The sequence below is a fragment of the Cetorhinus maximus genome, chromosome 11, assembly GCF_964194155.1.
Source record: "Cetorhinus maximus chromosome 11, sCetMax3.hap1.1, whole genome shotgun sequence".
NCBI classification, from domain to species: Eukaryota; Metazoa; Chordata; class Chondrichthyes; order Lamniformes; family Cetorhinidae; genus Cetorhinus; species Cetorhinus maximus.
In genome coordinates, this window is record NC_135889.1 from 60,360,363 (window position 1) to 60,504,541 (window position 144,179).

Sequence of the window (144,179 nt, forward strand, 5' to 3'; positions counted from 1 at the left end):
CCTGCACCCATTCACCACTTCTCACAGATTCCCCAGCCGCTTTTCGTGCTGGGCGGGCCTTAATTGGCCCCCCAACATGAAATCGTGGTGCACTGCTGATTGCGGGCAGCGGTCAGCTTCCCGGCCGCCTGCGTCTGCCCCTGCCGAGCCTGCATGCCAAGGGCAAAATTCTGCCCCATGTTTAACTAACTTGCTGGAGTTTTTTTGAAGAGGTAACAGAGGGGTTGATGAGGGTAATGTTGATGTGATATACATGGACTTCCAAAAGGCATTCATTTGAGTGCCACACAACAGACTTGTGAGAAAACTTATAGCTCATGGAATAAAAGGGACAGTAGCAACATGGATACAAAATTGGCTGAGTAATAGAAAAGAGGGTAATGCTCAATGGATATTTTTTGGGCTGGGGAAAGTTTTGTAGTCCAGTTCCCCAGGGGTTGGTATTGGGACCCTTTTCCTGATATATTAATGATCTAGATCTTGGTGTGCAAGGGACAATTTCGAAGCTTGCGGATGCTATGAAACTTGGAAGCATTGTAAACAATGAGGAGGACAGTGTAGAACTTCAAAAGGACATAGACAAGTTGGAGGAGTGGGCAGATAGGTGGCAGATGAATTCAATGCGAATAAGTGTGAGGTGATGCATTTTGGTAGGAAGAACATGGAGAGAGAATATGAAATAGGGGTTACAATTTTTAAGGGGGTGCAGGAGCAGAGAGACCTGGGTGTATACGTGCATAGATCATTGAAGGTGGCAGGGCAGGTGGAGAGATCAGTTAATAAAGCATACAGTATCCTATTAATAGGGGCATAAAGTACAAGAGCAGGGAGGTTATGCTGAGCTTATTTAAGGCACTAGTTAGACCTCAGCTGAGCCGAATAGTCTGTTTCTTTGCTGTATATCCTACATAATCCTATGCAAACATCTGTGTCCTCCAGCAAAAATAAAAGTGTAAAAAACTCCAGTGAAATGTGCGCTGGTAGTTTAACTATTGGAAGCTTAAAAATAAATTCTTCTTCAAGGTGTATTGTCATTTAATATTTTGTGAGACCACCAGATTTGGAAATTGAAGAGTGCACAATATGTCTGGGAATATGGACACAAGATAAATTCATTTGTTGCTACAATTTTCTGAATTTTAATATATTTATTGATATTTTTCTAGCAGAAGAATAAAGAATTTTAAGCAGTTCAGTTTCAACACAAGATATTTCATTATCTGAAGATAGCATAACTGTATCCACATACACAGATCTCACTCTGGGATCTGACTTTGAGAAAAATCTTTAAACATCAGCATATGGTACGTCAATTTATGCTTAATATTGCTGTAGTTGTTACAATGTTTAGGCTTCAAGCAGAATACAATATTTTGTGGCTGAGAGCAGCAAAACAACCCAACACCCAGGCTTCTATCCATACTAATCTGGAAGCAACCAGTAACAGATATGTGAAAGCGGTCTGGTCTAAACACGTCTACTAATTTTTCTTCTTTCTGTTTAGTGAAAGATCAAGGATATAGCTAGCACTTCCCATTAAAAACAGATCCACAACTGGAAAATCAATTTACAGGAACTGCACGTTTAATGGTGCAGATCAATAGGACACGCTGCAACACTTCACACATTTTGAAGTTAATATTATACTTAACTTTATTTTAAGCTTTGCGGGAATTAATATTTGATCCAATACTGTGGCTTTAATATAAATATTTCAAATTTACAAATTTTGTTTTTTTTTTATCCATTGAGTCCCTATCTTTTGCAATTTTAAACTTTACATATTAGGTGTTTACACATAATCATTTGTTTTCTAGGCAAGAAAGCGCATTAAAACCAGATATTACTAAAAAAAATGGAAAACTACTGGCTAATTACATTTATTGTAAATTGCTATTTCCTCAGCTGCACAATCAGAAAAGAGGTGAACAACTTTGGTAGTATCCGGTATCCCATTTTTCAGTATGTCCTTTGCTGTTTCTATTTGTTTCTTCTCCAGTGCTTTTATATCTTGGAGCATCTTCGAACCTTTCTTCTGGTGAAATAAATTACAAGCAATGACTCTTAATGCTGCACTAGATAGGTAACACATTTTCTTCCTTAATGTTTCTTTATTCAAATCCTCACTTTTTGGAATGTAATAAATAAGCAACAATGGAATTAAGAAGCTAGTTTTATGAAAATCACTGCCACTCTATAACATTAGCACACATCAAAATATTTCACTTTAAAACATTACTTAAATGAGCTTACAATATCAAATGAATGATGTTTAATTCAGCTCAAACCATTTTAAATCTAATGTACAAAACAGGGACATCAGGAACTACTGAGACTTGCACAGACAGACAAGCTAAAGGGCTTAATTCCACGTATCTATAGATTTTTATTACATATTTACAGACATAGCATAATTTTATTAACTGCATATTGGCAAGTACCTGATTTATCTCCATGAATGCAGCTGCTACTTCATGCTTTTTGTAGAGTGCATGCTTTCTGTCGGGTTTAGTCTGGAACCGTGGCTTCTTCTTTACTGGATCATCAGGACCAAATGAAGGTGAACTTGTTTGTAGAAACTGCCTCATGTTTTGTACAAAGATAAAAGGCTTGAAAACAGACCTGGGAAAAGACAAACCAAAATGTTCTGTAAACCCTAATTATGCAGGTATACCTTTATTAGCAATTCGCCATTGTGAAAAGGGCATTGCCTAATGGAACTAAAGGATGACTATTATTATAAACAAAACTGAAAAAAATATTCTTTTAGGATTTGCTTAATCAAATTTGAGTTTTCACCACAAATCTAGGGGCATTCAGAAATATGATGCCACAGCAGTGACATCTGGTGGTTATGAAGAAAATATTATCTCTGGTCGTGAGCAAACATTCCCATCACAATCATTCATAGAAATGAAGAAACAAGCAGAGCTCACCATCATGTATGTAATTAATCTAAAATCTTTGGATCTTGAGTGGAGATTACAATAATTGAGCAACTACAAAATGTAATACATAATCAGTCATTTTTTCCACACTATGAATTTCACTGAGAGTTGTTTGATTGAAATGGAATTATAGAATGGTCACAACACAGGAGGCCATTCAGCCTGTTGTCTCCTTTTTGGCTCCCTACCAGAGTGACTGCCCTTGATATCAAGGCAGCATTTGACCGAATGTGGCACCAAGAAGCCCTAGCAAAACTGGAGTCAATGGGAATCGGGGGGAAAATTCTCCACTGGTTGGAGTCATACCTAGCACAAAGGAAGATGGAGAGGTTGTTGGAGACCAATCATCTCAGTTCCAGGACATCACTGCAGGAGTTCCTCAGGGTGGTGTCCTAGGCCCAACCATCTTCAGCTGCTTCATCAATGACCTTCTTTCCACCATAAGGTCAGAAGTTGGCTGTTCGCTGCTAACTGCACAATGTTCAGTACCATTCGCGACTCCTCAGGTAGTGAAGGAGTCCATGTCCAAATGCAGCAAGACCTAGACAATATCCAGGCTTGGGCTGACAAGTAGTGAGTAACATTCACGCCACACAAGTGCCAGGCAATTACCACAATTACCATCTCCAACAAGAGAGAATCTAACCATTGCCTCTTGACATTCAATGGCATTACCATCGCTGAATCCCCCACTATCAACATCTGAGGGGTTACCATTGACCAGAAACTGAACTGGACTAGCCATATAAATACAATGGCTGCAACAGCAGGTCAGCGGCTACGAATCCTGCCGCAAGTAATTAATCTCCTGACTCCCCAAAGCCGATCCACCATCTACAAGGCACAACTCAGAAATGTGATGGGATACTCTCTGCTTGCCTAGATGAGTGCAGCACCAACAACACTCAAGAAGCTTGACACTATCCAGGACAAAGCCGCCTGCATGATTGGCACCCCTTCCACAAACATTTATTCCCTCCACCACTGAACAACAGTGGCAGCAGTGTGTACCATCTACAAGATGCATTGCAGAAACTCACCAAGGCTCCTTAGACAGTACCTTCCAAACCGACGACCATGACCATCTAGAAGGACAAGGGCAGTAGATAGATGGGAACACCATTTCCTGGAAGTTCCCCTCCAAACCACTCACCATCCTGACTTGGAAACGTATTGTCGTTCCTTCACTGTCGCTGGGTCAAAATCCTGGAACTCCCTCCCTAACAGCACGGTGGGTGTACCTACACCCCAAGGACTGCATTGTTTCAGGGAGGCAGTTCACCACCACCTTCTCAAGGGAAATCAGGGATGGGCAATAAATGCTGGCCTAGCCAGCAATGCCCACATCCCATAAATGAATAAAAAAAACCCAGTCCCATGCCTCAGCCTTTTCTCCATAGCCCTGCAATTTTTTTCTCTTTGGTTAATTATCCAATTCTCTTTTGAAAGCCATGATTGAACCTGCCTCCACTACAGACTCAGGCAGTGCATTCCAGATCCTAACCATTTGCTGTGTAAAAGTCTTTCCTCATATCACCATTGCTTTTTTTTGCCAATCACCTTAAATCGGTGCCCTCTAGTTCTCGAACTTTCAACCAACGGGAACAGTTTCTTTCTATCTACTCTGTACAGACCCCTCATGATTTTGAGAACTTCTGTCAAATCACCTCCCAACCTACTCTTCTCCAAGGGGAACAGCATGAGCTTCTCCAATCTATCCACGTAACTGGAGTTCCTCATCCCTGGAACAACTCACATGAATCTTTTCTGCACCCTCTCTAATGCCTTCAAATTCTTTCTGAAGTGTGGTGCCCAGAACTAGACAATGCTCCAGTTGAGGCCAAACTAGTGTTTTATACAGGTTTATCATAACTTACTTGCTTTTGTACTCTATGGCCCTATTTATAAAGCCCAGGAGTATGTTTTATGTATTGCTTTCTCAACCTGTCCTGCCACCTTCAATAATTTGTACACACACCCATCCTGCACCCCCTTTAAAATTGTACCCTTTATTTTACATTGCCTCTCGGTTTTTCTACCAAAATGAATCACTTCACACTACTCTGCACTCAATTTCTCTGCCATTTGTCTGCTCATTCCACCTGTCTATATCCTCCTGAAGTTTATCACTATCCTCCTCATGGTTCACAAAATCTCAAAATTTTGTGTCATCTACAAATTTTGAAATTGTGCACTGTACACCCATGTCTAGATCATTAATGGGCCTGAACTTCCATGGAGTGGCAATCAGAGTCGGATTGCCACTCCACTCCTACTTTCTTACCTGTAAACATCCTCAATCCTGTATCGCCCAACCTTCCGACTCAGGTCGGGTGAGAAACGTGCAATGCAGCGCGCTCCTGAGCCCTTTAGTCGAGCGCTGCACAATCGGGTGAAAAGAAGCCATGTTCCCCTCTTTTATGACACTGGCTGCTGTAAATCAGGTAAGCTTAAAAGTCAAGCCACGGAGAAGGTAGGTCTGTCGAGTAAGTGGTTAGAATACTGGGGGTTGGACAGTTGAGGGGGTTGTTAGACAGGTGGTGGGGGTGGGGTGGGGGGGGGGGAGGAGGGGAGAGAGTCCCCTGGGGTTTGGGGAGTCCCGTTGGGTGGAGGGGGGGGAAATGTAGTCCCATGGATGGGGGTCAGTGTGGATCTGCACAATAGTTACCCAGAAGCTAGTAGTGGTTTTAATTCTTCTAATGTTTTCTGGGTAATTTTGATGTAACACAGGTGGAACCGTCTGAAGTTTGCGATTTAAATATTTAAATTGCCTTTTCGGACGGTTCCAGTGCAGGGCACTTGCTCAGTGGAAGCACTTCCTGGGCAATTGCCATGCAATCATTACCTGGGAACTCCAGAGGTGGGTTCTCCAGCGCATCTTTGGGGTACCCCCCAGTTATACTGCCCTGGAGCTCGAAAGTTATGGCGAGGCTCTAACTTTGTTGGCAAGCTTGTCACGTAGCACTTCAAAGCCTACTTACATCACATCAACCGCATTACCTTCATCAGACCTGTTACCTCATCAAAAACTCAAGCAAGTTAGTTAAACACAATTTGCCCTTAACAAATCCGAGCTAGTTTTCCAAATTAATCTACATTTTGCACTGACCATTAATTTTGTCCTCTATTATGGTTTCTAAAAGCTTTCCTACCACTGATCTGCCTGATCTATAGTTACCAGATTTATCCTTACACCCTTTCTTGAACAAGGGTGTAACATGTTTGCAATTCTCCAGGCCCTCTGGCACTCCTGTATCTAAGGAAGATTGGCAGATTATGGCCAGACCTTTGCAATTTTTACCCTTACTTCCCTCAGTATCCTTAGATGCATCTCATTCGGTCCCAGTGAATTATGAATTAATTTAGCCAGCCTATCTAATACTTCTTCTTTATCAATTTTTAGCCTATCCAGTATCTCAACTACTTCCTCCCTCACTATAACTTGGGCAGAATCTTCTTTTATAAAGACAAGTGCTCATTTAGTACCTCACCCTGTTCAATGATTTTTGAGCATTTTACTTTAATCTCGTTTATTTACATTATTTTACTCTCTCATTTCTTCCCCACCCCTTTCCATGGTAGAAAGTATAAATAATTGTCTGCCTCCTGGCCCTCCCTCTATGCTAGTCTGCAATTTCAACAGCATAGGAATTGAAGTAGGCCACTTAACCCCTTGAACATGTTCTGCCATTCAATGAGATTATGTATGATCTGTGACCTAACTCCTTTCCCCATATCCCTTAATCCTTATGATTAACAGAAATTTATTAATCTCAGATTTTAAATTAACAATAGACCTCGAATCAATTGCCATTTGTATAGCTGTAGCATGACTACTAATTCTTTGAATTCTAGTCCTCTAGGTATAAAGGCTAGCATTTAATTAGATTTTTAAAAAATTATTTTTGGTACCTTGTCCATAATATTTTAATGATTTATTTACGTGAACTCCTAAGTCTCTTTGGGCTTTCACTGTCCTTAGCTTTTCACCATTTAGAAAGTACGTTGATTTATTCTTTTTTGGTACAAAGTGGATGGCCTCACACTTGCCTATATTGAAATCGGTTTTCCATAGTTTTTTTTCCCCCATTCACTTAATCTATTAATATCTCTTTGTAATTTTATGATTCCATCTATACTGCTTCCAATTTCACCTATTCATGACTCATCGGCAAACCTGGATATGCGGCTCTCTATCCTGTTATCTAAGTCGTTAATAAATACAGTGAATAGTGGCAACCCCAACACAGATCCCTGTGGGACACAACTAATCACATCCTACTATTCACCGTACCTGCCAGTTATCCCTACTCTCAATCACCTATTGCTTAGCCAATTTCCTAACCAGGTCAATAATTTGCACTCAATTCCATAAGCTTCAACTTTAGCAAACAGTCTCTTATCAAGAACTTTATCAAATGCCTTCTGGAATACTCCATACATAACATTTACAGACATTCCCCTGCCCTCTTCTTTGGTCATCTCTTCAAAAATTCCAATCAGGTTCATCAAGTATGACCTATCCTTTACAAATCCATGTTGGCTCACTGATCAATTGAAATTTTTCAGGATGTTTAGTCACTCTATCCTTAATTATAAACTCTTAATAAGATCCTGACACCATATATTTGATATATATAAATATCTATAGTTCCCTGGTTCCCCTCTCCAATTTTCCAATCTAAAGGAATCTGAATTAAGAGAGCTTTGGGAGATCAAATTCAGGCATCTGCAATATTTTCACCTACTTCCCTTAAAACCCTGAGTTGAAAACCATCTGATCCTGGGGATTGATCAACCTTTGATGCTATTACTTTCTTCATTACTGTTAATTTGCTTATGTTAATTTTGTGGGCCCTGTTCCTGATTCAAATCCTTGGGTGTCTGACATGTTCTCTGCTATAAATACTCACACAATGTACTTATTTAACATGTTTGCAACTCCTTATTTTCATTTATAACATCACCGTTATCAGGGTTTAAGGGCCCACCTTTCTTTTTACCATCATCTTTTTCATAATATTGTAAAAGGTTTTTTAATTTATTTGGATACCCATTGCAAATTTCTTTTCATATTCCTTTTTTTTAGCTCTATCTGTTTAGGCCCCATTTAGTGTTTACTGTATCCCTCATTCTCCAGGAACTTTTTGCATACTTGTATGCTTTTTCTTTTAGTTTCATGATGTTCCTTACTGCTTTTGTCATCCATAGCTGCTTTATTTATCTAGAACTCTTGCCACTTAACAGTAGAAATTGGGTCTGTATACCGTTAAATTCTTTTTGAACACCTCTCATTGATCTTCTGTTCTTTTACTCAATTCTCTCTTCAGGTACCATGCCCTAAGAGGGCGCTGGCGACCATGGACTTCCCATGTTGGTCCATGGTTATGCTTGGCAAGGTACAGCAGTGGTTTGCTGTTGCCTTCTGCAGGTTCTAGCTGACCTGGAGACTCTCCCGTTCTTACCACCTGCCATAGTATATTGGAAGGATTTGCAGGTTGATAATCAGCCTGTTTGGCCATGTTATGAAAGTGCCTTCCATAGCCATCAAGTCCCAGAATGGGACTTGAACGCAGATGCAACTAATGCGCCACAAGACCTCTTCCGTTTTACCCATTAACATATTTATATAGCACCTTTAACAAACTATAATGTCCCAAGGTGCTTTCCTCCCTCTAGAGAAACAGCAGAGGAGGAAAGCAAGGTCTCTTTAGTGTTATGTTGGTTCTGAGATGGTAGACCTTGTGATAGAAGATTTGAGCGATGTCATTCTTTTGTGGTAGACCCAAACCTGGCAGATTCACAGTACTCTGGGATGGGAGAAAGTGAAAGCGAGAGCGAGTCGGGTGGTAATGTCACTGCACTAGTAATCCAGAGCTCCAGGTTAATTCGCTGGGAGAACATGGGCAGAATTTTCTGCCTACCAAGCGGGCAGGCCCAACCCAATATCCGGCGGGCGGGGAGCTGATCCCCACCGGAGAAGTGGGCCCCGCTGCCATTTTACGTGGGCGGGCCTTAATAGCGTGACATCTGCCAGGAAACGCTATGCACTTCCTGTGCGGCGGGGGGATTCCCCAAAAGCAAGAGTGCGCTCTTTCACACATGCGCACGAAAGAGTGCACATCTTCCTGAGGCTAAGTGCTGCCTCAAGGAGATCACTGACAGTTTTAAAAACTTTAAAAAGAGAAAAAATCCTTAACATGTCCCCCTCATGTGACAATGTCACATGAGATGGGACATGTTCATAAATTACACTAAAACTTTATTAAACTTTTTAAATCCCTACATGAAACCTCATCCCGCCGGTGGACGAGATTTCATGTTTTCTCTATTTGCCGCCGGGGCTCCTGGCCTGCCCGCCAACCTTTAGGCTGGACGGACAGGTCCTTTAATTGGTTCAATGATCCTGTCAGTGGCCTAAATCGGCCATTGACAGGTCGACGGGCTCGCAGTTGATTTTGCTGCAGGCCCGCCTTCCTGAAAATTTAAATGGGGTTCCCCCCGACGTCATCCTGCGTCATTTTACGCATCGGCGAGTGGGCCCCGCCCCCTGCTTGCAGACGGCAAAATTCAGCCCCATGAGTTCAAATTCCACCATGGCAGCTGCTGAAATTTAAATTTAATTAATACAATCTGGAATTGAAAGCTACTCTCAGCAGCTATCTCATGAGATTATCGATTGTTTTAAAAACGCATTTGGTTCTCTAACGTCATTTAGGGAAGAAAAGACAATCCTTACCTGGTCTGGAGTACATGTGATTCCAGACCCACAGGAATGTGCTTGACTCTTAATTGCCCTCAAATGGCCTTGCAAGCTACTCAGTTCAAGGGCAATTAGGGATGGGCAACAAATGCTGACCTTGCCAGTGACACCCAACCCATGAAAGAATTTTTAAAAATGATGATTGGCCAGTTGGCCTGGCTTGTTGTCTGCAGGTCTAGAACCATGTGCTTTTAAACTAAATAGCTTTTAACCAGTAAAAGGCCAGGAGTATCCCCATTCACACTTATCTGTGGGAAAACTCTTTCGAAGTAATACAACGCCCCTGATTATTTCTGTTGTTCCAGATTATTTTTGTGGAATTAGGGACCAAAAGAGGCAGAAGGCATGACTCAGGTACTTTACATCTATCTTCACTGGAGAAGGGAATGTTGGTAATTTAACAGTAAAGGAAAAGACAGGAACAAAATTCAATAGGATAAAAATAGATAGAGGGTTACTTAAAGAGGGTTGGCAGTCCTCAAAAATAGAAAAGTCACCCAGTCCGGTTGGGAGGCATCCCAAGTTACTGAGGGAAGTAAGGGTGGAAATTGCAGCACTCTGGCTACAGTCTTCCAATCCTCCTTGGATATGGGGGTAATACCAGAGGAATGGGGAATTGCCAATGTTACACCCCTGTTTAAAATAAAATGATAAACCTGGCCATTACAGGCAGTCAGTATAATGCTGTAAATGAGGAAACCTTTAGATAAAATAACCTGGGACAAAATTGAATTGGTGTTTGGAAAGTAGGGGCTAATACATTAAAGTCAGCATGGATTTGTTAAAGGCAAATTGTATTTGACTAACTTGATTGAATTCTTTGATGCGGGTATTGCAGTTGATATGCAGGTGGACATCAAAAGGCATTTGACAAAGTACCACATAATGGACTTGTTTTGCAAAATTAAAAGCCATGAGTTTAAAGGGATCAGGATTCCTGCAATGTGACTTCCTCATCCTGTCTGATGGTCAATCAATTTCTCAAGTTCTGCAACTTGTCACAGCAGCAAAACCACCTCCTGAAAACAATGGTCTGAAACTGCCAGACCCTTGGATGCACTACAGTGCTGCAAGCCAATCCACAAGCTCCGAAATCGGGAGCTACAGCTCGATCAACTGGCAGTACTTCTTACACAGATGGTTATCCAAGACAGATGAAGCATCCGGACACCGTTGGCCTGCCATTATAGTTAATCCACTGACCTCTAACTCACTGAAACTGACCACTTAACTAGTGTCTAAGACACTAACCTATAAAATTCTAAGAAACTGACCACGTAAATGCAGATAATAAAACAGTAAAAAAAGTTAAATAAAAACACTGTAATTGAATCCAATCTAAAGTACAATGTGAACTATCAAGTGAATTATCAACAGTTAAAAAACAATTTAATGAATCAAACTAACACTTACCAATCCATTCTTCATAGCAGTGCTATCATGCTTCAATTTCTTTCTCAGTGTTTCACATTCAGCTCATACTCTGACTTACCCGAAGGCTCACTTTATCCTCTCTCAGTGACTCCGTTCCACTAATTTTCCCACTACTTCCTTTCTGACTCACTTTAATTCTTAAAAACTAATTTTTTTTTACTTTGAAACTGTACAGATTTGATTTTTCCAACTCTGCTTTTTTTTTTAAAAAGAGGTTTCAATTTAAAATGATTTTAATTTTGCTTAATCACTATTAGATAACGTGTTAACACTAAAGATCAAATAAAATGATGCACAATGGAGATGTCAGGTGTTCTTTACCTCTCAGGATAAGGAGTTCCTGTAAAGAAATGAATGCAGTGCAGGTTGCTGTCCATGGGTAGAATAGAGGCCATGCTTCCTGTTGTCATAAAACCACCCTCCATATTAATACCGCTCTCTTTGTCCCGTAGAATATCCATCATTGTTTCAATTGCAATATTTCCTATTATAAAACATGAACATAATATACTTGTTTGTAAGTAAAGGTGTAATCATAAAACAACAATGTACTTACATTGTGCCTTTAACATAATAAAACATCCCAAGGCACTTCACAGGTACATTCTAAAGCAAAATTAGACACTGAGTAACAAGGATATTTAGGCAGGAGGCAAAAAGCTTGGTCAAAAAGGTAGGTTTTAAGGAGCATATTAAAGGAAGAAAGAGATGCAGTGAAGTGAAGAGGTGTAGGGAGAAAATTCCAGAACTTAGGGCCTAGGCACCTAAAGGCATGGCCACCAATGGTGAAGCAATGGAGCAATTAGAATCAGGGATCCACAAAAAGCCAGGATCAGATGAACACAGATATCTCAGGGAGTTGTTGGGCTGGAGGAGATTAAAGTGATAGGGAGAGGTAAGGCCTTGGAGGGATTTGAAAACAAGGACGAGTATTTCAAAATCGTGAGTCAATGCGGATCAGCAAGCACAAGAGTAACGGGTGAATGGCACTTGGTGCGAGGAACAACAAGGGCAGCAGAGTTTTGGATGACGTCAAGATTATGAAGGATTGAATGTGGGAGGCCAGCAAGGCGAGCATTGGAATAGTTAAGTCTAGACATAGCAAAGGCATGAGGGTTTCAATAGCAGATGAGCTAAGGCAGGAGCGAATTCGGGAAATCTACAGAACTGGAAATAAGTGACCTTACATGATGATGCGGATGAGGTTAGAAGCTCAACTCACGGTCAAATATGACACCAAGGTTGCAAACAGTCTGGTTCATTCTCAGACTGTTGACAGGGAGAAGAATGGAGTCAGCAGCTAGTGAACAGAGTTTGGAGTAGAGACCAAAAACAATGGCTTCAGTTTTCCATATGAATTAGGAGCAGGAGTAGGCCACTCGGCCCCTCGAGCCTGCTCCACCATTCAATAAGATCATGGCTGATCTGAATGTAACCTCAACCCCACATTCCTGCCTACCCCGATAACCTTTCACCCCCTTGTCAATCAAGACTCTATCTCGCTCTGCTTTAAAAATATTCAAAGACTCTGCTTCTACCGCCTTTTGAGGAAGAGAGTTTCAAAGACTCACAACCCTCTGAGAAAAAATTTCCCAACATTTCATTGGAGGAAATTTCTGCTCATCCAGTATTGGGTGTCAGATAAGGAGTCTTATAATTTAGAAACAATGGAGGAGTCAAGAGAGTTGTTAATGGATGTCACAGGCATACATGTGAAAACTAATGCTGCATTTTTGGATGATGTTGCCGAGGAGGAACACGTAAACGAGAGGTAGAAGGGGGGCCATGGATAGATCCTTAATAAAAGCTAAGGACAGAAGCCAGAGAATTTAACTATTTGGCAAACACTTCTTTATAAGATCATGGAAAAGTGAACAGCCATTTTCTATTTATCACCTTTCAGGAAAGCATCAATTCCTCCATTCCTTGTTCCATTTTGTAAAAATAACTTAATAGCATTAGAATAAGTTAACAAGTTGGTCACTAATTGTTGCATTAAATCATGCAATGTGGAACAGCTTTAAAAAAAGAACAAACTTGCATTTATATAGTGCCTTTTACAGCCCCAGAGTGTTCCGAAATGCTTTACAGCCAATTAAGTACTTTTGCAGTGTAGTCATTTGGTAATGTAAGGAAACACAGACACCAAATTGCGCATAGAAAATTGAACAAGGTCTCACAAACAGCAATGACAGAATTACCAAATAATTTGTCTTAATAATGTTGGTTGAGGGATAAATATTTGCCATGACACCAGGGAGAACTATTCTACTCTTATTAAAAATAATGTCATGGGATCTTTTGCATCCACCTGTGAAGACAGACAGGGCCTTGGTTTAACATCTCATCTGAAAGGCAGCACCTCTGGCAGTGCAGCACCCCACTGAAGCGCCAACCTACATGTTGTCAAGTCTCTGGAATGAGACTTAAACCCACAACTTTAGGACTGAAAGGCAAGAGAGCTACCATTAAGCATGGCTGACATCTTAAAAAATATATTTTTTGGTCATATAAAACTTAGAAAATTGTTCTGTTACACCAACTACCTTAGTTGAAGTTGATTATTGCTCAACAATCATGACATATTTTATACTTAGTGTTATATTCTCATGTAATACAGCGACCTCAGAATCAGAACAGATGAAAAAAAGGACAGGGAAAGACCAGCAGGTCCATCAAGCCTGTCTTGTTTCTGCAAGGTGTGACTCATACACACCATCAATACACAAAACAGTGAGAGTCGCTTAATACATTTGGTGCAACCCCTTTCCATGTACTATTCCAAGAATGAGAAATACGCAAATGCTAGCCCACTCCAGAGGGGATCTAATTCAACTTAAAAGCACAATCCCTTTGTACCCCATCCAATCACCTAGTTGGGGAGTTCACGCCCTTCACACCTTTCTGCTGCTTACCTAACTCTGTGTCCGTGACCAATTTTTCAAAGCCTCTCCTGCAGCCCCATGGAGATCAAAAAGGATTTCCAAATTGAAAGAGTGAAGTGTCCTTCTGAATAACCAGACATTGTCCATTGTTTGGATCAGAATTTCCACTCTCAAGCTGCCATTAGTATTCCTCCGATTATTACCAATCAGCACGGGGATGTTTTGCCAAATTAATCCCTCTTAAGCAAATTTCTGTTTAAAAAGAGTCTTAATATAGCTTGTGGCCAGGTCCTTCCTGTGAACAAAATGGCCAGACTGTGACACTTAGTTATATGAAATTTATACAATACACCTGCTGAAAAGGTATACCCAATATGTAAAAGCAATATTAAAATAAACTCTTCTCTAAAATACAAAAAATAAGTTGTGTCTTTGTCAAATCTTTATTTGTTATTAAGTAAAAAGAAAGTTTAATAATGAAGTTACCTAGAAACATTTTTGCCTGACAACTCAGAAGCTATGCTTTCTTTTATAAGATGAGAGGTGTTTGCTGAGAGAATATATCAATCAACTAATCTGTGAGTGACCTATTTCAAAGTTAATTCTCTTTTTTGTTGATTACCTTTATGCTTATCAAGAAGCTGCAGGCCAGTACAGTATCGGTTACCAGTTTCATTCATTTTAGCACTGTCTTGATAGGAATACACAGCAGTGAAATCAAACTCTACTTTTCCATCCCACCAGCCTCGACTCTTTGCATAACTCCTCATTTCTGGGTGCTCTTTATTAATCTTTGTTGTTATGGAAAGTTGGTTGGAAATATTTCGTACCCCTTCTAAGTATATGAACAAAAATAAAAGTCACAAATCATGCATATTATCCATTTTTTTTACTGTTAATAATTAATGTTATCATTTTATAATGTACAAACAGCCCACAATGAAGGAATATCATCGTTAACATTACTTTCCAATGAATATTTTATAATTATGACTGCAGACTTTGTAATCAATAAATTACTATTACGACATCATAATAAAACCACCAACATCAGCAAATTTAGAGGTTTTTTTTGTAGTTTGGGATTTCCTGCTTTCCTTCCATTGATTTATGGGCAGCGGCAGAAAGCTGGAGAGGGATGTTCACCGCCACGTCCCCAGTCAATTGGATTTCCCATTGACATCCTTCTATACACTCACCACTATATGATCTGAACTATTTTAATAACATTAAAGGTGCAAATTACACCAGATTAACATAGACACCTGCTAATTATTACTAACAACAGATGGTTGGGGGAGAGACTTAATGTTTAATAATCCAGAAACTCTGAAATTGATTGCAGGCCAATTGATTACACGGGCATTTGGGGAAGGAGCTTTTAACTGAGTGTGATTTTGGGCAGGAGGGAAACAGGACGAGTATCAAACCCACTTGATGCCATCAGTTTGTTGACAAGGAGGAGGAGATACTACTACTGAAACTCCTATTCTAGCTGCTAGATCTTTATTGACAAGACCTTCTCCCAAGTACCCATCCATCCATCCGTCACTGGAACAGTACTCTGCACATCATCACACTGTGACCAAATACACTTCAATTGCATCTTGCTCCCACAACCAAATTGCCAAAAATTTCATTCTTATGTTCTGCTGATCTAACACCATAGCAAGAACTCAGCTGAACTTCCAACCTTAAAAGTGATGCCGGTATGCACCTAGTATTTTTACTCCTCCGCCCCCACCCCAATTTAGGCAAGAGGCTATACAGTAGCAACAAGCCACAGGGTGAAAATACAGCTGACAGCAAGATAGCAAGAATCCACAGGATGCTGTTTTGACTGATGTTGATGGTACTATAGATAGGTAGTGAGAAACCATGGAATGAGAACAGGATAACTGCAAAGAAATAGTGAGCTAAATGCAATCAGAAGGCAGCCCAGGGCCAATGGCATAAAATCATGGGTACAAGGTTCCTAAAAAAGCAGCCAATATATTGAACTTCACATACTGATTCAAAACACCTATGAAGGCAGCTGGAAGCACCAAGAGTAAATTCTGTTCTGCTGCTAATTACATTTTCAGTTTGTTGGAAATTTATTTTTTCAAATATCGTAGACCCTATCACAGACCTTTCTTTTTGTTCTTCCTTCCCCCTCCCCCTTCCACTGGCTCAAACTTATTACATTTCTACCTTTCTTTCATTCTGATGAAAAGTTATTGACCTGAAGTTTCCCGCTCATCAGATGCTGCAAGACCTGCTGAGTATTTGCAGCATTTCTGCTTTTATTTCAGACTTCAACATCCACAGTATTTTGCTTTTGTATTTTTTTTTAAACTGAGAGATGAATATTACCTATTTAATGGTTCTTAGCTAAATATTTCTTCTGTTTTCCCTTAAAATAACATTTAAAAGACTATTTTATTCTGAAAGTTCTGATGGACATCATTAAAGTCATCTTTAAAGCAAGTGACCATAAAGACTATGAAGTTGTATCAGAACCTCCTAATTCAGGAACTGTAGTTGCAGTTTCATTTTAAAAAGTAAATGCTTACTGCTATTATCAGATTGATAATATATCTATAGTTACCTTCAACTTTTTCTGCAGCCCAGTATTTACCAACAGTCTCTAAAATCCAGGCTTCCTTCTTGTCAGCAACCAGAAAGCTGTTGTGATATGTAAATACAACTTCATCTTCCATACAATTTCCACCCTGTCCATATTTCTCTAGCAGACCTGCAAGGACATCAACTGCCTCCTCAGCTGTTTCAGATCTTTCAAGGCCAAGTCTAGAAAGATGTACATAATTCAAATATAAATAAGTTCCACAAAATAAATTATGCTTGTAAAAATATATCCTAATAATCCTAACAGCCAAGACTCAAATCCATCTATAACACAATAATATGTATAGATATTCTGAAAAAGGCCTTGACATTTTAAACGGGTTAACATAGTGAACAAAGAATTTATGCTAAATTGACAATATTCTGTATTTTATATCATCCTCCTCCTTCAGGGAGCATGCCCTAAGAGGGCAATGGCATCCATAGACTTCCACTGGATTGGTCCATGATTATACTTGGCAAAGTACTGCAGTTGTCTGCCATTGCCTTCTGCAATATGGCTGACCAGGAAACTCTCCTGATCTTACCACTTGCCATCAGGTGTATTGGAAGAATTTACAGGCTGATAATCAACCTGTTTGGCCATGTTATGAGTGCACCTTCAGTGGCCATCAAGTCCTGAAATGGGGCTTGAATCCAGAGCTTCTGGCTTAGAGGTAGGGACATTAGCACTGTGTCATAAGACCTCTGGCATTTTATGTCAAACAATTTTTGAATAATTGGAGAGTTAAAATAGAAGTAACCTTTCCCTACTAAGCTTAAAAATGGAGATAGGAGCCCATATGGCTAACAGATCAGGTTGTTTGTTCGTAAATTAGTTAAGATACAAACTTTTCTAGGTGCTAATCAAATTATATGTGGCCAAATTATATGTGGACAAAGTGTTTCACATTAGCAGAGAATGCAAATATGTCCTTCCACTGTGCCTTTGAAACTAATGAAATAACAATTCTTTATTCAGGGACCTTTGGCTCTGGAATACACGCTGGAAACTTTCTCAGTATCTTTGGTTCAGTTTAGTATATATTTGAAGTTGAACTCCTGGAGATTGACATAGCAATATTGTCACTCACAAATGGCAATGAAACCATAATGAAACAATAACTTGCATTTATATATATGATTTTAATGTAATAAAACATCCCAGCTACCCAAGGTACTTGGAGTGTAATCAACACCCAGCCATATAAAAAATATTAAGACAGGGGAAGTAGATTCTAAGGAGCACCTTAAAGGAGAGCGAGCTAGAAAGACAGAGAGACTTAGCGAGGAAATTCAAGAGCTTAGGACCTAGACATCTGATGGCACTCCATCAATGTTGGGCAATTAAAATCAGGGATGTGCAAGAAGCCAACACTGGAGGAGCTGAGAGGGTTAAGGGGCTGGATGGGACTACAGAGATAGGAAGGAGTGACAGCATGGTGGAAGTTGAAGACAACGATTAGAATTCAAAAATAGAGGTGTTGAGGGACTGGAAGGCAATGCAGATCAGCCAGCACAAAGGTGATGAGCGAGTGGCACTCGGTGCAGGTTAGGTTATGGGCAGCAGAGTTTTGAATGAGCTGAAGTTTATGGAGGGTGCAAGGTGGGAGGCCAGCCAAAAAAGCATTTGAATAATCACGTCTAAAGACAACAAAGGCATAGATGAGGGTTTTAACAACCAATAAGCCGAGGCAGAGCCAGAGATAGACATTATTACAGAAGTCAAAGTAGGCGATCTTGGTGTTGGCGAGGATATGGAATTGGAAGCTCAGTTCAGGGTCAAATAGGATGCCAAAGTTGCGAATAATCTGGTTCTGCTCTGGCCATGGCCAGCAATGGAGTCAGTGCCTAGGGAACAGTTTGTGGGGGCACCAAAGACAATGACATTAGATGCATCTCAGAAAATTAGTCCATCCAAAGTCTTACAGATTACTGGAAAATGTAAAAAAAAAATTCTAAAAAGGACACAGTCCATGGATGAATGAAATTATTATACCAGACTCACGCTGAAATTTACTGATTCTGTGTATGATTTGCAAATATATCCATTTTAATAGTTGGAACCAGCAAAACAGAATGATCTGAAAGTATGGTATTTCCTGCTTTTCACAAATGATACGAGAACATGTTACCTGAAATACTCATCTCTGGTGCATTATACTATACTTATTAGTCCCAAGGCATAATAACCTACTAATGGCACATATGATGCAGGTTTCGGTTTATTGGGAGAGTTGGACAACTTATGGAAGCTACCTCTTTGCCTTGAGCATAATGAGTGAGAGAGGTAGGAATACTGAACTCATGTTGTCCGAAGTAGAAATATATTCACAAGTTACCATGGCCAAATCTCTAAACTCTAAATCTCAAATCAATGGGCTGAATGGCCTACTTCTGCTCCTACACCTTATGGTCTAAACACACAAGTTTCTGACATAAGAATATAAAGCCAATGACTTTGCATGGATCACAGATGAAACTGATGATATTTGCTCTATCCAGCATGACCTATTCTGCCCTCGATGGTAAAAGTGCATCTAAATCAGCTCGATTTTCGATACTTGATTCTATTTAAAATATTTCAGGTTTCCTTAATGTACGTTGCTCTGAACAATTTTTCTCATCCCTCTAACTAGTCAGTCCCTCCCCCCATCACAAGAAGACCCTGAGCTACCATCAAAAGAGCTTATAGGTTGGAAACATGGATTTTCACACTCTCAGGGTTACAGTTACTTAGGATCATGAGCAGGGAGGAGGAAGGAAACATTGGGCTTGTGGCTCAACATCAGGGACTCTAAGGTGGGTGGTGCTGTGGAGAATAGTGCCAAAAAGCCACCCAGCTTGGGGATACAAGGTCTGCAGTAAGCAACATCACTTTCACACTGGGCACACAAACCTTGGAAATCTCAGAGGAAGCATAATCAATGAATAACTTAAACCATGTTGGAAGATAGAAGAAAAGCATAATAGGCAGCAACAACAGAGGATTAATTTCCTGCAATAATTTCGTCACCCTTTCTTAAAAAAAAGTCAACTTGTAGTAAAGTAAAATAAGCCAAACCTGACTAAATCCATGCCCAGAAGGGCTTCTTTATCATTGGGCTTTTCTTTTCCCCAAACTGCTTCATTGCCAATACACACTCCATGTTCATTAGCTCCCATTTCAGCACCCCATAACCAAGATGGACGGCTAAGAACAACAGCATGTGTCTTTTCAACTTGATCAATCTTTATATACGTGCACTGGAATGTAAATGACAAAATAATCTTAATCCATCATAGTCCTCACAGCATGACTGAATGATTTAGACCGCATGACTGATTGATGATTTTTTTTATTTGAATGGCTTTGTTTTAATATTTATTAAAATGCTTCTATAAATCGAGTAAGAAGAGTTTAATTCTTGTGAGAGCTTTATACTAGGGAGAGTCCTATCTACTGTTTAAAGTTAGGCACCAAAAATGACAGCGTAGATGAACCTTTATGACGTTTGTGTAATGCGATATCAGGCCATCATGGATGGATCCCAAGTGGATCCAAACACATGTGCACCAAATATTGAACAACTAGTCTCCACACATTAGAGAAAATAAAAAGGTTTCGAGTTACTCTCCAGAATCTGGTCACTCAAGAGGAAACGTCAGTCTGTTCAAGACATTGGGATAACGTGGAAAGGGAGAAATGGGTGATTATCCATAAGCAAAGAGATACAGGACTCTCAATTTTAGGGAGCTGATGACTGAGAGTAGACAGATGGACAGTATTTGGTTGGATTGGACTTTTCCTGGGTTTTTTTTGTGGACAGGACATACCTGGAAAATTTTCCACATTGTTGCATGGACATCAGTGTTGTAGCTGTACTGGAGCAGCTTGGCTAAGGGCAAGGCTAGTTTTGGGAGCACAAGTCTTCGGTACTACTGCCAGGATGTTGTAAGGCCCATGGCCTTTGCAGTTGCCAGTGCCTTCAACCATTTCTTGATATCATGTGGAGTGAATCAAATTGTCTGAAGACTGGCATCCATGATGGTGGGGACCTCAGAAGGAGACTGAGATGGGTCATCCACTGAGCACTTCTGGCTGAAGATGGTTACAAATACTTCAGCCTTTGTCTTTGGTACCGATGTGCTGGGCTCTACCATAATTGAGGATGGGAGCCTCCACCTCCAGTTAGTAACTGTCCACTACCATTTGTGACTGGACGTGGCAGGACTTCAGAGCTTTGATCTGATATGTTTATCATGGGACAGCTTAGCTCGTGTTCAGCATGCATACAGTCCTGTGATGTAGCTTCCCCAGGTGAGCACTGCATTTTTATGAAACCCTGGTGCTGCTTTCTTACACTCCTCATTAAACATGGTTGGTCCCCTGGCTTGATGGTAATGGCAGAGCGAGGGATATACCAGGCCATGGAGGTTATAGATTGTAGTTGATTACAATTCTGTTGGTGCTGATGCCCTAAAGCGTCTCATGGGTGTCCAGCTTTGAGCTGCTAGATCTTATATGGTACCACATCTGAACAAGTAGTCAAATTCAGCTCTATGATCCTCATAATTACATGCTCTGAACTGGGGGCATTGGCTTGAACTTAGGGGACAGCTTAAAAGGAAATTTGCACAGAAGGTTTAAATTGAACTAAGTTGAAGGTTTACACAGACAGTGATGAACATGTGGAATAGACTGCCAAGGAAGGCAACAGAGGCAGAGTTTGGAAAAACTGAACAGATATTTTAGGAAATAGGTAACTGAAAAGGAAAAAAAAGGTTATGCCAGATATAGTATGTAGTATTTTCTGGTCCTGTATAATCATAGACTTAATGTGAAAATATGTAGCTAAATATAATTTTTTTTATTCATTCATGGGATGTGGGCGTCACTAGCTAGGCCAGCATTTATTGCCCATCCCTAACTGCCCTTGAGAAGGTGGTGGTGAGCTGTCTTCTTCAACCGCTGCAATCCATGTGATGTAGGTATAACAATGCTGTTAGGGAGGGTGTTCCAGGATTTTGTCCCAGCAACAGTGATATATTTCCAAGTCAGGATGGTGGGCGGCTTGGAGAGGAATTCCAGGTGGTGGTGTTCCCATGTACCTGTTGGCCTTGTCCTTCCAGACAGAAGCGGTCATGGGTTTGGAAGGAGGCTTGGTGAGTTCCTGCAGTGCATCTTGTAAATGGTACATATTGCTGCCACTGTGCGTGGGTGGTGGAGGGAGTGAATGTTTGTGGGTGGGGTGCCAATCAAGCAGGCTACTTTGTCCTGGATGGTGTCAAGTTTCTTGAGTGTTGTTGGAGCTGCACTCATCCAGGCCAGTAGAGAGTATTCCATTACACTCCTAACTTGTGCCCTATAGATGGTGGGCAGGCTTTGGGGAGTCCAGAGGTGAGTTACTCACCACAGGGTTCCTAACCTCTGAACTGCTTTTGTAGCCACAGTATTTATATGGTTCGTCCAGTTCCATTTCTGGTCAATGATAACCCCTAGGATATTGATAGTGGGGGATTCAGCAATGATAATACCATTGAATATCAAGGGGCAATGGTTAGATTCTCTCTTGTTGGAGATTGTCATTGCCTGGCATTTGTGTGGCATCAAAGTTATTTGCCATTTGTCAGCCCAAGCCTGGATATTGTCTTGCTGTATTTGGACATGGACTGCTTCACTACCTGAGGAGTCGCGAATGGTGCTAAACATTGTGCAATCATCAGTGAACATCCCCACTTCTGACCTTATGATGGAAGGAAGGTCATTGATGAAGCAACTCAAGATGGTTGGGCCTAGGACAGTACTCTGAGGAACTCCTGCAGTAATGTCCTGGAACTGAGATGATTGACCCCCAATAATCACAACCATCTTCCTTTTGTGCTAGGTATGACTCCAACCAGCGGAGAGTTTGCCCCCTGATTCTCACTGACTCCAGTTTTGCCCCTTGATGCCACAATCGATCAAATGCTGCCTTGATGTCAAGGGCAGTCTCTCTCACCTCACCTCGGGAGTTCAGCTCTTTTGTCCATGTATGAACAAAGGCTGTAATGAGGTCAGGAGCTGAGTGGCCCTTGCGGAACACAAACTGAGCATCAGTGAGCAGGTTATTGCTAAGCAAGTGCCACTTGATAGCACTGTTGATAACCCATTCCATTACCTTACTGATGATCAAGAGTAGACGGATGGAGCAGTAACTGGCCGGGTTGGATTTGTCCTGCTTTTTGCTTATGGGACATACCTATATATGATCAATGTTGTGGTTCTGTTATAGAGGTAACAAGCAGAAAGAACACTCCTGATAAATAAGGACTGGCTGTTGAAAAACCAAAGGTAAAATGACTATTTCTGAACAGAATTCTGTGGCATTCTTCCATAACTATTTAAATTCCTTAAAGTGAATCTACATATATTTGTAACTATTTTAAAATCCGTGTTATTAAGAAAATGCAATTTATAATTTTGTAATCTAACTTTTTTATTCAGGTCATTGTTTAATTTCCAAAATTTATGTTGATATGACTTAATGAATTTCTGATCAAAAGCATAGAAATCTCTCACCTCAACCTCATCTCCTGGTTGATAGTTTGCTGCAGGAAAGAATACAACTTCCTGGACTTCATCAGAAGGCCTGTCTGAGTTCTTTCCAAAAATTATGTAATTATCAGCTGTTGCTGGTGGCAAAGCCACAAACGTGTCACAGGATTTTGGAGGATACCTGTTTCTGAAAGCCATACTAGGGAAATAAAATACAAAAATCTTAAAATAATTGTATACTATTCAGTGCAAAAACACTTTTTTCTAAAGGTTTCACTTCAATAAACTCCTCCCCGCGAAACCAAGTCGCCTGCAGGTTTTAATCTACCTGTGATGAGTGCGTGAGATTCAAATCACTGATATAAATTCCCAAAACAAATTCTGCACTTTTACTGCAGGGAAAAACTTATCAGAAGTTAAGCTTTAAAACTAAATCACCATATGCAAACCCAGGGTGAGTGGAAACACTGGAGAGAGTCTGCAATTTTCGCAGCCCTGATCCAAGTGTCCACAAGTTTCTCCGCATTGAGCACTGCTGCACTCTGTGTGTGTGTGTGCCAGTGGTAATAAGGACTGAATTATAATTTAATACTACGAACACACTTTCAGAGTAGCACTTGGATTTACCTAGGTGGCATTGATTCAATCCCAATGTCACTCTATCCGTTCAGAATCAAAACAGAATCCAGTAGGTAAATTGACATCTAATAATGTACTTACGTCTTTATAGCACCTGGAGACCAGGCTTCTGTTGAACAGGCGGACTGGGCCTTGGATTTTAACGACTGATTTCCAAACTGGTGCTTTCTAATATTCTCAGAGTTGCACTGAAGTGACAGACTTTTAAAAAATATCAATATGATCAAATCTTCTAAAGTATAAATTGTCCAGAAGAGCGAAATTTCGTGGACTGTTTAAAACTGAAAGGAGAGTGACGCTCGGTGTTTACCAGTTTGCCGGCCTGTGTCATGTGGGTTAATCGGAGTCCATCACTTCCGGGAATTTCAATTCTACATTAACAACAATTTGCAGGTTAGGAATTGGCGGAACCATCCGTTTCACCCAATCCGAAACTCATTATCACACAGAGTTTTCCTTCAATCGCACTCACTCGCTGTGGAAACCTGTCCCGAGCTGGAGATCCTTAAATAATAAACACCCCGGGCTGGACACGCCCCGCCAGGCCCGCTCTGATCCGGCGGCTCCGTTTGCAATCCCGTTCCCCGGGAGAGCCCGATTCTCAGGCGCGGCGGTTGTGAAGCGATTCCCGTCGACATGGGGAAATCATTTGCCAACTTCATGTGTAAAAAAGATTTTCATCCGGCCTCCAAATCCAACATCAAAAAGGTGAGCGGCGAGTCGGGGCCTTCGCCACTGGGCTCGGGTCGGGAACGGGGATGACCGGGCCCCCGGGCTCGGGGCGACCGTGAGGGCTCGGGGGTGGGGGTGACCGGGGCTCGGGGGTGGGGGTGACCGGGGCTCGGGGGTGGGGGTGACCGGGCCCCCGTGCTCGGGTCGGGAACGGGGGTGACCGGGCCCCCGGGCTCGGGTCGGGAACGGGGGCGACCGGGCCCCCGGGCTCGGGTCGGGAACGGGGGCGACCGGGCCCCCGGGCTCGGGTCGGGAACGGGGGCGACCGGGCCCCCGGGCTCGGGTCGGGAACGGGGGTGACCGGGCTCGGGTCGGGAACGGGGGTGACCGGGCCCCCGGGCTCGGGTCGGGAACGGGGGTGACCGGGCCCCCGGGCTCGGGGGGGACCGGGTTGATGTTGGCATTGTTGGGGGTAATTGGCTTTCATGGGCACTAACGGGTACATCGTGAATGCGGTTAACAGACCTTCCCTGGTGTTTTTCTCAAACTCCATACTCCTAAATCTCTCAACTTGATGAACACAACGTTTAAACATCAACTAAAGATATCTATCTAGTTGTTATAAAAGTGAACAAGTGTGTCATTCACCAAATCAGTCAATAGTTTTACAAATATAAACACTTGTAACTTGGCTCGTGTGTTTCTTGGACAGTAGGATTGAATTCAGAAACAACAAACAGCCATATAAATACAAAGATAAAAACAAAAAACTGCGGATGCTGGAAATCCAAAACAGAAACAGAAATACCTGGAAAAACTCAGCAGGTCTGGCAGCATCGGCGGAGAAGAGCACAGTTGATGTTTCATATATTTCACCCCTTTCCTATTTTTACTTAGTTCTGTTGAAGGGTCATGAGGACTCGACGTCAACTGTGCTCTTTGCCGATGCTGCCAGACCTGCTGAGTTTTTCCAGGTATTTCTGTCTCTGTTTTTGTTGAGCCATATAAATACTGTGGCTACAAAGAGTAGGTCAGAGGCTAGGAATTTTCAACAAGTAATTCGCCTCCTGACTTCCAAAAGCCTGCCCACCACTTTACAAGGCACAAATCAGAACAGTGTTAGAATATTCTTCTCTGGCATGGATGAGTGCATCTCCCCCAAAGCCATGTGAATCATGAATTCCTTTGTGAATGATATTTTCGAGTGTATCGCAGGTGAGGCTTCCCGCTTAGTCCAATACAACAAGTGCAGCACCATCAGCTCCCGGAAGATCCAGACGGCCGTGCACCTGTTGCTTCCCGGGGAACTGGCCAAGGACACCGTGTCGGAAGGGACAAAGGTGATGACCAAGTACACCAGCTCCAAGTAAAACTCCACAATGGACTGAAAAAACATCCAACAACACTAACGACACTCAGCACTGCTCAGGACAAAGCAGCCTGCTTGATCGGCACCCCACCCACCATCTTAAACATTAATTTCCTCTGCCACCAACGCACAGTGGCAGCAGTGTGTACCATCTACAAGATTCACTGCATAAACTCGCCAAAGCTTCTTTGACAGCACCTTCCACACCTGTGACCTCTACCACCTAGAAGACCAAAGACAACTGATTAATGCGAACACTACTGCTTGCAAGTTCCTCCCCAGGTCACGCTTAGAACTATGGCAGGAATTTTATGCCCCCCTGGGGGTGGCATGGCAAGGGGGGGGTGGGGGAAGAGAGCCATAATATTGAGTGCCATGACATTGGTGCCATGCTTGCTGCCTACCCATCCCCGCCCTTCTCCACTACAATTTTTACCTGGTGGCAGGAGAGTGCTGAGCAGCCCACTCTTCTATGGCCCAATTGAGGCCCTTACGTGGCCATTTAATGGTCACTTAAGGGCCTCTTCCTGCACCCACTGGGACTTTACCTGCTGCAGGGAGGCTGGTCTCAAATGTCCAGCCCGCCAGGTGAAACCTGCCAGGCAAAGGGGGGCCTGACCATTGGAGGCCACCCCCACCCCCACGCAAGTTTTCCCTTCCTCTTGTCCTGACAAGCCCAGTCCACTCAAGCTTCCCGTCGTGGCCTGCCAACCTGCCTGACGAGACACCAGATTTGCCTTTAAGTCTGGCTCCGTTGCTGCACATCCCCTTCTGGCTCCTCATGGCACTGCTGAGGCGAGAGATGTCAGCCAATCAAAGTCTGTTGCTGCCAAACTTTACACAGATTGGCTAGCTAACAGGAAACAGAGGGTAGCCATAAATGGTCTTCTTCTATAATAAAAGCAAAATACTGCGGATGCTGGAAATCTGAAACAAAAACAAAAATTGCTGGAAAAACGCAGCAGGTCTGACAGCATCTGTGGAGAGGAAGACAGAGTTAACGTTTTGAGTCCGTATGTCCCTTCATCAGAACTAAAGAGAAATAGAAATGTGGTGAAATATAAGCTGTTTAAGGGGGGTGGGACAGGTGGAACTGAATAGAGGGCTAGTGATAGATGGAGGCAAAGGAGAGATTGCCGAAGATGTCATAAACAAAAGGACAAACGGGTGTTGACGGTGGTGATATTAGCTAAAGGATGTGCTAATGGTGACATTAAGGGTAGAAAGCAAGATGAGCAAGTGACAGATGGTCCTAGTGGGGGTGGGATGAAGGAAAGAGATCGAAATAGGCAGAAAGGTGGAAATAATGGATAGAAATACATTTTAAAAATAATAATAGATATAGGTGGGAAAAGAAAAAAATATATATATATAAAATATATAATAATTATTGGAAAAAAGGGGGTGAGGATGGAGGAGAGAGTTCATGATCTGAAGTTGTTGAACTCAATGTTAAGCCCGGAAGGCTGTAAAGTGCCTAATCTGAAGATGATGTGCTGTTCCTCCAGTTTGCGTTGAGCTTCACTGGAACATTGCAGCAGGCCAAGGACTGACATGTGGGCATGAGAGCAGGGTGGTGTGTTGAAATGGCAAGCGACAGGGAGGTCTGGGTCATGCTTGCAGACAGACCGAAGGTGTTCTGCAAAGCGGTCACCCAGTCTGCGTTTGGTCTCTCCAATGTAGAGGAGACCACATTGGGAGCAGCGAATGCTGCAGACTAAATTGAGGGAATGGTCTTTTTCTGTTAGGCAGGATGTAATGAGTGGTGTGCCACAGGGATCAGTGCTGGGACCTCAACTTTTTATAATTGATATAAATGACTTGGATGAAGGGACAGATGGTATGATTGCTAAATTTGCTGATGACACAAAGATAGGTAGGAAAGTAAGTTGTGAAGAGGACAGAAGGAGGCTACAAAGTGGCATAAGTTAAGTGAGTGGGCAAAGACCTGGCAAATGCAGTATAATATAGGAAAATGAGAAATTGTCCATTTTGGCAGGAAGAATAAAAAAGAAGCATATTATCTAAATGGTGAAAGATTGCAGAGCTCTGAGGTTCAGAGGGAACTAGGTGTCCTAGTGCATGAATCACAAAAAGGCTCGTATGCAAGTACAGCAAGTAATTAAGAAAATAAATAGAATGTTATCATTTATTGCAAATGGAATTGAATACAAAAGTAGGGAGTTTATGTTTCAGTTGTACAGGGCACTGGTGAGACCACATCTGGAGTACTGTGTACAGTGTTGGTCGTCTTATTTAGGGAAAGATGTAAATGCATTAGAAGCAGTTCAGAGAAGGTTTACTAGCTAATACCAGGAATGGGCGGGTTGTCTTATGAGGAAAGGCTGGATAGGTTAGGCTTGTATCCACTAAAGTTTAGTAGAGTGAGAGGCGGCTTGATTGAAACATACAAGATCCTGAGGGGTCTTGACAGGGTGGATGTGGAGAGGATGTTTCCTCTTGTGGGAGAATCTAGAACTAGGGGTCACTGTGTAAAAATAAAGGCCGCTCATTTAAGCCAGAGACGAGGAGAATATTTTTTCTGAGGGTTGTGAATTCGAATTCTCTTCCTCAAAAGGCAGTGGAAGGAGGGTGTTTGAATATTTTTAAAGCAGAGCTAGATGATTCTTGAGTAATAAGGGGGTGAAAGGTTATTGGGGGTAGGCGGGAGGTTACAATCAGATCAGCCATGATCTTTTTGAATGGCGGAGCAGTCTTGAAGGGCTGAGTGGCCTACTGCTCCACTCAACCTCAGCATAAAGTTCAACTCTATATCACCATTCCTTTACTGTTTCTGGGTCAAAATCCTGGAACATTCTCCCTAGCTGCAGTGCTTCGAGAAGGCGGCTCACTACCAACTAACTTCTCAAGGGCAGCTGTGGATGAACAATAAAGCATCCCATGAAAGAATTTTAAAAACAACTTATTGTTCTGTGATGATAGCTTTTGCTTTGAAGTTGAAGCAATCTCTATGATCCAGGGATTTGTTTTAAGTTAAGAGTCTTTTTTCTTTTCACTGAAGTTCTATACAAAAGGAAACAAGCAGAGTTTTGTAAGAATAGTCTTAACACATATATGGATTTCTAAGAATTTGGGCACTTTTTTAAAGTAGTCAATTCAGTTTGCATACAGTGCACATCTAATTACTGTACTGGACAGTATCTTGTTGACCTTACAACTTCTGAATATTTCATCTGTTTTAAAAATGTGAACAGTAGTTTTATCCTACATGAAGTGGTGTTTTCCACTTTTTGTGGTGACTGGAAAACACAGTGGGAATCCCAATTATTTCCCATAAACAATTTTCTGCAGTTTGGGGCTAATTATTGGTCCTTCCTTATGCCAACCATCGACGTGATAGGGTATATCAATGCAGTTTTGTTCATAGGCGATTTCATCGACAATGAAAGATGTATTCAAATTATGGACATAAGAAACGGCATGGGCATTGCAGGGGTGGGGGGAAGGAAAGAGAAGTCTAAACCACAAAATAAGGCACTAGTGGTGACCATAATAGTATGTAGCAAACTCAGCGTAATCATAGGGGTCCATTACCAGTAACTGCAGGGTGGTATAGCCTACTTGAAAACTTTAACTCTACTATTTGGAAACAAGATGTTTTAGAAACTTGCCACAACCCAGTAATGGTGTTTAACAAACTCTTTGTATAAGAACATGATTTTCAGTGTCTTCCAGCAGTTCTGAATTGCCTCATCAGTAGATAGTTCCCACATACCTCAAATTTAAAATTATGATCCTTCTATGGCCTCGCCCCTCCCCATTTCTTTAACCTTCTACAACCCAAAACTTTTTCTGAACCCTCCGACATCTCGTGCTTACCCCACCATCGGGAGTTTGCCTTCGGCCACCTACATCCCTGTCTTTGGAATTTCCTCCCTTAACCCCATCTGCCACACTAGCTCTCTCTCCTTCTTTGTGTTGTCCTTAAAACTCACCTATTTGACCAAGTTTTTGGTCACCCTTCCTAATTTCTTCTTCTTTGACTGATGCCTGCATATTTTCAATGCCTGTAAAGTGCATTGGGAAGCTTTCCATAATAAAAGCGCTATTTAAATGCAGGTAGGTTTTGGTGTTGTCTAGCTTCAGTAGAGACATATTGTGGACAGTTTGTAATATTTTATCCACATCAGTGTTCTAGACATCTTAAGTCAATGCAACTGTGACAATTTAAGTAGTTTTGTCAAATTCAATTTGGTGGTTGTCTCTATCAATCCAGTTAGTGTGCATTTACATTTTAACATTTATAAGAAGCTTTATTTTAATACATTTGCATATTGGTTGAACTGGCTTTAGAATTGAAGGCTTCAGGATCAGAATTTGTTTGGTAACACAAGAAAGAACTTCTGTTTCTATTGCCTTTCACAACCTCAGGGCATTCCAAAGTGTTTAAACTGTCTTCAGTTCTGTTAGTACCTTCGTGCCCGGATAAGGCAACATTTGTATTGCATGCCCCTCACTGAGGCTAATGCTGATCATAATCTCTCCTGCTAACCTTTCCTCCCCCACTTCAATCTTCTCTGCAATATTGTCCTCATCCCCCTCCCTTCTTCCTGCCACCCTTTTCCCATTCACCTCCCTTTATCTCTCCATGCTTTCCTAACTCACTCCACTCCATTCTCTTCACTCTTTTTGGAATTAGATAAAAAGACTTTCTAATATAAATATATGTCTATTATCTCCTTGGCTAGATTAACAAATTTATTGTTTACTTAATAAATTCAGTTGATATTTTTAACCTAATTAAAAAAACAAGATCTTATATGATGCTCTCCTGCTTTTAAAGATTCAATGAGATCTCATTGAGACATATAATAATTAAGACATATTATAATTAATGACCTCATAGTAAAGGAGCCTCTAGGCAGCAGTAATCATAACTGAATGTGAAATTCTATCATGTTTGGAGGTGAGAAACATGGATCAAAGCTTTGCGTCTTATGCTTAAATAAAGGCAATTACAATGATACAAAGAAAGAATTGGCTAAAGTGAAGTGGGGAAATAGGTTGAAAGGTAAGATAGTAGAAAAGCAGCAGCACACTTTGAAGGATATCTCAACAAAGATATATTCCAACGAGAAAGAAAAGCTCTACAAGAAGAATGCACAATCTGTCGTTAGCTAAGGAAGTTAAGGATAGTTTCAAATTGAAAGAAAACGTGTACAATGTTGTGAAGATTCATGATCGGTCAGAAGACTGAACAAATTTTAAAAACCAGCAAAGAATGACTAAAAAAGTAATGAGAGAGAAGTTAGAGTTTGCGAGAAAGCTAGCTAAAAATATAAAAACACATAGAGCTTTTACAAGTATTTAAAAAAGAAAAGGGTAATTAAAGGAAACATTTGTCCTTTAAAGAGTGAGACTGGGGAATTAATAATGGGAAACCAGGAAAGGGCGGAAGCATTGAACAGGTATTTTATCAATCTCCACTGTAGAAGACACAAAAAGCAACCAAAGAATAGTTAAAAATCAAGAGGTAAAATAGAGGGAGGAACTTAAAACAATCACAATCACTAGGGGGGGAGGGAAAGTACCAGAAAAGCTAATGGGACTAAAAGCTGACAAGTCCCAAGGACCTGATGGCCTGCGTCCTAGGGTCTTAAAAGAAGTAGCTGCAGAGATAGTGGATGTATTAGTTGTAATCTTCCAAATTTCCTGGATTCTGGAAAAGTCCCAGCAGACTGGAAAACCACAAATGTAACTCCTCGGTTCAAGAAAGGAGGGAGATAGAAAGCAGGGAACTATAGCCTAACATTTGTCATAGCAAAATTGCTAGAATCCATTATTAAGGAGGAAGTAGCAGCACATTTAGAAAACCATAATACAGTCAGGCAGAATCAAAATGGTTTTGTGAAAGGGAAATTGTGTCTGACTAAGTTGTGGAGTTCTTTGAGGAAGCAACAAGCAGGGTGGAAATGGGGAACCAGTTGCTTGGATTTCCAAAAGGCATTCAATAACATGCCACATAAAAGGTTATGACACAGTATAAGAGCTCATAGTGTTGGGGTAACATTTTAGCATGGATCAAGGGTTGGTTTACGAAAAGAAAACAGAGTTGGGGAAAAATGGATTGTTTTCAAGTTGGCAAACTGTAACCAGTGGAGTGCCACGGAGATCTGTGCTGGGGCCTTAACTATTTACAATTTATATTATTGTCTTGGATGAAGGGACTGAATGTATGATAGCTAAATTTGCTGATGATACACTGACAGGTAGGAAAGCAAGATGCGAGGAGGGGAAAGAGCCTGTAAAAGGATATAGACAGGTTAAGTGAGTGAGCAAAAATTTGGCAGATGGAGTATAATGTGGGAAAATGTGAGGTCCACTTTGGCAGGAAGAACAGAAAAGCAGAATATTATTTAAATGGAAGAGACTGGTATTAAGAAAATATAATTCACATAATGTTGTTATGATTATTGTAAAGGTAGGTATGTGTGGGATGTAATTGAATTGGAGACAGCTGCTCTGGAGGCTTTGAGTCATCAACAAAGAGGTAGGTTTGAAATGCTAAATACATAAACATGGATGAAGTTTTAGAATGTGCGGTGTAAGGAAAATTAGCATTTTTAGATAAACTGTAGCAGTTTGAATTTCAAAGAGGTGGTAAGATATTACGCCTAGCCAGAAGATGCTAAGCCAAACAGTGTGTTTATTTTTCCCAAAGGTTACTGATAATATGAACAGTGTGAAAAGATTCATATTATGAGAAAGGTAAAGTTCCAAAGACATACCGGAACATGGAATTTGCATTTAAAAGGGAGGAACATGTATAGAGGAGATGAGGCTATGTGTCAGAGAAGTAGGCATTCTAAGATTGAACACTAGTGTGAAAAGCCTCCAGCCTCTGTACATCAAGTTGCTGTCTACAGGAAACAAAGCTGAGAAAACTCACTTTGAATTCGACTGTCCAGGGTATTGTGTGGCTTTGCCTGGGTCTGTTTAAATGTATTTGTTTTTAATTAGTTGCTTTAATGGGGGTGTAACTGGAAGTCAGATTAATTAGGGGTTTTAGGAGTTATTATAGTAGTAATTTGTCGACCTATGTATGTGCTTGAAACCTTTTGTTAATAAATGTTTAATTTAGTTTTCTAAAAAACCTCTGAAGTCGTGGTAGTCTTATTACTTCTGAATCCAGAGCACACATCTTGAAATAAAATATAAATTGCAAGACCAGTTGTGACCATGTGATCAAGCTTCCCTCGTGAATTTGATCCGCCTCGCACACATCATCTGCTGCGTCATAACACTGCAGAAATCTGTGACACAAAAGGATCTGAGTATCCTAGTACAAAGTCACAAAATGCTGGCATGCAGCTGCAGCAAGTATATGGGAAGACAAATGGAATGTTGGTCTTTATTGTAAAGGGAGTGCAGTACAAGAGTAGCAAGGTGTTGCTACAGTTGTTCAAGGCCTTCTTAGTGAGACCACATCTGGAGTACTGTATCCAGTTTTGGTTTCCATGCTTAAGGAGGGACATATTTGCATTGAAAGCAGTTCAGAGTTACAGAATCAAAAAAACCTATCCTAATCTCAAAGCACAGATAACTGGTCTCCAAAGTATGAGGAAGATTTAGGAGTGATTTAAGAATGAAAGACAAAATCAAATAAGATTTTAAAAGGGTCCAACAGCTACATACTAAGCTTATTAGTCAACTGCTTTGTTCAAGTTGTCCTGGATTTTGACAGATGTATTTTGCTCACCATGTGGTTGACTCTCTGCTGATGTGTTCAACAGCAGGACTGTGCAAGCTAAAGCTATTCCTGACTACAGTTTGCCCTTTCTGCTATAATTTAACTTAGTTTGGCCCTTGATTTCATACATGAGCAGAGATTGCTCTTCTCTTGAATGACTTGGATCCAGAGCCATGAAGGAGCAATACAAATGCAAAATACTGCCAGATGCTGGAAATCTGAGGCATAATCAGAAAATACTGATAATACACAGCAGGTCAGACAGCACATGTGGAGAGAAAAACAAAGTTCACTATTTAACATGAAGTAATGTTTGTTCACACATTATATGTTGTAAATTTAATCTGCATCAAAATAACATTTGGATGGGATTGTCCGATGCTTAAATATTTTTAATGTTATTGATAGAACAGAGATAATCAGATGCTGAATATATAAGCTTATTTCATGTCTTTTTTAAACTTGGAGCTTTGGGTGTATTTGTGTGTGCTCACTTATGTTTAATCTGAAGCTTTTATAGCTATCCTGAAATACTTCACAATTGACCTTTCTAGGAGGATTATGGTGTTTAAATTATTCAATAATTTACTCTGAAAATCACATATCTAACATTTAAGTGCAAAAAGTGGCATAGTGACTAAGTTTGTATGTATCTTTGTTGAGGTGTGGATGGCAGAACAAAAAATATCATACGAAAAAAAGAAACAAGAAGAACTAATGCAACAGTATGTAAAAGAGCAAGAAGTATATGATAACAGGTATGGAACTGAATCTGTTTTATAAGTTTTTGGTTTCTCTTAATAGTGCAAATTAATATTTTGGTTTAACTCTTGCGTCTAGGCATTCCGCCTTTCTTTCTGCTCCCCACCCTACTCTACCTCACCTTCCCCACCACAACTCAGCTGATTTTCTGTGAAGTATCTGGAATGGATGGGGATGGAAAGCAACTTGAGATGTACTTTCTACTCCCTGTCTCGTGGATATTTTCTGCTGGCTGTGGGGAAATATGTCTTGGCAAAAAGGAAAACATAGTCTCTCTGTAATTCCTGACATTTGTACTTTTGAAACACTGATCACAAGGATCCAGTTGCCAGAGGGGGACCTAGAATGGAAATCAAAGAGGAACATGTACAGCTGTTCTGTGCAGCTATATACAAGCCCCATTCGTGAAACTGCAATTCTTTAAACAAAACCAAAAATGTTTTATTAAAGCGGCTTGCCAGCTATCCAATTTTCCCAGTACAGAAGACACTCTTTCTCCCTCACCCCTACCCAGTGGCTCAGGAAGCTTTCCCCCATATGTAAATGTAAATATTACTGGACTCAGGGCACCCAGATCCCATCCCATTAGAGAGGTGCTTGAATCAAGGAGATAAGAGGAAAAAAGCCTAAACCATTCTGCCTTCAGTTAAAAATAATCAATATGTAACTTTATCTGCTTAGGGACTTGTTTTGGATTGTTTTTCCACAGGAAAGATTTGGAAATGAATTAGGTTATAAGTGATGTACTTAAAATGAAAGAGTTTACACAAGTCTAAAATCATCCTTTTTTGCCACTTGGGTGAAGTAAAAATTGATGTGCTGATGAACCAGGCTTCCTTACTATTTTGCACACACGTTAAGGCAATAAGTACACATTTACATGGATTTTGTAGTCATTAGTGAAGGGACTCAAAAAGCTGTTTGCAAAGATTTAACGGACTCAGTGTAGATTTTCTCTTTTTTAGAGTTAGTTTCAGTTTGCACCTTCTCCAGGGGATCTGCAGAATCCAACAAAAGGGAAGGCTGAGCAGTCAATGAGATTGAAGTATTCTCACATAGCAAAGCAGGGAATGTAATTCACATTTAAATTATTCTACAGAAAGCAAAATAAAGATTGGGATGTACACATAGGGTTAAAGGAGAAACGTAAATAACAGAACAAAAACTTAATTTTTATTATTAACAAAAGTCTGCAGTTTTGAAATGTTTTGAGGAAATGAATTATCTTTTCAGAGCTGGGGAGGTTGTTTAGTACAAATTTTCACTTGAAACGCTATTAAAAATTCAGTCACACCTGATAAACAAAGCTTAACATTTTCATTGGTTTGGTTTATACAGGCAGAATAATGTATAAATATTTGACATTTGTGACAAATCAGTATTTCTAATGATTCTATCTTTGAAGACTGCAACAGTGCATCCTGTAGAAGATTAGCGTATCACTGACATCAACTTTTAAATTTCCATGTTAAACTGTATGTCTGCAGATGTCAGTTGTCAGTTTTACCATGTAATAATGGCAAGCACTGACAGCCTTGTTGTTGTTATTACTACCCCTGATTCTGGACCAATATCTCACTTCAGACTACCTGTAGGCTACGTACTTAATGTGGTATAATAAAAGACAAATTGTAGATGCTGGAAACCGGAAATAAGAACAGAAAATGCTGGAAAAACTCAGCAAGTCTGGCAGCATCTGTGGAGACAGGAACAGAGTTAACGTTTCAAGTCTGCATGACTTCAGAGCTGAAGCGAGGTAGAAATCTCATGAGTTTTATACTGTTGAAGAGAAGGGATGGAGCGAAATAGAAGGTCAGGGATAGGTGGGAGTTCAGGAAAGATTTGACAAAGATGTCATGGACACAAGACAAAGGGAGTGATAAAGATAATGTTAAAGACTAAGGTCAGATGCTAATAGTGGCATAAAGATCAGTTAGTAGCAGAACAAGATTAGCAAACTCTGAAAGCAAAACATAAGAACAAGTTACAGACTGGCCCTGTTGGGTGGAGGGGGTTGGGGAAAAATTCAAAATGGAGGACAGAATTCATGGTCTGAAGTTGTTGACCTCGATCTTAAGCCCAGCATGCTTTAAAGTGCCTAATTGGAAGATGAGGTGCTATTCCTCCAGTTTGCATTGGGTTTCACTGGAACATTGTAGAAGGCTGAGGACAGAAATATGAGCATGAGAGCAAGATGGTGAATTGAAATGGCAAGCGACAGGAAGACCAGGGTCATGCTTGCAGGCTGAGCAAAGGTGTTTCACAAAGCGGTCACCCAATCTGTGTTTAGCCTCCCCATTGTAGAGGAGACCACATTGTGAGCAGTTGAAGGCTGTAGACCTGGGTACTGAACCTAAGGAAGACATTGGTTGTTAGTGCAAGGGTTCTGGGCATAACTCTTGCCACCTGTCATGGGTGTAATAATAGCAATCCCTCTTGGGCTAATCCTGAGGAGGAGATGATGCAGAGATAGCAAATAAGAAGACAAGCGACATGCAGCAGAAGGAGAAGAAGTGAAATACTCTTAACAGGAGCTCTTATCCATATATGGTCTTCTGGAAGCACTTTTCTTATCTCCACCTACGCTAGAAGCAGTGTGTTCATCGTTTGCAATTCAGAAATGAGGCGCTCACAGGGCTTAGCTGCCCCTTGGAACTAGACCTGCAGCCTCAGAGTTGGGTGAGGATGGCGATGTCATTGGCGATGAAGGGGACCATGCCCCTCAACCTCTACACGCCACAATCCTTCTGGGTTGGAACAAGCGACATAGCTAACATCTCCCAGCTTGCCATCCAGTGTTGCATCAGAGAGTCGACAGAGGTTCTTTATACCAGGAGAGGGGTTTTCATTGTGTACACTCTGAACAGAGAGAAGCAGTTGGAGCATGCATGTGGCTTTTCCAGGTTAGCGGACTTCCCTTTGGTACAGGGTGCCATATAGACTGCACATTGGTTTTGCGGGTGTTCATCTCAATACTACGATGTACCACAATCGCTAAGGTTACCACGTACTCATTGTGCAGTTGGTGTGCCACCGCATTAAGCACATTGTGCTGGTGAATGCCTGCTATCCTGGCTGCATGGGGGTGAGCACGTCCACCTGTCCCCGCCACATAACTGCTGCTGCACCTATTATGGGCAACCTTACCTCACGAGGGAAAGAAATATGTCAATGAGTGTGGTGTAATGTGTTCAGATAATGTGTCTGCCGCAAGTGCACTGTTGCTGAGGTAGAAGACAGAAAAAGCATCCCAATAATAATAGGAGAAAATCGAAGGGTGTTATGACACACCAGTTGGCAAATGCTGTTATTTAAAATTCCAGCGGGCAACTTTAAACAACTCTCATAACCTATATTTTCAATTGGTATGTTTGAGATGCAACTTTGAATTCAGAAATGCACCAAGCCTCCAGAGGTTTTTTATATAAATTAAATTAAACATTTATTAATTTTACAAGGTATTATACACATACACATCTACAAATTACTACATAATAACTATTAAACAACTCCCCAAATTAATCACTCCTAAAATCTTCACCAAGGCAACAATAAACCATAGGCTTTAAATAGACACCAGGCAAAGCACATTTTATCTTACAAATTCAAAATGAGGTTCCTTTCAATTTTTGTTTCCTTTGCAGACAGCTCAAGTCGCCTCTTACTTTTCTAAACTCCAGTGGATACAAGCCTAGCCTGTCCAACCTTTCCTCGTAAAACAACCCGCCCAATCCACGTATTAATCTGGCAAACCTTCACTGAACTGCTGCCAATGCATTTACATCCTTAAGTAAGGAGACCAATGCTGTAAGCAATATATATGGTCTCACCAGTGCCCTGTATAACTGAAGCATGACCTCCCTACTTTAATATTCAATTCCCCTTGCAATAAACAATAGCATTCTATTAGCTTTCCTAATGACTTGCTGTACCTGCATACTAACCTTTTGCAATTCATGCACTGGGACACCCAGATCCTTCTGCATCTCGAGCTCTGCAATCTCCCACAATTTGGATAATATGATTCTTTTTTATTCTTCCTGCCAAAATGAACAATTTCACATTTGCCCACATTATCCTCCATTTGCCAGGTCTTTGCCCACTTACTTAACCTATCTATATCACTGTGTAGCCTCCTTATGTCCTCTTCATAACTTACTTTCCTACCTATCTTGTGTCATCAGCAAATTTAGCAACCATACCATCTGTCCCTTCATCCAAGTCAGTTATATAAATTGTAAAAAGTTGAGGCCCCAGCATTAATCCCTGTGGTACACCACTTGTTACATCTTGCCAACCTGAAAATGATCCTTTTATGCTTACTCTGTTTCTTGTTAGCCAGCCAATCTTCTAAGCATACCAGTATGTTACCCGCTACATCATGAGCTTTTATTTTGCACAATAATCTTTGATGTGACACCTCATCAAATGCCTTCTTGAATTCTGAGTACAGTACATACACCAGTTCCCCTTTATCCACAGCCCCTTATTTCTTCAAAGAACTCCAATAAATCGGTTTCCCTTTCACAAAACCATGATGACTCTGCCTGATTACCTTGAATTTTTCCAAGTGCCCTGCTATAACGTCCTTAAAAATAGCTTCTAAACATTTTCAATATGATGGATGTTAGGCTAATTGGCCTGTAGTTTCCTGCTTTCTGTCTTCCTCCCTTTTTTGAATAAAGGAGTTACATTTGCTATTTTCCAATCTAATGGAACCTTCCCAGAATCTAGGGAATATTGGAAAATTAAAACCAACTCATCAACTATCTTACTAGCTGCTGCTTTTAAGATCCTAGGATGAAGTCCATTAGGACATGGGGACTTGTCAGCCTGCAGCTCCAACAATTTGTTCAATACCACTTCCCTGGTGATTGTAATTTTCTTGAGTTCCTCCCTCCCTTCCATTTCCTGGGGCAGAATTTTATGCCTTGCAGGCGGGCGCGTGTCCGACCCAAACGGACATGAAATAGTGCAAGATGACGTCAGGCAAGCAATCTTCAGGTCAGTGGGCATGTGCAGGTGTCAGAGCTATGCTGCCAACAATTAAAGGGCCACTTAAGGCAATTAACAAGGCAATTGATCCAGATTTTACGTTGCCCGTGCAATTTCGAGCTTATCACACGGGTAAAACGGGCAGGCGGACAGCCCAATTTTAATGAAACCTCACTCAAGGGTGGGATAAAAAGGGTTTGCGGCATTGCCATTGTGAGTAGTGAGGAGATAGTTTACTGCTAGTTGCTTGTTTGAACTTGACAGCATCACCTCCATTCTGAGCTTCAGTCTCAGCACTTCTAGGCTTCATTTCAGGACTCATCGGCATCTCCAAGGTCCCTGGAGGATTTTGACCATGTGGACTCTTCCAGGCACCAGACAGCCTGGTAATGCTGGTGCTGGTGGCACCTCCTCATCTGAGGAAGAGAGGGGCAGGAGGAAGAGGAGGCCAGGTGTCCAAATGCAGCTTACAGGGGAGCGACATGTGGGAGGAGAGGTGCAGGCACAAGGGGCGCAGGGCCAGCAGGTAGTCCAAGGTGGAAGGGGCCGCAGAAGGTGCCACTATCCTGCTGCAGGGCTTGCAGGCAGCGGTGCAGCTACCTCAACATGTCCAAGGTGCAATGCCAAAGGAGGCTCTGCCTCTCCAGGGAGACTGTGACTTCCATTTGTCATATGATTGGGCCTGAGATCACCTCCAACTGTACGGGTGGAGACCACATGTCAGTGGCTCTGAAGGTCACAGTGGCCCTCAACTTCTAGGCCCCGGCTCTTTCCACGGGCCAGTGGGGAATCTTCGTGGAGTCTCCCAATCAGCTGTCCACAGCTGCATCAAGCTGATGACAGAAGCTCTGTTCAGGCGGGTAATGACATTTACTTATTTCCATACGGATGAGGCCAGCTAGGCTAAGCGAGCCAGAGGGTTTGCCACGATTGCTAGGCTCCCCTGCATCTACGATACAATGGACTGCACACACATTGCCATCAAGGCACCAGTGAGTCAGCCAGTTACCATTGTTAGCAGGAAGGGCTTCCACTCGATGAACGCCTAGATAGTTTGTGACCACAAGATGCAGCTTCTGCAAGGTGTAAGGTACCCTGGCAGCCCCCATGACGTTTACATCTTCACTCACAGATGCCAAAGCTGTTCAGTGCTCCAGCTTGATTGGATGAATGGCTGCTGGGTGATAACGGCTATCCCCTGAAAAGGTGGCTTATGACGCCTCTCCGCCACCCAAGAGCAGAGGCAGAGCAGCGATATAATAGGAGTCTGCCTCCACAAGGGCGGTGATAGAGAGGACCATAAGTCTTCTGAAGATGCGCTTCCGATGCCTGGATTGTTCAGGGGGAGTATCACAATACCCCCCAGAGCAGGTGTCGCTGATAGTGGTTGCATGCTGAGCTCTTCACAATCTGGCTCTGGCAAGGCGGGTGCCCACTAGAGGAAGAGAAGTTCATCATGCAGCTCCACAGTGCACAGATGATGAGTCCAGTGGTGAGTCAGAAGAGGAGCCTGGTGAGGACATGGAGGCAGACCTCTGGATCCTTCGGGGAGGTAGGGGGACGCCTTTATCCAACACTCCTTTAGCTAGGCTGCCAAAGATCTGCTTCCTCCTCATGCCAGCAGTGCTGCCTCCATCCAGGATGTTTGAAATGACCCCTTCCTTTGAACCGAAAGTCCACTGAGTGCCTGTGCAATAAAGTTTAGAGCCACTCGTGTCCAGCATGAGATACTGGCATGCCCTGCACCTACAAAACAATTGAAGCATACTCAGGCCATTAAGACAGAAGCAAAATTTATATTATGTGGGCACTCTCATCAAATGAACATAACAATATATGGTGTTGATGGTCACACCAGTAAACATATTAACAAAACATGGCAGAACAGAAGATCACCCGTGAACAGTCCCTTTTGTGCTCACGGTGCCTTAAGACCCACACTCACAAACGTAAGTTTGTGCCTTCTCCCCCTGCTGGCAGTGGCATTGGAGGCAGCTGCTGACTCTGCTATCCTTTTGGCCTTGATGACCTTGGCAGTTGCCCTCTGGCCAGTGGAGCCTGTGCTAGCCCCTCCAGGGAGGGAGCGGCCAGTGCCACAGTTGGCCTCTCCCCAGTCATCGCAGCCTCATCAGATGCCACGGTCGCTGGCAGAGGCACAGAGGAGCTGCAGACATCCAGAGCGCTCTGAGAGGAGCCCGCAGAGACGACAAACAGCTTGTGCGCCAACGTGAGGTCGCTCTGGACCTCCCTGCTTGTCATTGATGGACCGGCACCTAGCTGGGATCCTGGGTGCCTCCTCCATCTCCCGTACTGGCACCTGAGGTCATTGTCTTTGTGAGGGCTTGCAGGTCCAAGCCCAACTCCAGGAACCCCTGATTCTGTCCATGGGGTTGCCTTTCCATGAGAGTTGCCATTCTCTCAATGGAGGAGGCAGTGTGCTCGGCAATGAGTGTAAACAGAGACCATGGCACGCATACCCTCATGGATCTCCGCCAGATCCTCCCACTGGACATCCAGCATCTACCACCTAATGGACGACTCCAGAGACTCATCGCCTGCCTTTGAATCAGCATCATCCCGGTCTCCAGCAGTGCTCCGACTGGCGGCGCTCTGGGCACTCTCTGCCTCCGCCTGCTCCTCAAGAAAGTGTGAAGTGCCCTCACTGCTGTGCAGCGACATTCTAGCCGACGATCTAATGCCCACTGAGATGCTAATATCTGTGCTGGTGCTTGATGCAGAGAGAGGGTGTGACGTAGGTGCATCTAAAGCCCAATGGTCCGCTGGCTTTGAGGGTGGCTCTTCGGGGTCCTGCGTTCGTGGGCAAGCTGGCAATTCTAGTGGAGAACAACGACATGTCGTTAGTTTAAGTCATCACACTGTCACTGTGCATGCCAGACGCCCTGGTGAGAGCATGGAGATCTGCATCATGGTTCCACCATCTTTCAGCGATCAATGGGGACTCCAGGTTTGAGCTCCCATTAATGGTGAGACTACACAAGAATATTTCCACAATCTGACACTCTCAGCTCTGTTCACTGCACCCTTAGCTTCGTCAGAGACCCTGCCTCTCCACGACCAGCTGACCGAGGTGGGTGGCGGCCCTCCAGCCCCAATGCATCCATCTTGTACCTCATCAGAATGAGGAGGTTTGGGGTCCTCCACCTGTCTTAGTTCTTTCGTTGTTGTTATGGCTTCTAATCTCCTGAAATGACAGAGGAACATTGATTTGTCCACAGTCAACCTGCAGCACTAGTGCAACCTGGCAATCCCACCCCCATACACCTTGCAGGGCGCATCCAAATTGTGGCCCTCAACCCGCAAGGCACTCAGGCCAAACAGCCAGGGCTCACACCTTGGCCAGCGCCGCTGTCAGTGATAGTTGGCACTCAGACTCCAACACCCCTGGGCTCCACAGGGGTTGGCCAGCCCTTAACACTTCTCCACACTGATCCATGCCAACTCAGTACTCGCCCTTGCTGAGCACAGCAGATTGTTGAACCTTTTGTGGCACTGCACCCATGTACGCTGCGCAACGCCATGGCTGCTGACCTCGGCTGCCATCTCCTCCCAGGCTTTTTTGGTCAGGTGCGGTGGCCTCCTGCCATCCCTGGGTACTAGCGTGTCCTGCCTGACACCAACCTTCTCCACAAGAACCGTGAGGCGCTCATCCGAGAAATGGGGGAACCTAGTGCCCACTCAGCTTGCCCTCCCACCTGACGTCTCTAGATGCTGGTGAGGCCATTGTTCAAATAAAATAATTTCCTAGACAGACTCCAAAGATTTTCCCCGGCAGCCTTCAGGGAGCTACCTCTGCTGGTTGTAAAGTGCCTGGCGCCCAACAGGCTCCTGCCCCCGCCTGGCCCCTCCCGGCCATTGAGAAGGCGCGTTTCACGCTGGGCGGACCTTTAATTGGCCATCCAGCATGAAATCGCGTTTGCAATGCGACCGCGGCTGGGAGCAGATTCCGCATCCGCTTCCGCTCCCTCTGACTTGGCGCACACGCCAAGCGTGAAATTCAGGCCCTGGTTTATGGTTGTTTTAGGGATTTTGCTTGTATCCTGTATGGTGAAGATTGATGCAAAATACATGTTTAATTCACCCGCCATCTCTTTTTTTGTCCCTTATTAGTTCCCTAGACTCACTTTCTATAGGGCCAACGTTCACTTTGTTAATTCTTTTATTTTTTAATTATGTATAGAAACTCTTACTATCTGGTTTTGAATTTCTAGCTAGCTTTCCCTCGTACTGACTTTTTCTCTCCTTATTAATCTTTTAGTCACTCTTTGCTGTTTTTTATATTCTGTCCAATCTTCTGACCTGCCACCCATCTTTGCACAATTATATGCTTTTTCTTTAAGTTTGATACTATCTTTAACTTTTTTAGTTAACCATGAACAGTGGGTCCTCCCCTTGGAATTTTTCTTTCTTATTGGAATATATCTATTCTGCCTATTCTGAAATATCCCCTTAAATGTTTGCCACTGCTTCCCTTTAAACTAATTTGCCAGTTCACTTTAGCTAGCTCTGCTTTCATGACCTCTCAATTGTCCTTATTTAAGTTTAAAATACTAATCTTGGACTCTCTCTCCTCTCCCTCAAACTGAATGTAAAATTCAATCATGTTATGATCGCTGCTACCTAGGGGTGCCTTCACTATGAGGTCATCAATTAATCCTGTCTTGTTGCGCAATATCAGGTCTAATATAACCTATTTGCTGGTTGACTCCAGAACGTGCTGTTCTAAGAAACTATCCCGGAAAAACACAACTCCTCTTCTAGGCTACCTTTGCCTATCTGATTTTTCCAGACTATATGTAGATTAAAATCCCCCATGATTATCACCGTACCTTTCTGACAAGCTCCCATTATCCCTTCCACCCATTTCTTTTTCTCAGCAGCTTCTCGCACCTTCATTTGGTTACCCAACATTCACACTCGCCCTCATCTTGGTGCCACTCACACCATCCCTCACAGTCAGCCTCCATAAATTTTCTCATTCCATCTTCTCCACTCATTCCACTTCTCACTTTCATAAACTTCTGCTTTCTGTCATTGCTGGAAAAAAGTAGACAACTACAGGGAAAGTCAGGAGTTGGCCTGCAGCGACAGCCACCCTGACTGCTGTTGTGGAGAAGGCATTAGAGATTGACAGAGTGGCACAGTCCATGGGCATAGATAATGGAGAAATGGGGGTCTCCCACATAGTTGGTGACAGAATTAGGTATCACACTGCTACTTGGCACGTGACAGTCACTCATGTTGAATTGCTGCCACCACAAACTGTCAAAATCTAAACAGTATAGACTTAGAACTGACTTATCAAATTCATGCCTTTCATCTCCCATAGGTCCTTCAAGGGTAACAGAAGTAGAAGTCCCCCTGGATTTTGGAACCCATGAGAGCCCTGTCAAAGACTGCCCCACCTGTGCAGAGGCAGACTGTCATCTGGTGATATTAGGCTCTGCCTGAGAAGGGGTGGGTGCAGGAGAGGCAAAGGATGAGAAATGGGTGTGCCCATGAGCAGAATCCACAGTTCCGTTTGCCCTTTCTCCATCTTCTACCTCATGGCCCACCTGTGCTTTCCTGCTAACCAAGAGCTGGAAAGCACTGCTGAACTTCAGTGAGACATTGAACGACCAAGGCGAGTCTTTCCTCCATGCTGTTTAAAGTGGTAGACTGATTGTGCAGATGATTGGCGAGAACTAGCAGACACTGTGTTGCTTGCGTGCCTGATTCGCTATGCAGAGATGGCTACATGATAAATCATTTATTTGATTTGCGCAAAGCAGCAACCCATGCTGCACTTGTCACCACTGACCTGCCTCTGGTTGGCTATTTGCTCTCCATGTGACATGTAGCTTGAGTTTTTTTTTATGCTAGCAGAGGTGCTTCAAGTGGAAGAGTATTCCATTTTCTTGCACTTATTATTTGCATTGTAGAGCACAGAAATTCCCAAACATAGAGTCATGGAAGAAAAACTTACCTTCAAAATTTGTTGTCCGCCTGCCTGTTTGCAGATATGTTAAGCATCAAGCTGAATTTCTGTGAAGTGGCAATCAGACTTGGATTGCCACTCCGCTCCTTGTTTCTTACCTGGAATTCCAGCCACTCCTTTTTGCCCAACCTTGCGACTCAGGTGGGCGAGAACTGTGAAGTGCAGCATGTTCCTGAGGCCTTCGGTCATAGGCTGGAGAGTCGAAGGTATGGAAGCCACACCCCCCTTTTGTTTATAGCATGGGGGGGATGGTGTTGGACCAGTTGGGGAGATGGGAGGTCAGGTGGTCAGTGGGGGCGGAGGGGTTGGAGTTCGGGCGGGTTGTTCAGGGTGGGTCGGTTGGTTGGGGTGTGAAGGTCAGGTGGTCAGTGGGGGGATCAGGTCCGTTGGTCGGGTGAAGTGGTGGGCCAGGTGGTCAGTGGGGGAGTCGGTTGGTTGGGGGGTTGGGTTGCAGTGGGCAGTGGAGGTCGGGTGGTCATGTGGGCGTGGTTGGTTGGTCAGGGTCTGGGGGGTCAGGTGGTCAGTGGGGGAGGGTCCTTCGGGGGGTCATGTGGTTGGAGGGGCCTTTGGGTGGGAGGATCTGTGGGGGGTCAGGGGTGGTCAGTACTATAGTTACCCAGGAGTTAGAAGTGGTTTTAATTCTTCTAACTTTTCTGGTAACACAGTTGGAACCATCTGAAGCTTGCGATTTATGTTGTACTCTCGGATGGTTCCGACTGCAGGGCAATTGCCCAACGGAAGTTTGAACTTTCTGGGCAATTGCTGTGCGATCCTCACCTGGGGACTTCTGGTGGGGCAGTGGGGGTGAGGGGTTCCCCAGCGCATTTTTGGGGTATCCCCCAGTTAATACATCCCAGAAGTCCAGAAGTTGCGAGCCATCGTGTAAATATACTCCTAGCTTTAATGTTTCAGGTTTTTGGTAGAGCAGGTCATTGATTAGAACAGCAGATGTCGACAATCTTAGATACTGCCATTTTCAGAATTGTGCTGTGTATAAAATTATGAATTTTTCCACATTTTGTTTGAAGTAGCATTCTAATGGTCCAGTTAAGCTATAGTTTTTCATACGCATATGATAATTTGTGAATGAAGTTGTTGAACAGATAGCACATTGCATTTTGGAAAATGATGTGAAACCACCTTGAGGGAACATTCTGACCAAAAGCATAACCAGATACACAAAAGAAAAGTAAAGGGATAAGAAAAGCCGATCTAGCCCTTAAAAGTTCATTCCTGTAGTACCTTACCTTTCCCATTATAACATGTAACTGTACTTCGAATAATTCCAATATTTTTGCCTTTGCTACTTTGCCTGAATAAAAATGATGCTGCTGATAACTACTCTGATTTTACTTTTCATTAATTTTCATTTATAACCTTAGTTTCCTGCTTTACTTTAAAAGAATAATATGGTTTTATCTTTTTTCTGTTGATACTATGTAATATTTCACCTGTCCGTTTCCTGTGATATTGTTCACAGCCAAACATTTGAAGACATTTCACGAACTTGCTGTGTTATATAAGTTTGCTTGTACTTCCATTTTCCTGTTAAACAAATAAATAGTTTAAGTGAGCACAAATGTATAAAAAGATATTTGGAAACAATCCTGTGTTCTAAAAATAAAAATACTTTTTAATCGACTGAAATTGGCATTTTTTTTAAGGTTACTCATGGGTGATGAGCGTGTAAAGAATGGGCTTAACTTTATGTATGAGGCACCTCCAGGAGTAAAGAGTGGTAAGATTTTAACAAGTATTTAAATTGCTTCAAGAATTTTTTAAGATGTCTAATATGCCTATACCAAATGCATGCATTTAATTTCCATCATCATTCTTTCAGTTTTAAGATCTTATATTGATGTGTACAAGCTAACATAATTTCTCTTTTTCTAATTGAATGGCAATGAAGAGAACAAAGAGGTAAGATCATGTTGATAAGTGTACTCCATTTAAATTAAATATTTGAAAATTTTCTTTTCTTTGGTATATTCTTGCTAAAATCTTTGAATGTGTGGTTGCAGACAGAAGAAGGAGAGACTGAATACAAGTTTGAATGGCAGAAGGTTGCACCACGAGAAAAGTAAGTATAGTATTTCATGGCAATTGCTGACATCCCTCAATTTTAAGGATATAGGCAGAAATCCATGCATTTGTTTATTGTGAAGACAGATATTGAAAAATTAAGCCATAAATGTCTAAATACTTATAGTTTAACTTACATTATGGACTCTAAGGCCAGAATTTTACCCTCCCCCGCCAGCGGGTTTTTAGATGGGATTGGGGGGGCGGTGGGGGCCTTAAATTTTAAGTTGGCGGGAAGATTGAACCTCTGTGGGGGAAGCCCAAAATACATCAAAGTTACATCCCGGGAGGGAAGGGTGTGGGGCGCCTCCATCAGAAGCCCCCTTCTGAATTCAGGCCACCCCAGCATTGTTTTATCCCCACTTTTTATCCTATTTTCAATCTTTTTTCCCACCACCGTCCTCTCCTCCCACCCCACCCCCACAAGGGCCATCTGTCACTTGTTCATGTTGTTCTTTCCAGAGTGCTTACCCTTGTCCTGCTATTATCACATTCTGCTTTCTGACCTTGATGCCACCATCAGCACTTCCTTTAGCCAGTATCACTATCATTAACACCCTTTTGTCCATGACATCTCTGGCAATCTCTCCTTTGCTTCCACCTATCGCTGACCTTCTATCCAGCTTCACCAGTTCCAACCCCTTAAACAGTGTAAATTTCATTACATTTTTATTTCTCTTTAGCTCTGAAGAAGTCATAAAGACTCGCAGCATTAACTCTTTTTTTTCCCCTCTCCATAGATGCTGTTAGACTTGCTGAGTTTTTCCAGCATTTTCTGTTTTTGTTTAATCATGTGCCTGTCTTTTAAATTTCATTTCACTCTCAGAATTCCATACTTTGCACCTGCTTTTAATATATTTATTTTGTACCCTTATGGATCTTTATGTCTTTATGCTTTCTCACTGCTTTACTAGTTTAAACGCTTATCCCCTGCACTATTTATCCTTCCCACAAGAACGTTGGTGCAATTTTGGCTCAGGTGAAGGTTATCCCTTCCAAATAACCTTTCTTTGTTCAAGAGCTTTTTCTAATACCCCAGGAATGTGAACCCTTCATTCCTGCACCAGTCCTGCAGTCACGCATTGACCAGGTAGAGGTTTCTGCCTTGAGGTCTTAAACTTCCTCTGCAAGACCTCAGATGTACTTCTATCAATGTTATTGATTTCAATATGAACCACAATTTTTTGCTGTTTTCCTTCCCCTTCCTACCATTTCCCACCTGTTTCGTGATGTCTTTCATGCTGACCTAAAAGGCAACATACCATTTGGGACCTCTGATTGTGACTGGAAAAAAGGTTATGTCCCTGACTATAGAATTCTTCAGTCTGCCTGCTTTTACATAGCTTGGGCAGTCTTTTATTCTACACAGCCACATTAATGTTTGGGACCACACTCCTCTGTGTCACTGTCACTATCCATCTAATATTTGAACAACACAAGAATCATACACCACAGAAGGAGGCCATTTGACCCATCTTGCCTTTGAAAGAACTATCTCATTGGTTCTACTCCCCTGCTCTTTCCCATAGCCATGTGCATTTTTCCTATCTATTGGACAGCCACTATAACTTACAACTCACAGCTGCAGGGAACCCATTTCTTTCTGCTATGTCTGTAGACAGCCACACACTTCTCTGTTTCCATATTGTCCCTATATTTTGAATTATGCCTCTTGAGTGATAGCGTTCTGGAGAGCATGATCCAGAAATCATTTATCCTTTACCTATCTTTAAGAATTTTATATGTTTCTATTAGACCGCCTTCTCATTCTTAAATCCCAGGAATATAGGCCTAGTCTACTCAATCGCTCCTCATAGGACAATCCCCTCCTCCCAGGAACCAGTCTAGTGAACCGTTGTTACAAACCCTCTAGGGCAAGTATGTGCTTCCTTAGGTAAAGAGACCAGAATTGTACACAGCCCTCCAGGTGCAACCTTGCCAATACCCTGTTCAATTGTGATAAGCCTTCTTTACTCAATACTACAATCCCTTTGCAGCAAAAGCTAACATACAATTTTCCTTCCTAATTGCTTGCTTGTTTAACTTTGCATGTTTAACTTTCTCTGATATGTATAGAAGGACAACACAACAAGGCCTATCTTAATTCAAACATTTCCCAGTCTCTCAAATATTCATTCTTTTTTTTACACACTTCACCACATTGTATCCTGTCTGCCATGTTCTCACCCACTCACCCAACTTATCTATATTTCTCTGTGCATCCTCTTCACCACTTACTTTCCCACCTAACTTTGTATTGTCAGCTAATTTGGACATGTTACACCCAGTCCCCTCATTGAGGACATTAATACAGATTGTAAATAGCTGATGCTCAAGTACTGATCTTTGTGGTATCCCCGCTAGTTACAGCATGCCAACCCAAAAGTGTCCTGTTTACTTCTATTCTGTTTTTCGCCCATTAACCAATCGTCAAATTGTATTGCTCTATTACCCCCAATTCTACGAATCCTACTTTTGTGTAACAACCTCTTGTGTGACTCAGTATCGAATGATTTTTAAAAATCCAAATACACTATATGCACTGGTTTTCCCCTTATCCATCTTATTAGCTCCTCAAAAAAACTCAATGGATTTGTCAAACACAATTTCCTTTCAATAAATTCCTATTGACTCAGAAAATCCTGGTATGGTTACACAAAGCATCTTTTAATGATCCCCCTAGATTCCAACATTTTGTCTATGACTAATTTCTAGATTAACTACCCTATAGTCCCCCATTCTCTTTCTTCCTCTTGTTACGAAACCAAATCAGACGCCCCAATCTCATTATGCCAGGAACATTTTCTTTTGTTAAAGTAGACAAAATTTGAAATCCCAATTACTTACTAAGAGAATAAAGCCACATGATTCCACAGTTTTAAACAGAATAAATTTTACTTTACAAAAATCAACAAACAAAACAGTACTCTACAGAATTAACATGAGATTAACAGGCAAACTATGGTTGAACACACCGCAAACTGCACATTAAATGGCAGACACCACCAAGGCAGGTTCCCCGAATTTCTCAGCGACCCACCCAGACAGCAGTCATCGATGTGGGTCACAAAATCCTTTAAAAACTGTCATCCTCACGCAAGATTTCAGCTCCTCTTCTTCCAAGAGTTAGCCTAATCTCCAGCCAACAGCAGCTCTAGTCCAGCTGAGTTCCATGGGTACAATCCTCACCCAAAAAGCACATGATTCCAGATCTCTCTCAAATCTGCTCCCAGGTCCAGCCATCTTGGTCTCTTTTCCAGCTGAGCTGACCTACTACTGAGACTGCATTCCCCTGTGATGGTCAGGCTGCACTCCAGCATCAAAACGCTGTCGCAGTCCCAGCTTCACAACCACACCACTACCAACAACCGCTTCTGGGCTTCCCTAAGCCCCAACCTTTCAGCAGTACAGAGCAACTAATGGCTCTTGGGATTTCTCTGAGCAGCCCCCTCTGCAGCACGGAGCTAACAGCAGCCCTTCAACCGCAAGGAGCCAATCCTTCTCTTTGTTTGCTGCCCACAAGCAGCTGTTTACTCTGCCCCTTGAGCTGATATGTGACTTTAGGAAATCTCCCAACAGGATAGGCAGATTCTGATGTATCCAAGCTGGGTATATTTTGTACCTTAAATATTACGATCTCCAGTCAACCAGAGGTCACTCCCACAGGTGCTAACTTACAAAAACATATGCACCAAAAATTCAAAAAATATTGATCCCTCACACACTCTCTTCTTAAACGGTGGGGTTATCTTTGCAACATCGCCTTTCAACAATGGCCAAAAATGGGATTTGATCAAGGAGAAGTTGCTTTAGGTGTACATATCAATTAGAAACCCTTCCTGATTAAACAAAACTGTAACTAATACATCATTTGTTTGATCTTGATATTGCATTCTAACATTCCCATATATGATTTCATTTTTCTGCTACATGGGTGTTTCAGGAACGCTTTTAAAATTATGCAGAGGATTATGATAATTAAATATTATGAAACCGTATGTTAAATAGTGCCCTTTTTTAATTGATACCAGATATGCCAAGGATGACATGAACATTAGAGATCAGCCTTTTGGAATCCAGGTGCGTATGAATTGCTCTCAGCAGCAAAAACAATTTGAATACAATTTCTGCAAATAATGCATAATAGGTGAAGTTCAATTGGGATCATTTTAATGATGGTAAAAACTTCTCATTTCTGGAACTTTGAAGTTACCTATTTATGAAAAGTGATCATTGAAAAGAAGTTCCATTTGTGAGTATCGGATTGCTGTTTTTTTCCCTATTTTGCACCTTTATCCAGTTGTCCCTTTCACTTTCTTCTTGTTTTTGACTCTAAAGGAAAAGTTAGAAATATAATAGTTTTTTTAAACCAGTGAACAAGACTGGGGGAAGGGGGAAAAGAGCAAAACGGAAATAAAAACAAAGTGCTGGAAATAATCAGCAGGCCTGGCAGCAATAAGGAAGATCTGTGATGCAGAGTAAGACTGGAGAGATTAAATGACAGAAGAGTTGATTGTACAAGGCCAATGGAAGTGGTAATGGAACAAGAAAAGAAAAGATGTTTCGAGAGGAGGTGTGCATGGAAAATGAGGAACAGATGCCTTCCAAAAGGAGAAACAAGAAAAGGCAAAACTAAAACTGAAATTTGCAAAGTAGAGGAAACAAAATGGCTAGCGATTATGGTCTGAAATTGTTGAACTCATTGTTGAGTCTATGTTGGATCCTAGTCACCAGTTATGGATCCTGGTTGCACGTTTGCTGTGGGATGGTCGAGCTGGCACAATAGACAGTTGATCAACAGACACTTCTTAGGCGGAACACATTCTGTTTATTCACAAAGGTACTCAGCAGCTACACTTATGTGCTTTTACACCAAACCTTAACTCCATACTACTAACTACTAACTACAGACCACTGACTACAGAGGTAGCCTGCGCTACTCCCCTACTGGTTACATAAGATCATGTGACCTGGTCATGAACACTGGCAGAATCATTTCTTGGTGATTTGTTTCTCTCTTCCTTAGATGATCCACATGTCTCCGTATGATTCGGCCTTCCACTTTCACATGGTAAGATATAGGTCCAGTCACCACTTATTTCACCCAGTAACCACTTTGGTCCTTCTCCAAAGTTCTTCACATATACCGTCTCTCCTGCGGTTAACTTCCTGTCACGACTATGCCAGTTGTGTCTATTTTTCTGACTTGCCTGACTCCTTTCCACTTTCCCCCCACTAAATTCGGCATTATTAAGCTCAATCCCATCCTGAGATGGTGTTTCATCAGTAATTCTGCAGGTGTGACACTTTTGTTTGAGGGGTGGTCCTATAATGGAAAAGAAAATGTGCTAGCTTGGTTCCTATGGAACCTCCAGCTAACTTTTGCATGCCTCATTTGAATGTTTGAACAGCTCTTTTGGCCAGTACATTTGAGGAAGGGTGGTATGGTGAAGTTTTTACATGAGTGATACCGTTGAGGCTTATAAACTGTTGAAACTCAGCACTCGTAAATGCCATGCCGTTATCAGATAGGACTACTTCTGGTAGTCCATTAATGGCAAAACTTTGATGTAGCTTCTCAATTGTAGCAGAAGATGTTGGTGACTTCACCTCATATATGTCCATCCATTTTGAGTGGGCATCAACAATGAGCAGAAACATTGTTCCCATGAAAGACCTGCCTAGTCAATGTGTAACCGCACCCATGGCCTTCCTGTCCACTCCCAAGGGTGTAACGAAGCTGTTGAAGGTAACCTTTGCAATTGCTAACACTGCACACAATTCTTCATTAAACTCTCTCTTCATTCATCCCAGGCCACCATAGATAGCTGCGTGCTTCATTCAGGAAATTCCTGGGTGTGCACTATATAGTTCAATTAACAATGGCTTTCTTCCTTTTGGAGGAACAATCACTCATGCTCCCCACAATAAGATACCATCCTGGCTGGATATTTCATGTCTTCTGTAAGGGCAAACGACTCAGTGCATCAGCGTTTGGCAGTTTGATTTCCAGGCCTATGGACGAAAGTATACTTGTAAGCTGCCAGGATCAATACCCATCGTTGTATTTTTGCTGATGCTATGGGTAGTATAGCCTTGTCCTTCCTGAACAATCCTAGCAATGGCTTGTGGTCTGAAATGATAGTAAAGTGACAACCGTGTACATACTGGTAAAAATTTTGACATCAAAGATGATTGACAGGCATTCTTTTTCTAAATTTGGGTATCCATTTTCCATTGTGGTGAGCATTCTTGATACGTATCCCATAGGCTGTTGCTTGCCATTGTCCATTCAATGGGGGAGCACTGCTCCCATTCTGTAGGGAGATGCGTCACATGTCAACACCAATTCCTTCCTCTGGTCATAATGTACTAATAGGTTGGATGAGTCCAACAATTTTTTCACCTTTATGAAAGCTTCTTTCTATGGTGCCTGCCAAGACCAACGCTGGTTCTTCTTGAGTAGATAATGCAGGGGTGCCAGTTCTGTAGACAAATTGGGTAAGAACCGCCCATAATAATTGATCATTCCTAAGAATGAATTGAGCTCTGAAGTGTTCTTTGGCGCTGGTGCCTCTCTCATGGCTCTCACTTTTCCCTCAACCGGGTGGAGGCCCTGTGAATCTACCCGGCAACCCAAGTAGATTAACTCCCTCGCTGGGAATGTGCACTTTTTTTTAAACGCACTCCAGCCTGCAAGAATCATTTGAAGACTTCTTCTAAGTTCACCAAATGATCCTTTTCAGTAAGTCCTGTCACCAGAACATCATCTAAATAAACTGCAACGTGGGGCAGTCCCTGCAGTAAACTTTCCATTGTTCTCTGGAATATGGCACAAGCTGAGGAGACGCCGAAAGGCAAACAGGTATATTGGCACAGCCCTTAGTGTATATTAATTGTGACAAATTTCTGGGAGGCCTTCTCTAACTCTTAATTGTCGGTAAGCATGACTCATATCAAGCTTCGTGTAGGCATTCCACCTGCCAGCTTGGCATACAGGTCTTCGATTTTTGGTATGGGGTCTCTGTCCAGCTTAGCCACTTTATTAACTGTCAATTTGTAGTCTCCACAAATTCAAATGCTTTGGTCAGGTTTAAGGCGAAGGACAGGTGCTGCCCATTCTGGGAACTGCACAGGTTGTATAATGCCCGGTTTCTTTAATCTGTCGACCTTTTCCTACCGTGCATAAGGTACTGGTCTTGCCTTCATGAATCAGGGGGTTGCCTCTGGATCCACATGAATTTTTGCTTGCAGCCCCTGGATCTTCCCAAGTTCATCCTTGAAGACTAAGGTGCATTTTTCTAGTCTCTGGTAACCCACTTGCTCTCAGCTGGAAAATTTAAGCCCATTCTAACTTAATCTCCTTTAGCCAGTTTCATCCAAGGAGGCTTGGCCCCCTCACCTGCTACCAACATCAAGAGTAGTTTTACTGATTAGCTTCCGTAATGGACAGTAACTCTGCTTATGCCTTTGACTTGGATGTCTTCGCCTGTGTAAGTTTTTAATTTGGCATCAGTTTCTTCCAAATTTAATTTATGCTCAGCATAATTCAGATATTTGAAGGTGTGATCATCAATTGCTGTAATGGAAGCTCCTGTGTCCACTTCCATTCTAATAGGTCTGCCATTTACCTTCACTGTTGTATGTATTAGTTCTGCCTATCCAACCTTCAAATTAAATAATGAATAAATATCTGAATTTGTTGCTTCAGGCTCTTCTACATTGTAGATCTCACAGGGTTTTTTTTAAACTAACAATCGTTATAAAGTTAATTGTTTCCACCTCTCTTGCAATTATTCCTTGTTTTTGCTGCTAAGTCATTTTTTTATTTTTCTGCTAGTGGTGGCTGTTTCCTGCTTCTCAACAGAGTCTTGCATTTTCGCACCCTTTTTGGTTGCGGCTTCCCGCCCAACATGGAGGACGGTGCCATTTTGCGCTCCCTGTAAGGCTTTTGAATCCCTTACTGCACTTTCCATGGCCAGTGCTATCTCTAGTGCCTTCTTAAAATCCAAATTTGTTTCAGACAGTAAACCCCTCTGAATCGTGTCTTCATTCACACTGCACACTAAACGATCTCTGAGCATGTCATTTAAAGATGTACCAAACAAGCAATGTTCTATTAACTGTTTTAAACTTGCCCCACAACAAGCAATTGTCATCCCGGGGCTCTATTTCTTGAGTTAAATTTGAACCGTTGCATCATTACCGAGGGCTTTGGCTGGTAATGCCCCTTCATGAGGTCCACCAATTCATCAAAACCTTTTGAATCTGGAGCACTGGGTGACATCAAACTTCAAATCAAGCCATAGGCTTTATTCCCACACATAGATAAGAGTATCGCACGCCTCTTCTCTTCCCCTGTAATGTTGTTTGCTTGGAAAAAGAACGCAAGGCATTCAATATAATGAGACCAATTTGCCCGCGGCTGGATCGAAAGGATCAATTCTTCCAGATTGCGGCTTTCTGTGAGGGGATTGCTTCAACGATTAGGACGGAAATTTTACTTACAATTGCCGTGCAAGGTACAGCCCGACTTTGTTTCTCTTGATTTCTTCTCTTAACTTGTTTTATTCTTGAAGCCAGTTTATTGTATCTCCACTTTATCCTCACTTTTTTCTTGCTTTTCCCTCATCACCAGTTTGTTGGGACTTATTGAATCTGGTTGCACGTTTGTTGTGAGATGGCTGAGTTGGTACAATAAACAGAGTTGATCAGCAGACACTTCTTAGGCGGAACACATTCTGTTTATTTACAAAGGTACTCGGCAGCTATCCTTGTGCGCTTCCCCACCAAATCCTATCTCCATACTACTGACTACAGAGGAAGCCCATGCTACTTCTTTATTGTTTACAAAAGAAGAATGTTATAAAGGAAGATCACATGATCTTAAAGGTATGCTACACATTACATAAAACCATAATTGCCACAGTCTACAAGGCTGTAAAGTGCCTAATTGAAAGATGGGGTGCTGTTTCTCAAGCTGAGATTCATTGAAACATCGCAGGTGACCAAGGACAACAGGTCAGTGTGTGAACAAGGTGGAGAATTAAATGAGAGGTGACCAAAAACTCTGGGTCATGCTTGTGGACTGAATGGAGGTGTTCTGCAGAGGGGTCACCCAATGTGCATTCAGTTGGCTCCAAATTGGGGAAATCACATTCGGATCAGAGAATACAGTATACTAAGTTGAAAGTACGAGTTTCACCTGTTTCATTGTTTCACCTGGAAGGAGCATTTGGAGCTGCGGATGCTGGAGGTCTGAAATATAAACAAGAAGTCCTGGAAAAACTCAGCAGGTCTGGCAGCATCTGTGGAGAGACAAACAGGGTTAACGTTTCGAGTCAGTATGACTCTCCTTCGGAACTCTGAAGCATTAACTCTGTTCCTCTCTCCACACAGTGCTGTGCATTTTCAGCATCTATTTTTATTTAGATTTCCAGCAGCCGCAGTATTTTGCTTTTCACTGGATCATGCATAGCCCATGTCACATGAATACTAGGTGTGCTGGAGTGCGTGAGCAACAAATATATGTAAATATACATAATATATACCACAATGGTTTCACTTCAGGAATCTAGTTTTGAATGTAGTCCAGATCCAGGAGTGAAAGCCTCCTTTTACTGTTTTTCTATCTATAGAGGCCAAATGTGGAATCGACACACAATAGCCAACAACTGGCAAGCTGACATTGAATAACCCCAAATAAAAACAAAGTGCTGGAAACACTCGGGTCTGGCAGCATCTGTAGAGAGAGAAACAAAGTTAACTTTTCAAGTCAGATATGATCCTTCTTTCGAGTGAGTGAGAAGAGTCAGATTTGACTTGAAACATTTCCAGGAATTTCTGTTTTTATTTGATTTTTAGCATCCACAATATTTTGTGTTTATTAAATTGGCCATCTTGCTCAGAGAGGCTATAAAATAACTGCTTTGAGGACTTGGGGAAAAAATGACTGATTTATTAGATGTGCTTTTCTGAGGTTGGGTGCCATAGATACAGCTTTGGATCAAGCCATGGTATAATCTGTCCAGGTAGTGCTTGCTGATGACCATTGGGAATAAGTTTCCCATTTCCAAGCAAAGATGTATCTCATTTTGAGCAAAAAAAATGTAAAATAACTGAATTGAAATACCCATGCAAAGAAAATATGAATGCATTGTAAAGAAAGTTGTTCAGAATTATTTAGACAGAACTGACAGTTGCACAATGCAGTTGTACCTTTTTCAGATGATAAAGCACCAAGCCGGTTTTCAATTCTGCGATATTGATTGCTGTACGTCCTGTTGATGTACCAGTTTGCTGTGTCATGAAGTGTAAGGAATTGTTTTGTTTAAGTCACATTGCTTAATTGGAAGTTGCAATCATGGACCAAATGATTACTGTGAAATACTAATTCTCCTTCCACCTCCTACAAAAAAGGTTATTAAACAGATTTTTCATTATCTCTATTATGCAATTGCTTGTTTTACTTGAGAAATGCACATTCAAGCTGGGAAACCTTTTTGCTTCTTAGTGTGAAAGTGAAATACTTTACCCAATTACCTTATCCTTTTAGGTAATAATGTGCTCCTCCTATCTAGGTACGGAATGTTAGGTGCATCAAATGTCATAAGTGGGGTCATGTGAATACAGATCGCGAATGTCCACTGTTTGGTCTTTCTGGAATCAATGCAAGCTCAGTTTCCACAGATGGTGCAGGTATGTATGACACATCAAATTTCATATTGGCATCTCATCTTACATTATTCTTCTTAGTCCCAAATAAACAGTGTAACCCCTATTAGCAGGATAACATAACTAATGAGACCAAGTCACCCGAATACATAATTAATCTCAGCAATGTTAAAGTGCAGTCCCAACACTGCATAATTATAATGATAAAAAGGATACTATTTCAGGAGTTTGGGATTTTTAAACTATTAATTTCTAATAGCTATGGTCATTTAAGCCTTTCTGAATTAAGGTGCCTTATATGAATTTTGATGTGCTAATTTTTCAAATGAAACAAGCTTTCCGACACTATTACAATATTGGTGCAGTAAAGGAAAAATGTATGTTGGGGCAAATTGGAATATAAAAAATCAAGTGAGCACAACCACACAGGTGGACTGGAGGGGCATTGAAAGGAAAATGAAGTTGTCAACAGGTTTATGGGTGGTACAGTGGTAGAGTAGAATAGAGGCAGCTCACCATGGTCTTAATCATTGGTGACCTTAATCGGAATGTTCTCCATGCAGTGTGCTGCCTAGAAATCAAATGAGAGTCCCCCAAACAAAGATTGGCTGAATAGGGGTATATAAAGCTAAGTTTTTCTACAATATGTTCATACATCGTAGAGAGAAAAAGCAAGTGAGACAGACCAATAGTTTGGCACTAGAGGAGCCAAGGTTTTTAAAAATGGAGGCAGTGATCATGTTGGTGTTAAAGCAGGGCTGTCCATTGGGAATCTAGACGTGGTTAATTATATTTTGGTTAGTAAATAAAAAATTAGTAACAGACACTGTCGATGGTTGGACTGCCATCTTCTAGACTTCATAAACTTTAACTCATCCAAATCTCTTCTGCTTGTATCCTAACTCACAACTCCCATTCACTCCTGCGCTTACTGACCTAAATTGGCTCCTGGTCCAAAAATGCCTCAATTTTGGAGTTGCACATAGGCAGTCTGGCCTCTAGGGAAGATTGCCTGTGGCTGCTGAGTGACTCGGGGAGGGGGATTGGGAAGAGGGATGTATACGTGTATCATGGAGGAAGAGGGGCAGATTACAATGTGTTGGGGGGTGAAGGGGAAGAGGGGCTTCACTGAATCTTCTGTCACAAGGGAATAATGGAGAGCTAGGCTGAAACCTACATGAGTATGTAAGATAATTATATTTTGCAAGTACTTGAAAAGCACAGATTTTCATATTTACATGCAAATGGTAGCTTTATGATCTCTCGGAGTTATATCCTATTTGAGTTTGTTTTGTTTTCAATTTCATTAAGTATGATTCTCCTCGACCAGTTCCATTTGAGAATAAAACACCTGTCTTTTATTTGCAATATGGGTACAAAGAACCACAATTAATATTCCTTTGGTCCATCCAATCGATGTCTCATTAAAGTGTAGATGATCATGCAAGGATGTGCATTAGCTTGAAAAAAGTCACGGAAATGTCAGTTAAACCACTTGCTATCTAATGGTTAGCTTGGTGCTGCAGAATTAATTTGTGTGTACTCCCCTTGTTGCACAGTTGGATCTTAGGGAGTTAGTATCCTGACGTGTCCATCGCAGTCACTTTAAACAGAAGTATTGAGTGGAAAGAAACATGAAATTAGCAGACAAAAGCAAAGAATGCTGGAGAGTGCTAATTGCTTGCAATTATTTTTTTTAAAAGGAGCTGCAGATGTGAGACTCATTTCTTTTAAGTTACCTAGTTAGATTTTCATTTTGGAAACAGAGTATGGGAGATTTATTTATAATAAATTAACAAAAACACCTTATTTACAGATTCCAAGTTAACAGATTTAATAACATATGTATACAATCTTTTGTATTTGTGCGATCTTATCTATCTAAAGAAGAAACCCTAAAAGAATCCAACACAAATGCGGAAGGTAATATTACTACATGACTGCATCACCTAATAAAGGAGTTAATGAGAATCAAAAAGGAGCCCATGAAACCCTTGAGAAAATCTCACAAAGTGCCCTTGGAGAAAAAAATTATTTTGACCCCTGGTGCCATTGACTGAACGGACACATCGCTTTGTGGGCAACAGATGTCAACGCTGCCCCATATCAGAAGCTAAAGGGATTCAACTCCCTCAATCCCCAGATGGTATATTGGCCACAGGTCAATGCTCGGCACCCTGGCAGCAGTCATTATGCCTTCATTCTGCAGCAGTCCACTGTATCAGCTGCATTTCAGCCACTATAGCAAATCCAAGGGTGAGCAATGGACAGCATGGGTGATCCGCTGATGGCATGGCTCATGTCTCAATTCATACCCCATATGCAGCATGTGTATAATGAGACCCCTACTGCCACAAGAAAGATGATATAGCAGACCACTGGTGTGCTGAAACAATGATCATACTGCTCAGAATGCTTCGGGGAGCCCTGCAATACTTGGCTTTGAAAATCTCAAAAATTCAGGGTGGTCTGCTGCATACTGTGCAATCTTGCCATCATGAGGGGACAGTCCTTGTCACCAGCTATCAGACAAGCAGCTGAAGAGCAGGAACATGAGAAGGAGAAGGAAGTGGGATGGTGAAAACCCGAACAGCCCCTTTCTGCTCATGCGGCTGGTGAAGAACTTAATTTGAGTGTGATACGAATAACTGCTACCCCAATTTCCCCATTCACCAATAAACCCAAACCTTACCTTCTCTCTTTATACATTAGTTTCTTGGTTGACAGGCAACAGCAGGGGCACTGGGTAGTGCCAAGGGTAGGCACTCTAATGCTGTCATCCTAAGAGAGGGCAGCGAGTTCGTGCTCCATGGAATTATTGTCACTGCTCTGGGCTATACCTTAGCAATCCTAGTAATGTGTTGATGGACAGCTTACTGAACTCTTTAACCGTGCAAGCCCAATTGAAAGCTGGTATATGCAACTATGATGGCAGTAGTCAGAGCTTGTATGGCAACAAGCTGACCTTTCATGACAGCAGCACTCAGACTTTTGGTGGAAGCTGTTTGTGCTGCAGTGGAACATCTGACATCAGACTCTGTATCATGGTTGGGTCCACAAGTGTGCAAATGAAGATGGTCACCATTTCCTTGCTGGAAAGGATGGGCTCCAAGATGTGCACAAAGCCCTGAGCTGGACTCCTCCATGCTTCTTGACACAGGCTTCCCAATGCACCATGCATTTTGTTGTGTATGTTCACAGCATTCATCTCTAGTCAGCCCCATTGAAGTCATCACCTGAGTCCTCTGCAGCAGAACTTGTGTGCAGCCTTACCTTCTGCACTATCGTTGTCCCTGTCCTGATTGCAGCACATTCATTCCTAGTGTCTTAGTGTATGAAAATATCACCTCAATGGCTTTGGCTATGTGGCTGGAAACAGCTTCAGGAGTGACTGCTCCAAAAAAGACCAGCTCCAAATCCTCCTTGGGGAGGTGCTGGAGCAGGATATGCAGCCACGCCTTTTCCCCTCCAGTTAATTCCTGCTGCCCCCAGTTGTACACCACATTTTCCTACACGAGTGAGAGAAGAATGTCTGAGTGTGACATTCCCAAAAGCTACCCACCATCTACAAGACACAAGTCAGGAGTGTGTTGGAATACTCTCCACTTGCCTGGATGAGTGCGGCAAAGCTCGACACCAGAACAAAGCAGCCCACTTGATCGGCACCTTATCCACCAGCTTAAACATGAACTCTCTCCACCACCGACGCACAGTGGCGGCACTCTGTACCATATATTAGATGCACTGCAGCAACCACAGCTCCTTTGACAGCACTTCCCAAACCTGCAGCTTTTCCTCCCTAGAAGGACAAGGGCACCAGTTGCTTGGTAACACCACCACCTGGACGTTCCCCTCCAAGCCACTCACCATCCTGACTTGGTACCATATCACCGTTCCTTCACTGTGGTGGGGTCAAACTCCTGGAACACTCTGTTCCCAGCAGTACTATGGGTGTACCTGCACCTGATGAACTGCAGTGTTTAAGAAGGTGGCTCACCACCACTTTCTCAAGGGCAGTTAGGGATGGGCAACAAATGCTGGCTGTACCAGTGATGCCCACATCCCATGAATTTTTTTTTATATAAACTTACAGTCGGGATGAACTAGAACCATGTGCAACCTTAATGGTTTTTGTAGCTTAGAGTTAATCTTCAACATCCTACACATCACAAAAACTGCCTATTTCCATCTGCATAATTGGAGGCTTTTCTCAAATGTTTTGAAAAATAGATTCATTTACTTCATTGCACTTCCCCATCCCCATCCCTGGCTGTTAATAACCCAGCTTTAAACTGCCTTAACCTTTGTGGAATTTCCTTCCTAATTCCTTTCATCTTTCCAGTTGTCTTTCCTCTTTGAAAAGATGGGAGTTGAGCAGGTTTTTAATTAAACTTCAGTCGCATCTCCTGATATCTCCCTGTGAAGTTTGATAACCATTGATCGCATATTTTCATTTGTCAAGTGTCTTGGAATATGCTTTACATTAAAGGGATTATATAAATGCAAGTAATAAATGGAAACTGCACCTACTTGCAGTTGCTACTTGCTTAAAAGCAAAATACTGCGGATGCTGGAAATCTGAAACAAAAACAGAAAATGCTGGAAAAACTCAGCAGGTCTGACAGCATCTGTAGAGGGGGAAAAAAAAACAAAGGAGTTAACATTTTGAGTCCATATGACTGAAGAAGAGTCATAGGGATTCGAAACGTTAACCCTGGTTTTTTTCCCTCCACAGATGCTGTCAGACCTGCTGAGTTTTTCCAGCATTTTCTGTTTTTGTTCAACTTGCCTGTTTTGTTCATTCAATAATTTTGCAAGATTACAAAAAACAATGTTGATACTGAAATGTTTTGTCTATTACGACTTACTACAATTAAATGACACCCCTTCCCCGTATAATGCTCCTGATATTTGAAAGTTTTGCCATACGTGTTCCTGTTTTGTTGCAGATAAATGCAGTTAGTTGCTATTCTTTGCTTTGTAACAGCTGTTTTATAGAATAATATCTAATCATTTGCACAGAAGATTATTTAATTGATTTATCTAAGCTTTTTTTTATAAAACAGAAGCAAGTAGATTTCCATTGTGAAATAAAACCTAAATGTAAACAGATGTTAATGAGCATTGAAAAGTATACCCTTCTCAAACAGGTCCATCAATGCACCCTTCAGAGCTGATGGCAGAGATGAGAAACAGTGGATTTGCACTGAAGCAAAATGTATTGGGGAGGAATACAACTCCAAATGACCCATCACAGGTATTCTGTATTTCTGAAGCTAACATAAGGTTGACTTTTGGAAGAAAATTATTTTAGGTTGAATAATGAGATTAGGCACTGCTGTTCTTAAAACTTTAAACAATTTTACTGCGGTGACAACGGGTTTGATGGATATTATGGTAAGTGAAGCTAGTTACTTCAAGGTTTGTCATTTTGTGAAGCAACTTTTTCATTGTTTAGATTTTAAAATTCAGCAAGTTCATGTGGTGACCACTATTAGGTTTTTGTCCTCCTGTTGCTTCATGTTCTATTTTAAACCACAGAACTGCAAGATTGTCTGTAATTCAACTATTTCCATGTTAAATCTTTATAAGTACAAAAATAATAAAATCTGCTTTACCACTTATGCAACCAGCTGCAATTTATGTAGTTCTCTACATTGTAAAATTCTTTTGGCTATTTCTTATTTCTCTAAGGAGAGTACCTTGTGCTCATTTATTTAGACTACCTGTGTTTTGGTTCGCTGCATCCTCTTATTTCTTATAATTGTGAATAAATGCTATAATTGATTTGTCGGTTCACTCCCATTTCCTTCTCCCTGAATCCTGGAAATGACTTTGACCTATAGAGAGATAAAGGAAAGATTCATATCAAATGCTTTTTCTCAGTAGCCAAAGGATTGCAGCCAATGTTCTGAGGTTCCCAAGCTTGGAATGGAATACTCAGAGCCTCCATTCTGAAAAATGACCATTCAGTCTATTTCCAGTGACCCCATTTTAAGAAGTGACTATCAGTGAAACACACATTCCTGCAGTTGAATTTGGCCCCAGCTGTTGGTACCCACCACCTAATTCTGCAGTGTTAGATTGGCACCTCTCTGTAATGTGTGCAATATAGAGGAGGAAGCAAAGTATCGCTTGGTTATTTACCAGACTACTATAAGAATGATGGTTCATAATGTAATTTCACTATCCGGCAGCTAGTTTGGAACATAAGAGCAGGAGTAGGCTATTTGGCCCTTCGATTGCAACAAGTTCCAAGCTGATTTGCTTCGCTCTGCTGTTAGCAATGTAAGAAGGGCTTCTTGCACTTAACCTCCCCTTGGGTTTCATGAAATTGCTGCATTTGCAAGTTAATTGCTCATTAAACTTGTCATAAAGTGAAGCCTAATGATATTAATAGCCCATTTAATGATGTGACAATTGTTAATGATTGTCAATCAACCTCTCTGGCCCAGAAAGTGAAATCATGTGGTGCAGAATTGCTGTTGGACATTATATTAAAAGAAGTTAAATTTTAATTCTTTTGCTCTTTTTTTCCTTTTTCCTCTCTTTCTGAGTACAATTTTCTTTCCCTGTCTTTACTTCCTTCCTGTATGTGATTTGGCATTTAATTCACCCACTCAAATTCACTCTCCAACTCAGTCCTTCCTTTGTTTATTCGTTTCTCAGTCCTTAAATCTCATTGTTTAAGGATCTTGCACTGCTCGTGCCATTATTCTCCAAGATCTCAGATGCCCTCCTGTTCCCATTACAGCTCTCACTTCCAGAACAAAAAGAAAATTGGCCTGAAGAGTGCAAGAGAAAGGCTTGAAAACCAGGCTTGCTGTGAGATGCTGTGCTCCAGTAAATTCCAGGCCATTATTTTCACCTATTATCATTTTTTTTAAAACAATCCAGTAAGTTCTTCCCTCAAGGAGGGTTCCTTGTATCTTGTCCTCCCCTTCTATTTTGAAAATTGGTACAAAGTATTAATTTTAACAATTCAGCCTTATCAAATTAACTGCCTTACACAGAATTACAAAATCATACCCTTCAGCCAATTCCCCTGTCCCCCTGCATCACCATCCCTGGGTGTCCTATGTCCTGCCCCACCAGAGGTGTGGGCATGGTGGTATACAGTTGGAGGGATTGGTACCCTGAGCTGCTTGGCAAATATAAAGTTCCCGCACAGGCTAGGCACAAGCTGTACACTGTAAGATATCACGCTTGCACAGTCATACAAAAAATTAAAAAGCCCCATAAACTTAAACGAGCTGGCCGTGCACTACAAGTGAAACTTTAAAGCCTACATTGCTCCCGACCCCATGACATCTCATGGCACCAGGTCAAACATGGACAAGGAAAACACCTGCTGATTGCCAACTACCACCCTCCCTCAGCTGATGAATCACTGCTGCAGCATGTTGAGCGCCACTTAGAAGAAGGACTGAGGATAGCAAGGGCACAAAATGTAATCTGATGGGGGACTTCAATGACCATCACCAAGAGTGGCTCAACAGCACACTAGCAACTGAGCTGGCCAAGTGCTGAAGGACAAAGCTACTAGACTGTACCTGTGACAGATGGTGAAAGAAACGATATGAGGGAAAAACCTACTTGGCTTTGTCTTCACCAATCTGTTGCAGATGCATCTATTGGTATGGCATGGTCCTTGTGGTGATGATGTCCCATCTCCACACTGAGGACAGTCTATTGTGTTGCCTGGCACGACCATCATGCTAAATGGGATAGATTCAGAACAGATGTAACAGCTCAAAATTGGGCATTCATGGGGTACAATGGGTCATCAGCAGCAGCAAAATTATGTACCACCACAATCTTTAATCTCATGACCTGGCATGTCTCTCACTCTACCTTTACCATCAAGCCAGGGGGCCAACTGTTGTTCAATGAGGAGTGTAAAAATGCATGTCAGGAGCAGTACAAGGTGTACCTAAAATTGAGATGCCAACCTGGTGAAGGTACAACACAGGACTATATGCATGCTAAAACAGCAGAAGCAGCATCCTATGGAGACAGCTAAGCAATCTCGCAACCCAATGGTTTGGGCCACAGTTCTGCAGTCCTGCTGCATCCAGTTGTGAATGGTGGTGAACAACTAAACAACTACAAAAGGAGGAGACTCCATGAACATCCCATCCTTAAAGATGGCGGAATCCAGCACAACAGTGTAAAAGACAGGGCAGTAGCGTTTGCAATCATCTTCAGTCAGAAGTACCAATTGGGTGATTCATCTCAGCCTCCTCATGAGGTCACCACCATCACAAACCAATCTTCAGCCAATACGTTTGACTCCACATGATATCAAGAAACAGCTGAGCGCACTGGTTTCAGCAAAGGCCTCAAGAACATCCCAGGTGCAATGCTGAAGACTGGTACTCTAGAACTATGTGCACCTCTAGCCAAACTGATCCAGTACAGCTACAGCACTGGCATCTACATGAAAAAGTGTAAAATTGCCCAAATATGTCCTGTCCACAAAAAGCAGGACAAATCCAATCTGGCAATTACTGTCCCATCAGCCTACTCTCAATCACTAGCAAAGTTATAAAGGTGTTGTTGATGGTGCTAATAAGCAGTACTTCCTCATCAATAACTTGCTCACTGATGCTCAGTTTGGACTCTGCCAATATCACACGACTCCAGATCTCATTCCAGCCTTGGTCCATACATGGACAGAAGAGCTGATTTTCAGAGGTGAAGTGAGAGTGATCATCCTTAACAACAAGGCAGTATTTGACTTAGTGCAGCATCAAGAAGCCCCAGTAAAATTAAAGTCAATGGTAATTTTAGAAAAGCTCTCCATTGGCTGGAGTTGTAACTAGCACAAAGGAAGATGGTTGTGGTTGTTGGAAGCCAATCATCTCAGCCGCAGGATATCACTGCAAGAGTTCCTCAGGGTAGTGTCCTAGGCGCAACCATCTTCAGCTGTTTCATCAATAACCTTCCCTCCATCATAAGGTCAGAAGTGGAGATGTCCGCTGATGATTGTACAGTGTTCAGTTCCAATCACAATTTCTCAGATAATGATGCAGTCTATGCCCACATGCAACAAGGCCTGGACAACATTCAGACATGGGCCGATGGATGTTACTTGCCACTTAAGTGCCAATGACCAACTTCAACAAAGTCTAACCAACTCCCCTTGACATACAATGGCATTACCATCACAAACCCCTACCACCAATTTCCTGTGGGACTTTACTGTAGATCGCCACACTTAACTGGACCAGCCGCATAAAAACAACGTCTACAAGATCAGCTCAGAGAATCTGTGGCAAAAAAACTCACTTCCTGACTCCCCAGAACCTGTCCATGATCAAGATTTGGGTCAGAGTTTGATGGTATGCATTGTATTTGCCTGGATGAATGCAGCTCCAACAGCACTCGAAGCTCAGCACCTAGCAGGACAAGTCAGCCTGCTTAATTAGCATCCCATCCAGCACCTTAAACATTCACTCCCTCCACCTCAAGTGCACTGTGGCTGCAGTATGTATAACTAACAAGATGCGCTGCAGCAGCTCACCGAGGTGACTTCAAAAACACCTCCCAAATTGACATTCCCTCGCTGTCACGGGGTCAAAATCCTGGAACTCCCTTCCTAAAGGCACTGTGGGTGTACCTACACCACTTGGACTGCAGCGGTTGAGGAAGGCAGCTCACCACCACTTTCTCAAGGGCAGTTGGGGATGGGCAATAAATGCTGGCCTAGCCAGCGACATCCACATCCCATGAACAAATAAATGTAAAATATAATCAATGACCTCTGCCACCTTGAAGGACATGACTAGCAGATATATGGAAACACCATCACCGGGAACACTCCCTCACATGGAATGCAGTGGTTCAAGAAGCTGGCTCACCACCGCCTTCTCAAGGGCATTTAGGGATCAGCAGTAAATGCTGGCCTTGCCAGTGATGCCATTATCTCAAAAACAAAAAAAAAAAAAAAAATCCCTGGAAGTCGCACAGCACTCTGACTTAGAAAGATGTCAGCGACCTTTCATTATCATTGGGTCAAAATCCTGGAACTCCCACCCTAACTACACTGTCAGAGTGCCTTCACCAAATGGACTACAATGGTCAAACAAGATGCCCATTAGGAATGCCAGTGATGCCCATATCCCATGAACGAATAAAAAAGAATGATTGTAGTATCACCTGTATCTATCTTTAATGGGCTTGCATGTCTTACCTCTTTCTTTCTCAACATATTTATAAAACCTCTGCCATTAATTTTGATCTCTATCTTGTACAAGTTTTTCTTCATTCTCCTTTCTATACCTTTTATTACTTTGTATCCTTTCGTTGTTTTTTTTAATAGCTATCTCAGTCTGCAGTATTTTCACTTCTTGCATTGTGCAAACCTTGTTCATTGATATGGTTGCTTAACTGGACAAGTGGAGCTTTTACTTTTTAGGGATATATACTGGTTTTCTATGGTACAAAATATTTCTTTGAATATTTCAAGCTAAATTCCTTGAGCTCTGAGTAAATACATTGTGTACACATTGATTCCAGTTACTCATGTGGATGATGAGAGTGCATAGTTAACAAATTAGGACCTAACCTTTCAGGAGTGGAATTAGGAAACACTTCTTCACTCAAAAGGCGGTAAAAGTTTGGAACTCTTCTGTAAACGGCAAATGATGCTAGATAAATCATTAACTTTAAAATTGATAGATTTTTGTTAATCAGAAGTATTAAAGAATTTTGGGCAAAGGCAGGTACGGGAAGTTAGAATGTGCCATGCAGAGGGACTTGGGGGTTCATTAGCAAAACGTCTTTGAAGGTGACAGGATATATTGAGGAGTAATTAGCAAAGCACATGGAACCTTGGGCTCCATAAATAGTGATATTGGCCGACATTTTCCCATCCCGCCCGTGGCGGGTTTCGTGGCGGGTGGGAGCGGAGAATCCAGCAGGCAAAAAGTCGCAAATCCACCATCGTAAAAACAAGTCGCAATTTTCCCAACAGTGTGTTCATGGCAGGTCGGTTATCCCACCGACTAGTGGCGCGAGTGCCATTTGCATTCATTAGCATGTCATGGCTTATTAAAACGGCTGCTCGCCGGACTCTTGCCACGCCTTCCAATCTTCCGCCACGCCAGCAGGAAAATACATCAGCCTCAAATCTGTTTGAAAAAGGGTGGTGTGCACAAGTCGGACCTCAGTTCGCTGGTAACTTGGAGGTGAGTGCAACATACATAATCTACCTGCTTTAGCACTGCGCTGGCCTTGTTGCAATCAACACCACACTGTTGGGGCTATAGGATTGGACTGTTCTTCTCTTTGCTTTCATTGTCCTGAGGAACAGCACTGCGCTGTGGTACTCACGCAGACCTACTCTTTCGGAGACTAGCACTTCAACCGAGTGTGGGCTGTGAGGCGAGGGTCAGGTTGATGAACATGATAGAGGCAACGGGGAGAGAAGGCTATGGAATGGCAGTGAGGGGGAAGGGCAAACACTATGGGGGCCTTTCTGGGGTCGCCCTCTAACCTCTTGTTGCTGCAGGAGTCTGCTTAGAAAGAAAGGAGGAATACCTCCTTGTGATTGCCACTTAAAGCCAATGATTTCATTAGCACTGTTAAAGGCTAGTCAGAACACAGTGGCTACACATCACAGTCGCGGCGGCTCAAGAGTAACACACGAATGTAGAATTTTGGAATGCAGGCACCAGTGAAGGAGGCACAGCTGTATCATATATGGCATTCCATCAATGAAGGCCTGTCATGTGTTCACCAGATGTGACACTCCCAATGGGCCAAAGGGCATCCACTCATTGACCATGAGCAACTGATTGGTCACAGAATCACATAATTTTAACAGCAGAGAAGGAGGCCATTCGGCCCATTGTGTCTGCACCGATGTTCCAAATAAGCATTATGACCTAGTGCCATTGCCCTGCCTTGTCCCCATACCCCTGCACATTGTTTCTATTCAAATAATCATCTAATGACCTCTTGAATGCTTCGATTGAACCTGCCTCCACCACACTTCCAGGCAGTGCATTCCAGACCCGAACCACTCGTTGTGTGAAAAAGATTTTTTCTCGCGTCACATTTGCGTCTTTTGCAAATCACTTTAAATCTGTGCCCTCTCGTTCTTGATCCTTTTAAGAGCGGAAACAATTTCTGCCTCCCTGCTCTGTCCGGCTCCCTCATGATTTTGAACATCTCTATCAAATCTCCTCTTAGCCGCCTTCTCTCCAAGGAGAACAGTCCTAACCTCTCCAATCTATTTTGTAACTGAGTTTCTCATTCATGGAACCATTCTTGTAAACCTCTTCTTCACTCTCTGCAATGTGTTCACACCCTTCCTATAATGTGGCACCCAGAACTGTGCACAATACTCCAGCTGAGGCCTAACGAGTGCCTTATATATATTCAGCATAACCTCCCTGCTCTTGTACTCTATGCCCCTATTAATAAAGCCTAGGATACTATATACTTTATTAACTGCTCTCTCCACCTGTCCTGCCATCTTCAATGATCTATGCACAAGTACACCCAGGTGTTTCTGCTCCTGCACCCCCTTCAAAATGTCACCCCTTATTTTATATTGTCTGTCCATGTTCTTACTACCAAAATGCATCACCTCACACTTCTCCGCATTGAACTTCATCTGCCACCTATCTGCCCACTCCACCAACTTGTCTATGTCCTTTTGAAGTTCTACACTGTCCTCCTTTCAGTTTACAACACTTTGTATCATCTGCAAACTTAGAAATTGTCCCTTACACACCAAGATCTAGGTCATTACTATATATCAGGAAAAGCAAGGGTCCCAATAACGACCCTTGGGGAACTCCATTACAAACCTTCCTCCACGAAAAATACCCATTGACCATTACCCTCTGCTTTCTATTTTTCAGCCAATTTTGTATCCACGTTTCAGTGTTCTCTAGACTCGGGGAGGTGCCAGAGGACTGGAGAATTGCAAACATTGCACCCTTGTTCAAAAAAGGTTGTAAGGATGAGCCCAGCAATTACAGGCCAGTCAGTTTAACTTCAGTAGTGGGCAAGATTCTAGAAACAATTATTTGGGATAGAATTAGTAGTCACATGGAAAAATATTGGTTGATAAGGAAGAGCCAGCATGGATTTCTAAAGGGGAAATCATGTTTAACTAACTTGCTGGAGTTTTTTGAAGAGGTATCGGAAAAGGTCGATGAGGTTAATGCTGTTGATGTGTTATACATGAACTTTCAAAAGGCATTTGATACAGTGCTATACAACAGACTTGTGAGAAAAGCTATTGCTCATGGAATAAAAGGGACAGTAGCAACGTTGGGGTACAGATACTAGTTCAACTGAGGTTGACATCACAGGAATGTGAATCTCACAGTGGGTCACTATCACTGAGTGGGAGGGAGGCTAAACCTCAAAATAAGAGAATTCCAAAGTACAAAATCACAATGCCTTCAGTTGACAGGAGCATTCACATAACCGTCAAATGTATTAAGAAAAGTGCAATTTCTTTACACATATAGCACACCCGTGACCCAAAAGTGACATCAGTTTTTCTTAACTGTCCTAACTCTAGCGCTACGCCTGGGTGCAGCCCCAACCTCCGCAGCAGAGGTGGAGACAGTCTGCTGGCTGCTATGTCCTAATGTCTGTGATGACTTTGGCGGACATCCTCTGGTGGCCGTGGCATGGAGGGCCCCGGCCTGATAAGGGTCATCCCAGGGGCAGAAGCGCCCTCAGCAGTCTGAGAAGCTCAAGTGAATGGGGGCCACAGGCAGAGGGGGCTGTGAGTAGCTGCACACCCTTGGAGTGCCCTGAAAGGAGGCTCCCGGGGTGTCTGGCTGATGCTCATCCTCTTTCTGGATGCCTGAGGCCCCGCCCTAACTACAGCAACAGATGGTGCATCTAGAGGGAGGTCAAGGTGCCTCGTCCCCATGTCACCTACATCCTGATGGTGCCCATCAGGGTGTGTGGCCGTGGAATGCAGGGCCAAATGCAAATTCAACAAGACCTGCCATACCAAGGTCTCCATGGTGGTTGCCAGCCTTCCCACGGTGACTTCGAGGCGCTCGCATATCGGAGCCACAATATCAGACGGAATGCGGACAGACCCCTCCATCATTCACTCTAATCTGCTGAGTGACTGTCAGCTCTCTGCCTAATGTTCCACCACCTGTCGTCGTATCTCCAAGCATTGCTTTTGGCTGCTTCCAGAGGCTCATCATCTGACTCGAACCGAGCAGGTGGCTGGTCTCCAGCAGCCCTCTGAGTGCTGGAGACTTGGGCTGTCCCTGCCTCCGGTTGCTGTGGGGATGTGTCAATGAGGTGTTCTCCAGAAAGTGAGCCCAAACCTAATCTACATCTGTGCCCCACCGACGTGTGTGTCTGAGCTAGTGGAGGGTGCGTGTGAGCGCCGTGACGGTTCTTCTGGAGCTTCCTCCTTGGATGAAGTCTGTGGGCTCGCACGGGTGCTGGACTGGCTTCAGGGCCTTTATCTGCTGGTGCCTAGAAAATAGAGTTTCAGTTGATGAGCATGAGCTAGATAAGACTGCACGTGACTCACTGTGAGCGTCAGGATTTGATGAGGTGATGGAGCTGTGATCCGTATTAGGTTGGTAGGAGAGGCCGATCTCCCCATCCCACAGGAGCGATCCCTGTCCTCCCCAACCAGCTCAGCTGCAGCCTCCTCAAACTCGGTGAGGGCGATGATGTTGGCCATTCCTCCCCCGGTTGTGTGCTCTCACACCTGTTGTGCACGAGCTTGGCCTGTATGAAGAAGAAAGAAAGGCATGTGATGCAAAGGGAGGGAGCAGAGGTTGGGTGAGATGCGTGTCCCCTGTGTGTGGTGAGCCCTCCCCAGAAGGGCCAGAGGATGGAGTGTGAGCAACATGATAGTTGGATAGTGGTGATGTGAAAGTCTCGGTGAGAGAATGAGTGTTGATATGTGTCCCCCGCTAATGGCTGCGAGAGACCCCTCAAAAGAGTCGCCTTTTGAGTGCATGATGCCATGATGAGAGTTTGATATTGGAGGGAGTTGAAGGATGACCAACCCTGGCGGAGCTGATAAGATCATTCATCCTCATTCTGCAGTGGATGGCACTTAGGGTGTGGATGCCAGCCATGTTGACCTGCTCCACGATGGTCTCCCAGGCCGGAGAGGTGAGGCTGCTGTGCTTCCTGCAGCCATCCCTGGAATAGAGCACTTGCCTGTGCCCCTGCACCCCTCTGATCAAGGTCTGGAGGGCTGGTGCGTAAAGCCGGGTGCTGCCTTCCGGTTCAGGCTCTCGGCCTTCCTCTTGTGGCTGCCAGACATCTCTGGTGGGCTGGAGAGAGTGAGATTGTGTGTCAGACTGGCCTTTAAATATGGTGCCCAGGCCTTCAAACGCCCCAGCTGACAGTGGATGGACGAATCAGCTCCCAATCCACCAGACCATTTGGACTGATATGCGCCTCTGCATAATTAATTAGGCTCCAAGCGCAGAATCGGGCACGAGTTGCCACCATTACGGACAGCGGGCCAGGCGCTGCTGAAACAGCCCGCCACCGCACTTAGTTTCATTATGGGGAAATTCCACCCATTGAGTACAAAAAACAGGTAAGTTATGTTGAACCTTTAAAAAGCTCTGATTAGGCCACAACTAGATAATTGTGTCCAGTTCTGATCACCGCACCTTTTTAGGCAGGATGTGAGGGTCCTTGCAAGGGTGCATAGGAGATTTAAAAGAATGGTTCCAGGGATGAGGGAATTTAGCTACAAAGTTAGGTTGGAGAAGCTGGGATTGTTCTCCTTTGAGCAAAGGAGGTTGAGGGGATCTGATAGAGGTGTTTTTTGTAGCGTATCTTCATGCTCACTTTTTCCCCTTTGGAGAATAGTGAGGAAGTGGTGGAAGGATTCCCTGGCTTATCAACCCATTGAACCGCATCATGAATGCACCTTCTTTGGCCAACAAGTCTTGGTGTGGGTCTTGAATCCAGAGCTTCTGACCCAGGAGCAGGGACACTGTGCCACAAGACCGCCAAATGATCGTTGTACAAGATTACAACAGGTTTAGTTAAGGTAGATAAAGATAAACTGTTCCTATTAGCTGATGGTAGAAGGACTAGGGAACACCAACATAAGATTTTGGACAATACAGGAAGACGTGAGGAAGAACTTTTATTATGCCATGTGTGGTAATGACCTGGAACACTGCCTACAAGGGTGGTAGAAGAGGAGATGATCAATGATTTCTAAAGCAAATTGGACAGGCTTGAGGGAAATGAACTTGCAGGGCTACAGGGATAGAACAGGCAAATGGGACTGACAGGATTACTCTACAAAGAGCTGGCATGGACTCAATGAGCCAAATGATCTCATTCTGTGCCATTGTGACTCTGACCTGGGCAAGTCTATCAAATTTCCAATAGAGATTTAAGATCTGCTGCCTTTAAGACCCAGGAGTTTCAGTTGGATCTTGGCCGCTGCATTGTAGATGATGCGGATGCTTTGATGAAGAATTGAGAACCACTTTAATGTAGTCTTGGTTCATTCAAGGAACCCTGTGTGAAAGGAAACATCAACAAAGCAGCAAAAAAAAACTCATCCTTGAGCCACTCCTTGTACCTGCTGCAACAAACTTACAATCAAATTTTAAAATAACATGCATTTATACAGCACTTCTCATGACTACCGGACATCCCAAAAGTGCTTTACAACCAATGGTTACTTTTAAAGTGTTGTCACTGTTCTGATATAGGATATGTCACAGCTAGTTTATATACATCAATGTGTTAATGACCAGATAATGTGCTTGTTTTGTAATCTTAATTGAGGGCTAAATATTGGTCAAGATACCAAGGATGACTCCTCTGCTCTTCAAATCAGTGCATACAATCGTTAACGTATGCCTGAGAGGGTGGATGTGGCTTCGGTTTAAGTTCCCATCTGAAAGTTGACAACTCTGACAGTGCAGCGTTCACTTAGAACTGCATTGGAGTGTTGGCCTAGATTGTTGTGCCTGAGTCCTGGAATGGCTCTTGAACCAATAACCTTGTGACTTGGAAACAAGAGTGCTACTCAAGTAGCCATGGCTGCTGCGTAAATTAACTTAAATTTATTCACGTTTGTGACCTTTCAGGTCATCGACCTGAAAAATTAACCGTTTTTCTCTCCTCAGAGGGACTGGCAGATCTGTATATTTCCAGCATTTTCTGGGTTTTTTTCAGATTTCCAGCCGTTTTATGCTTGCATTATTCATGTTGTTGTTACTTTGAAACTCTACAGGGGAGGCATGTGCTGTGCTCATGTCAGTCTGATAGGACTACTTGTGCACAAGCCTAGCCCATACAATGTGGGGTGAAACCATGTATTGATTGTGCTTTCTACTAAAGGTATCCATCTACATGCCTTGTATTCGGTCCATCTTTCAAAAGCTACTGAACAAACTACTGGTGAGATGCTGAACAGGGTGCTGAAAGAGACTGTAGTTGTCAGTGCAGCTTATTTGTCCAGCATAGCCTTGCAGTTTTTGAAAGATGGACTGAATGCAATAATTATCTTATACAAGGGAGTTTTACAAATCTCAATTTAAATAAATAAAAGCAAAATACTGCGGACGCTGGAAATCTGGAAATAAAGTTGTCCTATTCCTGCCTCTGTAATTTTCACCGAACAGTCTTTGTCAAAATGAAATTGACTCTGGTTAGTGATATTATTTATAAATGTCTTGTAGAGACTTTCCAATGCCTGTAAATAACTTGGATGCCAACATTAAAGATTTATTTAGAAACTTACCATGATCTGTGTATTTAATCTGCAAAATTATTGTAATGTGAACTGTTTACATTCTGTGAAAATGGTTACAGAAAATGAAAGTTGTGCTGTTAAGTATGTGGTTTTAGCTAAATTAGAGGTGTGTTCACCAGGTACAATTCAATTTTGTATTGCTCTTGATTTTTAGGAATACATAGCAAGTGAAGATGATGATGATCCTGAGGTGGAATTTTTGAAATCTCTTTCTACGAAACAAAAGCAGAAACTTTTGAGGTATGTCATTAGTGAGGTTTTTAGTGCTTAGGTTGATGGTGAAATTCTTTCTTTCAGATGCTTACCCCTTCCAATGCCACAAAATTCCCCCCAAAAATTCTTAGCAATATTGTATTTGCCAGGTTAGTTACAACCAACAAAACTTTTGCTGAACTGATTAGGTTTATTGTGATTAGGTTTATTACTCTTATGTTAATTTACCATTGTTTAAAATCAGTAAAATCACAATAGTTTGTAGCATTACCTTTGTGAAATATGGTATTAGCTGATTGTAATAGACAGTTTTGTTAAGATTTAATTTAAGATTGGAAAATGCAGCTCCCATGTTATCTAACTGCATTTTCAGAACAATTTTTTTTTGTTTTTACCCTGCTTAACAAATTATTCTAGACTTTTTAGATTTACTTCCACCTAATTGAAACTTCTTGTGTTCCTTTTTAAAATGATTTGTCTTGCACTGTCCTTACCATTTATTGTCAGCAAATTTGAAAACTCAGATTTGGTACACGGGCTGTTGAAACTAGTAACAACATGACTCCAAGTCAGGAGTTCACTCTCCCACTCCACTCCAAAGAAGGAACTTGCATTTATGCAGCACCTTTAATAACTTCAGGATGTCCTGAAGTACCTCACAGCCAATGGAGTATTTTTGAAGTTTAGTCACTGTTGTAAAGTAAGAAATGCTGTAGCCAATTTACACACAGCAAGGCCCCACAAACTGCAATATGATGATAGCCAGATAATCCTTTTATTAGTACTGTCAGTTAATGGATATATATTTGTCAGGACACTGGGAGAGAACTGCCCAGCTCCTCTTCAAAATAGTACCATGAGATCTTTTGCACCTACCTCAGGCAGACAAGGCTTTAATTTAACATTTTATGTTAAACAACACCTCCAGCAGTGCAGCCCTCCCTCAGTATTGCGCTAGATTTTGTGCACAAGTCTCGGGAGTGTGACAAAACCTTCTCACTCAGAGGCGATCACTGAACCATGCTGACCATTGCAATTAGCACTTCCCTCCAGTCTGACATAATTCTACTTATAAATACTTTGTTTCCTAATTTTTAACCACCAATTCTTCATTCCCATGTTGTGCCTGGATTCCTGTGCCTTTGGTTTAATTAAAAATCTTTGACATGGAATTTCACAACTTTTTAAGAAACCCAAAGAATGGGCAATTATGCAGTCTAAAATTTTATAAAAACAAGAATGCTGGTTATAATCATCTGGTCAGGCAGCATCTGTGGAGAGAGAAAGACGATTAACATTTCAAGTCAATAGCCTTTCGTCAGAACTGGAAAAAATTTGAAACACAACAGGTTTTAACAGAGTCCAGAGACAGATAAAGGGAAGAGGGGGGGGAAAAAGAACACAAGGAAAAGTCTGCAATAGGGTGAAAGACAGGCGAGAATAAGACAAAAGTGCTGGTGTTACAAGGTAAAAGGAAATAGTGACAGGACAAGTAAAGAAACAAAAGTTTAGTCTAGAGGAGTTATAACTGGGAAATAGCAGGATCCCCAAAAAATGGGAACAGAGATTATGATCTGAAATTGTTGAACTCAAAGTTGAGTTCAAAGGTGTGTAATTGAAAGATGACGTGCTGCTCCTCAAACTAACGTCGAATTTCATTGGAACAGTGGAAGGGACTGAGGACAGTACGATCAAAGTGGGTTGGAGAATTAAAATGACAGTTGATCAGAAGTTAAGGTCACACTTACAGACTGAACAGAGGTGTTTTGCAAAGCCATCACCTAATCCACGTTTCGTCTCTCCAATGTAGTGGAGACCACATCATGAGCTGCCAGTACAGCATATTAAATTGAAAGAAGTTCTAGTAAATTGCTGGTTCACATTGAAGGAGTATTTTAGGTCCTGGACAGTAAGAAGGGTGGAGCTAAATAGGCAGGTCTATTTGTGCGGGAAGGGGGAGGGGGCTGATGGAGTGATTTGAGGAGTGGACCATGGTGTTACAGTGGAAACTGTTCTCTTGGAATACTGAAAAGGGAGGGAAGAGGAACATATGAACATACGATTTAGGAACAAGAATAGGCCACTTGATCCCTTGAGCCTGCTCTGCCATTCAACAAGATCATGGCTGATCTGATTGTAACCTCCACTCTGCATTCCCAATCTCAACTCCACATTCCCATCTACCCCTGATAGCCTTTCACCCCCTTGCTCATCAAGAATCTATCTAGCTCTGCCTTTAAAATATTCAAAGCCTCTGCTTCCACTGTCTTTTGAGGAAGAGCGTTCGAAAGACTCTCTGCCCTCGGAGAAAAAAAATTTAGTCTCATTTCTGTCTTAAATGGGCGATCCCCTTATTTTTAAATTGTGACCCCTAGTTCTAGATTCTTCCACAAGAGGAAACATCCTTTCCACATCCTGTCAAGACCCCTCAGGATCTTGTATATTTCAATCAAGTCGCCTCTTACTCTTCTAAGCTCCAGCAGGTACAAGCCTAGCCTGTCCAACCTTTCCTCAAAAGACAACACTCCCATTCCAGGTATTAGTCTGGTAAACCTTCTCTGAACTACTTCCAATACATTTACATCCTTCCTTAAATAAGAAGGCCAGTACTGTACTCCAGATGCGGTCTCACATGCCCTGTATTACCGAAGCATTATCTTTTGTAAACTTTTGTATTCGATTCCCCCCCACAATAAACGATAACATTCTATTAGCTTTCCTAAGTACCTGCTTACTAATCTTTTGTGACTCATGCACTAGGACACCTAGATCCCTCTGCATCTCTGCTGTGTAATCTCTCACCATTTCGATAATATGCTCCTTTTTTATTCTTCCTGCCAAAATGAACAATTTCACATTTTTCCACATTATACTCCATTTGCCAGATTTGCACTCATTCACTTATCTATATCCCTTTGTAGCCTCCTTATGTCCTGTTCACAACTTACTTTCCTACCTATCTTTGTATCATCAGTAAATTTAACCATCAAACCTTCAGTCCCTTCATCCAAGCCATTTATATAAATTGTAAAAGCTGATCCCTGTGTATCAGTGCTAGGACCTCTACTTGTTACATCTTGCCAACCAGAAAATGACCCATTTATGCCTACTCTCACTTTCCTGTTAGCTAGCCAATCTTCTATCCATGCCTATATGTTACCCCCTAGACCATGAAATTTTATTTTCCACAATAACCTTTGACATGGCACCTTATCAATTGCCTTCTGGAAATCCAAGTACAGTGCATCCAGCGGTCCCTCTTTATCCACAGCATGTTACTTCTTCAAATAACTCTAATAAATTGGTTAAACATGATTTCCCTTTCACAAAACCATGTTGACTTTGCGTTGAATTTATCTAAGTACTCTGCTATAACATTTTTAACAATAGTGTGGTAAAGTGGAATACCATTTACCTTTAATAAAATGCAAGTGGACTAACCATGTGACAGTACTGACCAATCACTGTACAGCGTGAGCTACAGGTTAACTGTAAGACTAGAGCTGGAGATGGTTGTGGGAGCACACAAGGATTTAGTACTCTGCCTTCTGTTGCAGTAAACAATCGCAGTTTGTTCTTATGTCAGTCTCTCTCCGTTATTGATGGTGAGCATCAACTAACAGGTGTATATGAAGGGGTGCAATTCGAGTTTACTCAACTCGTGAACTCATAGACCCAAGACATAAAAATTAGCTTCTAACATTTTCCCTATGTTAAAGATGATTGTAAGAGATGTTAAAGCTAACTGACCTGTAGTTTCCTGCTTTCTGCCTCCCTCCCTTTTTGAATAAAGGAGTTACATTTTCTAGCTTCCAATCCAATTCAACTTTCCCCGAATCTAAGAATTTTGGAAAATTAAAACCAGCGCATCATCTTTCTCACTAGCCACTTCTTTTAAGACCCTAGGATGAAGTTCATTAGGACCCGGGGACTTGTCAGCCCGCAGCTCCAACAATTGACTCAATACCGCATCCCTGGTGATTGTAATTTTCTTGAGTTCCTCCCTCCCTTCCATTTCCTGATTTACAGCTATTTCTGGGACGTTCCTTGTATCCTCTATAGTGAAGACCAATGAAAAATACTTGTTCAATTCATCTGACATTTCCTTATTTTCCATTATTAATTCCCCAGACTCACTTTCTATAGGACCAACGCTTGCTTTGTTAACTGTTTTCCTTTTTAACTAACTGTAGAAACTCTTACTATGTTTTTATTTTTCTAGCTAGCTTTCTCTCGTACTCTAATTTTTTTAGTTATTCTCTGCGTTTTTTTATATTCTGTCCAAGCTTCTGACCTGCCACCTATCCTCGCAAAATTATAGGTTTTTTCTTTAAGTTTGATACTTTCTTTAAGTTTTTTAGTTAACCACATGTGGTGGGTCCTCCCCTTGGAATTTTTCTTTCTTGTTGCAATGTATCTATCCTGAATATTCTGAAATATCCCTTTAAATGTCTGCAACTGCATTTCTATTGACCTATCCCTTAACCTAATTTGCCTGCTTTCATGCCCTCATAATTGCCCCTATTTAAGTTTAAAATACTAGTCTTGGACCCGTTCTTCTCTCCCTCAAACTGAATATAAAATTCAACCACGTTATGATCATTGCTCTGAGGTCATTAATCCTACCTCATTGCACAATACCAGGTCTAGTAAAGCCTGCTCTCTGGCTCCAGAACGCCCTGTTCTAAGAAACTATCCCAAAAAAATCCTATGAACTCTTCATCTAGGCTGCCTTTGTCCATCTGATATTTCCAGATTTCCTATATGTAGATTAAAATCACCCATGTTTATCGCCATACCTTTCTGACAAGCCCCCATTATTTCATCCTTAATACTCTGTCCTACAGTGTGGCTACCGTTAGGGGGCCTGTACATCACACCCACATGTGACTTCTTGCATTTATCACTTCTCATCTCTACCCAAACTGCTTCTATATCCTGGTATCCTGAACTTAGGTCATCCCTCTCTATTGTGCCAGTACCATCATTAATTAAGAGCTACCCCTCCAATTTTTCATAGCTTCTGTCCTTCCTAAATGTCATGTACCCTTAAATATTCGGGTCCCAATTTACATCATCCTGCAGCCATGTCTTTGTGATAGCTATCAGATCGTACTTATTTACTTCTATTTGTGCTATCAGTTCAGCTGTTTTGTTTTGAATGCTATGTGCATTCAGATACAGAGCCTTTAGTTTTGTTCTTTTATTATTTTTGCAACCTCTGGTCTTATCTGCTGATTTACTCTTAGATTTGTGCTCTCTGTCCCTTCGCAGTTTGTTCTGTTTATCATTTCCCATATTAGTACCTTTCTTTCTTACCTTGTCTCTACTCTTTGGTTTACCGCATCTTCCCAAATTTGATCCCTTGCCCCCGCTATTTAGTTCCCTAGTTATGCGGCTTGCTAGAACACTGGCCCCAGCATGGTTCAGGTGTAGACTGTCCCAATGGTAAGGACCTCACTCTCCCATGTACTGGTGCCAGTGCCCCAGGAACCGGAACCCAATCTGTCACACCAGTCTTTGAGCCATGCGTTCATTTCTGTAATTTTATTTGCCATTTGCAAGTTTGTCCATGGCTCAGGTAATAATCAAGAGATTAATACGTTTTGAGATTCTGCTTCTTAATTTGATGCCTAGCTCCTCATACTGACTATACAGAACCTCTTTCCTTGTCCTCTCTATGTCACTGGTACCTACATGGACCATGACAACTGGATCCTCCCCTCCCACTGCAAGTTCCTCTCCAGCCCTAAGATGTTCCAAACCCTGGCACCAGGCAGGAAACACCACCCCCTGGACTCCCTCTTTGCTGCAGAGAACAGTGTCAATCCTTCTGACTATACTGTCCCCCTACTACTGCTACATTCCTTTTTCCTCCCCACACTTGAATTGCTTCCTGTACCACAGTTCCATGGCTAGTCAGTTCATCTATCCTGCAGCCCCCACTCTCATCCAAACAAGTTGAAAGAACCTCAAATCTGTCAGACAATTGCAGGCTTTGCACTCCTCTCTGGGTCCCCTTATCTGCCTCACTTGCAATCACACCCTCCTGTCCCTGACCACTGACCAAATCAGAAGTGTCCTAAGTGCTGTGTCTGCCTCCTGGTACAAAGTGTCCAGGTAACTTTCCCCTCCCTGACCCATTGCAGTGTCTGCAGCTCAGCCTCCAGCTCAATGACTCTGAGCCGAAGCTCCTCAAGCCACAAACACTTCAGGCACATTTGCCCTGGATCACAATGGCATCCAGGAGCTACCACATGTTGCAGCCATGACACATCACCTGTCTTGCCATCCTTAATGTGTAATTATTTTATTCAATTAATTATTTTCCTATATTATATATTTTATTAAACTTACCACCAGTTCATATACTATTTTAGACATTAGGAATAGAATAGACCTTAACCACTTACCAAATACTCACTGACAGCTAGCTTCTTCCTCTGTAGTAGAGTAAGAACCAATTCCTACATGGTGAAAAGGTTAGAAGAAGCAAAGGAGCGCCTCCTTCCTCTCTCCACCCAACTTCCTCCCTCACCCAACTCCCAGCACTCTTGTTCAAAGCCACACTGAAGTACTAAGTCTAATTGAGAGGGCTGTATTTATATGCTTTGAAACTAAAGACTTAACTCAGCCCCAGGAACAGAAAAACCATGAAGATGTGTTTGGTGGTGGCATCATGCTAGAGGTGCCTGAATTGGCAGATATTGATCCATTGAATGTGGAGACTGGGGGCGGGGAGGTGACGGTGAGGACAAGGGGAGAAACTTAAGGGACTAAAATCCAACAAATCCCTATCATGGTTCTGAGAGGGAGGAGAAGGGGTGAGTGGTCTCGTGATCAAATTGACTTGTTTAATTGAATAATTAAAATGAAGGCAATGAGGGGATTTTACATTGTTGGGGACTTGATTGGCTGGAGGTGGGTCATCTGCCCCTCAGCAACAGAAAGTCCTGCCTTCCGTCCCCACCAACAGGAAGTCACGTCTCAGAGCTGCCAGCCAGTTTTTTTTTTAATCGTATCTATCATATCTGTTGCATTTTGGGGGACTAGAACACTAGTAACTAGGTGTCGTTTTTTTTTTGGTTTTTCTCTCTCTGCCATGAAGATGAGGCACATCAGCCCTAAATAATTTAATACTTCGACCAATTTTATTGCTCGAAGTTCAGATATAGTATAAGCCAGATGCAGCAGGGATGCTCCTTGGCCCAGTATAATCTAATTTTCTAAACCGTCTTATCACACCATTATAGCTATGCTGCCAGATTTGGAGTCATTCTTTTGCCAAAGACACACCAGCGCTAGGATTGCCAGTACCCGAGCTCCCATTTCTCATAGGATCCTAGGAACCAGTAAAAAAGACTTTAATCTTATCGGTCTGAGCTGGATTGAAAAACAGGTTACAGAGTTCAAAGGGCAGCATGCTTAGCAGCTACATGATCTAGGTTTTTCAAATTTTGAAATGTAGAATTTTGATTCGGAGGTTAACTTTGTGTTGCATGAAGTTTCACTTCAAACAAGTTGTCAGATGGCAAGGATATTCCTAGTATCTCTTCGGATATATTAGTATCTTTTGATTATCGTTTTTCACTTAGTGTGTCCAAAAGTAAGATGCTTTTTGAGGAAACGTTCTACAGATTGCATTTTTTCATGAGTATGTTTTTGAAAAAATGTGCTGATCTAAATTTTTTTTGCAAAGGAAACTTGACCATCTTGAAAGAAAGAAAAAGCGAGAAAAAAAGAAAAAGCAAAAACAGAAGAAAACTAAAGATAAACATAAGAAAAAAGAAAGCAGATCATCCACCATCAGCTCTTTTAGTGAAAGTGATTCTGAAACTGAGAAAAAAAGAGACACACACAGCAAAAACAAATATCTGAAACGGAAAAGGGACACATCATCGGATGGTAATATCAGTTCCAAAGAACATATGGAGACTTACAAACAAAAATTCAACAGAACGCATTCAAGCAGTTATTTCAAGCATGAAGACAAGAATGCAGATGTTAACAAAAAAAGTAGCAGAAGCAGAAATAAAAGTGACATGAGCCACAGCGCCAGTTGGGACAGGGAGCAAAATGATCGAAGCAGAAGCAATAGTAGAGATGCACATGAAAGAACAAAAAGAAAGGACAAACAAAGTATAAGTCACAGCAGAGAAAAGTATAATGATGGGAGACATGTGAGCAAAAGCCGGAGTGCAGAGAAAGATTGGATAAACAGGACAGATAGCAAGGACCAGATTAGAACCATCAATGTACACCAGCAGATGCAAAGTAAAGAGAGTGGTAATCAGGGAAGTCATCGTAAGGAAAGCAATAGCAGGGATGTGCATTACATAAGAGATAATAAGGATAAGAATAAAAGGGAGGGACATGCTTTAAGAGATTGAACATAAAATTGAAGTCTTTGGCTGTTCTCTATTCATTTCAAAGGACTTGTATTTTCTATTGTCTGATAATAGTTGAGACATGCTGTAAAGAGTTTTGCCTGGTTTATGACACTTTCTGATTGTTTTATAACTTTATTTCACACAGTCACTAACAGTTTGAGACTTATGTATTCTCCTGTATTATTTGATTACTTAAAGTCTATAACAAAAGACAAATGACTCAGTCAATAAACCTTCCTTTATTTTCTCCTATTCTCCAAATTTATGAACAACTTCCTTGCATATTAGGTCCTCTTATGCTGATCACGTTTCCCTACATTTTGTTTGTAAGCCTCCTTCAAATTTCTCCTGTTAAGTACCCATAATTTCAGAAACAAGAGAAATATAGAATTACCTAGAAATTACAACACAGAAACAAGTATTTAGCTCAACCAATGAAATGTGCTGATCTATTTCCTTTCTTGCCACAATCTACCTGACCCATTGTTAAATGTTAACATAGTCTATGCTTTAATTGTGTGCTTGATTAGTGCATTCCATAGCCGCACAGCCAATCCATATTTATTTTGAAAACTTGCTCTCTGTCTCAAATTTCTTAATTTTATATCCAAGTCCTCTGTACTTATACCTCTGAAACATTGGAAACAGTCAGTTCTTATCTACCCTATCCCATCCCTTTATAAATTTAAGCAAATTCAAAACTGTCTATGGCAATCTATGCTGCACTCTTAACAGCTGTAGAAGAAATATGCCAAATCGACTTCCCTGATAAGTTTGCTCTTTTGGAGCCTCTCTACACCTGAGGCTTAGGACTTAACTGAAGTGGTATAATACTTAATCTGCATGCAATAATAGAAATAGAAAGCAAATGGAAAAACATGAAAAAGAGTTTACTGCAAAGGAAATATTACCAAATTGGGAAAAAAAAGACAAGGAACAAGAGTTTCTGTTCCTGGCCGCTGGCGTGATTTACCGGTGCTGCCAAAGTCAATGGAATTTTGGCTGGCCCGCTGCAGCTGCTGCGGGGGACCCTGCTGCAGTGGGGCCAGAAAATCCCACTGAGCGTGATGAAATTGAAATGAAAATAAAGAATGCTTGTAGGCAGGCTAAAGAGAAATGGTATAATGGGATGTGAGAAGTATTAGAGCTGGAAAGAAATCACAAAATGAGAGTTATGCACCAGAAGGCAAGACTTTTGACAAATAGAAAGAAAGTGATAGCAGAAAGTGGGCGCACAAAAGACAAACCTGGTAAAATATTGTTCGAAAGAGATGCAGTTACAAAAAGATGGACAGAATATATGTGAATTGTACGGTGATCCAAATTGAGGGAGTCCTCAAGGTGTAGAGGCAAAATGAAGAGCCAAACATTATGATAGCAAAGGTAAAGAATGCTTTGAAATTGATGAACATAGGAAAAGCTCCAGGCCTAAATGAAATAACAACAGAACATCCCAAAGCTGTTGAAGAAACAGAATTAAAAGTGATAACAGAAATTTGTAATCAAATACATTCCAAGTGACTTAAGACATTCATTATTTGTTAAATTACCTAATAAACCTAAAGCAATGGAGTGCAACCAACTTAGAACTATAAGCTTAACAAGCCATCTCATTAAACTGATCTTGAAAATCATAATAGAAAGAAATAAAAACATATTTGATGCAGAAATTAGTGCAATGCAGTCTGGATTTAGACCTGGAGTAAGGAATAAAAGGAATATTTAACCTAACCTTTTGAGAAGCTGTTCCAAAGTAAATTTGCTGAATTGACAAAGGCTAGTGTCTAGGAAAACTCATATTTGTACTGGGTCTTAATGGCAGCTTTTACTTTGAAAATAAACTTCCTAGATTTACTAGTAGTCACCAGCTCCACAAAGCATTGTGTTGGGGGAGGCGATGGTGTAGTGGTATTGTCACTGGACTAGTAATCCAGAGACCCAGGCTAATGCTCTGGCGGCCTGTGTTCAAATCCTGTCAGATGGTGGAATTTGAATTTAAATGAAAAATAAATCTAATGATGACCGTAGAACCATTGTCAATTGTTGTAAAAACCCATCTGGTTCACTAATGCACTAATGTCCTTTGGGAAAGTGAATCTGCTTTATGTTCCAGAACTTGCCGCACCCCTAGCCAAGCTGTACCAGTACGGCTACAACACTGGGATCTACCCGGCTTTGTGGAAAATTGCCCAGGTATGTCCTGTACACAAAAAACAGGACAAATCCAACCCAGCCAATTACTGCCCCATCAGCCTACTCTCAATCATCAGTAAAGTAATGGAAGGGGTCATCAACAGTGCTATCAAGCGGCACTTGCTTAGCAATAACCTGATCACTGACTCCCAGTTTGGGTTCCGCCAGGGCCACTCTTCTCCTGACCTCATTACAGCCTTGGTTCAAGCATGGACAAACTAGTTGAACTCCCGAGGTGAGGTGAGAGTGACTGCCCTTGACATCAAGGCTGCATTTGACTGAGTATGGCATCCAGGAGCCCTAGCAAAACTGGGGTCAATGGGAATCAGGAGGAAATCTCTGCGCTGGTTGGAGTCATACCTTGTACAAAGGAAGATGGTTGTGGCTGTTGGAGGTCAGTCATCTCAGCTCCAGGACATCACTGTAGGAGTTCCTCAAGGTAGTCTCCTGGGCCTAAACATCTTCAGCTGCTTCATCAATGACCTTCCTTCCATCATAAGATCAGAAGTGGGGATGTTCACTGATGATTGCACAATGTTCAGCACCTTCACAACTCCTCAGATACTGAAGCAGTCCATGTCCAAATGCAGCAAGACCTGGACAATATCTAGGCTTGGCCTGACAAGTGGCAAGTAACATTCATGCCACACAAGTGCCAGGCAATGACCATCTACAACAAGAGAGAATCTAACCATTGCCCCTTATTGTTCAATGGAATCACCATCACTATCAACATCCTGGGGGCTATCATTTATCAGAAACTGAACAGAAACGAGCCATATAAATGCTATGGCCACAAGAGCAGGTCAGAGGCTAGGAATCCTGCAACAAGTAACTCACCTCCTGACTCCCCAAAGCCTGTCCACCATCTACAAGGCACAAGTCAGAAGTGTGATGGAATACTCCCCACTTGCCTGGATGAGTGCAGCTCCCTCAACATTTAAGAAGCTTGACACCATCCAGGGGAAAGCAGCCCACTTAATTGACACCACATCCACAAACATTCACTCCCTCCACAACCGACACACAGTGCCAGCAGTGTGTACCATCTACAAGATGCACTGCAGGAATTCACCAAGGCTCTTTAGACAGCACCTTCCAAACCCACGACCACTGCCTTCTAGAAGGACAAGGGCAGCAGATAGATGGGAACACCACCACCTGGAAGTTCCCCTCCAAGCCACTCACTACCCTGACTTTGAAATATATCGCCATTCCTTCACTGTCGCTGGGTCAAAATCCTGGAACTCCCTCCCTAACAACACTGTGGGTGTACCTACACCACATGGACTGCAGGGGTTCAAGAAGGCAGCTCACCCCCACTTTCTCAAGGGCACCTAGGGATGAGCAATAAATGCTGGTCCAGCCAGCGAAGCCCACATCCTGTGAATGAATGAATAAAAAGCTGTTTACGCTAACATGACCATACCCAAATAGAAAAGCAGCTTGTGCTTTGCCACGCATTGTGTTTGCTTCAGGCTCTTGGGCTAGATTTTCCTGCAGGCTTTAGGACCCTGACATTGGGACCAAATGGGGACTGAGCCTGCACTTGGCCAGCAGTGAAATTGGTTAGCAGTATTCCCGGAAGGGGCTGCTAATTGGCTATCTCCGGTTCACCATCGAATTAAGGATAGCGTGCGAGATGTGGATGCTGCCAAACTTAGAGGGTCGATGCCTTCTGCTCTGAAGGCCCCCTCCAGATGGCCACAGGGAGGACGCCCCCATGAAGCAAGCAGCCTCCACATGCGGTGGGGGCCACCCCACTACCACCAGAATGCTGGCGGTCTCAAAAACATCGCTCCTAATAGTGGACTTAATTATTTAAATTGACTGCCCACCTCCATGTGGCGGCAACTGATCCAGCTCCCTGCCCACCGCTGGGAAACCTCTCTGACAGCGAGAATGCATCAGGTGTCATCCCAATTCAGCTCCCACCGCCCGACCCCCTATTTTACTGGCCCCTGGCTCACAACCCACCATCCCTGAGCCCATCATGTCACATCTGTATGTTAATAGATTCAGTTTCTTCATGAAAATCTATAAGAGAAATTCTCTCTGACTTTTTTGTCTGTAGACCAGTTTTACAAAAAGCATAAACTAAGTATTCCAAATTAAACAATATAGAAAATTGCAGGCAGTTTAAAGAACAGATAAATACAAGTAGTGGTTAATGTGGAAGAATGATCAACATATTCAACAGTCAGATCACTTTTTGAAAATGTTTTTGAATGGCAAAAGACAAACCGGTAGATCTTAATTTTGTTTAATGGGGAAAATGGGCGATAGTAGGTCAGCAGCACATTTTACATCCCTCCTGATATTTATTACTATTGACTTACTTTTGATTCCTCAAACTCTGGTTCTCAGACATCATGCCAATCAGCCCTACAGGAGGGATCTCCTGATGCAAGTGAGGGTTTGAATATTGCACACAAACCTAAGGACGTTCTGACTGACGGTTGAGTTTTAAAAAATGACAACTGAATCTTCTGGCCCTGTTGATGTATAACTTTGATGATTGAATGATGGAAAATAACAACTAGCAATCTGACACTACAACACCGAATTTATTGCCTTCACACTACATGGTCAGTTTTCACAAATGTTTGTGGATGTTTTGTTTAACACTGTCATAGAGAAATACCTAATACCAATGCAAATCACATCAATCTGAATATTTTCTTCAAAATAATTGCCCTTCCTTTTCTTTACACTTTGAATAACAAAAGAGCACATCACAACAAACCATCTTATTTTTGTGTTTACTTACAGATGTTGAATTCAATATCTTCCAGATCTTCCATGTAAATAGCATATGTAGAATAGGGAGAAAAAGAGATCGGATGAAGCAGAATTAAAATAGATGTGACAAAAGTGTAGAATTAAAATGTTGATTGAAGTGTACATAATTGTTTCTAGGTCACAATAGCATGTATGTCTATCTTAAAATTCAGCTTCTCATGTTATTAATTATATAGCTCTCATCAATCTTATTCTGCCTTTGTTGGTGAGTATTACATGAGGGGTAAAACTGTATATGTGAAATGGTTTGTAGTTCTTGTTTAATGGACGTCTTTTGGCACAGTGGGTAGCAGCCCTACCTCTGAGCCAAAAGTTCCAGGTTTGAGTCCTGGCCCAGGGCTTGATGGCCACAAAAGGTGCATTCTTAATGTAGCCAGGCAGGTTGATTAGCAACCTGTAAACACTTCCAATATGCCTATGGTGGTGGTAAGCGATGGAGAGTTTCCTGGTCAGTCAGAATCATGTGGTAGCTGCAGCGCAACAGCCGCCCCACATTAAAAGAATCCACACTAAAGCTCTTGCCACAGGCTCTGTGGTAAGTATCCTCCTTGCTTCAAGGGACTGTGAGAGAGATAGAGAGTTCTTGTTCAATTTCTCTGTCTCTACTTCTCTCCGTGCCTTTAAAGATCTCCTTAAAAACCAATCTTTTCAACTGATCTTTCACTCTTCTCTCCTAACTTTTTCACCCATTTTGTGTTCACCCATTTACTAATTTTTCTGTCAAAAATCAAGTTGAATGCACTGTATAAATGCAAGTAATATTAGTTGTAACATTTTTACCTATATTAAGGAACTCTTACAGCACAAGTTAAAAAATGACAGTAGATCCCACCCATGCTCTTGAATGTGAGTTAAAGCAATGTGGGGGGTGATTTTCTGTCTCCGAGCCAGAAGCTCAGAAGCCTTTGATGACTCTTGACAGCCACTGCACACTGAATACTATTTTCTCAACATTCATGTAAATAGAAATTCATGTGTAGGAGAGGGCCAAATTTCCAACAAGCGTTTCCAATGCTGAGGCTTTCTATGTGAAGTTGAAAAATTACCCCTTATATGATTTATTGAACAGTTTCACTTATGCTGAACAGTATAGGTAAGACTCACCAGTATTACAGATAATTGAAAAGCTTTACCATATTAAAATAAGAAAAAGAAGCAGAAGTATGCCATAGACTTCATTAAGCTACTCCACCATTCAATAAGATAATGGCTGAACTTTTACATCAACTCTGCTTTCCTGTCCTATCCCCATACCCTTAATTCAACTTAATGCCCAAAAATCAATCAATCTCCATTTTGAATATATGTATCGATGGAACGTCCACAACTCTCTGGAGTAGAGAGTTCCAAAGATTGAAGAAATTTCTCCGCATCTCAGTCCTAAATGCCTGATACCTTATCCTGCAACTATGACACCTAGTCCTAAACTCTTCAGCCAATGGAAACAGCCCCTCTGCATCTACCCTGTCAAGCCCTCAAAGCATGTTATTAATTTGAATGCGATCACCTCTCATTCTTCTAAATTCCAGAGAATATATATCCATGTTCAATCTCTAATAGGACAGCCCTTACGACCCAGGAATTAATCTAGTCAATCTTCTAAACCCCGTCTAAGGTAAATGTAGCCTTCCTTAGGTAAGGAGACAAAACTGAACACAGTACCACTCCAGTTGCGGTCTCACAAAAGCCCTATATCATTTCAGAAAATTATACTCTGATACTGGCTCCTGAAGCTTTCTCAAAATCCTGCTTGCAGTGAAGGCCTTACTAAGTACTTGTGTACCTACCTGTTAACTTTCCATGACTCGTATACAATGACTCCCAAATCCCTCTGAATACCCACATTTACTCATCTCTCACCTTTTAAAAAATATTCCGCTTTTCCATTATTCCTACCAAAGTGGATAATTTCACAGTTCCCAAGATTATACTCATCTGTCAACTTCTTCCACACACTTCACCAGCATATATCCCTTTGTAGCCTCTTTGCATCCTCTTCACAGGTCAATTTCCCTTCTAGTCTTGTAGCATCAGAAAACTTGGATATATTACACTTAGTCCCCATAAATAAGTCATTGATATAGATTGTATAAAGCTGAGACCCAAGCACTGATATTTGCGGCACTCCCTGACATCCAGAAAATTATATACCTGTTCCTATTTTCTGTTTTCTGCTCATTAACCAATCCTCAACCCATGCTAATATATTGCTCCTGAACCCATAATCCCGAAACTTGTGTAACAACCTCTTGTGGAGCATCTTATTTGAATGCCTTCCTTTATCTGATCTGTTACTTAGACTCTCAAAAAACTGAAATATGTCAAGTATGATTTCCCTTCGATGAAACCATGTTGATACTGACTAATCATGTCAAGCTGGCTGGCTGAAAGTTCCCTGTTTTCCCTCTTCCTCCTTTACTACTTTCCAATCCACAGGGACCATTTTAAATTCTAGTGAATCCTGGAAGATCAAAACCAATGCATTTGCTAACTCTGCAGCTACCTTTTTTAAACCCCTAAGGTGAAGGCCATCAGGTGCAGAGTATGTGTTGGCTTTAGCCCCATTCATTTCTCCTGTATTAGAGATTTACTAATATTAATTACTTTAAGTCCCTCACTTGCATTAAACCATTGGTTCTCCACAAATTGGTATATCCTTTGTGTCTTGTGAATACAGAGACAAAATATTTGTTTAACATCTCTGTCATGCTCTTATTCCACACCTAATTTCTCTGGCGTCTACCTCTAAGGGACCCATGTTTACTTTCACTAATCTCATCTTTTTTCACACTTGTAAAAGTTCTTACAATCTATTCCTATATTTTTTGGTAGTTTACTAGTTTGGTAGTTTGGTAGATCTATTTTCTCCCTCTTTATCAATTTCTTGGCCATCCTTTGTGTATTTTAAAACTCACTGAATCATAAGGCTCTTATACTCTTGTTGACAACATTGTAAGCTTGTTCTATCAATCTATGACTAGTACTACCCTTCACTTTTGTAGTTAACCATGGATGTACCACTTTTCCATTGAAGTTTTTATTTCTCAATAGTATCTATATTCATTAAGAATTATGAATTATTTCTTTAAATGTTTTCCATTACTTATCTTTCATCATACCTGTCAAATCTAATTTCCCAATTTACCTCATCCAACTTGCCTCTCATATTTCCATAATTGGCTTTGTTTAAACTTAAGACCCTAGTTTTGGACTTAAACATAATCACTCTCAAGCTTAATATGAAATGTTTACATATTATGATCACTCTTCTCCAGAGATTCTTTTTCCATAAGATTACTAACTAACTCTCATAGTATATTACTCAATATAAAATAGTTTGTTCCCTAGTTGGTTCCTTCACTTATTGTTCTAGAAAACTGCCTTGAATGCATTCCATGAAATCATCCTCCAAGATATTTTTATCAATTTGATTTGTCCAGTCTATATGAAGATTGAAGCTCTGCCACCATATGCCCACCCCTCCCCCCGACCAAGCCAAGATTATTGGGTTATCCTTGTTACATGCACCTCTACTTTCCTGATTTATACTTCAAACACTATGGTAATACCATCAGAAGATTTATAAATCACTTCTACCAATGTTTTTGGCCCTTTGTTATCTGAATTATCTCAAATCTGAAGAAGAGTCATATGGACTCGAAACATTATCTCTGTCTCTCTCTCCACAGATGCTGTCAGGCCTACTGAGTTTTTCCAGCATTTTTTGTTTTCATTTCAAACCCATTCATCTCTATTTGTACCATTAACCTGTCTACCTTGTAATGAATGCTTCATGCATTCAGACATAGTGCCTTTAATTTTAACTTGCTATTTTTCCCTGATGTAGCCTTTGCCGCTAATACCCTATTAACTGCTATCAACTCTCTGTCCTTTCCTGGTACAATCTCCTTGATTTCACTACTCTGCTCTACAGCCTTGAGTTTTCTCTTCAAATTTACAGACTTACCCTTATCTGAAGCCTCCTTCTACCTTATTAGTTTAAAGCCCTATCTCCCATCCTAATTATTCAATTCACCAGGACACTAATTTTTCCTGAATTCTTGGTGAGTAAATGTTGTGGTATAGAGCAGTATAGATCAGGAAAGCCTCAGATTCAATCACATAATCTGTCAGCAGATCTCAGCTGGCATTGTAGTGTTGACAGTACGGGCGGAAACGTCCCAGATTTGCACTAAGTGAGGTAGCGGGTGAGTAAATGATGTTTTACCCGCCGGCTGTAATGGTGGGTTTTCACACCACATCATCCCAAACCCACCACATTATTTATGCATTCCCAGGAAACACGCCATTTCCATGGCAGGCAGGCTCTCATTCACTAGCCAGCCATCGCCTCACCACTTCATCATACCGGGCGCCATATTTAAAGTCCATCCGTGTACACATATCTCAGTACTTCCAGTCCACGACTGCTGCAGGGAAGATGTCCAAGAAAGACAAGAAGACTGCAGCCCCCCAGGTTTAATGATGCATCACTGGAACGCCTTTTGGATGCTGTGGAGTCCCGCCAGTATGTCCTCTATCCCCAGTCTAGCCACAGAATGGGCAGTGGCGTGACCAACCAAGCTTGGGAGGCGGTGGCAGTGGTGGCCAGCGCCAATTCCCTTCAAAAGAGACCGGCCACCTGTTCCACCATGGTAAGTCACTCTTCTCATCACTCTCAACTCACAAACCCATCACACATCCACAGGCTCCTCACTGCCAGCTAAAGGGACATCACCATTCACTCTCTCACACTCACGTCATTGTCCTCATCTCATCCATGGGACCACTCACCACCCACACATGCCAGGCATACTTATTATCTGGCCTGGCAGGTGTCCTGCTTACATTTTCTCCATCTCTGTTCATGCAGGAGAAGCTGGCACACAACAAGGGGGAGGGGTCGCAGACCGGTGGAGGAATGCCTAGAATCAAAGCCCTCATGCACTTTGAAAACAGAGCCATCAGCTGGCTGGTGACGATCTGGACTGGTCCTGTGCTGATGGTGAGGTCGGCAGTGATCTACCAAGTGAGGATCCAGCGGTGCAACATCCATCAGATAGCCATGCTGTGAATGATGTGTCCTGTTTCACAGGCCACTGCCATGCACTAATTATCTCTCCTTGCTTCCTCAGGCACCTCTAGGAAACAGCCGACAGACTCCATGACCCAGGTCCTCCAATCAAGCCCTGAAGAGGACTCTGGAGGCACCCTCCTTAAGGCCCCATTACACCGCTCACCCACACCCCCACCAGCGCAGAGACACACACCTCAGTGGGATCTAGCTTTACAGCAGCCTCGGGATCACAATCTGGTGAGCACATCGCACTGTCTGATCCACAGCAGGTGGAGGCAGGGACTTCCCAGGTGTCCGGCACTCGGAGGACTGCTGGAGGCCAGAAATTTACTGAGTCAGAGTCAGATGATGAGCCTCTGGACTTGATCATGCCTCAGTTGCTGAAGCTGCAAAGACAAGCTCGGGAACATCAGGAAGGGATGTCCGCTGCACTCTGCAGATTGCAAGGCATGATGGAGGAACCCGTCTGCCTTCAAGCTGAGGTGATAGTGCCGGCATGCCAACGCACTGAGGTCAACACTGGTAGGATGGCAGCCGCCATGCAGACCTCGGTCCAGGACGTCGCTCCTGCACTGCTGCGTGGGCTGAACTCCATCGTTGATGCCATAGTTGGCCCCTAACAGTGTCTATGCGAGAGGGGCGTGGGGCAGCTCGATCTCATTCCAGCCACTCCTTCTCCTCAAGGAGTCAGCCTGGGGCCCTCGGGCGCCCATAGGGAGGAGGATCAGCAGGTATACAGCACGGAGCCATCCACCTAGGTGACTCTGGGAGTGTCCGGCCCGTCCGAATCCCCTCTTCCTGTGACCTCTGCAGATCCAGCTTCACAGGCTGGGAGGGTGCCACTGCCACACAGCAGGACCCGGAAAGGAGGCCAGGGCCCTCCAAGTCTCAGCCCTCCAGAGGACACCCGCCAAGGTCCTCACAGACAGGGCAGTCAGCAGGCTGCCTCCACCTCCACTGTGCATCTCCGGGGAGAACCAAGACGTAGCGCAGGGCTAGGAAGGTTAAGAAGAATTTGTTGCACAGCCAGGGCACGGGTGTAAATCACTTGTACATACTGTCAACTATTGTAAATAAACTCCCAAGAATGTCTCCCTGCCTATAGCTCCTTGTTCTGATGAGCACTGTTCTTGTCACTCAGATGTGAAACCTTTCTGCACGAGATAAAGGCTGGTGTCTCAGTCCAGGGCCTCTTCCCTGTGCTTTGTGCAGCCTTCAGACCAAAGTGATGGTCCGGCCTCACACTCCCTGGAAACACGACTGATGCCTGCACCTCGGCGGTGCTGGTCATTGCTGCCAAAATGTTATGGGCAGGCGCCACAGAGTTCTCTCATTCTCTATGTGCTCTCAGCACCTTTAAGGTGGGGCTGGTCCCCATCTCTTCATCAGCTGTGACCACTGATGCTGTGCTCCTGAAGGGGTCAGGTGCTAAAGGCGGACAAAGGATCAGATGCTTCTAAAGTTTCATAGCTGCATCTCTGATATGACCCTGATCACAGAGTGCAAGTGAGCTGCCCTCAGCCAGACAGGAGTCAGACATTCTCAGAGGCTGTGTGAAGATCTATGGAGTGTCCTCATTGCATGTCATCATCATCCTCCTGCAATTGAACGAGTATTAGGGCCTCTGCTGGGTCTCCATGACAGGAGCATTATCACAGAGGATCTGTGCACTGCCATAAGCCAGACTGGAGTCACAGATGCAATGTGAGGACCTTTGGTGCCTCCTCACTGCATGTCGTCATCATCCTCCACAAAACTAGCAGCTATGAGGGCCTCCTGAGTATGCCTGTCTCATCTAGCCAGTGCGAGGGCCCCATCCCTGTCATTGTCGCCTTCGAGGACCTCCTCACCCTCATCCCCATCGGTGTCCTCCTCATCAGAGCAGACCTCCAGCTCCTCCATCTCCTCCTCAGCCAGCTCCTCCCCCCGTTGCAGCACCAGGTTGTAAAGGGCGCTGCAGATGATGATGATGATGATGCATGACACCCTCTGTGGACTATATTGCAGGGCTCCACCAGACCGGTCCAGGCACCGGAACCTCATTTTCAGCATCCAGTTGGTCTGCTCCACCAAGTTGTGAGTTGCAGCATGAGCCTCATTATAGCATCGCTCTGCTGCAGTCTGAGGCCACCGCACGGGTGTCATCAGCCACGTCCTCTGTGGGTAGCCCTTGCCCCTGAGGAGCCATCGCTGCAGCTTCTGTGGACCCTGGAAGACTTCAGGGATCTGCAACTGACTGAGAATGTAGGAGTCGTACACACTCCCTGGAAACTGTGTGCAGACCTGCAGGATGTGTTTGTGGTGATCGCACACCAGCTGCACATTCTGCGAATGGAATCTCTTGCAATTGATGTAGTTGACCACATGTTGCGACAGAAACCTGAGCGCCACATGAGTGCAGCCAATCGCACCCCGTACCTGTGGGAAACCCGAGATCAGGGCGAATCCAATCGCTTTTGCATCCTGGTTGTCCTGGCCCTGGGCAAAATGCACAAAGTTGTGTGCCCTTGTGAAGATGGCAACCGTGACCTCATGGATGCATTTATGGGTGGAGGCTTGTGAGATCCCACAGAGGTCACCTGTGGAGTCCTGAAAGGAGCCACTGGCGTAGAAATTGAACACTGCAGTCACTTTCATGGCCACTGGCAGTGGATGCCCTCAATGTCCCTGTGGCGCCAAACCCTGCAGCAGGTGGCGGGTGTGACCAACCAGTTCCCTACACATGCGCAATCTTCGGCAACACTGGCTCTCAGTCATCTGCAGAAATGAAAGGCAGCGTCTATAGATCCTGGATGTCACTAGGCGCCAACCAGTGACAGCTCGCTCTGGCTCTTGAGCAGCATGCGTGGGAGACCCAGCCGCCCCTTCTTCCTGAGGTTGCTGCTCCTGCCTCTGCGCAGCCAGGAGCCTCAGTTTCTCTCTCCTCCTTTGTCTTCACTCTCTGTAGGCCATCAGGCATGCAGCTCATTCACCAGGCTCCATGCTCCTGATGCACTCTTCCTGTAGGATGAAAGAGGGAGATATGTGGGGTTAGCATGGGTGCACTAAGAAACTGTTCTGGTTAAGTGTGAAGGCCCCTTAGTGCTTCCTGGAGAGTGCTGGCCATCACTTGGATGGCTAGAGCTTAGTGCACTGCTTGGCTACCCAGAACCCCACCCACCCAACCGATTGGCAGCAGCTTTGCTACCGGACTGCACACTGTGCTCTCAGCTCAGGCACAGGCATTCTCCTAACCTGCGCTACAAGGCTGCACTGTTAGCTTGAACCATTGGGGAGACTGGTCCAAACCAGGATGCTGACATTGCAAGGGGCTGTGAGCACCTCCACCAGTGACTGCTTCATGGCCAGTTTTAGTGAGGAGATTGTACAACATGTGCAGTCGTCAAACTGTTCTGCATTCCATGATCCAGAGCACCATCCACCTCATGCTGCCAGGGGAACTGACCAAACACGCCGTCTCTGATGGCACCAAAGCTGTCACCAAATACACAATTCCATTTAAGCCGGTCATTCTGAAGGTTATAAAATGCTCATGACTTTGCAGTCTGTGGCGGGAGTGGGTCAGTGGGAGGGTGGGCAGGGGGGCGGGGGGGATGAAAAGCTTTGGGGCACTTGGTGGCACTTTGATGCCTCTGTATTGTTTGTGTGGGCTGATAAGCTAGAGACCCGACTCCAATCGTATCAATGTGGCTGCACCTGAACTGTCTCAGCTGCAGAGGAATGGTCATTTTATATAGGTTTCCCTAATGCAGGGCCGCTTCCCTCGCCCACCCCCATGCCGAATGCTTGTGCACTATATTCAACGGCAGGGTTGCCCTCGCCCTCCCACCACGAGCCGCTTCAACCGCAAGGCAGTCCTTGCCCCCCACCACATGTCACCTCAACCGCAAGGCAACCTTGACCACATCCCCAAATGTTCCTCAAGCTTGAATTTCAACAGGCGACCCTGGCGAGCGCTGCACAACGTTACTGTGCACTCACCTCCGGGTTCCCCTCAAAGTGCAGCCCACCAACTGCACGCATTTTATGTGCTGTTGTGAAACGTGTCAGCGTGCTTCCCCGCTGATGTGGACGGACAATCCAGCAGCGGAGGCGATTCCGGCTGGCTGGCCTAATAATGATATGCAGATGTACTACAATGAGGTTCCCTACATCCAATGGTCGGAAACATGGCCCACTGTTGACGGGCTTAGCGGATGATCACGGACTGGTTTTATGCCACTGTGAAACAGATGGCACCACATTGTCCGCTCACACCACTGAATGCGCCTGATGCCGGTGGGCATGGAAAATCCCAGCCTATAATTGGCCTCAGTATCCTTCAGTTAATATCAGCAAATGTTCCTGCTCTTGCTCACTATCCAGTAACCTCAATGTGGCTGCTAATTGAGGACAGAATTTAGCTTAACCGTGTCTATACTGTCTACATGGCTGAATTGCCAACTAACAGGCACTCCATAGTTTCATGTATAGGTGAAGGGAAAGGTACCAGAGAACCCCTAGTGCACATGGAACTATTCCTGCAATATAATTATCCTCAGGACAAGTTGGAAAAATAAAGAGAAACTGAAAGGATTAAAGACATTGAGAAAGGATAAAGAGATCAAAGAAAAATGATAGGGATACTGGAGTGGAATAAGAAAGGTTTATTTTACTTAGGTCACACAAGACCACATGACCTTTTGACTTCTGTGACCCTGACCGTCAGTGACAGATATGTCTGCACCAGTAATTTTGAGATTAGAAAGACGTAGATAGCTGACTGAAAAGTCAATGGTCAATGAGGCCATTCAGGGAAGGGGAAAACATGGTAAGATGTACCGCAATAGTTCAGGTAGGATCAGTGCTTTATTGTTTTCCAAATAGTTTGTAATTTATTTTGTTTCATAGTATGTATCTGTGTGTTGCGCTAATACTTCAGATACTAATTTATTACAAAGTTTATCGATACTACATAACTTGTATATTTATCATATCATATCTTTTGTAAAGTAAAATTTTGGTGAGAGATTGGGAAGTGTTGATGTCCAAAGGGACCTGGGTGTCACTGAAAGCTAATATGCAGGTGCAGCAAGCAATTAGGAAGGCAAATGGTATTTTAGCCTTCATTGCAAGAGGATTTGAGTACATGAGTAAAGATGTCATTAGGCCTTTAGCGACACCCACATCCTGTGAACAAATATTTTAAAAATGTCTTGATGCAATTGTATAGAGACTTGGTGAGAATGCATCTGGAGTATTGCTTCCAGTTTTCGTCTCCTTACCTAAGGAAGGATATATTTGCCATAAAGGGAGTGCAACGAAGGTTCACCAGACTAATCCTTGGGGTGGCGGGACTGTCCTATGAGTAGACATTGAGGAGACTAGGCCTGTATTCTCTAGAGTTTAGAAGAATGAGAGATTATCTCATTGAAACATATAAAACTCTTACGGGGCTTGACAAGGTAGATGCAGGAAAAATGTTTCCCCTGGCTGAGTGTGTCTAGAACCAGGGGACACAGTCTCAGAATAAGAGGGAGGCTATTTAGGACTGAGATGAGGAGGAATTTCTTCACTCAGAGGTTGGTAAATCTTTGGAATTCTCTACCCAAGAGGGCTATGGAGTGTCAATCATTGAGGGTGTTCAAGACAGAGATCGACAGATTTCTAGATAGTAAAGGCATCAAAGGATAGGGGGTTAGTGCGGGAAAATGGCATTGAGATAGAAGATCAGCCATGATCCAATTGAATGGCGGAGCAGGCTTGAGAGGCTAAATGGCCTACTCCTGTTCCTATTTCTTCTGTTCCTATGTAAAATTTTGAAGTTTTAAAATAGCAATTAATGATGTGAATCATTACTAGTTCTAAGTATTCTTGCTGTATGCTTATTAGAATGCATAATTTAAAATGATGCCTGATAGCAAATGTACGACGAACAATATCACAGCCTGAAAGTCAATTCTTTACTTATCACGTTGTTTTTGCCACCAATCATCCCCTTCCCTTCCTTTTCTCCTGAATGCATTGAATCTTACTGGAATACAGCTTTAGAGGCACAGATTGCCCTCTTGATCTAACCCAATTGCTTATTCTTTATATGTGAGATGGACAGTTAGTAATAATGGGCTAGTCGGCCATAAGATATTATGACCTGATTCTGACTCCCATGGTTTTTTAAAATGTTATTACTGAGGTGTAGATAACACCTCAATACCCATTCTACCTTGAACTACCCATTCCTGGTATCCATGATAAGATGGGTTAAAAGGTGGGGGAACCAAAATCAGAGCTCCTTGGAGGTGAGGGAGATGGCGAATATGAGTAAACTAAAAATGAGAGTTATGATGCACATCAAAGGAATTCTTCAAGTGAGAACCAGGCCAAATCCAACAAGTTGAAAGGGGAAGTGAAGAGGAAAATAAGACTGACAAAGAGAGTATGAGAATAGAATATCAGTTAATACAAAAGGTAACCCAGAAGTCTTCTACCGGCATGTAAATAGTAAGCAGTAGCCAGAGTGGGGTGAATCCTATTAGGGACAAAGAGAGTGATATATGCTCAGAGGCACAGGACAAGGCTAGAATACTTAATGAACGCTTTGTGTTTACTAAGAAAGAGGATGCTGACAAAATGTTGGTAAAAATAGAGATGGCAGAGGTAATGGAAGGGGTGAAAATTGATAAGCAGGATGTAATGTAAAGGCTGGCTGTGCTTAGAGTAAATAAGTTGCCTGGTCTGAGAGGCTTACATACCAGGTTGCTAAGGAAGTGGGTGCGAAGATTTCAGAGGCTTGCTATAATCTTGCAATCTTCCCTAGATTTGGGAAGATGCCAGAGGATTGGAGAATGGCAAATGTGGCACCTCTATTCAAGAAAGGGTGCAAGGGCCTTCCTACTAACTATAGGCCAGTCAGTTTAATATCAGTGGTGAGTAAGGCTTTAGGAACAATAATCAGGAAAAAATTTCAATAGGCACTTGGGGTGGTTTGTGTTAGTTAAGGAGGGCCAGCAGAGATTTGTAAAAGGCAGATCATGCTTGACTAGTCTAATTGAATTTTTGGTGAAGTAGAAGGGAAGGTTGATGAAGGGAATGCAATGGATGTTGATTGGATTTTAAGAAAGCATTTGACATGATAGAACATAAAGGCTGGTTAACAAAATTGAGGCTCATGGACTAGGAGGGTCAATGTCAGACTGGATAAAAACTTGGCTTAAGGCCAGAAAAGAGCTTGTTGTGGAGGATGGTAGAGAGTAATGTTTCCCAAGATTCAATGCTAGGACAACTTTTTTTTAATTTTTATAACTAAAAGACTTGAAAAGTAGAATATAGAGTAAAATTTCAAAACATGCCAATGATACCAAACTTGAAGATTTGGCAAACAGTAAAGATGATACTAGTTGCCTGCAACAGGACATAGTCTAGCAGAATGGGCAGACATGTGGCAGATGGAATTTAGTGCAGAGGAATGTGAAGTGATGCATTTGTCAGATGGGATGGACAGAGATAATAAACACTTAATGGCATTGTGCAGGGCCAGAGAGACCTGGGCGTTCAGACCTTTGAAAGATCTTTGAAGGTGGTAGGACATATTGGAAGAGTAATTGGCAAAGCATATTGAATCCTGGGCTTCATAATAGAGCTATTGATTGCAAAAACAGTTTAAGTTATGCTGAAGCTTTATAAAGTTCTGGTTAGGCCATTAGAGTATTGCATCCAGTCCTAGTCACCACACTTTAGGAAGGTTGTGAGGATCCTTGAGACAGTGCAGAGGTGATTTACCAGAATGGTTCCAAGGATAAGGGATTTTATTACAATGTTAGGTAGGGGACACCAAGGGTTGTTCTCCTTAGAGCAAAGGAGATTGAGGGGAGATTTGATTGAGCTGTACAAGATAATGATAGGTTTAGATAAAGGAGACAAAGAAAAACAGTTCCCATTAGTTGTTTGTACAAGAACTAGAGGACACATGTTTAAGTTTTTGGTCAAGAGATGCAGAGGAAATGTGAGGAAGAACTTTAATGACCTGAAACTCACTGCCTAAGGAGATGATGGAATCGGAGAGAATAAATGAGTTCAAAAAGAAATTGGATGGGCGCTTGAGGGAAATAAACTTGTAGGCGTATGGAGATGAGGTAGGGGAATGGGATTGACTGGATTCTTGGTATGTTATGGAGAGCTGGTATGGACTTGATGGGCCAAATGGCCTCCTTCAGTGCCACAATGACTTTATGGTGAGTGTGTCTTCGAAATTTAGTAATTGTATTTACAACTTACACTAAAAGTCAATCACATAATATGGAACTGGAGTTAGTCCACCAGTTCTTTTCTTAAGGGCAAAAAGGTACTAACCCATAAATTGGCAGATGTATTGATGGGGTGGGTGGCGGGGATTGATCTTACAACTTTTCAATTGCTCGGCCAGTACCAATATTGTTACCATATTGTAACCAATTCCAACAGAAGCTGATGAATAATGATGAAGCATAGACATGCCACTTAAATGTTCCCTCCATTGCAGTATTGATAAGGTCGTAGTGTCCTAACTGCATTCCTTACACAAACCAAGGACCCAACCTGGAACCTGCCAAGTCTATATTTTCATTCTCCCAAATGGTTTAACCAGCTGAATCATCTTAGATGGCCTTGAGCAGAAACAACGTTCTATATCTTTCCACCATTTATCTATTCTTTCATTATCCATTACATCTTAAAATGTTTACAGAATTATTTTTATTGAAGCTGTTATCATATGTTAATTATATCTGTATCCTTTAAGTCTGCATGAGTTCGATTTCAAAGCAAATCTATTTCATTAATGAATCCAGTAGAGGGCAGTCTTATCTATTTATTGCGATGTAAAACAAATGTTGCTTGTATGTTTTTTAAAAAATCACTTAAAATTTTAAAAACGTTATTCGCAAAATCCGAGTTACCTTCACAATTGAACATATTGTGTGACTTTTGAAACGTTGCACATTCGAACCCCAATTTTAAACCATAGCTGCAGCCGGTATTATTTACGTTTGATTTGCACATGATTAGTTATCTTCCCTGTTGTTGCTACTAAAATAGCCACAGAATGAAGTTTGAAATAAAAGGATGTTTTTTTAAGGAATATCCTATTCACTTTGTGTTGTTGCGCTTGAAATATTGTGACTAATGCATTTCTGTTTCTAATCAACTTTTCTTTAATCCCAAAATAAATAAATTAACCCCAATAGAGTCAAAGGGAACTTATTATTTTCTATCCGTCTACTTTTATTATACTGGAATATTTGTAGTATTGTTTATTTTATATTTTCATTTTGTTTGCATGTTTAAACGTGTGATTAAAAACCATGCTAAAGTCTTGCAATGTACTTTTATCTACGTGTCTGCGTCTTGCATGTTTATTTTAAATACACCTAGGTTGTTTTTCCTGAAACGTGATTAGCAGAGTAATCAGAGATAGCACTCGTCGTAAATAGGGAGATCGGTTCACCCAAGACGTTGCAGATTGTAACCACTCATTTAAAGTAAGTGTTTATGCTTCCCGCAGGGAAGAATAAAGAAAAGACTTATCGTTGTGTTACATTCATTTTTGTGTCATATTCCCCGCCATAAGACAATATTGGAGAGGGTATATTAATGCTGCTTTCATTAATCTAATGGTATAAATAGTTCACAGAAAAAATGAGTGCATTCGTTTTACAATTGATACCTATGTTCCTTATTAAACACTGTATTTTTTGTTCTGTTTAGACCCAATAGCTATAATTGTCATTAGGAAAGCGAACTTTTGCTATGAAAAACGGGCTGTATGACTGGAGTGTAAAATCAGGTAAAATAACAATTTAAACGACGTGTTTCTGTCATGTTTCACCTCATTTCTCTCTTCACTCCAGCAGACCTATATGAAGGAGAATACTTGTTATACATGAGTTCAGCTGTTCCTGTAATAAACTCCCAATGATATTCCATAAATAATTGTAAATTATTATTTATGTAAGTGTATACTTATGTTGTCATTGATTAATACGCACTGTATAGCTCATTAGATTTCGATTATGAACGATTTGATGCTAATTGAGGTAGTTGTATATCATCTGTTAAACGTATCAACTTATAATTTGAATGGGCAAAATTACTGTAATTAAAAACTCAGGTAACGAATGTTGTTTTAAAGGTTACCTCTTCGGCCGGTGTGTTGTATTACTGTGGCGCCTAGTAAAATGCATTTTTTGTACATCCTGAGTGGATTGTGAAGTAGAAAAACCATACTGTTTAACATCTTCGTGCATGTGTTTTCAGATCTGTAATTGATCGTCTGGCCTGAGCAAGCTGGTAATTTTAAAATACTGCGACATAAGGATGCTTCGTAAAGTACAATTTACTGGCCAGACTCATAAAAAAAAAACTGCACCTCTATAAAAAGCTGTTCCAAATCACGTTCTATATCGATTCGTCGTAATAGTTTTTATTTAAAAAGTTATTGACGTTTTATTCAATCTTGGCTAAATCTGACAATATAAAGAGGTCGCTGGGTGTTTTGAAATTGATGTGGAATTGACAAGCAGATTGATCTGAAAGGGATGCAGTCCTGAAATATACCCCCTTGAAATCTAAATATGGAACGATCCATATAACAAAAATATTTTAAATGATCAATTTTCTGTCATAGTTCTTCCTTTAAATCTTTATCATCTCATGGCCATCTTGGATATCAACACAAGTTATTGATATTTCAAATACATGTTGTGATAGTGGCTTAAAGACACGCAATTGGAATGTCTAGATTGAAAATGTCGTCATGAAGTGATCGTCTGTTTATGTAAAGTTGTTTATCCAACTGAAATTGGCTTTTAAAATCAAAAAAACTGGTTTATTTGTATGTTACATTTTTTTGCGTATTTTTTTCAAATACTACACAAAATATGAATTGTGAAAGAAAGCTTTCAATTTCTTTCCTGTTTCAAGATTGCGTTTTCCTATTGATTGGAGTCCTGTAATGACAAGGTGACCTGCATTATGGTTCTACCCCGTCACTTTCTTGATGTAACTGTCTAATAAGCCTTTAGAAATCGACTGCTGTCAGGTTTACACCGTCTGTTCCATGTAACAGAAACGTCAGCTAATGAAACTGGTATTCGTAAAAAGTTAATGTGTGATAAAGTAACTTTGTGTAACCATGTGTTCTAGATTTTTTAAAAAAACTCAAACAAGATTTGTTTTGAATTCCCGCCAGTTTGTGGGCCACTTTTTAGGTATCTATACTTCTTACATGTCTTGTTTGTTATATATTAGAAATACTGAAATCACCATAAAGTCGACAAGGTACTGTCGTGTGCAATGGAATGTTGCAGGAATCTTTTGATGGATTAAGAAAGTCGTCAATTAAAGTGAAAGGTGTCACTTAATTAGTCCATCGTTCGTTACAAACAGCTGTTACGTGACACTTCGTAAACAGACATAGGTTAGAGGTAAACACCTACTTGGAACATATATCATTTCAATGACCTGGAGGACAAATTTCTGGTTTGTAGTCAAGTAACAACTAAACCATTTTTCTCCGAATCTTTTACCTGGCATCCAAGGTATGAGTTGGCGTTGCCACTTTTAATTGTTTTATAGTTTCACAAACAAGTTAACATTTTTAAAAAATCAGTCATTACAATTATGTTCCATCTTGATTCATTCTTTTTCTTTTGCTTCCAGCCACTCACGGGCTGCTTAATCGGCACATTGTTTATCAGCTTCACATTCAATATTCTGATTTTCCGGGGGAGAAACCGTGTTAAAACAGAAGTGTCCTGATTAATTCGAATTCTGACATGATTATCGTAAAATACATTTACACAGCGGAGGTATATGCAAATATTAATTTAAATATTTATTTGTGCATGTATTTTATATCTCATCTTATTTTCTAAGGTTATCTTACTTTTAATACAATGGTGTGAAATCGTTCGTCACAACGGACATTTATAATATCCTATTTTGTTTCTTTCAGTTGTTGTAGGTCACTGATCGATGAACGTCGAGATGTCTATAAGTACATTAGAAATTATACATATCAGCACTGGCATCAAATAGGTATTGCACTAAATCGGCTAAATACGATGCAGTAAAGTTCTCACTGAAATATCAATCCGAATAGTCTCGGGGAAAGGGACGCTGAAAATCGAAACGGTAGATGTCGCTCTATAGTCATGATTTCGAGAAAAGGGACCTACAATTGAATTTTAAATAAACTACAGACAGGGGTCTTCATCGGATTTAACCGCATTGGACTTGGTTCGTCAGAATAATTAAAACATCACGATTTTCAGAAATCGCTGCCCTTTGGTGTAGCTGAAAAAAAGTCGGTGAACATATTTTTATGGTTTCAGCCGTTTCCTTTCTTTTTATTGCAACACGATCCCCGGCTGCGTTTGTACGTCAATAGACCTGCAGTTACTATATTTGTGTCGTAAATGTACAGAAATTACTTCACCTGGAGGAACTTCTTGCGGTCGAAAAAAATCTGTAACTGTTGCTTCTGGTGTCGAATGGCCGCTGTAAAAAGCTCGTTTCTTTAAAAAAAATCTACACAAAAAATGAGTAGATTCTCAACTTGAGCTTCCAATTACGTTTATAGACAGTTTATAATAATTGTATCTCTACCCAAGCTGGCGTCATGCAGTCTGCCTAACTATTATTATTTAACATTTTGCAGTGCTCGGTTTAAAGCTACAAATATTTGTTACCACAAGATACCTTTCCCCCCCCCCCCCCCCAAATAATTCAAGCACTTCAAAGAGCTTCGAAATATCTACTTTAAAGTGTTTGCTTGATTTGCAACTTTGATGATTAATAAACTGTAAATTCATACATTATGTTGATACTTATATGCAAGTTATACAAAGGTACCTTTGACACCCAATAGTTTTCTTTGGACATTTAAATGGTGGCATATGTGCAAATATTGTTTTTATAATTGGAAAAATAAAGGGGAAAGTCCATAATGAATTTGCTTATCATTTAAAGCGAATGCGTTATTAAAATTATGAGTTCATATCCTCAGCTGCTAATAACGCTGTGTAGTGACGCCGTTTATTTTCTGCTTCGGTTCACAAAAATGATATCAAGATACTAAAAGCCATATGAATATTTATCTCCCAAGACTCTTTAGAAAACAGAGAATGTATTAAGTATGTCAGCAGTGATAACACCGAGTTTTGTAGCTTTATTGTTTTTCAAATTAAAACCCATTTTACAATGCACGTCTGAAAGGAGAAGTACAGTTCCACTTTTCTGTACAACCGGGGACATCGTTGTGGTTTCATTCAAGTTCTGTTACACGCGGAATGAAATTCTCCACCGCTGTTGTGTTATGACGACGATTCGGCTTATCTTAAGCTGTGAAAACGGTATGCATTTTAAAATAATACCGCATTTTATTTTACTTACCGATCCGCTTTGTTTGCCATAGTTTTCAAAATGTTGCTCCTTGCGCTTGATTTGTACGATCAACAGACAATATTTTACTGTGCGTTCCGGTACTGAAGATATCTAAGGCAATAGGTAGTCATAGTAATAATGAAGAATGCACATCTGAAATCTAATTGATTTAAATTAGCCACACGAAAGATTTACATGTATGTCTTTTGGTGTGCAGTATTTTACAGTATTTCTAGCCCCGTGGGTTTCTTCTGATTGCATATCACTTCGTTTCTCTCTCGGGAAGTCTCAAATGATGGACAACTATTTGACCTACGAGGGGCAAAAGCAATCCAAGCCGAGCCTTGATCATTCAGCTGCGAATTGTAACCCTGTGGCCTGTCGTGAAACGGACCAGTATGATTTGCTTTGATCTCCGTTGGTTCTGTATAGAAAACAATACTGACTTCTGCCCAACACCCACCGAGAGTGCATAGCAGAAAAACAACCAGCAACCAAAGTCACTGGCAATGACTTCTGCCTAATTCCCCAGACACCAGCCCACCTTTTTTTCAAACCATTGCATGCACAATTATCCATGTTAAACGTTCCTTTAAAACACCGATTATTTTAACAGCCAAATTTATTTGTAAAACGATTTGCTTCGAAAAATGCCTTGTTTGTGGTCGAAGACTTTTATCTTTAAGGGAATATTTGCTTTATAACCATTCGTGTTTATGAAGCATGTTCGCTGTTGTGATGAATATTAGCAAAGCTCACTGAGTAAATGCTTCATCATTTTGGGGGAAATCATGGGACAGATGCTTTCAAAACATTTAGGGAATTCTCAGCAGATTTGCTGTTGTAACGCGTGCAAGCTGAGAACAAAAGATAATTAAAACTATTTTCTTTCCAATAATTACCTTCTGGTCAATTTAACTGTATAGAGTTTGAAAGAACCTGGGTAAATGAGATCCCGGTCCCAAACGTGTTCCCATGCCGGAGCCCAGCCTATAATTATTCGTTTGGTTTCATTTGCTTCAGACGCTACAGTGAGTAATCACAAAGAAGTCAGAGAGCATCCTTGAACCTTTTCAATACCCAAGCCAGTGATATTCAAATAACGTTTAAGGGCCATTTGACTGGGAACATAAGCATTTCAAATTCAGCATTAGCATATATTTGCTGTGTTTGAAAAGCAATGAAACAGTTGCCTTCATAACATAAAAAGCGCGGTTATCAAAATCGAGTGCCCCAGTTTTTTTTTCAAACGCTTACATTTTACCATGAATCCGTCCTTATGCGTTTGACATGCAAATATATCTAGTTAATTTGAACAATTAAAATGGAGCTTCAAGGGAGCATTGTCACCAGAAATCTCAAGAGTTTTACTTGGACAAGCTCGGATAAAGTTCACGGGAACAAATGATGTCTGAGAGATTAATTGGATATTTGATAAGACATGAATCTCTAATCGGGAATACAAGGCACAGGGGGCTGCTGTGTGTTCCAAGTCAAAATTACTAACATTTAACAAGCTTTTCATTAAGGCATGAAGTGTCTGCTACGGGGTATTAACTGCTCACCTATTCCATAGAGAACTCAGCTGTGCCTCAGCCTTCACAGTATTGTAACCGCATTGTATGTTAGACATGTATATCCAGGTTTCTTGTAAAAACAGTTAATAGCATATATATCAAGAAGGAAGATAAAGCTTGCAGTTCTACAGTTTACAATAACGTGGCATTTCGATCTGGTCACATGTTTTCTGTAAATCTTTAATACAACCGAATAAGCAACTGAAAATATTTTCTGATTTGAAATAATCAGAAGTGTGACGAACTTTCTTCAGTGGTAGTGTCAATCCTTTCCCCCCATTATTTATGGCTGTAAAATTGCGCACGATTTACTTTAGAAGATACCCTTATGTTTTGACTTATATGGAGCAGAATAATTTAATAACAGAGAAGTGTTCCATGTTTGCACTTGCACAATTTATTTATACAGATAAATGCATATAATACTTCCTTTAAAATATGCGGCGCAGATTTACTGTTCATATAGTATGTGGATGAGCAGATTAATATTCAATAATGTATTACATATCGACTTTCACAAAGTGCATTGAAATCAAAAATCTTCCCAAATCAAATGCGACCAGGTCACAAAATAGCTTTATCAAACATTTACAAGAAGAGAAACACGGGACATTCTGAACTTTTTCTGTACACAGAATTTTAAACAATCTTATACGTGGAGAAACAAGTCCCAAGCATTTGATGTACATTTGCTCACCTCCTTTTAAGATGCAGCTTCCGTGACATGAACTCCAGGTACATAATAGTTATTTTGGACACAAAGTTGTACTGTTTTCCCCCTTTTAGGGGGATTAGATTTAGGAATCGTTTTGTACCGGAGTGGCTGCCTTGATCGCTCTATTGGAGTGTACAGCTTCCATTAGGATATCTGGTGACTCTGACCTGGGGGTCTCCAAGTTGCTGGTGTCGGTGTCACTGTCGCTGCCCTTTTTGCCCCCGCCGCCACTGTGTGTTTTGATGTGTTTACTTAGGTGATCGCTCCTCATAAAGCGTTTGTTGCAGACGGGGCAGGCGAAGCGCTTCTCTCCCGTGTGGGTTCTCAAGTGTCTCTGCAGTTCGTCCGATCGGGTGAAGCGTTTGCCGCAGAACAACCAGTTACAGACGAAGGGCCTCTCACCAGTGTGCCACCTTAAGTGTGCCTTGAGGTGAGAAGTCTTGCCGTAGACCTTCCCACATCCCGGAATGTGACAGCTGTGGAGGCCCTTCCTCCGAAGGCTGGCCCCGGCAGGTCCAAGGCGCTCGGCCTCCTGGCAATTGGGGCAATCGCAGGTCGCTCTGCCAGAATAACGTCGGGAGGACCTGGCCGAACTCCCCAGTCCCGAAGGAGCTGAAATCATGGAGTTCGCTGTGAGTGCAGCCGAGGTGGAATCCGTGTAGGATGGGATCATAGGCTTGAAACCATCTTGGGCGAGGAGACGTTGTCCAGTGGACAACAAGTGAGAAGCAGTCGAGCCGATTCCGGTGGAAGTGAAGGCGGAATGGCTCAGAGTTGAGAAGTCTGCGTTGTAAGTGCTGAGTTGCGAGTGGAGGGAGGCCTGTGGGGTCCCGGAGTGAAGGCTGGGCTGCAGGCCCCCGTTTGGGTTCTGGACTTCCAGCCAGCTGGGGTTCGTGTGCACATCCCACCAGGAGGAAGCCCCGCTTCCAACTTCGCCGGAAATGCTAGTATGGAAACCGGATTTGTACCAGGATTCGTATGGATGAGCCATTCCTACCCGAGGGTACATCCCTTGGAGAGTATCAGCCGAAGAGTGGACTTTGGAGATGAAAGCCGACTGCCCCGTGTCTTGGGAGTTGACAGTAGCTGAGACCGAGTTAGAGAAGAGGCTGTATTCGGTGCCAAAAGCTGAAGATGTTGGAGACGTGGAGGCCAAACAGAAGGCACTGTTCCCGGAACCGTTGCTCACGGAGAAACTGTTGCTGATTCCGCCCGAAGCTCGACTGTTGGCCACGCTGAACCCCGAAAGGCCAGACCCCAGGTTACAATTAGAGACAGAACGTTTCCATGGGTGAAACCCGCCTTTCCCAAATGCACTGGATTCTGGCAAAGTTGTTAATGGGCTTGTGTTGCCAATCTTGTTACAAGTTGCGGCCAACATTGCCAACGGAGTGGTTCCAAACCTGGGTTCTTCCTGGAGATGAAAATATGGTGTAAGTAACATACGGTGGAAAGTGAAAAATAGTGAAAGTAAATAACAAATATAACCGCCTGAAGACAGCATCCAGAAAGTTTCTAAGAAACAAAGTATCATATTTAAAATAATGACAGTCGACTTAATTTTCTATTTCTGCATAATAATTCACTGAACATTAACTGCTTGCCACAGATTATTACAATGCTCTTGAAGGGGAAGTTGAGGCAACTGTTCAAAATTAAGTTTTCACAACTTACCCCAAGTATTGAAGTTGCCATGACTGGTTCTTTCTTCTGCTTGCTGATGCGGTGTTCTTAACTTAAACGAAACGAGGCTGTCACAGTTGAGGAATATGACTATTCACTCACTGCCTTGTTCTCCGGACTACTCGACCTAATTGTAGTGAGCGCACGCTTTGAAGTGCCACTGTGCCGAGCTCTTAGCCAATCAAACCTTTTATGACACGGCCAGGGCGAGCAGTCAGCCATTCAGAGTGCCCAGCACGCCACGATGGATAGGTCACAGCCAATCACAGCATCTGGAACACCACTGAAACTGGGCAGCACGCGTCAATCACCCAATGCAGCAACTCACCACATTGCACATTGATGGTATTGTTAATACGTTCAGATTCACTTACACTCTACACGGTATTTCAGCGGGCATTCTGATCCACAGCCAAATATTAAAAGAGGCTCCTGTACCACCAAGTATTTTAATGTGTTGAACATTTTCAAAGGCAGAGCGGGCTGGGGGAGGGGTCATCTAAACTTGTATGCTTTGCAATTAAAACAACATCTTGCCCTAAAGGGGCATTTTACTCTGCGGCATTTTTTTTTTTGACGGATGTGGGTGAGGGGTTAGGATTAGATTAAGAAGTAAGGCATTCTCTGCACTCTTGTGGCCGGGTTATAGAAGAGTTTGTGCGACAATTTACCCATTGATTTCAGGATCACGTCCTGGAGCCAATACTGGAAAATCCATGTTAGAACCTACATACAGCATCGGTACTCTTGCGCGTCAAATTATTACTCTAGTTCCATGAAGTATTAATATGAGCGTGTAGTTTACTGTATTTACTGTGCCTGCGACGTTATTTTATTACTTTAAGCCTGTGTTTTGACCGTGCACAGTTATTCTTGGACAAAAAGCGAAAGCCTTTAACTCAGAACAAACTTTACCGAAAAGCTATTGTAACGTTTACATTAATATCCAAAATATATCGTTGGCTTCAGATTTTTCAGTGTTTTGCATGCACATATTCGAGCATTTAGAATTTAGATTTTAATAAAGAAAGATAGCGCTTGCCAAATCCATGCGTTCTGTATGAAGTCTTAACACGTTGCTTGTGTAAGTTGCATTTGTGGTTAAAGAGAATGGAAAGAGAAAGGCAGTTGAGAAGTATGCAGAATTATACACATGTCAGGGTCCAGACTGTGAATCGCAAATGAATTACTAAGCGGACGTCTATCTCAAGCATGAAACGAGCTAAAGCTTACCCATGGGGACTGTGATCTTGATCAAAATGACGCCGCTGTTATGGTTTTTGTTTGATCTGCTGTGAGAAATAACGAAGCTGCCTGGGAGAGTTACTTGCAATTATTGACAGTCTGGTTGAGAGCAGGTGAATATTGCTCTTTACTGTGATATAGGGTACTAACTCTGTTTATTTCTGCCATGTTTACTGGATTTTACCAATAGCTGTGATTATAAGATGTCAGTGAGGCGTTTCCGACCGGCCCAGGGGCAGGAGAGGGAGGGGAGGGCATAAATGCATTTTTGTGTGGAAGAAGACTGATTGACGGTGTAACAAGTGAATTTGGGAAGTTCCGTTTTGTTCTTATTCATTTTGATTGAACAAATCATGGTCAGAGGGTTTACGAGACCAGCTTCTGACATCTTTACAGTGAGTCAAAAGTGGATCATAATGATCAGCAAGAAATAAATACAAAGTCCTAAAAACGAACAGTATTTCGTAGTATAGATGAAGACGCATTCATACACCCATACTAATATGTACAGGCAATACCAGTGATCAGGGTATGAGATAATAAAGATTATTAGTAATCCAGATGGGAAAATAGAATTATAGAAAGCTTCAAATCTACATGTATTTTAAAACCACACTAATCAACCAGATCCTTTCAAATTCCGAATTTAGAAGGTTCAGTAATGGGTGCTGTGTTTTACTTAAAACCCACTTTTTAAACATAGATCAGGGCATTATGCGAATGACTTGTGCTAGCGGTTAAAACATTTAGAGGTAATGACAATCTAACAAAGCCCTAGTTCCAAGTGTAATCGCTTGTGACTCATCATCCTTTTTAAAAGTTAAAGCAATTTCAGGAGAGACGCTTTCAGTAACCGTTTTACATTATTCAAAACGGACAAATAATACTCTATTATAGCGGTTGAATGCTGCCAGTCATCAGAAGTGCAATTTATCGAAAAGCTCAATGCGCCAAATATCGAAGTCTTTATGGGTAGTGAATCTAAAACAATTTCTTCGAACCTCTGCATAGATTTCGAAAATTGCTTCCCATTACAATCACACCAATTTGACGAGACGGCAATTAGCACTATTAAACGTGGATTCTGCATAAACAAATTTAATGGAAATGCAACCAGTTACGTGGTCACAAAGGAAATTCAGTTCCAGAAATGCTTTCCATGGTTGTTATATATGAAGTTTCTTATCTTGCCAATGTAAAATCACGATTAGTCGTTGGATGTTTCCGTTCTGATTCACGTCTTGGTTGAACGTTTCAAGAGGTCTGGCAAAGAGAAAATGATTTCCATTTTAAATTAATTGGGCACTGTATGTTTGAAGGGCCTGATTAACTATAGTTAAAAAATATGTTGAAACCTGTCCAAGGGTTTTATCCTTGTATATCTATACTGACCCCTTTCGTGCTTGTTTACTGTTGATTATAAAAAAAACTAGTGATTTCTAACTTCAAGAATATATCATCGTTGAGATAAAAACAAGTGCAATTAATTCAAATTGAATTTACAACTCTACAGAAATTGCTAGATATATGTTTGTTTTAACGTATAGCTCTCCTAATTATCTAAATTCTAAAAGATAACCTACACAAGGCAAAAGTGCATTCATATATTTGGGTTTTAAATCACAAACATTTACAAATGTTGAAATGTCTGTTGAAATTATATCTCCATGCTGTTATAACTTGCCGACATAACACGTTCTTACTATAAGTCAGTTCCCGATATCTTGATACTCACTTAGGTTAACATGTTTCTTTCTATTTTTGTAGTCCCGTGACCTTCAGGTGTGTTTTACTTTAATGTCAATAGACCTCACACAGCCGCTGGGACAGAAGTTAAGGCAGAACTACGTAATCCTATTTGCACGGTACAGAACGTATGTTAGCAGAGACATAATGTAGGATATACATGTTTTTTTGAAGGAATATAACATCGTATCCTCAAATGTACTTTTTTTTAGTTTTCTGTATTATAGTGATGGACGAGCAATCAAATGTTGAGTTTCAAGATTATCACCGTAGAACATAATTTCGGGTCAACTGCCGTACAACTAAAATCGTTTCATATGGAGCTCAACATTTTATAAGGTATCTTTTGTCTCAGACAATACTTCCTTTATTCCTCTTCAAGTAAAATTAAATTTGGATTACATCAAGGGAAATCTTAGATTTTAATTGCCGGTTTAAAAGACCATGTAATCATTAAAAAGATCAATGAGCAAATACTCTTCAAGTGTAATGTGGACAAAGAACAGATAAATTTTATTTAGCCTTCTTTGTTATCTTGTCCCTGTGAATGAAGTTTGATTCGAAAGCATTTGGAGAATTGCCTGGCCTCTCGCACAGATTCAGAAGGGGGAAAGCGACAACAGCACCGGCAGCGGCAATGTTTGAGAGAGTAGCAGGCTGCGGAAGATGAATGCTCCATCTGGGATGCAGGATTTTAATTAGAGTGATTGTGCTCAGATCGCCCTCATTCATTCATCAGCTGATCAGTAAGTGGCGCTGCCAACGCTTTGGAAAATGCGGTCGTGATCAGGCAAATTATTTTAAATGAGACGCAATATTCTTATATGAAGTGGTCCCATAGTAACGACCAAACCACTCGCTAGGGTCGATAAAGTCTTCAACAATCACGTGTTATTGAAAACGTAAACAAACAACATTTATAAATATTTATTCGGATTATAAATTATTGTGCACATCTCCCAACTAATTATTCTGCACATATAAACCTTAGAATAAGTGTAAATATTGCCCTAAGCAGTTTGCTTTGTCGCTACAAGTACAAATGTATCATTGGCACCCAGGTACCCTGTAAATCGGTGTCGCACCTTTAGCAAGGTGTAAATTATGAGAAACCCAAAGGCTGAGTCGCATTGAAATAGATCAGATGCATACGCCAGATCCAGGTTACTGTTCTACTGTTAATACTGCTACTGTATTAGAGCTTTCGGAATTTCAGAGCATGTTCTTTATATGGTAAAACTGTTTTTGTTGGTGGCATGTGCAAAATCTTTTCAGCTTTTAAATGCAATCTAAGTCTATTCATGCCTTAGAGGTCAATGTGAAATGTTATGATTAGTTTTAAGATAGTGAACAGTTCGACCTCTAAGGGAAAGACTTTAAGTAATTTTCGAAAATAGACGCAACTCATTACATTGATGAGTGTACAATATCTTCATATGAATAATTTATTCAAAACATTTTCCTTTTGTTATCCGCATCTGTAGGCGCATTAATCACCTATTGTATATAGAGGTGAAAAAAATCAACGCACGATACATGTTTGTGTTTTAAAACCTGTATTTGTCGACAAGAGAGCTTTACTGTAATTTTTATTCTTTCCGTAGCTATAGTGGTTGGTCTCGCCTTTAAGTTGCGATGTGGCGCAGCGTGTGGAAATTCAATGGCAAGTGAGTGAACACCCTGTTTCGTGGCCAGGCGATTAACTCACCTTCTCGCCAAGATCTGAATAGTTCATAAGCAGGAATCCCTTCTTAGTTCAGTGAAAAGCAAAGATAGAGTCGTGAGGTTTATTTATTCCGACAATTTTCAGAACCACGATAGTGGTTGTGCGTGACCAAACCTGCATTCACATTTTATAACTTATTCTTAAATCTTCTGAATTATCTTTGAATATTGACCATGAAGGGTTGAATGGGGCGATTTTAGAATCCAAACACAATCTCCACGTGTAATGTCAGCATTAGAAATAACAATAATACCCTGCAACAGAAGGAATCGTATCCGTTTTACCCCCCACCCTCATTTTGCTCTTTAATAATGAAATAATTTACAATGATAGCGGAAAAGCAGAAAACCCCAGTTGACATATTTAACGAATTGAACTGTACATCCGATATTTTTCCTGTAATTCGGCATCTAACGCTGCTGCTTGAACATTCGCTGTGAGGTTTGCCTCTTATAATATTGTTTAATCTGTGATCTATCTTGTGCACATACATACGGAAATTCTTTAAAGAAAAACCTCAGTCGTTATGCAGCACGTTCGAGATTTGTCTTTATTATTGGTGGGAGTCGAGTGGTTATGCGGTAAATTGAAACAGCCACAGGTATCAGCGATTAACCCCCTCCACAATCAAAGGCACTCAAATCCATTCAGGGTAGTTGCCATTTAGAATTGAATATATATTTAGATTTAAACCGATCTCAGTTCTATGGACAGTCCTGCCTTCGTAGTTTTGCTTCCAGCGTTTGAGGAGATGCTGTATCGTGTTCCATTGCATATCTCAATTTCAGTTTCCGATAAGACTTCATTAATTTTTCTGTCGCAGCTTTCCAGTTGAATTTACCCAAATGCTATATGGGTACGTTCCTACAAGGGTTAATAATCATCTGTCATGGTCGTGTTCATTCACTTTAGGAAGGGGGCGTATCAGAACAGTTTTTTTTTGAAAGCCAAAGTGAGCCAGTTCTTGGGAGAATGGTTTCCGGAGCTCAGCGATTTGTCAGGTGCTGTTATAATTCTTTTGTGTGGTTCTCCAATTTTTTGCATTTCCAAGAGTAGGTGTTTCAAACAGTTTTAAAAGGAACGGGACTTTAAGTCGGTTCCGGATGTGAGAAATTTACTTTTACAATCCAAGTTGATTAGGCTTCTATTTTCTCAACATTAGTTGTGTTGGACAAGCTAAAAATAAGAATCCCTTAAACATAACATTTTATGGAATCAACTCAGCATGTGAATAAATATTCATGAAGTGTTGAGGAAGCAACTTCAGAGGACTTGACTTTTGGGCTGGGGTTGCCAAAGTTAATCAAGAAGACAATTTTAGATCTACTTACTTAGCTGGTTTCTTCTCATTATTTTCAATTCAGTGTCAAAATTCCTATTAACTAATCAGTAACTTCTGTACTTATTGAATGACTTACAAACCGAAGAATCTGGAACTGAAATATAAATCTTTGAGAAACAATTGGAATGAATACAACGTTTAATTTTCAGGTGGAGCACTGTTATAGTATTGTACATTTCAATAGAGGATTATAAATGTCCATGATAAAATTGTAGCACAGCTGGTACTGTTTTCCATCTATACATCTTAGTTTTATTGTGTAACAGCAATTTAAATATTAGATGTATGATGGAAAATAATTCTTTCTAGTGTCCACATATTCTTAAATACTCATTTTTACTGCAATTGTAAAACCATATATTACAATAATACAAAGTTTCAAACATAGGCTGTAGACAAATTCCCTCTCCAAGTCTCTTTCACCTTCAATTTATGATTCACACTCAACTTTGAGAATTAAAATATGCACACACATCTGTTACTCATGCACCACATTAGTTTCAAAAGTCACTCTAACAGAAGTGAGAAATTATATCTTACAAAAGACAGTGACAATTGTATCACAGACTGATGCCCTACCAGATTAACTTTACTGTTTACAGAAATTCAAGGCCTTGGTTCATGCATGCTTCCAGCAACCTTTCTTGTGAAAGTGCCTCTTGAGTAATTCTGACGATACGCAATTCTATACAAGAGTCAGTTTTTCAGGGTTTGAAGCTGTCTGGGAGAAAATCCCATTGCGAGGAGATTGGATATTCAAAATTTTATCACTTTTATTCTGATTGGTAGAAAATGTATTGCAACTACACACCTGTTGTGTTCCTAACCTAAACAGGGAAGTCTGGTTTTAAGGGTGAGAAACATTTTCTCTTCTGATCATAATCCCATGCAGAATTGATAACTTGGCCAACTCATCTGATATAGAGGGTGATCTCAGGTATGGCATTCTGATCTGGTCCACTGCTTTAAAGCTCACAGTGACCCACTGGTAAAATTATTGCCCAATATAATACTAGGCTATTTAGATCAAAGATTGCTTGTTTGACTCATGTTCTGTTCTGAGTTAGTTGATATCAGCTTGGGCAGTAGTTGGGAAGGTATACAAAAACAAAAATACCTGGAAAAACTCAGCAGGTCTGGCAGACCTGCTGCTGAGTTTTTCCAGGTATTTTTGTTTTTGTTTTGGATTTCCAGCATCCACAGTTTTTTTGCTTTTACCTTAGTTGGGAAGGTATAATTAGCTTTAGTACCTTGGGCTAAGATTTCCACTTCAATCTTCATCTAGTGACCATGCAAGAATTTTTTTTTGTGTTGAGAATGTTTGAGAAAAGGAAAGAACTTGGTTGTGATATCCTCCATGATTAAGTAGCCTATTCACAATCAGTGTCAAGGTTTATATATAAAGAACAGTCACTTGAACGAGGTACAAAGGGGTCTCAAATGCTCTGCCCTCCCAATTCCCTAGCCCAGCCATTCAGTGCTCCTCAATCTTCCTGCTATATTGCTGGGACCCCAGGCTTGACTCCCTATTAGATAAGCCTAGAGCTTCTCTTTGTGCCTTTTCTCTGATGGGCTTATCAAGGCAGTCAGCACTGGCTCATTATGAGCATCAACCCCAATTGCCCCTTTCAGCTCTCTTGTTGACCTTCCCACCAATTGCACACACTAGGGGCTGACCTGCCAATCTGCTTCAGGTCCAACACACCTCTTCCACTGCTGACCCCTTGGACTCTGCCAGCTGATCAGTGCTCACATCCCTTCATGCATCTCTCTCCAGAATGCCTGTTCACTGGTGAAGAAGGCCCTTCTCATCCATTAACTTATTGTGGATGCTTGCATCAACATCATGGCCTTAGCAGAAATCTGACTGAGGGGTGATGATGACACCATCCTCTTATTGAAACCTCCCCACTCGTCTACATCTTCCACCACTCGCCCCATCAAGACCATTGCAGTGCTAGTGTGCTATTTATTGACAACTCACAACTTGGGCTTGACTCCTAATCCTCTGGCCCTTTCTCTCCCTTTGAGCATCTCACCTTATTTCACTCCTCTCTGGTCTCTGTCAAAGTTTTCATTCTGTATTGCCCTGCCAAGTGCAATAAAAGTGTTATCACTGCTTTCTTTCCTCAGCTTCTATATTGAACAACTTCTCATCCTCAGTGATTTCAACCTCCATTTCATCATGTTCTCTCTCCTCTGCGTTCACTGCCTTCTTATGCCTTATCCTTCTTAAATCCCTCCTTCCATGTAAACTCCCCAACCCATATTCACAGCCACCCTTTTGACCCTGCCTTCTCATGTGGTCTTGCTGGTCCCATCATATCAATTACAGATAAGGTAATCTCTGATCATATCCTTATATCATTATTAGCCATGTCCCAGTTCCACGCCCCAACCCTACCTCCATCTGCATCCATCCCTGGAAAAAAATTATCCCCCAATTAATTTACAACCGTACTTTCAAAATCCCAACTATCTATCCCTTGGCTCTCCATTTGTGAGGAATGTTTGTGGCTATTTCCACAACTGCACCCTCACCTCCACCTTTGATGACCTAGTCCCCAATAAACCCATTGCACCCTCTCACCCTGGCTGTTTCCGCTCCCAACTCAGTTCCCTTAAGTCCAGGAGATGCAGACCTGAAAGGATATGGTGGATAACAGTTTTAAACATCCACTGTCTGATCTAGCTGGGCCACTCAAAACACTATGAGGTCCTGCTTTCTTCTGCTAAAACTGCTCACTACACGGGTGAGAGTGACCAAAGACAAAAATGTCTGAAAATTAGTGGTCGAAAACAAAAGTGTCTGAAAATTTTTTTTGACAAGGAATCATGTAATTAACGCTCTTTTTATGATCTGTAGTGAATGCAAATGCTTCCAGGCCACTTCAAATGGGCAGAATTATTGGACTTCAAGCAGGTAGAAACATTAGTTTTCCCTTTGTTTACCTTCTATTACCATCAAGACTGTAAACTAATGCATTTGTATAAAATCACCAAAATGACCTCAGCATTTCAGCATTCAATGCAGATACTGCATGTAATACAGGATGAAATCCTTATTAACACCAGAACATGACTTTTCTGGATTATAAACTGCACATGCAAAGAGAATCAAAGAACTATTGTAGTGCTTCACAAACTATTTTCCCATGTGCCCCCATTTTAATTTCCCACCACCGTCTCAAGGGTAATTAGGGATGTTTGAATCCCTCCAATTAAGTTTGCACCCACTACAATACCAAAGCAGCTTTTATCAAAGTCACAAATTACAACCTACGTGACTTTTAAAAAAATTATTTCATGGGATCTGGGTGTCACTGGCTAGGCCAGCATTTTTATTGCCCATCCCTAATTGCCCTTGAGAAGGTGGTGGCAAGCCACCTTTTTAAACTGCTGAAGCCCATTTGCTGTAGGTACACTGCTGTTTGGAGGGAGTTCCAGGATTTTGACCCAGCGACAGCGAAGAAACAGCGATATATTTCCAAGTCAGGATGGTGTGTGGCTTGGAGAGGAACTTGCAGCTGGTGTTCCCATGCATCTGCTCCCCTTATTGTTCTAGATGGCAGAGATCATGAGTTTGGAAGGTGCTGTCGAAAGAGCCTTGGTGAGTTGCTGCAGTGTATCTTGTAGATGGTACGCACTGTTGCCATTGTCCGTCATTCGTGGAGGGAACGGATATTGGAGTTGGTAGATGGGGTGTCAGTCAAATGGGTTGCTTTGTCCTGGATGGTGTCGAGTTTCTTGAGTGTTGTTGGAGCTGCACTCATCCAGGCAAGTGGAGAGTATTCCATCACACTATTGACTTGTGCCTTGTAGATGATGGACAGGCTTTGTGGAGTTAGAAGGTGAGTTTCTCTCCGCAGAATTCCCAGCCTCTGACCTGCTCTTGTGGCCACAGTATTTATATGGCTGTTTCAGTTCTGTTTCTGGTCAATGGTAACCCCCAGGATGTTGATAGTGGCGGAATCAGTGATGATAATACCATTGAACGTCAAGGGGACATGGTTTGATTCTCTCTTGTTGGAGATGGTCATGGCTGGTGCTTGTGTGATGAGAATGTTACTTACCACTTATCAGCCCAAGTCTGGATATTGTCCAGGTCTTGCTGCATTCAGACATCTGAGGAGTCACTAGTCCTGCCGAACATTGTGCAATCATCAGTGAACATCCCCACTAATGATGGAAGGAAGGTCATTGATGAAGCAGCTGAAGATGGTTGGGCCTGGGACACTACCCTGAGAAACTCCTGCAGTGATGTCCTGGGACTGAGATGATTGACCTCCAACAACCACAACCATCTTCCTTTGCACTAGGTATGCTTCCAACCAGTGGAGAATTTTCCCCCTTATTTCCAGTTTTCCAATGGCTTCTTGATGCCACATTCAGTCAAATGCGGCCTTGATGTCAAGGGCAGTCACTCTCACCTCACCTCTTGAGTTCAGCTCTTTTGTCCATTTTTGAACTGAGGCTGTAATGAGGTCAAGAGCTGAGTGGCCCTGGCAGAACCCAAACTGAGCATCAGTGGGCAGATTTTCAGTAAGTGCTGCTTGATAGCAGCGTCAACAACTCCTTCCATCACTTTGCTGATGATTAACAGTAAACTGATGGGGCTGTAATTGGCCAGGTTTGACTTGTCCTGCTTTTTGTGGATAGGGTATATCTGGGCAATTTCTATATTGCCGTGTAGGTGCCAGTGTTGTAGCTGTACTGGAGCAGCTTGGCTAGGGGTGCAGCTAGTTCTGGAGCACGAGTCTTCATTGCTCTTGCTGGAATATTGTCAGGGCCCACAGCCTTTGCAGTATCCAGCTGTTTTTGATATCACATGGAGTGAATTGAATTGGCTGAAACCTGGCATCTGTGATGTTGGGGACCACCAGAGGAGGCCGAGATGGATCATCCATTTGTGACAAAGGTAAACTTTCCATCCTTATCCTTCTTGATCTGACTGCATCCTTTGACAGGGTTGACCACACCATCCTCCTCCAACTCCTTTCGACTGTTGTCCAGCTCGGTGGGACTGTTCTCACCTGGTTCCATTCTTATCCATCTAATTGTAGCCAGAGAATCACTTGCAATCTTCCTGTTCCTGCACTTTGTCCTCTGGTGTCCCCCAAGCATCTATCTATGACCCTCTCCTATTTCCCATGGACATGGTGCCATCATCCAAAAGCACAGTGTTAGTTTTCACCTGTATGCTAACGACACAAAACTCTACCTCACACCACCTCTCTCGACTCCTCCACCATTGTTAAATTATCACACTGCTTATCTGACATCCAATGCTGGACAAATGGAAATTTCCACCAATTAAATATTGGGAAGCTTGAAGCCATTTTTGTTGGTCCCCTCTTCAAGCTCCATTCCCTAGCTGCTGCCTTAATCCCTCTGCTGTCTATAATCTGAATTTAAACCAGCCTGCTTGCAATCTTGGTGTCACATTTGATCCTGAGATGAACTTCTGTCTTCATATTCGTGCCATCACCAAAACCATCTAATTCCACCTCAGTAAGATTGCTCAACTTCACCCCACCTCAACTCACTTGCCATTGAAAACATCATTCATGCCTTCTTTATCTCTAGATTTAATTACTCCAATGCATTCCTGGCTGGTCTTCCACATTCTACCCTCTGTAAACTTGAAGTTGTCCAAAACTCAGCTACCCATGTATTAACTCGTAACAAGTTCCATTCCCCTATCACCCTGTGCTCGCTGATCTGCATTGGTTCCCGGTCAAGCGAAGTCCGAATTTAAATTCTCATCCTTGTTTTAAAATCCCTCCATGACCTCCCTATATCTGGAATCTCTTCCAGCCCCACAACCCACTAAGATATCTGCGCTTCTCTAATTCTGGCCTCTTGTGCATCCCCAATTATAATTGTTCTACCATTGGTGGCCATGCTTTCAGCTGCCTTGGGTGCAAGCTCAGGAATATCTTCCCAACATCTCTCCCCGTCTCCACCACACTTTCTTCCTTTAAGACACTCCTTAAAACCTACTCCTTTGACCAAACTTTCGGTCTTCTGACCTAATATCTCCTTATGTGGCTCGGTGTCATACTTTGTTTTATAATTCTCCTGTGAAGTGCCTTAGGGCATTTCATTACGTTAAAGGTGCTATATAAATATAAGTTGTTGTTGTCAATTTGTACAAATGGTAGATTCATAACTTTGGGGGGGGATTTGTATAAACCACAAAAGAAACAGATTTATGGTTCCTTTCTCCAGGGGCGGAATTTTATGCCAGTGGGATTTTACCGTCCCGCCGAAGTCATTGGACTTTTCAATAGCTCGCTGCATTTTACAGCCCTGTTCCCGCCGGAACACGGTCATAACATTCCCCCCACCCAGGAAAAGTTGCACAGGCCTATATTGATTCCCCACCACCTACCACCACCACTCTATCTGTGGCTGAACCATCAGCCATCTTGGTTTACTCTCTGAAACTTGCATCTGACTTTGCTACTACCCTCTCTGATAAAACTATCTTTTTGACTGTCCCTTCAGTCATCTTTTTAAGCTTTTCTATTAGTGTTTAGACTCTGCTCTCATTTATGCAAATACCTTAGGACACTTCATTACATTAAAGATATTATAACATGCAAGTTGTTATTATCAAATTTGTTACAGTGTGCATTCTTTCTTTCTTAACACTGATGGCTGGCCCCTTCAAAATCAATTCAGTTTGCACTTTATTTGAAAACCCTTTAATCAATTTGAATGTTCATGTTGTAAGCATATTATTACTAATGATATGATTCAGATGGCTAATAAACATTGCCTTAATATGACTTGATGTGTCTTCAACTAACCAAGAGATCTTAGGCTTTACAGACATTGATTTACGATAAAATGAATCCTATGCAGGGAGCACTGTGAAATGGGTGGAAATTAAATCATGGGCAGAATTTTCCCTTTGGCGTGTGGGGGCAAGACCCGCACGTCTGTGCGTAAAATAACACGCGGTGACGTTAGGCGAGCGTCCCGACATCACCGCGCACCATTAATTAAAGGGCCACTTAAGGCCCCTTGAGGCGCCAATCGACGCTGATTTTTCAGCCCCCATACAATCTTTGGGTTGGCGCACAGGCGCAACGGGCAGGCGTGTAGGACACATTTGTATTAAGCTCATCCACGGGTGGGATAAGAGGGCTCACTGGGGTCGCGAGTGTGCACAGTCAAGTATTTATGAAAGTTTTTGAAACTTGCCTGTGTGACCTGCAGTACTTCAAAACGCATACCAGCTGCTTTTTCTGGACTCTTAAAACCTTCAGGTCAGCACTCTGCAGTGAGGAATCTTTTCTGGGCCTGCAGGTTTCAGGAAGCCTTCCCTTAGCCTGGGAATGGGAGCTGAACTCTCCACTCGAGGCTCTGAGGAGGAAGGGAGGGCTAGAAGGGGGAAGAGGCCAGGAGTGCACATTCAGCCTTCAGGGGAGCCACCTTTGGGAGGGCAGGCGCAAGCCCAAGGGGTGCCGGGCCAAGAGGTAGTCCAAGGTGGAAGGGGCCACAGAAGATGCCACTATGCTGCTGCCAGGGTATACAGGCGGCAAAGCAGCTACCTCAATATGTCTGAGGTGCAGTGCCGAAGGAGGCTCCATCTCTCAAAGGAGACAGTCAACTATATCTGTCAGATTATAGGTCCTGAGATCTCCACTAACTGTGTGGGTGGACACCCCCATGCCAGTGGCTCTGAAGGTCACAGCTGCCCTCAACTTCTATGCCTCTGGCTCCTTCCAGGGGTCGGTGGGTGATCTTTGCAGTGTCTCCTGATCAGCTGTCCACATTTGTGTCAAGCAGGTTACAGATACTCTGTTCAGGCATGCATTGACCTTCATCCACTGCCGTAAGAACCAGGCAAGCCAGGCAGAGCGAGCCAGAGGCTTCATGGCCATTGCTGGCTTCCCCCGTGTCCAGGGTGCAATAGACTGTACACATGTGGCCATCAAGGCGCCAGCAGGTGAGCCTGGTGCCTTCATCAACAGGAAGGGCTTCCACTCCATGAACGTGCAGATAGTGTGTGATCACAGGATGCAGATTCTACAAGTCTGTGCAAGGTACCCAGGCAGCTCCGAGGACACTTACATCCTCAGACACTCCCAGGTGACAGGGCTCTTCAGTGCTCCAGCCCGGCTGGATGGATGGCTGCTGGGTGACAAGGGCTATCCCCTCAGAAGGTGGCTCATGACGCCTCTCCGCCATCCAAGAACAGAAGCTGAGCAACGGTACAATAGGAGCCATGTCTCCACAAGGGCTGTGGTGGAGAGAACCATCGGTCTTCTCAAGATGCGCTTCCGATGCCTGGACTGCTCAGGGGGCCCACTCCAGTACTCCCCAGATTGTGCCTCGGTGATAGTGGGTGCATGCTGCACTCTCCACAATCTTGTGCTGGAAAGGGGGACATTGTGGACGATGAAGACGTAGACGCAGTGGCTGCGGCTGCACACGATGAGTCCAGCAGTGAGTCCGGGGATGAGCACACACAGGGAAATGCTGAGGGGGTAGACGCTGACCCAGGCATACTCCAGGGAGGCAGAGACACCTGGGAGGCTTTAATCCAATGAACCTTCAGCTAGCAAACCACAGATGAACCACCAGGACAAGCCTGGGCTGTAGGCTCGATACTCGACACCTAAGTGTAAAATCTGCCAGGTTAGGAACAGTCACTAAGGGCCTTGTTAATAAAACTGAATGTCCAACAAAGCACTCATTACAGTTTTGGAAACTATACACATGCAGGAGAAAATAGGCACCCTCAGCCATGGTGACATATCTGAATTTATTATGTCAAGCAAACCAACTTATTCCAAAGAAAAGAGAATAGTGTTACCAAACAAAACAAATCATAAGGACCTCATCTCGGGCCAACACAAAAGCACCAGTGAAAAACCCGTGGTGTGCCTAAGGTGCTTTATGTTTTCCTTTCCAGGTGCTACGTCTTGGTGCTGCCCCTTCGCTCGGAGTGGCATCTGAGACAGCCTGCTGACTCTGCTCTCCTGTTGGCCTCGATGACCATGGTGGTCGTCCTCTGGCCTGTGGAGCCAGTGCTGGCCCCGCCTGGGAGGGAGCTGCCAGTTCCACAGCTGGCATCTCCCCAGTCATCACAGCCTCACCGGATGCTACAGTCACTGGGAGAGGGGTGGAGGAGCTGCCACCCTCATCTGGAGCGCCCTGAGAGGTGCCCGCAGAGACACCAGGCAGCTGCTGCGCCGACGTGAGGTCGCTTCAGACCTCCCTGCTCACCGTGGATGGATGGGCACCGAGCTGGGAAAGTTGATGCCCAAACCATCTCCCACACTGGCACTGACCAGCTGAAATCAATGCCGATGTGAGGGCTTGCTGGTCAGAGAGCATCCCCAGGAAGACCTGAAGGGTCTCCTGGAGGAGCATCTCTATGAGAGTCACCACTCTCTCCATGGAGGACGCATGGCGCTCGGACATGTGCCTCATTGCTTCGGCAATCATTCGTGTAGACTCCTCCACCACGGAGACCAAGCCAAGCATAGCCTCATGTATCTCCCCCAGATGCTCCCCCACACCCGGCCACATTTCCTGCACCTGCTGTGTCGCGGACGACTCCAGAGGCACATCATCAGACACCGACTGAGCATGTGCCTGGTCCCCTGCAGGCCTCCGACTACTGGCGCCATGGGCACTCTCTGCCTCTGCCAGCTCCTCCAGCGACTGTGAAGTGCCCTCACCAGTGTGCCCCGGGACAGTAGCCGATGTTCGAATTCCTGAGGTGCTAGTATCTGCGCTGGTGCCTGCCTCGCAGAAATGGTGTGACACTGGTGAGGCTTCAGGCCCTCAGGTGTGAGAGGGGGTCTCTGCTGTTCCTCCTCCCGGCCGTGCTCTGATGATGCTGAAAGGAAGAACAAGGACAGTGGATCAGTTAGCATGGAACAATGTCAAAGTGCATCCCGGATCATTATGTGCTCATCCTTCCATAACCAATGGTCAAGCCATGTTGCAAAATTAAATCAATTAACATTCGGCAGTGCTTTAGCTGTTGGGAGAACAATGCTGACCTCAGTGTTGGGCATAAATACCTGGCCGTGGCACCCCAGGCTCACCGACACCAGTGGACCTTGGCGCATGGCACCTCTCCAGATCCAGGGCCTCCTGCTTGAAGCGGCTAAGAATGGCGATCTGCGCCTGGCCGCCGCCAGTCCTCGCATGCTCTGCCGCATTATGAGCATTCTCCTGAAAATGAGAACAAGAATGATTAGTGAAAATTGCACATGGACTCTCTTCCCGCACGGCCCACCCCAACCAGAGTGGGATATATCAGGGCTCCAGAGCCTCCTCACCCCGCTGCTGCCGAACACTCACACAAAGATGCTGGGCCTGTCCACCCCCACCACCCCCTCGGACAAATGCTGCCTACATCACATTAGGCACCACACAGTATATCCTTCCATAGCAAGGAGGCGCAAGCATGTAGAGCGCAGAGCGCTGCAGATGGTTTGTTGCTACGCCACCTTGAAGCTCCCCTCACAGCATGTCATCACCCTGACTTTGACATGTCCTGGAGATCTGAGTCTGCGCCTAGGTGCAGCTCCTCCAGGTTGCCCCCAAACCAGTCATGTGGGGCTCAGTGTAACACATGCTGTGGGGGCAATACACATCTCTTCATCACCTTCTCAGGCTGACCTCAGCATGGGCAATATCTGCTTGCCCACCCAGCAAAGGATAAATGCTGTCAATAATTTAATGCAGTCACTACACTCAGACTTGGTGGGGTGGGGGCAGCAGGGGGTAAGCTGACCTGCTGGGTTACATGACCATTGCCAACATGATACTCACCCTACCAGAGCGCAACAAATCGTTGAAGAACTTGCGACACTGGATCCAGGTGCGCGGGAGCTCACCACCTCCACCACCTCCACCAGGTACGTTTCATCATGTGGGGGGGTCTCCTCCTCCCATCCTGGGGAACCAGCACCTCCCGCCGTGCTACCACCTCCTTGAGGAGGGCAGGAAGGCAGTCACCTGAGAAACGAGGGGCACACTGGCCCCCCCAACCCTACCCTCCGGCCTGGCCTGTCCCGCTGTCCTACCCTCCAGCCTCGCCTGCTCCACTGGCCTACCCTCTGGACTGGCCTGGTCACCAGAAGCCATCTGGTGAGCCCTTCCACTTGCCACTGTGAGCAACCTTGCAAAGCCTGCCAGCGCTTCAGATAAACCAGCCGCCGGGTCGCCATTGGGTGGCGATTGGGTCCGCGCCTGCCCACGCCCACTCCCGCTCCAGCCCCATCTCCCAAACAGGAAATTCAGCCCATATGACTATTTCAGCAAATTTAATTGATTATTAAATTGTTAGTTAGTACTGGGGAATGGAAATCTTGAATTTTGCGCATCCCTTGCCTATGAAGGATCCCTTCTACATTTTGACAATCCCAACTACAAAAGTGCACCCCATTGCACTTGCATGATTTTTTTCCATTTCCAGAGCAACAGCAAGATTAATATTATGTGGGAAATTTCTTGGTGTTGGTGAGTTAGAGTGCTGAGATATGTATACTGTAATCATTTACAAAGCTACTGTGGCATTGCTTCTAGCTAGTCTGGGTTGTAGAGTGTGGCTGTGCTGTTTAACTACTAGCCTGTCCTATCTCTTTAAAACCACTGCTTAAGTATTCTGTAGGAATAATATCTGTTTGTAAACAAATTGTGAGTCTATTTAAGCTCAGTAAATTTCAGACTCCAGGTCAGAAGGGATTAGGAGTTTCTTTCTATTTTTCTAAAGAATATTTTTCATCAACAGACTTCTGAGCCTGGCTTGGAAATTAGGTAGACAAAGATTAGATGAGCAGCAAACATAATTGACATCATGGCAAAAGCTGGGGCATGTGGAGTTAGGGGACAAATAGCTGAATGTTTAGCAAATTGTCTAAAAATAAAAAGCAGAGAATAGTAGCAAAGGTAGAAAGTAGTGTTCCACAAAGATCAATGCTGGGACCACTATCACCCACAATTTACATTAATGGTTTGGATTTAGGAATAAATAATTCAATCTCAAAATTTGCAAACTGAAAGGTGTAACTAACAGCGAAGAAGAAGGCAGCATAGTACAAGAAAACATTAGGAGCTTGCAGATGGGGTAGTTAAGCTAGCTGGAAATATAAAGACAGGTGGTAAGAGGTTCTATAGATATTTAAATAAGAAAAGAGTTAACAAAGTGAGCATTGGTCCGATAGAAAGTGAGTCTGGGGAATTAGTAATGGAAAGTAATGAGATGGCAGATGAATTGAACAGGTATTTTGCATCAATTTTCACAAGTAACATCCCAGAAATAGCTATAAATAAGGAAATGGAAGGGAGGGAGGAACTGAGGAAAATTACAATCATTAGATAAGTGGTATTGAGCAAATTGTGGAAGTTGCAGGTTGTCAAATCCTGGGTCCTGATGGACATCATCCTAGGATCTTGAAAGATGTGGCTAGTGAAATAATTGATACATTGGTTTTAATTTTCCAATATTCCCTATATTTGGGGAAGGTTCCATTAGATTGGAAAAAAGCAAATGTAACTCCTTTATTCAAAAAGGGAGGGAGGCAGAAAGCCGGAAACTACAGACCTGTTAGTTTAATATCTGTTAGGGAAAATGTTAGAGGCTACTATTAAAGGTGTTATAGCAGGGCACATAGAAAAGTTTAAGGTAATCAGGCAGAGTCAACATGGTTTTGTAAAAGGGAAATCATGTCTAACCAATTTATTGGAGTTCTTCGAAGGAATCACATGTGCTGTGGATAAAGGGGAAGCAGTGGATCTACTGTACTTAGATTTCCAGAAGGCATTTGATAAGGTGTCACATCAAAGGTTATTGTGGAAAATAAAAACTCATGGTGTAGGGGTGTAACATATTGGCATGGATAGAAGATTAGCTAGCTAACAGGAATCAGAGGGTAGCCATAAATGAATCTTTTTCTAGTTGGTGAGATGTAACAAATGGTGTGGTACAAGGATCAGTGCTGGGGCCTCAACTTTTACAATTTATATTAATGACTGGATGAAGGGACAGATGGGTTGCTAAATTTGCTGATGACACAAAGGTATGTAGGAAAGAAGGTTGTGAAGATCACGAAAGGAGGCTACAAAGTGATATAGATAGGTTAAATGAGTTTGCAAATACCTGGAAAATGCAATATAATATGGGAAACTGTGACATTGTCCATATTGGCAGGAAGAATAAAGAAGAAGCATATTATCTAAATGGTGAGAGATTACAGAACTCTGAGATGAAGAGGGTTCTGGGTGTTCTAGTACATGAATCACAAAAGGCTAGCGTGCAGGTACAGCAAGTAATTAGGAAAGCTAATAGAATATTATCATTTATTTTGAGGGGAATTGAATACAAAGGTAGGGAGGTCAATCTTCAACAAAAACAAAAATACCTGGAAAAACTCAACAGGTCTGACAGCATCAGCAGAGAGGGATACAGTTGACGTTTCGAGTCCGTATGACCCTTCATCAGAACTAAGACATATAGAAATGAGATGAAATATAAGCTGGTAGGAGGGGGTGGGACAGGAGAGCTCGATAGGGAGCCAGTGATAGGTGGAGGCCAAGAAGACACTGCCAAAGATGTCATAGACAAAAGGACAAAGGGGTGTTGACGGTGGTGATATTATCTAAAAGATGTGCTAATGGGGACATTAAGGGAAGCAAGCTAGTGGCAGATGGCCCTAGTGCGGGTGGGATGGGGGGAAGGGATCGAATGTATCCCTCTCCGCAGATGCTGTCAGACCTGCTGAGTTTTTCCAGGTATTTTTGTTTTTGTTCTAGATTTCCAGCATCTGCAGTATTTTGCTTTTATCTTAGAGGTTATACTTCAGTTGTGCAGGGCACTTCTGAGACCATATCTGGAGTACAGTATTGGTCTCTTAATTTAAGGAAAGATGCAAATGCGTTAGAAGCAGTTCAGAGAAGGTTTACTAGGCTAATACCAGGAATGGGCAGGTTGTCTTATGAGGAAGGTTGGACAGGTTAGGCTTGTATCAACTGGAGTTTAGAAGAGTAAGAGGTGACTTGATCGAAATCCTTAAGATCCTGAGGAGTCTTGACAGGGCGGATGTGGAGAGGATGTTTCTTCTTGTAGGAGAATCCAGAACTGGGGGTCACTGTTTAAAAATAAGGGGTTGCTCATTTAAGACAGAGGTGAGGAGAATTTTTTTCTCTTATAAGGTCGTGAGTCTTTGGAACTCTCTTCTTGAAAAGGCAGTGGAAGAAGATTCTTTGAATATTTTTAAGGCAGAGCTAGGTAGATTCTTGATTAACAAGGGGTGAAAGGTTATAAGGGGTAGGCAGGAGTTTACAATCAAATCAGCCATGATCTCACCGAATGGCAGAACAGGTTTGAAGGGCTGAGCGGCCTACTCCTGCTCCTAGTTTGTATGTTCATATTAAAGTGGCAAATGAACTTTAACTTAGATAAATGTGGGGAGGCAGTGGCAGAGTGGTATTGTCACTGGACTAGTATTTCCATAGCAAAAACAGAATTACCTGGAAAAACTCAGCAGGTCTGGCAGCATCGGTGGAGAAGAAATCAGTTAACGTTTCGAGTCTTCATGACCCTTCAGCAGAACTGAGTATAGTTAGGAGAAAGGTGAAATATAAGCTGGTCTAAGGTGGGGGGGCGGGGGGAGAGACACAGGGTAATCCTCTGGGGACCCAGGTTTGAATCCCAACATGGCAGATGGTGAAATTTGAATCCAACAAAAATCTGGAGTTAAAAGTCTGATGATGACCACCAAACCATTGCCGATTGTCATAAAATCCTATCTGGTTCACTAATGCCCCTTTAGCGAAGGAAATCAGCCGTCCTTACCTGGTCTGGCCTACATGAGACTGCAGACCCACAGCAATGTGGTTGACTCTTAAATGCCCTCGGAACAAGGGCAATTAGGGATGGGCAATAAATGCTGGCCTAGCCAGTGACGCCCACATCCCATGAATGAATTTTTAAAAATGAGGGGGTTTACTTTGGTAGGAAAAGCAGAAACATCATTTACACATTAGAAAAGAGGAAACTGAATAAGGTAGAACAGCAAAGGAATCGAGGGATACAGACAAATAAATCTTTACAAGCAGCCTCACAGGCCAGCAAAGCAATAAAAAAGCTAATAAAGCACTGTGATTTAATTCTTGTAGTTTAGAATTCAAAAGTAGTGAATCACATTGAGTACTATGCACAGTTCTAGATGACAACCTATAAAAAGGATATAGTAGCACTTCGCGAAAGTGCAAAAAAAAAATGTCAAAGTTGGTACCAGAACTGAGAGATAATAGCTATCGGGAAAGGTTGATTAGGTTGGGGATCTTTCCTTTAGAAAACGGAAGACTTAAAGATCATTTAATAGAGGTCTTCAAACTTATGATTGGGTTGGACAGGGTTTACTGAAGTAAAGTTTTAACCCCAAGAAACATGTGGGTTACATCAGTGAGCTGTAAATAATTTTTAAAAATCTCAAGCCTGACCCCAACCTCTGGTTTTAACAGAGGCAAAATGGTGGTGCTGATTTTGCAGGGGAGGTGGTTGTGGAGTGGGGTATGGGAAACCAATCTATTTCTAGGAGGCAGGTTGGTCACTTAAATATTATAATGAGCTCCATGCATCAGATTTAACCTGCCTTCTAGATTTAACCCTGGCTTGCCAGATTTCGCAGGCCTCAGGCAATCCAACAGCTAAAGGGAAGCATGAACTGCTTCGTGGAAGAGGTAAGTGCCTTTTGAACTCTAATTTTTGACAGGAATGCTTCTTCCCAGCCCAGTAAGATTTGCTGCTTCCTTGCCCGCCATTGTACCTTACCCCCAATGCTAGCTGCCACCCCACCTCCAATAATCAGATCCTGATTCCCCTCCCCACCCCACAAGGGATCAGACTGCCAACCCCACTCGGAAATGCCACCCCTATATGCCCAGATTGAGCTCCTCTTAGGATCAGAGCCCACCTCTGCGGAATCAACCACCTTCCCCAGGTTGGTGACCCCTGTGATTGGTGAACTCCCCAGCCCCGTTGTGCCACTAACTCAGTTGCAGCTCCCTACCTGCTCATGCATTGGGATCTCCACATAATGAGTCAAGCCTGTCAATCAGGTTGACTTCCGGGTGGAAGACCTCCTGGGAAAAAAGGACACATGCTGTGTTAAAACTGCTCAGTGGTGTAAGGAAACACAAAGCTCTGGGTTTACTGACCAAAACTCATTCTCAGTCAAAATCATGGCAAATGTTTCCACTTTTGACAGAATCCAAAACTGGAGGTCACAAATATGAGATGGTCACTAATAAATCCAATTGGGAAATAAGTTTGTTTTTCTCAGAGAATGGTTAGAATGTAGGCAGGAAGTGGCTGAGGCAAATAGTTTAGATGCTTTCAAAAGAAAACTTTAAATGAATACATGAGAGAAAAGGGAATAGAGAGATACGCAAAAAAGTTGAGATGAGGCAAATGAAATGGAGAAGACTCTCGTATACCAGTACAGACTAGTTGGGCCAAAAGTACGTCTCCAGCTTTCTTATTTGCTGTTATACTGATGCTAGGAGGGACAGTGATGCTATGGGAACATATGTGTTGCCCTTTCTCACTTATGCTCCTTTACCACTGCCTTAAAGGATATCCACCATGATACCAGAAGGTCATCTGAGCCAGAATGCCCTGTCAGCCAGAGTATAGCACTCTGCAGCAGGATCCCCAGAGGCTGGAGCATCCAGAAGTCACTGATCACGAGCATCTTGTGTGCAAATAAGGGAAACAGCAGCCTTCCACTGGTTTTCTAACAATATTCGGGGAACACGTCATAGAATTAATGGAGTTAGTAAAGCTTCTTTTAAGAAAGGCACATTGGTTGATATTAAGATAAAAGCAAAATACTGCAGATGCTGGAAATCTGAAAAAAAAAAGGATTTTCTGTTTTTGCATTGGTTGATACTGTTGACTGAATTGTTTCATTGCCCTTTAATACTGTACACGATTAAGGCTGTGGTGAAAAGAGCAACAAGAACTGTCAATACAGAGGTGCTTTGTATAAGTTTCATGGCAGTAGAATGAGTAGGTCACTGGAATTGCTCTGATATTAACTCATCCCTGGCATCTCTGTCTGCAGGAAAATTTGATTATCCTCTTTATTTTTCTCCTTCCTTGCCTTCACCCTGGTCCTCCTTGTCTGAGGATAATAGCCACTGTTGCTGTGCCTTCTCCAACTGCGGGTCTCTCTGGATGACAAGGCTATGCAATATTCAGCATAGCACTGTGATGCGACAGATTCTTCTAGTGATTAGTGTAGGGAACCTTAAAGCTGTTGAGACACTTGAAACTTTGTTTGAGGAGCCCTACAGTGTTCCCAATTATGATTCTGGTGGTCCCATGACTCTGATTATCCTGTGTCCTGAGTCAGGTATGTAGGCGGTATCTCATGTCCCTCAGCAGCCATCCTATCATATTCCTGGAAGGACTAAATATTGGAGGAATATTTGGGTGAGTGAGTGGGTGGGTGAGTCCGTGGGTGAGTGAGCGAGTGAGTGAGTTTTTCTTATTCATTCATGGGATGTGGACATCTCTGGTTAGGCCAGCATTTATTGCCCATCCCTAAATGCCCTTGAGAAGGTGGTGGTGAGCTGCCTCCTTGAACCACTGCAGTCCATGTGGTGTAGAAACACCCACAGTACTGTAGGAAGCAAGTTCCAAGATTTTGACCCAGGAACAGTGAAGGAACGGCGGTCTATTTCCAAGTGAGGATGATGTGTGACTTGGAAGGGAACTTGCAGGCTTTGGCGTTCCCATGCATCTGCTGCTCTTGTTCTTTGAGTTGGTAGAGATCGCGGTTTGGAAGATGCTGTCAAAGGAGCCTTGGTGAGCGGCTGCAGTGCATCTTGTAGATGGTACACACTGCTGTTACTGTGCATCGGTGGTGGAAGCAGTGAATGTTGAAGGTGGCGGATGGGGTGCCAAACAAGCAGGCTGCTTTGTCCAGGATGGCGTTGAGCTTCTTAAGTGTTGTTGGAGTTGCACTCATCTGGGCAAGTGGAGAATACTCCATCACACTCCTGACATGTGCCTTGTAGATGATGGACAGGCTTTGACGGGTCATGAGGTGGGTTACTCTTTGCAGAACTCTCAGCCTCTGACCTGCTCTTGTAGTGGCAGTATTTATGTGGCTAGTCCAGTTTATTTTCAGGTCAATGGTAACCCCCAAGATGTTGACTGTGGGGGATTCAGTGATGGTAGTGCCATTGTATGTCAAGGGGAAATGGTTAGATTCTCTCTTGTTGGGGATGGTCAGTGCCTGGCACCTGTGTGGCACGAATGTTACTTGTCATTTATCAGCCCAAGCCTGACTATTGTCCAGGTTTTGCTGTATATGGGCATGGACTGCTTCAGTACCTGAGGAGTGCGAATGGTGCTGAACATTGTGCAATCATCAGTGAGCATCCCCACTTCTGATGTTATGACGGAGGGAAGGCCATTGATGAAACAGCTGAAGATGGTTGGGCCTAGGACTATCCTGAGGAACACCTGTAGAGATGATCCAGGACTGAAATGGTTGACCTCCAACAACTACAACCATCTTCCTTTGTGCTAGGTATGACTCCAACTAGAGGAGAGTTTTCCCCTGATACCCACTGACCCCAGTTTTGCTAGGGCTCCTTGATGCCACACTCGGTCAAATGCTGCCTTGATGTCCAGAGCAGTCACTCTTACCCTACCTCTTAAGTTCAGCTCTTTTGTCCAACCTTCATTATGAGTGAGTGAGTGGGTGATTGAGTGGATGGCTGAGTGGGTGAGGGGTAATCGAGGGGTTGGGCAGTCGTGTTGGGAGAGGTTAGGCAGTGGGCAGGGGCTGAGGGGGTGGCTAGTAGGGTCATGGTGTTGGGAAGTTAGATCGGTGGGTGTGAGCATTCAGGTTGGTGGGGGCTGGTTGGGGATGGGCAGTTGGATTGGGGAGGTGAGCAGTCCAATCGGGGAATTGGGTAGTTGGTTTGCAGGGGGTAGGGGGATGGGTTGTCGGGTCGGGTCAGGTGAGTAGTCGGATCGGAAGGGTTGGAGGTGGATAGTCAGGTCAGGGGTACGGGGTTGGCGATGGCCGGGTTGGGTGTGGGGGTTGGTGGGTTAGGTCGTGCTGTTAATCACTGAGTTACATCAGAGATTGTCTTGGCTTCACTCACATCTGGGCTTCTGAGGTTCTGCTAAGATGGTTATCTTTTGGTTCTCACACGACAAGCTGCCTGTTTGTGCGGTCTGGTAGATTTCTGCTGGGGTTTCTCTTTTTATGATTTGGTCCCTTTCAAAACCTTGGAGCTCAAAATACTGTGGCTACAAGAGCAGGTCAGAGGCGAGGAATCCTGTGGTGAGTAACTCACCTCCTGACTCCCAAAAGCCTGTCCACGATCTACAAGGCACAAGTCAGGAGTGTGATGGAATTCTCCCCACTTGCCTGGATGAGTGCAGCTCCAACAACTCAAGAACCTCAACACCATCCAGGACAAAGCAGCCCACTTGCTTGGCACCCCATCCACAAACATCCATTCTCTCCACCGCCAATGCACAGTGGCAGCAATGTGCACCATCTACAAGATGCATTGCGGCAACTCACCAAGGCTCCTTAGGCAGCACCTTCCAAACCCACGGCCGCTAGCACCTAGAAGGACAAGGGCAGCAGATACATGGTAACCCCACCACCTGGAAGTTCCCTTCCAAGCCACTCACCATCCTGACTTGGAAATACATCGCCATTCCTTCACTGTCACTGGATCAAAATCCTGGAACTCCCTCCCTAACAGCACTACACCACATGGACTGCAGCGGTTCAAGAAGGCAGTTCCCCACCACCTACTCAAGGGCAATTAGGGATGGTCAATAAATGCTGGCCTAGCCAGCGACGCCCACATCCTGTGAATGAAATTTTAAAAAGCCAAATTTTCACCACAGAGGTAGGAAACAGGAGCTCAGCCTGTTTTGGGATCAGAAATTCCCCCCCTGTGGGAAACTGGTTAAAATTCAGATATTAACATGGGTAAACCCTTCACTGAAAGGGAGATAGGTTTCCTGTCCACTCAAAGCCAGTGAGGGCAGGAGTGGAGTTGGGTCAAATGGTATGTGGGAAATATTTAAACGCACTATAGCAGCCATCACTAAGGTTGCTAGTTGTCCTGAGGGCGAGATCTGCAGTTTGTGCCAAAGTCTTCCACTTCATCAGTGCGAAGCGAGGTGTCACAGTGGAGCCGGCAGCCTGGCACGTGGGGCAGGGCTGCCCCTCGCTTCATCAATGCTAACCTGGATCTATTGCTGGAGGCCATGAGGGATAGGAGGAAGGGCCTCTTCCCGGTGGGTAGCAGGAAGAGGCCACCACGTCATGCAGCACTGGCACCTTCCTGTTTAGCATCATCTCTCACCTCCTCCAATTCCTCCTCCTGTCTTACCTCTTGTTCCTCCCCCTTATGAGCTGAATCCTTCCTGTGCCTCACCATCCTCGAGGTTCACACGTTTTAGGAAGGCTATGGAGTGTGCAGCAGACCATCACAATGACAGAGACACTTGCAGGAGGGTATTGGAGGGCACCACCCCATTGGTCTAGGCATCAGAATCGCACCTTCAGATGTCCAGTGGTCGACTCAATGGTTGTCCTGCTGAGCAGGTGGTATTGGTTGTATTGCCTTTGTGCCGATGTCTGGGGCTCCCATAGAGGGGTGAGAAACCTACTGTTCAAGGAATTTTCCTTGTTCCCTAGGGTCTATCAGCCCACTTGGGGTTGGAATGATCATCTGAGGCATCCTGGATTAGCGGAGAATGAAGGATTCATGGAAATTGCCAGAAAAGGGAGTGCACACATGGAGGAAGCTCTTGATGTAGTGGCAGACTAGTTGGATGTTGAGGGAGTGGAAGCCATTCCCGTTAATGGATCTCACTGTTCAGTCACATTGATGCAAATCATGTAGCCCTATACCTGGGGGAACCTAGAAATGGAGGTGAAACTCAATGCGTTCTCTCCTTGTGAGGCTGTGTCTATCATTGAATGAATGTGCTGTCTAGCCCTACCAAAGAGGGTATCAGTGGTCAGCGAGATGTAGTGCTAGGCAGACATTTTTGAGAAGCCTATTATAAAGAATGTGATAACAGGACACTTAATCAATGGGATTAGGCAAAGTCAACATGGACTTATGAAAGGGAAATCATGTTTGACAAGCCAACTGGAGTTTTTTCAGGAGGTAACTAGTAGAATAGATAAGGGAGAACCAGTGGATGCGGTGTATTTGGATTTTCAGAAAGCTTTTGACAAAGTCCCACGTAAGAAGTTAGTATGCAAAATTAACGCGCATGAGATTGAGGGTAATATATTGGTATGGATTGAGATTGGTTAGCAGACAGGAAACAGAGAGTAAGAATAAATGGGTCTTTTTCAGAATGGCAGGCAGTAACTAGTGGGGTAGCGCAGGGATTATTGCTCGGGCCCCAGCTATTCACAATATATTTCAATGATTTGGATGAGGGAACCTAATGTAATATTTCCAAGTTTGCTGACAAAACTAGGTGGGAATGTGAGTGGTGAGGAGGATGTTAAGAGGCTTCAAGATGATTTAGACAAGTTGAGTGAGTGGGCAAATACATGGCAAATGCAGTATAAATTTGGTAAATGTGAAGTTATCCACTTTGGTAGGAAAAAACAGAATGGCAGAGTATTATTTAAATGGTGATAGATTGGGAAATGTTAATGTACAAAGGGACCTGGGTGTCCTTGTACACCAATCACTGAAAGCAAGCATGCAGGTGCAGCAAGCAGTTAAGAAGGCAAATGATATGTTGGCCTTCATTGTGAGAGGACTTGAGTACAGGAGCAAGGATGTCTTACTGCAGCTGTACAGGGCCTTGATGAGACCACACCTGGAGTATTGTGGCAGTTTTGGTCTCTTTACCTAAGAAAGGATATATTTGCCCTAGAGGCAGTGCAGCGAAGGTTCACCAGACCGATTCCTGGGGTGGCAGGATTGCCATATGAGGAGAGATTGGGCTGACTAGGCCTTTTTTCACTGGAGTTTAGAAGAATGAGAGGGGATCTCATTGAAACATATAAAATTCTGACAGGGATGGACAGACTGGATGCAGGGATGATGTTTCCTCTGGCTGGGGGCGATCTAGAACAAGGGGTCACAATCTCAGGATATGGGGTAGGCCATTTAGGACTGAAATGAGGAGAAACTTCTTCACTCAGAGGGTGGCGAACCTGTGGAATTCTCTACCACAGAGGGTGTGGAGGCCAAGTCACTGAATATATTTAAGAAGGAAATAGATAGATTTCTAGACTTTAAAGGCATGAAGGGGTATAGGGAGAGAGCGGGCGTATGGAGTTGAGATAGAGGATCAGCCCTGATCATAATGAATGGCGGAGCAGGCTCAAAGGGCAGAATGACGTACTCCTACTTCTATTTTCTATGTTTCTGTGTTTCTAAGCCACTAAGGTCTGCAGCTAATCCTTGGGAGAAGCCAGAAGCGAAGACATTCAGGATCACAGTGACTTTGACGGCCACTGGCAGGGTATGGTGAGAAGTTCTGCAACATGCAAGATCTTTGTTAATAATGGCACAGGTGTCTAAGACCATCATTTGTGGCACTGGTTCTTGGTTATCTCCAGGTAGCTCTGTCTTCAGTGGTTGATCCTGTGCTGACGGTTTGGCTTCTATTGCCTTCCTGCCCTTCTTTCCTCTCCCATGCTGTCCTGATGCCCAGGTTTTTGCCCTTCCTGCAAGGGGTGTTGCCCCTCATTGACACCGGGCCCAAAATCTGACAGTCATGGCCCCATTGCCAGGTGAAGCCTTCCTTCCTGGCAGATGGTTGCCCAACTGTCCTTGGCATGCTTGCTTTCAGTGATTGGTGTACAAGGACACCCAGGTCCCTTTGTACATTAACATTTCCCAATCTATCACCATTTAAATAATACTCTGCCATTCTGTTTTTTCCTACCAAAGTGGATAACTTCACACTTACCAACTTTATACTGCATCTGCCATGTATTTGCCCACTCACTCAACTTGTCTAAATCGTCTTGAAGCCTCTTAACATCCTCCTCACCACTCACATTCCCACCTAATTTTGTCAGTAAACTTGGAAATATTACATTAGGTTCCCTCATCCAAATCATTGATATATATTGTGAATAGCTGGGGCCTGAGCACGAATCCCTGCGCAACCCCGCTAGTTACTGCCTGCTATTCTGAAAAAGACCCATTTATTCTTACTCTCTGTTTCCTGTCTGCTTTTCTGCCTCCACCATGCCAGGAGGATGCCAACCCCATTCAAAGCCCAGGTGCCGAGTGCCCACTCTCCCTGCCATCTGTGCTGTGCCAAAGGCATCATCTTATCAAGTGCCCTCTCTCCCTTATTGCCACACTGACCCTCTTATGGGGCCGGGGTGAAGCCCTGGGAAAGCCATGACTAGCTGCCCATTGTGTATCTGCTCAGCTGTTTTGAAACGGACCGTTTCTAAAACTCCCAAAGGGTTAAATATCTCACTCTCCCCCATCAACAAGCTCTAAATGAGCTTTTCAACATGTTTAATTGCCTCAATTGGGAGAGGAGCAGATTCCTGTCACGCCCTCTGCCCCGGTGATTGTTGGTAATGCTGGGTTGGGCACCTTGAAATTGATTAACTACCCGGCCCAGCACGGATATTTTCAGGGCTTCTGTGCCCATGGGTTCCTACCATTGGGGTGCCCTGAAATTCAGCCCTTGGCCAACGAAGGCCCAAATGACAATTCCCCATCAATTCATTCCCGGGTTGTTCTACAGGAATAAGAAACAGAAGTAAAAAAACGTACACCAAGACTCAGAACAACAATAAAATTAAAGAAGTGTACAGTCAGTCATAGTAATTAAGTTAGTTTTCATTAATTAGGAAGAAAACCCAAGCTAGGGATCTCCACGATTTTGACATTTGCACAATTAAATCTGCATTAATATGGGTGAGCAGTTCCTTGTCTCTACTCTGTTTATAGCATAGGTTTGTATAGTGAAGAACAAAAATAAACATAAATCTAAAGGTGACTAATTTTCATGTTTCTTTCCTTACCAAATAGTTCTGCAAGGGAAAATAGTATTATTTGCAGGTTATGCATAAATATACACATTTAATTTCAAAACTTACAATTATTACCTCTAAATGTGACTAATGCTCTAGTCCTTCCAGAACTTGTCTCTCTTTACATGAGTGATTATACAATGGTGTATTGCTGCTGGAGTGCACCAGAGTGCCGTTCCGACACCTTCCATTTAAAGCAAACTTGTCCAACTCAATGCCAAACTTGTTGGACATTCAAGTGACTTATATTTGAAAAATGCTGTAAAGCTGCTCATCCAATCACAGGCTGGTTCTTCCCTGCATTTACTGCTCTCCTATCAGCAGCAAATGCAGGGAGGAACCAGCCTGTGATTGGATGAGCAACAAAAAGTGGAAAGGTAAGTTTTGAAGGTATGTTCCAGGGCCCGGATCGCCTCTGGAGTGGCAGGGCAGGGGGCAGCCAGAGTGGGACCCAGGCGAGCCTGAGCAGGGCCCAGATGAGCCTGAGCAAAGCCCAGGTGAGCTGGAGCAGGGCCCAGGCAAGCCTGAGCAGGGCCCAGGTGAGCTGGAGCAGGGCCCAGGTGAGCTGGAGCAGGGCCCAGGTGAGCTGGAGCAGGGCATGAAGCAGCCGGAGAGGGGCCCACCAGCAACTGAGTAAGTGAGTGACTGGAGGCTGTGAGAGTGAGAGAGTGTGAGGGGGTTGGCAGAGAGAGATAGTGTTGGGAGAGAGAATATGGGGGAGAGAGAATGTGGGGGGGAGAGAGAGCGTGGGAAGGAGAGAGAGTGGGGGTAGAGAGAGAGAGAGCATGGGGGTGAGAGAGAGCATGGGGGGGTTGAGAGAGAGTGTGGGGGAGGAGATAGTTCATGGTGGAGGGAGAGAGAGTGATTCGCATTAATTCCTTGGCTGTGAAAGTCTGGGGATGTTAAATGCAGTACAGTAAACTCTCACCATTCGTGCCCCCTTCCATTGCGATTTCGTTTACCTGCGCAAATCTGTTTGCGCCCCCAAAATCTTGCTCGTCCGCAGTTAGAAATGTAACAATCCTGATTTAAACAGTACACATGCACAAAGGTTAATAAAGAACATACTGTACCTTATTAAATTCCATAAAAAACACTGTTTGTCCTCTTGTCCTTGAAGAAAGTGCGCACTGCAAAAGTCCCTTCACAGAGCATGTGCAGTCTCCATGTGCACATGGGTTGCTGTGATTTACAGGATTTTGCAATGGTACAGTATTTTGCAATACAGTTACAAGACGGGACAGCACTTTACTAAAAATGTTAGTCACAGCCAAGCAGAAAACTTCCCAGGAAGGTGGTGACACTTGAACAAAAAGCCACAATCCTGGAGAGACTGCAAAATGGTGCAAGTGCTTCCATGCTGGCCAGGGAACACTTTGAGATGAATCCACAATCAGGTACAATAGACAGTCTGAAGAAAAAATAAGGGCCAGTGTTAGTGTTTCTGGTAGTCGTACTGCCAAGATAACTTTTGTAAGCAGGAGAGGTCCACACTTAGAGGAAGTGGAGGAGTTACTCAACGTGTGGATTGAGCACCAACATCAAAGGAGGGCCCCAGTTAATGGTCCAATCATTTGAAACAAAGCCCTTGAATTGTACCAGAACACAAAGAGCAGTGAAGGGGGTAGTGCTGCTGACGATGAACGTGGTGCAGAAGGTGCCTGTCCTTCTATTTCCAAAGAATTCTCAGCCAGCACAGGATGGCTTGATCGCTTTAACAAGCATTTCGGGCTGCCTAATGTGAAGTTGGTGGGGGAGGCTGCTTCTGCTGACCGTGCAGGAGAGTTTCCCAAGGTGCTGCAGGAATACGCTGAAGAGAGAGGCTACCAGGTCGAGCAGGTCTTCAAAGCAGATGGCCATTTTAAAAGAAGAAAAGACAGCTCCTGGGTTTAAAGCAGCAAAGGGCAGGCTGACACTTCTGCTATGTGCCAATGTGGCTGGCTTTAAATGTAAACCAATGCTGGTTTATTGATCAGAAAATCTTCAAGCTTTTAAAGGGAAAAATAAATGTCATCTGCTATCTTTTGGAAGGTTAACAGCAATGTCTGGGTTACAGCAGCCGTATTTGAAGACTGGTTTGCCTATTGCTTTCTGCCAGAGGTCCACATTTATCTGAGGGAAAATAACCTGTCTTTCAAAGTCCTACTAATCCTCGATAACGCACCTGGGCATCCACAGTCTCTCGTCGAGAACCAT

The 144,179-nt window shown here is 42.7% G+C and overlaps 3 protein-coding genes across 3 annotated transcripts; 1 reads left to right on the plus strand and 2 right to left on the minus strand.

Moving 5' to 3' along the window:
* Positions 1–1,864: 1,864 nt before the first annotated feature.
* On the minus strand, positions 1,865–24,000 carry scrn3 (secernin 3). Its single transcript, XM_078552074.1, has 8 exons — positions 23,875–24,000; positions 23,179–23,353; positions 19,702–19,883; positions 16,621–16,820; positions 14,653–14,865; positions 11,467–11,629; positions 2,442–2,622; positions 1,865–2,035 (listed from the first exon to the last, which is right to left on the minus strand). Exons 2-8 carry the CDS (start codon positions 23,350–23,352, stop codon positions 1,871–1,873), a joined length of 1,278 nt encoding a protein of 425 aa, XP_078408200.1. The 5' UTR covers position 23,353; positions 23,875–24,000; the 3' UTR covers positions 1,865–1,870.
* A 332-nt stretch (positions 24,001–24,332) lies between these two features.
* Positions 24,333–84,669, plus strand: cirsr (corepressor of RBPJ and splicing regulator). Its single transcript, XM_078552073.1, has 9 exons — positions 24,333–24,501; positions 34,209–34,303; positions 46,962–47,050; positions 47,323–47,377; positions 51,411–51,459; positions 57,960–58,077; positions 63,204–63,310; positions 75,963–76,048; positions 83,721–84,669. The coding sequence occupies exons 1-9, from the start codon at positions 24,430–24,432 to the stop codon at positions 84,409–84,411; spliced, it is 1,362 nt and encodes a 453-aa protein (XP_078408199.1). The 5' UTR covers positions 24,333–24,429; the 3' UTR covers positions 84,412–84,669.
* Positions 84,670–106,433: 21,764 nt separating this feature from the next.
* Positions 106,434–111,868, minus strand: sp9 (sp9 transcription factor). The gene is made up of 4 exons (XM_078551298.1): positions 111,848–111,868; positions 110,274–111,587; positions 107,891–107,992; positions 106,434–106,487 (listed from the first exon to the last, which is right to left on the minus strand). Exons 1-4 carry the CDS (start codon positions 111,866–111,868, stop codon positions 106,434–106,436), a joined length of 1,491 nt encoding a protein of 496 aa, XP_078407424.1.
* Positions 111,869–144,179: the final 32,311 nt, after the last annotated feature.

Excerpts from the sequence above, each read along its gene's own strand:
- scrn3 (XM_078552074.1), bottom strand. The coding sequence starts at position 23,352 with ATGGCTTTCAGAAACAGGTATCCTCCAAAATCCTGTGACACGTTTGTG. Across the intron at positions 16,821-19,701 it reads CTGGGCATGGATTTAGTCAG|ACTTGGCCTTGAAAGATCTG; the intron begins GTTTGGCTTATT and ends ACATCTTTCTAG. Across the intron at positions 2,036-2,441 it reads CATTCATGGAGATAAATCAG|AAGAAAGGTTCGAAGATGCT; the intron begins GTACTTGCCAAT and ends TTATTTCACCAG.
- cirsr (XM_078552073.1), top strand. The coding sequence starts at position 24,430 with ATGGGGAAATCATTTGCCAACTTCATGTGTAAAAAAGATTTTCATCCG. Across the intron at positions 24,502-34,208 it reads CCAAATCCAACATCAAAAAG|GTGTGGATGGCAGAACAAAA; the intron begins GTGAGCGGCGAG and ends ATCTTTGTTGAG. Across the intron at positions 47,378-51,410 it reads AAGGTTGCACCACGAGAAAA|ATATGCCAAGGATGACATGA; the intron begins GTAAGTATAGTA and ends AATTGATACCAG.
- sp9 (XM_078551298.1), bottom strand. The coding sequence starts at position 111,868 with ATGGCAACTTCAATACTTGGG. Across the intron at positions 107,993-110,273 it reads CGATCAAGGCAGCCACTCCG|ATATCTTCAGTACCGGAACG; the intron begins GTACAAAACGAT and ends CTATTGCCTTAG. Across the intron at positions 106,488-107,890 it reads ATGGCAAACAAAGCGGATCG|ACATCTCGACGTTCATCGAT; the intron begins GTAAGTAAAATA and ends ATGTACTTATAG.